This window comes from Neovison vison, chromosome 4 (genome assembly GCF_020171115.1).
Source record: "Neovison vison isolate M4711 chromosome 4, ASM_NN_V1, whole genome shotgun sequence".
Classification (NCBI taxonomy): Eukaryota; Metazoa; Chordata; class Mammalia; order Carnivora; family Mustelidae; genus Neogale; species Neogale vison.
In genome coordinates, this window is record NC_058094.1 from 196,729,636 (window position 1) to 196,873,814 (window position 144,179).

Below are 144,179 nucleotides of genomic sequence, written 5' to 3' on the forward strand. Positions count from 1 at the left end.
AAGAAAATCCTCAACCCTCTCCAAAAATTGAATAGGAAAAAAAATCTAGGTGGTCCAAAGAAGTTACTTCCTTCTGGTTTTGAAGGTATTCACATCCTATATGAAACAGGTATAGTGTCTGTAATGCTGAATGATCACAGACAATGTCTGTATGCTAGTCTGAAAAGAGAGTGCCCTGGGTCTCAGTATAGACCAAACAGAATTCCAAAAGTATTCCAGTAATTTTAAATGTCATGGTTTCATTTTGTAATGGTTTGTTTCAACATTGTCTTTCTTATCATCTTTGGCATTAATGATTGTTTTACGTGATTTAGAGATTTCTTTCTATTTTGAAATAACTTTGTAATCCTTCCTTTATAAGTATCATTCCTTGTTTAAAACATTACCTTTATTTGTTAGTGGACTTTTTCAAATACCCACTTCTTCATTACAGAGAGACCCAGGAGAGATTCTCTGTTCTTCGGAGTTTAAAAACAAAGACTATAGGATAAAGAGAGAAATGACCCAAGGAACTCTTAACTGATGTCCTACTCCTGTAACACCATGGGGCAACACAATTCTCTGGGTGGTACTGGTGGTACAATTTATGGTGCAAATACAAATGAGCTTTTCAAGCTTTTGTTTTGTTTTGTTTTCCCCTGCCTACTGCTATCAGGTAGATTTTTGCCAGCACCATTTAGCAAACAGCATTTTGGCTAAACCTCAGATGGACTGATGTCTGATCACCTTGGAAAACTGAATATTCTCATTAATAGAGAGTTAAAAAAAAAAAAAAAACTTAGTCTAAAGCTAACCTAAAACTGTTAACTATACTGGAATTAAAATTTAAAAAATTTTAAAACACTTAGCCGAGAAATCCCTCCAATAGAATTCTGAGACAAAAGTTTTTGGAATGTATAAATATGGTCTTGTTTTAGATTAGGCATACATGTCTTATGAAATACAAAAGAGCAGGTACAGGGTTTGGAGTTCTCTGTATGCTCTCCCTTTCCCTTCCTCCCCTTTTCCTCTGGTTGAATCCTTCTCATCTAGGCTCCTCTTGAAACCCATATCATTCTGGAAATTCTTCTCTTCGCACAGGGTTTGGTTCTACCTCTTGTGCCCTATCACAGGACCCTGTTCCTACTTCCTACTTAGTATGAATCACATAATCCAGGATGATCTCTTCATTTCAAATACTTATTTGTGTCTGCAAAGACCCTTTAACCAAATGATGTAACTTTCACAGGTTCTGGGGATTCAGATGTAGACCTCTCTTTTTAGAAGCCACCACTCTGCAGACAATGAAAGTCTCTATGAGAGTGAGAAAAGAAAATATCTTTGTATAGGTTGGCTGTTGTAACCGAAATATTCTGGTGTTGCTGACCTTTAACACAGATAAATTAGGTAATCACATCCATAGTCATTTTAGTTACTCCTCCCCCAATATATATGACACAGAATCTTCAATTCTTCTGGTCCTGTGTGTGTGTGTGTGTGTGTGTGTGTTTAGATTATTTATTTATTTGAGAGAGAGCTCAAGTGGGTAGCAGAGTGAGAAGCAGGCTCTCCCCTGAGTAGGGAGCCTGACATGGGGCTCAGTCCCAGGACCCTGGGATCGTGACCTGAGCCAAAGGCAGATGCTTAACTGAATGAGCCACCCAGGAGCCCTTCCTCTGGTTGTTTTATGGCATGGCCTGATAATCTACCAAATACAAATTCGGGCAAGTCTATTATTATTATTACTATTACTCTTACATTACTATTATTATTGGTAGTAGTACTTGTCACTGTTTTGAATCTCTGAAAGAAGAGTTAATCAGTACCTTGGTACAGGACACCTTATCACGGGCCTATGCAAGTCCCCTCTCTTGTACACATGCTTCTTTGCATGTGTATGTTCCCTTCAATTCCTGTTCACTCATCCTTCCCTCCACAGATTACCATTGAAAGGTATTTATGTAAGTCCTTTTGCTTGTGTGTATTGTAAGTTGTGTTGGTTTTTTTGTGAATGTATTTTTAATCATTAATCGGTGCTATGCTGCAATTAACTATTTCTTACCCTTTATGGGCCTGGGTATATTTTGGGGTACTATGAACATAGGAACAGGACTTTTGCTCCTAGAATGAGGAGGGCTATGAGTTATTTATATCTTTGTGTTTTAATACATTAAATTGAATTCATTCCTTTAAACTTCAGCGCATTATTTGCCCAGGGACTAATTTGGGATTCTGGGATAGCAGGAGAATAGAATGGGACTCCAAGTGCCTGGGGGGCAGGGCATGCTCAAAAAGGAGAGAGGAAAACAACGGAAGGTGGGAGGGTAGTCAAGAAAACCCTGCATTTTTCCTATAGTTGATTAGAGGTCTCTGGATTGAGTATCTTTTAAATGTCTTCATCATGGCCACCCTGCAGTTGTAGGTTTAGCAGGTCAGTGATGGTGTTCAGGGCCCTCCTGAATTCATTACTTTTCCACAATACCTGGTACATCCGGGTTTGTTTTCTATCTACCAAGAAAACGTCTCCTTATTGTCCATTGTATACAATATCCCCATTTTCATTTCTGTCTTCACTCGTGCTGTTCTTATCTGACATGTGCCACTGTGTGGCTTAATGTCTCCCTCCTTTCCTTCAAAACACCAGCAGAAAAGTAGAGTGACAGCAAGAAAATACCCTGCAGGCCAGAGCCGCAGGCCAGAGCAGTCAGCCAACTGAAAGGACACTCACGGAGGGCTTGGCTGGGAAGCAGAAGTCAAACTAATCCAGCAGCAGGAGATCCTGTGCCCAGTTCTTGGGCCACGTATGCCCAACAGAAAATCTCGGGAATTCCTAAATATAGGATTAGGTATGGCCTTTCTTCGCCATCACTTAGAACAGATGAATTCACTGCCTTGACTCAGCTAGACAACTGCAATGGGAAGCCTAGGTATCCAGAGACTTAGGCTCTAGGGCCATCTTTGTAGTGAACCCACTCAACGACCTTTGCCAAGTCATTTAATTCTGTGGGGCTTTCCCACTCCTGGGTCTTTGCATATGTTACCCCTGCTTTCTGGAATTCCCTGAGCTCCTTGACAGGCAAACTTTTACTCATCAGCGATACTCAGCTTGGTATCATCTTCTCTCTGAAATATCCTGTGACTATCCCCACCTACGCCTGAGCAGTAAGGTGCTGGTTTCTTTGTGCCCTGTCCTATGGTTATGTGACTGTCCTTGCCCCACTCTGCTCCCTGCCCTACTCCTAGCATTCTCTACCATGAGCTCCTACTATTTCCTCTGTTTTTGCATAGAGGAATTATGTAGCATATGACTTGATATTCAGTTTGTAGAGCATAATAAACTTTGTCTTCACATCCTTTTGCGTGTTAAATGAGCAAGTTGGGCAAGATGGTGGTTTTCAAATGTTTAAAAAGTGGATGGACAGGTTTTCTCATTTAAAAAATTTTAAGGGAAGGACTGATGTGTTATGGAGAAAAAGAGGAAGGCGCTCTATTTGAAATAAGAATGGGATTCCAGAAACCTGTCCACTTGACCTCTTCTCTTCAAGAAAGCACTAGGAGGTGGAGAAATACAGTTAAAACAAATTGGCCTAGAATCACAGTTACTCATTTCCCTTGCAGCTATAAAAATGTAATTCTGTGAAAGATACTCTTTCAAGTAGCAACAAATTTTTTATGTGAACATTTTTTGGTGAAATTTTTCCTGAAATATAAAAATACTAACCTGCTTCCATAAGAAACAGAATGCAGTACTAATTTAATGGAATCTTCCTTAATGACCTAGACCCTCGTTAGAAACATTCACTTTCACTGGGCTGAATTCACAAAGGCACCAGTATGACGTGTTTATTTTCCTGTATCTTCCCTGTCTGTCATCTACCATTTCTTCTGCTGTCATTTTTTCTGACCTAATAGCTCCCTTAGCTAATGTCTTTTTCTCAAAGCCCCTGTGTCCTAAATTTTTTGTGAGCTAAGACAATAGAAAATAAAGTTTGTTTAGAGGTCTGTGTTCACCCACAAAAAAACGAGTAGGATTTGAGAAAATTGATGGCCATTGTGTTGGAACCATGTGAAGGTCATGAAGGTTATTTTTGGTATTTAGAGTCTTAGGGTGATTTCCTGGTTGCTATGTCCCTGGGTTTTGGATTTGCTAAAGTCACACTTCCACATGAATGAGTTAGGTATATATCTTTTCTAGAAAAACTACCAAAGACCTTGGTACAATCTGGGAATGACTGACTTTAAATGATTAAAGTATATAAACCTTTTTTTTCCCCCCTAAAACAAATAATAGAATTTTTTTTTAGTATGAACCTCTAATGTATATTTATAAATGACATGCAAGTGCTTTTTTACTAATGTTTTATATGTACTATAAAACATACTCAGAAATAGAAATTACAAATAACAAAAGAAAAATATAAATGCTCAAATTAAAATACTTTCTCATTATTCTTTCACATTCCAGAGACTTGTCTTGTGCACCCCCTGGGATCCATGCACAATGACCTATCCTGCTTGCAGAACTCTGGTTAAGCTTACTATGTGAGGGTAGTTACTCTGATTTGAGCTATGCCATTCAGTCTCTGCCCAACTGAAAACTAATTTAGCTGCTTTTCAAGACCTCAAATAAAAATTTTTAGCAACCAAGCCTAACATGTGGCAATGTAGCATATAGTAGGTGCACAATAAACGTTTGAATTTTGAGGAAATGATGAAGGTTAAGTAGTCCATAAGGATGCTTTATAAACTCATTTGATTAGTTCATTTTATCTGCTTAGGTCATGTCCAACTTCTTTGACAACGTGTTCACATATTCTATCACTAGTGTGTATATAATCAAGCAGAAATGGTTGCAATACACATTGGGATTTTAAAGAAGGTAGAGGGCTTTGAGCCAGGACTAGAGCACTTAATTGTAATGGGAGGCCCGACCCGGGATAGTTTCCACCCATCGAGGTCATTATAGTATGAGGCGTGGCAAAACCTGATTGAATGAAGACGATGATGTGATGATACCCATGGACATCTGGGAGGGTGGGTGTACACTAATCAGTAGTAACTAAATAATGGTGATTCTCAAGCTAGAGAGAGAACAGTATGATGACCTTGGGAAGCCAGTAGAGAAAAGGAGAGAGGCCAGTGAGGACACACTTATATTGAGTATCAGGGCACAGCTGTGTCTTAGGCCTTCTACCCTTACATGACATGTTCATCTTGGGCGCTCATAATTTCTAGCCAGTGAAGTACCATCTATGTGCTTATATTCCCAGCTCCTATCCAGCAACCTTCTGGATGCTTCTAGTTAGCTCTCTTGCTAACTCTCTTGCTAGCTCTCTAGCTCTCAGACACCACATGATCTGCATGATTAATTCAGCAGATTTTCCCAAGCCTGTTTTTCCTAGATGTTTTGATCTCTGTGGGTGGTATTGCCACTCTCCACCTAGATTCAGAAAGCTGGAAGTCACCTTTGATTCCTCGAACTCCCTACCTTATATCTCTATTTGGTTTCACTGCCAGCATCATCCCTTGCCCCCTTTTGGACTCCCGAACTCTAGTCTCAGTGCCATTGGACTTACATTGACCGTTGTCAGTTCTCCACAGATGCTTGGCTGTCCTCCACTCTCTGGCCTGCCACCCTCATGGCTCCTTCTACCTGGGGCAGTCTGTTTCTCTTCTTTTCCCTTTCTCCTTCTGGTCTCAGCAGAGATTCAATTTTTTCCAGGAACTTTCTCTTGGTTCCTAGACCAGACTGTATCTCCCTGCTAGGTTACTATCCTAGCACCCCAAAACTTCCCTTGCCATGCTTCTTAGCAAATCTGTTGTTAAGGGGTTGTGTAACCATACTTTTTCTAGGCTGTGAACTCCATGGGCAGTGGTCCCACTTATCATCTTCATTGCTATGTCCCCAGCACCCACAACAATGCCTTCTGCCTCCAAACATATTTGTTGAATAGAAGAATGAGAGAATGAGGGCGTGGAGTGCTGCTCATCAGGAACCAGGCTAGGTGATTAGTCACACTGAACAAATACAGCAAGGGATGGGGTAATTGGGAAGCTTGGGGAACACTTAGGAGCCCACACTTAATTTCTGGTCTATCGGATGCCACCTTTATACCTTGCAGAGGGAAGACTTGTATCTGCCTAAACAACTGAGATAATCTGCTTTATAGTCAGATAGATCTGAGTTCTAAATTTTAGCCATGAAATCCTGGCAAGTTAGTGGTAGAGCCAATGTAAAAATTCATTGAGAAAGTTTGTGTAAAGTACATGCATGGTTACCTGGTAGGTTGATGTGGCCGTTGTGATCTTGCCGCCATGCCATGCTCCGTGTAACCCATCAAAATGCTTCTGCTGTCTAATAACAGTTAACACTTCGGAGCACCTGTCCTCCTATCTGATGTTCTTCCAAATGCTATAAGAGAATTATATTTTTATAGTTTTAATTTCTATTTTAATTATTTTATAATTATTTTAATAATTATCCCACTAGCCCTTCTGGGACTCTGTAAAGAGTTTCTCTTACCATTCTTATTTTATGAGGCCACCAAAGCCGAGAGAGAGTTTGACCAAGATGCCCAAAGTCACACAGCTGAACAAGATACAGCATTTGACCATCAAGGTGATTGTACAACATAGCCTCTCATTTATTCCTTATATTTTTATTTAATTTTATTTCTTTCCCATTAAGAAGACGTTTAAATTCAAGGATTGACTCACGTGTGTGCAACACTAAGTACTCTGCAAAATTACCAAATACTTATCACTGACTGTGACTTTCCAGAAGAGTGGTATAGCTTCTTTATATTCATGGACTTTACCATCTTTGTGAGGGGATCAGGAAAAAAAAAAAAAAAAGGGCAAAGGAAATAGTAAGAAAGGGCTAAAACAGAATCTTTCCGAGTGGTTACCTTCTTCCTGTTTCTTTGATTGCAGATAACTGTGCACTATACAGTGATGCTTTGTAAATGTTTGTTCTTGCATGATAATGCAGTGATCCTCAGAACTGATCTGCTTCCATCAAGTAGATTCCAGAGTCCAGGCCCCTGTACAAGTTTTCAGGAAAGTGAAGGCACTTCTATGGACACCATATCTGAAACCTCTACACTAAAGATAGAAGAAAAAAAAATGTGTTAGTCCTAAGTCATTAGGGAAAATGTCATTTGTTTTTTGGTGAGTATTGTCTGAATAACTGTCATCAGAAACTTGAAAGACTGTGCTTTTTAGATTTAATTGAACGTTTGGTTGCACTGACTCTAAAGAAACAGATCTTCTCAATTAGTTGGACTCAATTCCAGTTGGTTTTTTTTTTTTAAGAAATGAGATTCTTGAGATATTATGAATGATATACCTAGAAAGATCTATCCAGTGCACATTTTCTTCCATTTTTTGGTAACCTGGCTGTGATTCCTCTCTTGTCCTAGAGATCTGAAGAATGAGTTTGTTCTTCCGTTTTACAAATGAATTCTGCATTTCACTTACAATGAATGAAAAAAAAGAGCACAGGTTATGTGAATGTATTATTAAAATACTTTATATCTGCAAATTACTTTGTACTTGTTATTCTAGGCTCCTCAGATTAAGCTACAATCAGAACGTCTGAGAGTTCCTTGGCTTTCGACTTCCGACCACAAGTTTATCTCGCCACAGAAGCCAATCAGGGTGTCCTAGTCCTGGCTTGGGGCCCTGGGCTGCAGTGTCCTCTGTGGCTTCAGCCTTGTCAGCCTGGATGCCTCTCCTGGCTTCAAACATGTGCAACTGGTTTTATGGAGCTAGGATCCTGTTTGACCAAGATCAAGGCTTGAAAAAGAGAATAAAGGTAATTTAAGAGGCACAGAGTAAGAATTTAAACACTCTGCTAAGGGGCACAGTTTCAAAACCACACTTCTGCTATACCACCTGTAAAATTCGATAAATATTTGTACTCTTTTTGGTTTTGCATTGTCCACCCTAAAGGTTTCTCCTTCATTGAGATAGTTCCCAGAACTTCAGTAGGTCTGGGACAGGATTGGGAAGAAAGGCTGGGAGAGAGAGATTGGGGTGAGTATGGCCAGGAAGATGCCAGGGCAGCCAGGGACCAGCCAACTCTCTCCTTTCTCCCAGCCCTTAGAAGAACCCCTTGCTCTGAGCCAGCCCATTCAGGCTTTGGCCTCCTGACCCAGAGGGCTTGGGCGAGAAGGGAGCCCACATTGTACCGCCCCCGGGTTCGGGCCACCCGCCAAGAGTTCGAGGCCGCCTGATCCGGATATGATGAAAAAGAGCAACAGAGGGAAAAGTGTTTCAGGAGTAGAGGGGTGGAGGACGGGGAAAAGAGAGGCAGAAGGGGAACAGTCCCCCTCGGAGGGGAACGGGCCGTACTGAGCTGGCTGGAAAGAGGGGGCGGAGAGCTCGGAGTCAGAGGAACCGGCCGCTGGCGCAGTTGCCGCCACTGCAGTGTCTGGGCTGAGCCGGAGGGAGGCGGGGAGGGACGCGCCGGGGCGGCCGCCAGTGCTGCCAGGCCGCTGGGGCAAGATGCCGCCGCGGCCAGAGCTCTGCTAACTTTCCGGGCGGAAGAGGAGGAGGAAGAAGGGGCTTTGAGAGAGTTGGGGGGATGCTGAGGTAGGTGGTGGTCGGCTGGGCCAGGAGGAGGAGGAGGAGGAAGGGTTTGGTCCCCTTCCCCAAGCTTCCAAACCCAGTCTCCCTTCCCCGCCCGCCTTCAGCGCCTCCCTCCCCCACCCACCCCCACTGTCAACGTGCGGGGTAGCAGTTTTCCTCCCGGGTTTCAAATCTAAACTTCTCCGGGGTGGGGTTTGGGGGAGGGAAGCGGAGGGGGGAGGGAATGTCCCGTAGGGGTGGTGTGCTGGTCTCTAAAAACACTTTTTTTTTTTTCCGCCAGAAGCAGTCAGTCCTCTGCACCCAACACCTTAAGAGCCCTTCGGTCCGCCCCCGGGGCGGAGAGCTAGGCGGCTTCGCGGCGCGGGCTCCGTGGAGCGGCCCATGTCCGGCGCGGGTGAAGCCCTCGCTCCCGGGCCCCAGCGCGGCGCCGAGGCGGGCTGCGGCCGGCTGGGCGCCCCAGCCCAGGGTGAGTGCCTGCTTGCAAGTTGCAAGACCCTTTGTCATTGTTGCATTTTAAAAATCTGTTCACACGTTTACTGATCCGGGGCGGAGGGGTGGAGGTTGGTGCAGAGAGGACGGTTTCTCACTTCGTAGTTGTGAACTTTTGCACAGTTACTGTTACTCAAACAAGTTCTCCAGGACTCCTGCCCCAGATCAACAACCGGATAAGAGGGCGGGATCCGCTGGTCCTTCCACTCCTCCTCCCTTTGGTTGCGGGGGGTCGGGGGGTGGGGGAAGGGGATGACATGACTGGTCTTTCTTAAGTATCTGCATTTTGGGGCCTAAGACTCAAATATGTGGGATCCCTCCCTCCTCTGCTTCGCTTCGGTTCTAGTGTCTTCATCAGTTCCCGGTGTGCTTCTGCTCTCTCACCAAGTATGCGCGCTCTGTTCATCTTTCTGTTTCTTGTGGGCCACCCTGTGACTCCGTTGATGATCCAGGTTTCTGTGACCCACTGCTTGGGAATGGCTCTCACAGATGTTTCAATAACTGTTTTGTTTTGAAATAAACATGCTTTAAAAGAAACACTTTCCAAGAATGAATTAGCTCCTCTGTGTTCTTCCAAAGTGTAAACACAGGCAACTTATAGAGAAACTAATCCTGTTTCTGGGAAACTTCCCTAAGAAGCTTATAAACAAGTCAGGCAGTATCTTTTTTCTCTTGAAGGTAACCTACTTCAGGTCTTCAATGGCGACAGTGAACAAGGACCTTACTCTTCAGATGCATTTTCCTCTAAGCGTGGCTCTGATTTTAAAAGTTCTGATATTGATATAAGCTAAATGTTCCAGATCTCAGAAACCTACTTTATACTCTTGATTTTAAGCATATCTGATAGCTTTTCTTTTCCTTTGACCATAAAGTAGTGAGCTTCTTGGGATTTTGTTTTTTGTGTTTGCATTTGTGTTTGTTAAGGCAGCAGAAATGGAAAAGAAGAAGTTAATGTTGAACTCAGAAGAGGTTTTGCAGAAAACATCCATGACTAAATTAGAATGTTCTGGCATTCAGGGCTGTTAAATTGAATTATGTTTATCATTGCCTTTTGCTTCTAAACAGTGAGTCATTTTTTTCTGATGAGCCAATAGAACGAATCAGAGAGCTAGAATGATCAACATATTTTCCCAGAAGCAGCCCACGTTCTTCACTCTGTATTGCCAACATAGTCATTTTCCTGTTAGGCATGCCCTTTATAGTCTTATCAACTCATTGATGTTTATGTTCACACTTGAGCTGTTAATCACTCTTGTTAAATGATGCTTATGTCAAAATCCACGTCAGATATACTACAAAAACAATTGATTTGACATAGTGATATCTACAGTGTCCAACTTTAATAATGCACCTTCAGAGTCAGAACTTGCAGTGGTACCAAATATACCTGTGCAAATGCGATGCTGTAGAATACCCCAGGATCTGGCATTAAGAAGTGGTCATCTAGAATGGTCTGAGGTGCAACTGACTGCATACAACACCCAACACCTACATTATCAGTGTGGAAACTCTTGGACTATATTGTACCTGAAAATTGGCTTATCCTTCACAACATAGTTATATGGTGCTTTTTTACTAGTTTAAAGCCTTTAAACAGGCATCAGTTTAATTGTAACCGTAATACAAAGTTGATCTTTTAAAAAAAGATTCTTGTTATAATACTGTGTCTCAAACACGCAGATTTCCTAAAGTGTATTGAAAGAAAAAAAAAATTGAGCCAGTAGGTAGAATAAGAGCTTCAAGATGCTGCCTTCCATGGTTAGGCTGGTTTTACTGGTAAAGACATTAGTGAAGAGAGCAGCTTTGCTCACAGAGTACTTAACTCTCAAGCTCTTGCTTGAGTTGTTTTATCCTCTTCCTTCTGTCCTTGGATTCTTTTATCATCCTTTCAGAAGAACAGTTTAATCATTCTTTGGTAAGTTGTGGGTGCTTAGTTAATGGAAACTTAATTTAAAATTTTTATATATTGAAACCAGTGAGAAGAATGGAGTGTTGTAGGAAAACTAGCGGAGAATACCTTTTCATGAGCAGGACATAGAAGGTCAAGTCTTAACTTGTAAACAAAGATACATAGATGACAACATAAAACCTACACATTTATTACTGGATTATGAAGAGCTAACCATACTGCTAACTGAGGACCTATAATGTTCAAGTTACAAGACATTTTAGGGGGTCTGTAGTGAACTCACCATCAACTCTAGCGTTCCTTTCTCCATTCTTTCAGGTGGTTAGTTAGACCCCAAAGTGTAGCTCATTTTACTCCTCAGCATTCAGAGTTAGGAAGGTTTTTCTTATTAAAAGCATAGTTCTCTTTTTTCAAAATTTCTACTCTTTTCCTGTGATTCTGGAAGGAAAATTCTATTACTTTGAAAGCATTAAAAGTATTTTCTGTGTATTTTGAAAATTGTTACAGAGCAAGGACATAAGCTCATATGCTCCAGGCTGTGAGAGGGACCCGGGACCCAGGATGGATGTCAGAAGAGAGGGAGCAGCAGGCACTGTGGGCCGTAGGATGGCTCATGGGCCAGGAGGCTCCAGCTCATTGTTGCCATTTGGGCTAATATCTTCCAGTATTTCAAGAGACACTGGAAATACAGGTTTTTATGTATCATCTCTCCCTGTTTAAGAGTTGGCTATTGATTAAATACAATCTTTGTCCAGGCCAACAAACAACTACACTTTCAAGCTGGAAATGGCCTCTAGGCAACTGATCTGTTATCTCTGTTACAGAAAATAGCACGTAAACCTATATTTATAACTATGCAGAGAACCTGTATAAATGTCTTAGTAGGTGAAGAATGAGTAATACGTAAATCGTATTCATCATATATCATCCTTCACCTTAGTGGGTGAAGGATGAGTAAAATGTAATATCGTTTTAAGAGAGAGTGGATCCTAATATGTTGTATGTTAATTAATTGAATTTAAATTTAAAAGATGTGGATGTTGTGTATGTGGTTCATCAAATTGTCTTTTTTTTTTCTTTTTTGGATTAGACATCTTAAGATTCATTGTGTTATCAACATAGAAAATATAAGTACTTACCTTTTGGTGCAGTAGTTACTAGAATCCATACAGCAGAAAGAGCTTTTTAATTAAGTACTTCACTCATACATTTGGGACTTGTAACCAGAAGGGTTTTTAGAAATAATTTTGTCCAACTTGCTCACTTTTTAGAAAGGTTGCCCAAATAATTTAAGTGACTTGGCCAAGGTCTCATGCAGTCAGTAGAAATCAGGGTAGAACCACAAGTTGTGGAGTATATGTCATTGTGATAAATGTGGTTGAAGGAGAGAATCAATACAACTGTTTCCTACGGCTGGATGAATTAAAGATAATAGGCTTTGGATACTGTGAATCACTTGAGCCTGTTCCAGTCCCTGCATCACGCCCCCACCCCCCACACGCCCTATTGCATTTGCCAAGACTTAGACTGTTGGACTGTGAGTGCTGGAATATACTTTAATGTGATAATGTGTGATTTAATGCACTCTTTTCTCTTGGGAGAGTCCTCTGAGACTATTAGGCAGACTTTTCATAGCAGGATGCAAAATGCCAGTGAAGTTAATTAAAAATAATTTAAAATAGAAGCTAGGGAGAAAAATCTTTGAGTTGAAATTACATAAGAAGAGCTTCGACTTAGAAGATTAGCTGAGTTGTCAGGAGTTTATAGTGGCTAATCAGATTTCCTTTATGGGAAGCCTGTTTATTTCATTTTATGCAGTATATGCTTGTAATACCCATATTCTTCTATTTGTATCATATTGTTTTATCCTTCTGGTTAAGTATGGCATTTCTCAAAGTGTGTCATCTTTGGATAGCTTCTGTCTCTGGTTCCAGTCGCTGATGACCGTGTTTCCAAGAGGTATTTGGCAACATCTGGAGGCCTGTTTAGTAGACATGCAGGGAGTGGAGTGGGTCCTCCTGGGATCTAGTGGGTAGAAGTGAGGGTTAATGCAAAATAGCTTAGAATGCACAGGACAGAACAGCCCCTTACAACAAAGAATTATCTGGCCTTATAATGTCAGTAGTGTTGAGATGCTATCCTGATCTCTTGAGGCAACTGACATTTTTGGTCCCCCTCTAGACTTAACGTGTCCATTTCTAGGTGGAAGGCTCAAGAATCTTCACTTTTAACAGGCTCCAGGTGCTCTTTATTTCTGGTGGGAAATCATTGTTTTAGAGTCTTTTATCTGTAGAAAGACAAGTTATAATAGATTTCTATTAAGTCTCTCTCTCTCTCTTTTTTTAGTAGAAAGAATTCAGAAAGCTTTTAGAAAGTCTCTTTTTCAAGTTCCAAATTTTCAGTGCTATCACTCTGCATTACTGGTCTTCAGCATTTTTATTACCTACCCAATTAATAAAAATAGTGCTGAGTATTCATCTTCAAAGAATTTTCTTAAATTTTGTTTACCACCATACAAATGTATTGTGTGTGAACGTTAGAAAAGAAATACATAATTAAGAGTTGTAGGCAGATGAGATAAAAATAAGTGAAACAGATATTTTTATACTTTCTTCCACCACTTCACCAGATATTCTTGTCCTGCCGCCCTACACTTCTCTTTGGAGATCCCAGGATTATGGAATAATGAGGCAAAGATTGCATAATTTGCACGTTAGTTGTGTTCCTTTGTGAGCTGGAGTTTTGGAATCTCAGTGATCCTGTCTTGTAGAAACAGTGATCAATGGAATTTTGTTATGTGACAGGTACAGAGAGAAATAGACTGAATGAAATCAGGATCTCACAGAACGATGGGGAAATATATACATTCACCCATAACTATCATGCAAGGTAGACTGATAGGTGCTATAACAGATGTACAAAGGAAGTGCGAAGGCAGAACGTGGACGTGAGAAAGTATCTCTAGCTGGGGCATTTGGAAAAACCTCAAGGGAAACTTGACTTGAGCTGAATGAAGAACCATGATCACAGGACTCAGCTCTGTGAGGTGGGTGGTGGGAAGCAGAGCTTGGAGGGAATTACTACAGAATGCTAAGTACTTTGCTAAACCCATTGTATGGATTGTAGGAAGAAAGCAAGAGTGGAATAAGGTTGAGAAGACAAACGGAGGTGATTTTGAGGATGGCCCTAATTCTCCATGGAAGTGTTTGAATATCCTTAACTGTGAACAGTGGTGAACCATTAAAAGTTCTTGAGAAAGGGAAGGACAGGACCAAGGTGGTATTTTTAGGAAAATAAATCTGGTGGCAGTACAAATGATAGTGTTGGTGGGAGGGGCAAGAGTGAAGGTAGTGATTATCCAGGAAGCTATTATTGTCACCTGACAAAAGAGGACGTAGGGCAGCATGAGTAGGAGTAGAATTGAGAAAATTAGTTTAAGAACGTAGCAAAAGTAGGATAGAGTTCTACCTAGATATGAGAGCTCCTGGAGGGCTTTTGATTTTTACTTATCATCTGTGACTCCTAAAGCACAGTGTCCAAATTTTGTTGAATTCAATTGATATAATTAGGCAACATATTTAATATGGGAGATGCTGGAAAGGTAAAAATTGAAGGTAGTCCACAGGTTTGCCTTTTTGGCCTGAGCGACAACATAGGAGGAGCTGTTGAGTCATCTTTTGATCCCCTTGGTTCCTGAAACTTATCCCTTGACACGAGACCCAATACACCATGGAAAAGTAGAACTTGTACCTAGGAGAATGGTGAGGGTCAGGCCCCTAGGCTTAAAGTTCACCATCAGGTAGCTGATGGATGGACACAAGAATGAGAGAGAGGACTGAGGGGCAGACTTGGAGGTATGGGCACTCTTACGGAGGAGAAGGAAAAGAATACAGAAAGAGAGACCATAAGGAGTGGTCGCAGAAGCATTAGAGGTTTAGTGGTCGTGGAAGATGAACGAAAATTGCAGTCTGGTCAGGGAGAAGTATGGTGTATAGAAGGTTTCTGTTGGATGGGTAGATTTTGAGCATGCTCACCACATGCTAATGGGAAGAAATTTAGAGGATAGAGAGATTGAAGATGAAAGTGTATGGAGCATAATGATGGTGTGATGGGTGTGTGTAATTGAAAGAGTAAAATTCTGGGACCGAATAGGATGGAGACTAGTCTTAGGAAAGTAGAGAATATTCCCTTTTCAGATGGGTATGGGAGAAAATGATGAATGATAATCTAGAGAAAGTTTGATAGGAAAAAGAGATCCTGGGAGGCCTCCATCTTCTCAGCAAAGTAGATGGTAACATTTCCTGGGAGCAAGACTGGGGGGTGGTTTTAGGATGGGCTGAGAAATTTGAGATGAGTGGAAAAGATTTCAAAGAATGAAGTATTCAAGAGGGATTCAATCTGGGGCAAACAAAAGTCTGCTCAGTAACACTGAGGGCTTAACTAAGAATGAATGGCATGAATTTTTAGTGGACAAGGTCAGCATGGTTGATTGCCTTGCTCAGCAAGGAGCAGGAAGGAGCTTGAGAATAGAAGCTGATAGAATGAATTTTTGGAATTAGCAAAGGGTTGGAGGTTGGCAGGGTGGAAGCAGTGGGGGACAAGGGAGGAGGATTATACATGTGTGGGAAGAGTGTGTTTGTTCTAACTAATCTTGTGTTCTAGGGTATATGGGGAGCCAGAGAGACCAGAAGTGCAACTGGCAGGCAAAGGTTTCAGGGCAGCAAGAACTGTGCCTGTCGGCCTTGTTTGGTCAGTTAACATACAAGAATTTAAAAAAAAAAAAAAAAATATATATATATATATATATGTGTATGTGTGTGTGTGTGTGTGTAAATATATACATATAAAATATAGATAATATAAAAATAGTAAATATAATACATATAAAATATATATGTGTGTGTGTGTGTGTATATATATATATATATATATATATAAATAAATTGAATGACCTTTATAGAGCTAGTGGGGAAATTGGAATTTTTGGGTGTGTAAGAGTCTTTCCTGTTTCTTTGAACCTTATTTCCTGGATCTTGTTGAGGTGATTTCATGGAAAGTTCTAATAGCTGTGTGCAATTATTTTACCAGCATTATATTTTTATAATAATAAAAGATTTGGGGAAAATAAGGAAGCGTAAATTGACACAATCTAAAGTTAAGCCATTTGCAAATGGAAAATTAGAACGATACAATAAGCAACAACAGAGTATAACAATTCAAGCAAATTGTCTTTCCGAGATAATGTAATTATTCTACCGTATGTAAAGGCAAGGGATGTGATTTTTATGTTTCTATTTCTAAAGGTCTTTATAATCAGTTTTTGTTAAAGGAAGACAGATTCTGCACTGGCTAGATTCTGGATGTTTGGCTAGTTGGATGTTGGTGAGTGAGTGGAGCAGGTGAAGGACGCTTCAGTCCTTCCTGCTGACCTAATCTTACATGTGTTTGTGCAGCAGTTTTTTGGATGCTTCGCTTTTCTTTATCTTCATGGCTCTGTCTCTTTTTCCCTTCTCTCCTCTCCTTCTTTCCCGAAGTTAAACTTTTCGTATCTTCTTTCCACGTCAGCACACGTATTCTGAAGGAAAGCTTTTAACTTTGTTTTTGAAATCGAGTTGTATTTTAAAAGATTCTAATTTAATCGGTTAGGGTTCACTAAGTAGGAGCTGTGAACAGAGTTATTTTAACATTAATTTCGTTTGTGGTTTCTACTTGCAGTCCACTTCTGTTTTCGGATTCACACCCATGTGACCTGAAGTAAGATGATTCATATGCATGTGCTTTTATGCCTGAATTTTTTAGTAGTTTCAGGAGTCAAGTCTGAAGTTAATTTTCATGCCAGCACATAGATTTCATTATTGACTCGTTTGAAGAGAAACCCTGTTAACAAACATTTTTTTGTGTGCCTACTATGTACAAAGTCCTGTGAAGATTAAAAATGTGTCATGCAGCGTTTGCCCACAAGGAATTTATAAAGTAGGCGAGAGAGAGAGGATGAGATATAAATGTGCCAAATTAAATTTTAATTCCTTGTCTAAATATCAGTTGCACATTCCAACAAGAACCGTGTGACAGATGAGTTGATGGCCAGTTGCCAACTGACGGGTGTCGTTCTGGAGCATACAAATTCAGAGGTTGAATGAGAAACTCAGAATGGCAACGAGTCAGTTTTGCTGGGTTGGACTGCTAGTGATCCCCTCTGAAGAATGCGCAGTTCGTAGGTCTTTATGGTTTGGATTATGCAGAGTTGAGCACTAAAAATAAAGCAATTTGTGGTTGAGTAGGTGACAGGCGCTCCGAAGGCAGCTGGCAGAGTACAAAGGAACTGGCTTCCCCTTCAAGATACAGTCCTCCTACTCTTTTCCATGATGGATCAGCCCTTGATCTTTTGGGCTCTAGAAATGTGGACCTACTCTGTTCTTAATTTTTCCATCACTTAAGCAACATGCATTTTCTGAGGGGTATTACTCTATTTCTCACCAAAATGCGAGATGAAATTACGGAGCGTGGGGAAGGTGTAGGAGCTTATATTAAGATGTATACAACATGAAAATAACTCTACCAATTTTTTAGCAGTATGCAAAATGAATTTAATTTTTCTTGAGCTGAGTCATAGCATAGTCAGTCTTTGTGTTGAAAGTATTTCTGCTCGGAGGAGATAAGGATTGATGGCACTGGTAGTGGACACAGGAAAAAAAAAGTCTGCATCTGAGAGAAATTGGGAAGTTGTAAGTAGCTCAGTCTCATAATTGATTTTGTTGGGGCCGGGAAAAGAGAGAATTGAAAGATGAGTCTGTGAATACCATTAACCAAGATACGGACTACAGTTGGAGAAGCAGGACAGAAGAGAAGTGATGACTTTTAAGAAATGTTGAGCTGGAGTTGCTAAAGATGTACTGATGTAGAGTTAACTTCAGATTTGTAGGTCAGGACATGGGAACAGGCCTAGAGTAATGGATCTAGATGTTTGTCTCCTAGAGTTGGTCATTATGGACCCTTGTAGAAGTTAATGAGATTACAAAGATTATGGAGCCAACATGGGTTGGTTGTCTTACAGAAGAATCCAAAGAAGGCAGTGTCTCAAAGAAAAGAAGCCAGATTAGTGAATTCTTTGAGAGGCTTCTAGTTTGGGCCTTTAGGAGAAGTACCAGAGAGGATAAATTCCGTGACCTATAATCTCTGTCTATCATTCTGAAGTCCAAAAAATAAATTGCAGTACAGCTCTGATTCTCTTATCATTATCTTATTTATGGTTTCACTGCTCTGTGAAATGCTCTTCTCCATCCTCTCTCACTTAACCTATATCAGGATTGGACTCAAATCATAGCTGTGAAAAAGCCTTTGCAGAAGAAACAGCCCCCTTTGGTTCACTTTTGATTTCCCTTGGCCTTCATTCTCATAACAGTACCAAGTTAAGGGTTCATCTCCACCTGATAGAACTGAGAGGTAACAAAAGTTTTAGAATTGTGGCAGTTAAAACAGTGATCATGAAAAGACTAAAGTTGGGTGTGTGACCTCATTTTAAGAAAAGGGGAAGATGTCAGAGTCCTCAGTTCCTTTTTGTCATAGGCTTAGTCATTTACTAAGCAAGAGAACTGTTGTAGCTATGACTTCTCTGTGTTCTCGCACTCAGTAAGACAAAACTCTTTCATAATAGCTTTCTAGACAAGATGAAGAAGACTGTCCTGTCCATAAAGGTGGGCAGAAGTTAAAAAAAGGCCCTGAAAAGCCCCTGAAGAAATTAAGGGTGTTTAGTACAGAGAAGATAAAGATACAAGAGCGTGAGATATTTTCTAAGATGAGATATTTTCTGTCACATGGAGGGAAGATTAGACTTAGATTGCAAAGAGCAAAATACGATGAATCGGTGAAAAAGACAGGGAAGTAGATTTTAGCCAGTTGTGAGGAAAGTCTTTGAATTATCACAACAGTCCCAGACTGGGGTGAGCGATGTGCTGAGGCTGTGTCCCGGTTCCTGCCTGGCTCCTTGGGTTGTTCTTGGGAATATTTGATGGTGTTAAGTATTCATCTGACTTCAGGTTATGGGTTGGGTTGAGACCTCTAAAAGCCCATCTAACTCCAAATTCCATGAGCCGGTGAGTGTTTGGTGTTAGCATGAGTATACTTGGTTGAAAGAACACAATTGAACATCTATTTGAAGAGGCGGGAGTTCACTAGGCCTCAGGGTAGGTCATCCTGAAAATATATCTTTAGGACAAGGAACTGTCGTTTAGATGTCAAAGGGAGGAGATAAAACGTGACTGAAGTAATGTGTCCTGGTTGCCAGTAGGAGCTCGCTGTCACCTCACCTCTCCCTGCTCTTTCTGCCGTTTATTTAGAGCCCCGATTGAGATATTACTGGAACTACAGCGGCATTTTGTACTTATTCTTTTGCATAGTCATATTCAATTGTATGTTGATCTGATTGCGGAATTGTTTTCCACTGTGCTGTGTGTATAACCTGCTCTCCCTACCCCAGCCCTGTGACCCAGTCCAGTCAGTGTCATTTGTATCACTCTTGCATGTAAATGCGCCCTAAGCCTCTGAATGCATAAGAAACCCTTTGAAGGAGTGCATTTTAGATTTTGCTCCGAAGTCTTAACTTTTCAAAATATTGGTAACAGTGAATCAATTCAATTGATTTAGGCGTTTATGTCTGTAAATTTCATAATGATCTGTGCTTATATAATAAATTTATTATCTTTACAGAATTATGAAATTTTATGCATATGCACATTCATCTGTTAAAAATGCTGTGTTTTGGGGGCGCCTGCGTGGCTCAGTGGGTTAAAGCCTCTGCTTTCGGCTCAGGTCATGATCTCAGGATCCTGGGATCGAGCCCCACATCGGTCTCTCTGCTCAGCGGCGAGCCTGCTTCCCCCTCTCTCTCTGCCTGCCTCTCTGCCTCCTTTATCTTTCAAATAAATAAATAAAATCTTAAAAAAAAATGCTGTGTTTTTTTTGTTGTTGTTGTTTGTTGTTGTTGTTTTTGGACAGTGAGATTTTGATCCATTCCAGAGCATTAGGAAAAGCAGGTTTGTTTTGCTGTGCTTCTTGAATGTCATTGGGCTTGAGGGGTTTGTTTGTTAGTGTTTGTTTGATGAGTGAAGAAGAAAAATTCCAGAGCCTCAGGTCTTCCTAAAATCTGCCTTATCTGTGGTTTTTAAAGGTTACATTTGGGAAGCATTTGTAGATTTCCACATTGTTCTGAGCCTCTGGGACAAACAGACCCAGATATTTTTACTTTTCCCAGTTATTTTAGTCTTGGATTACTTGAGGTTTCATAAACTGGAGCACACATAGATCACCTGAAATAATACTGGTATTTTAATGGGAGAGTAAAAATTGTTTAAAGCAATTTTGTTTTCAGAAAAAGGAGGCGTGAATATAGATTGTGTAGCAGTAAGAATATATATCTTATGTAGATTATAAATGATCTGTCTTAGAGTATTACCAAATATTAAGTTGAATTGGATGAGACCTATCATGCAGAAACCCCCAAATTTAAGTATAAAGAAAACTACTTATATTCCTTTTCTGTATGAATATATGTGTATTTTACACTAAGTTTTATGAGGTCTTATTAAGATTTCTGCCAAGCACCATTGTTTGTATTAGTCTTTTATGAAGTAAGCAAATAAAGTCTGGATAACAAGTAGAAAATGTATTTGATGGTTGGTTTGTGTATTTAGATATACCTCTGCCTAGTTCAGCAGAATATTCAAGGCAGCTTATAATAGTACATTTTAAAAGAAAATTAAAACATAATGATAGAAAATACAGGTATCGAGGAGATCAAAACATGGGGGAAATCAAAATGTACAGAGAGACTGCAGGCTCAGAGTCACTCAATTTTGTCTATAAATTTGGGTCAAAAAGAAGACATTTTATTTTTATTTTATTTTATTTTATTTTTTTAAAAGAATTTTATTTATTTATTTGACAGAAAGAGATCATAAGTAGGCAAAGAGGCAGGCAGAAAGAAAGGAGGAAGCAGGCTCCCTGCTGAGCAGAGAGCCCAATGCGGGGCTCGATCCCAGGACCCTGAGATCATGACCTGAGCTGAAGGCAGAGGCTTTAACCCACTGAGCCACCCAGGCACCCCCAAAAGAAGTCATTTTAAAAAAATTTGATGTTCACTGTGCATCAAGGAAAAAAAATACAGCTTCTCAGAGACCACAATAGTTTTCCTTATACTCAGTCTAGAAACAGATTTCTTGCATGGTTTTTCACATAGGGATTATTGAATAGATAACTGCCCTCAACAGCTCCCATATGATAGCTTTTTTAAAAGATTTTTATTGGGGCGCCTGGGGTGGCTAAGTGGGTTAAAGCCTCAGCCTTCGGCTCAGGTCATGATCCCAGAGTCCTGGGATCGAGGTCCGTGCCGAGTTCTCTGCTTGGCAGGGAGCCTGCTTCCTCCCTCTCTCTGCCTGCCTCTCTGTCTACTCGTGATCTTTCTCTATCAAATAAATAAATAAAAACTTAAAAAAAAAAGATTCTTATTGTCCTAACAGTTAATGAAATACTAATAGCAAATATGGATGAGCCCTTATTCTGTACCAGAAACTCTGCTTCCCAGACATGATTCCGTTTCTTTCCACATCCACCTTATGGGATAGATACTGTTGTTGGTCCTGTTTTGGCAAAAGTAGTTTTCCCAGGATCTATAACTTAGTGGTGGACCCCAGGGCCATGATTTGAGATCCTCTGTTCTTAACCACTTCTAGTGGAAACTATGGTTTAGAGATGGTATTTCTGTCCCAGAGAAACTAATGAGAGTCTTTTCCTTTGTCAGGAAGGAATCAGATACATCTGGACTTTTACATGACAATATTGTCTCCATTTCTTGGAAACCCGTGGCACATACAGAACTTTATGTTTAAAAGCTCATTAGTAGCTTTGACAAACTAATCATCCTTATGCAGCATGACTAGATTCTTTCACTATTACGTGCTCACAGCATTTAGCTATTGAGATTGTACATTTGCTTGATGACAGACTGCTGGAAAGAATATTCCTCTTCAGTAGTTGGAAGTGTTGTCGTTTAGGAAGGGTTACCTTTACCATTTCTACCGACAATGGGCAGAACTGGGACTAGTTATAAATTACCCGGGAGCAAATTTATGTTGAAAATAAAGTATAATTTGCTAATGAACCTAGCTGACCGAGAATAGGATGTGTTTCTTTGTGAGGGGTCATTCCTTGGAATTTTGAAGGGCTGAGTGTTGGAGTGGGTCTTTCTGCCACTAGGTGTGGTATGAATGAGCCAAGCTGCGCGAGGCTCTCTAGCCCTGACTTTAATCCCATTTTCAACTGCATATCTGTCTCTGAGACTCATTCTGTATTCTCATCAGTAAAATGGAGCTAATGTGTTCTTTAAAATATCGTTGATGGTTCTGAAGATCAAATGAATGTTATATATCAAATTCCTTTGAAAATTGCTAATGCTGTAATTGCAAAAATTCATTAATTTACTCTTCCCACAAAAGAAAGTGTTGTTTCATTTTCAAAAAATTGTTTAACAACCATATGCTAGCTGAGTGGCTGTTATGTGCATAGAACATAACATAATGTTGTACATACGTTATTATCGAATTTGCTTATTTTTAATGCTCTTCGAGTTTTCTTTTGTTAATCACCATTCAACTAGGTTATCCCCTAGCTCTCAGATAAGTAAAATTCTTACTCTCAAAAATTTAAATTTGTATAATGTCAACTAAGTAAAATATTAGAGAATTTTTAATTAAAGGGAAATTCTGTTTACCTGGTTCTTTCTCCTTCTTCATCAGAGGGAATGATTGAGATTAGAGAGAGATTGCTTCTCACCTGCCGTACCTTGCTTTAGAAAAATAACAGAAAGCTAAGAGTATTAATCCTGTAAGAAAGTCATTTCTGCATAGGGCATATTGTATTTTAAATTGATTGCTTAGAATTCTTATTTTCCTCTGATTCTTTTGCTTAATTCATGCTTATTATTTTCTTGGAGAATTAACTTAAATCCAATGCCTCATGAAGGCTTTTTTCCAATTGCCTCCACTCCATTCTGAGTGCCTTTCATTGTGTATACAAAGTTTCGGCTGTTCAGCCCTTTTCAGAGTTAGATTTGTAGAATTTGGAGTTAAAAAAACCTCTGCAACCATCCAGCTCAGTGCCCTCATTTCCGGTTGAAGCAAATGTGTCCCAGCCATATAGTTGGTCAGTTTCCGAGTCAGAATTATAACCCAGTTCATTTTTCATTACCCTCAGTTTTGTCGTTTCTTGTTTTGTGTGTATGCTGGGTCTGCCCAGCCAGAGGATTTCTTTTTGGTCAGGGCTGAGGTTTTTGGTAGTTGTTGGGGTTCTCCCCCACCACCCCAGCCAAAGATTCGTCTGTACTTCGGTATTCAGGGTAACTAGAATTCTTTGGGAAGCCAGCCTTTTGGAAGTGGCTGCCAGAAGTAGGCAGCTATTTTCTGGTGTAGTGTTATCTTTAAGGTATCTTCAGTTTTTATTTTAGTCTCTAAAACACGCTTCTGTAGTCATCTGTTAGTAGAACCTGATGAGTGTTTGCTGTGATTCAGGTTTTATATTCTCATAGTTGTTCCAGCATGGGGACACAACTGAATACCTCTGTATTGGTGATGAGGTCAACTCGCATTTTCTGCTTACTTGGAATCCTTTGATGAGGTGATGCAAAAAGCAAGGTGTGTATCTCAGTGTTAAATAGGCACTCCCGAGTTTTCTCTAAGTTGTGTAGAACAGAAGAACTTAGAGCAGTTTCCCTCGCACCTGGCTATCTATTATGATGACAGAACTTCTCCTGTACCACCTGAATTGGGACCTCTGAGGTTGGGAACCTGTGCATCTTGATGGTTAAGGAGCTCTGCAAAGAACGGCGTTATTGAGCTGATGAAGGTCTCTTCTCAAGAAAAGATTGTTAAGTTAGGGAGGAGTGCTGCTTGGATATGTGTACAGAATTCTTGCAGAAAGATACAGACTGATCTCCTGCGTCATGAAGTTACTGGATTACCTATGGGATATGCGGGACATGTCTTTGGGGACCACATACTAGATGAATAGCCACTACAGACCTTTGTGAACCCAAAATGATTAAACCAGGACTGTGGCCCTGCTTCTGCAGTTCAGAAGTAACACCATAAACCTATACTGATCCTAGAAATCCGCTCTTTGAAACTGCCTGTTGGTCTTCTTCATGAGTAGTGCCTGACCCAAGGTATTGAAAGTTGTAGTAAAGTGGGTTCTGCGGCTGGTCATTTGTGGTGCTCATCTTATAATTGTCTATCAATTAATTCTTCCTCTGCCTCAGTGCATTTCTTCAGTGTCAGATGGAACTGTGCACCATTTATGAGGCTGCTAAATAGGCATTCCATTAAGTATTACAGATATTTAATAAAACAATATACGTATGTGAGAAAGCTGTACAACACTCAAGTGGTCACAGAAGTTTAGTTTATAGACGTGGAGAATTGGCAAAAGTCGACTTAATTTTTATACTTAAGACCTTTTCTGAGCCTTGCTTTGGGCTGGGTGCTGTGGGTCACAGCAAAAAGCTGAGGCCAAGACGTTTACTTTTCAAAGAAGGTGAAGTTGGATAGACTGATGATTGTGATTTGAGAGTCATTACATATTAGTGATTATTTCTTGAACATAATGGGACAGAGAATGATAGTTTTTCTTTTTTAACCTGAGGGGAACTCTAACTCTAGTATTTCACAGATCAGGAAACTTAAAAAAAAAAAAAAAGGTGAAACTGTCCCTTAATAAATATTTAAAGCAGAAGGAACTTTATGTTCCTCTTACGAGTGGGTCACTACTAGACCCGTGTGCGTATGGACCACATGACATTTTCATTTATTCAGTAGAGAGTCTAGAGGGCCTGTGTTGAGCACTTGAATATTGGACATGATTCAAATGTGAGTCAAGTGTGTCTAGAGGCTTTATTCATACCTATTTTCTTTTAGTCAGCAATGCTTCATAATGCCCTGGTTTCATGAATTAATTTTAATGGAATTAAACTTGAACAGCTCAAAATTATATAATTAATTTCATTCAGCTTCAATTAAAGTTACTAATTGAATCAAGCCTACTAGCATGACACCTGGCGGCAGTTAGCTACATAACAGTAGCTGCAAGTATGTGGGACTGGGCTGATGAGCTAGTGTATGTAAACTAGTGAGTTTTTATAAAAAAGCTCTTCGGTTGATAATCTCAGGAAGGCCTTGAGTTGACTGTAACAGTGGAAAGACTTCTGGAGTTGTTTAAAAAAGTCAAGATTTTAATTGAAACGAACACCTCTCAGGAAGATTACATTTTCTCTCGGATAATGCTGAGTAAATGTTACATAAATCTTCTAGAACATATTGGTTTAGCATGCTTCTGATTTATATTTTACTGCTATCTGAATGTGGTTTTGCTTTCTGAAAATACTTAGCATTGAAGACCCTGCTTTTTTTCAGAGACTTTAGCCTCTGGATTTAGTCCTAAGAGGGTATCCATTTATTTTCATGTGTTGAAATGTGTTTTTAATGGCAGAACTTTTCAATTGTTGTGAAATCCCCATGGTACATGAGAAACTTTTGCATGTGCAGAAATTTTTTCCTTCCACTGGAAATGTTAACACAGTTGACTAACAACTTCTGTTTGAATCTCTTTCCTTTCCTTGCTTCCATGGCTTGACATCATCCAGCTTCTCGTCCTTCTCTGACTCCTTTCTAATTGTACGGGCCCATCTTGGTACTCTTTTTTTAATGTATTAATTCTTCTGATGGGCCCATTCACTTAACTGGCTTTAGCAGTCAAGTTGAGGAGGGTCCGTGTTCCCAGCTATAACTTGATTTATGTATGATTTGCAAATTCAAATGTGCAACACTAACCTCATCCACTAAACTGTAAAGTCTGAAGGCCTGAGTCGCATCTCACAATTCATTGTATCCTCATTGCCTAGCACAAGGCCTAAACATCCACCGTGTACAAATACATATTTTTAAATTAATAAATTATTCTTCTGGCCTCCAGGTTTTCCCAGTCAAATCCTTGACTGAGAGGGCTCCCTCACCTCTAGTCCTATCCGTGCAGAGCTCTAGTTTTGGATAGATAGAGAGAGAGAGAGAGAAATAGATCTAATTATATTCTCACGTCCCCCTTTCCCATCTTGTCGTTCAGTATATTCAACTCTGATCAAACTGGACTCTTCTAAGTCTCTCTTTTAGTTTCCCTTCCTCTCTTCTCCCCCTTAGGTACATCCATACTCTAGTGATTCTCAGGGATATTAAGTGCAATAAAATTACCTAAGTGCCCCACACTCAAGTTGAAATAGAGTCTTTGGTGGTGGGGCCCAGGAATCTGTTTTTTTTTTTTTTTAAAGAGTGCCCCCAAGTGAGTTAAAGTGCAGTCAGGACTGAGGCACTGCTGTGCACAAATGTATTAATCTTCCTAATGCATGGCTCTGATAAGGCATTTCATAAAGCTTCAGTGGCTACTTTGACTTACTTATCTTGCCTTAAATTCGGTCCAGATTTCTCACCTTTGTGTGCAAATATCCATGCTGTGTCCCTAATCAAACCTTTACAGTCTTATCTCCTAATGTCCCTCTTAAAGTATTTCACACTCCAGAGTGCTGGAACCTTTTTGCTTGTAGAGTTTGCCCTTGCCGTTCTTCTACCAGGCATCGCCTTTCTCCCATCCCTGCTTTTAGAATTCCTATGAATGTTTTGAAGACCGTCCAACATGCACCTTTTTCTCTAGTGCTTCTCTTGAGCTCTGAATCGGGGTGAGTTTCTTTTTCTTTCTTCAAACTTCTTCAGTGCTCTGGACCTTTTATAACATGGATTTCACCTTGTGTTACAGTTAGCTTTTTGTTTGAGTTCTTATGTCCCGAATAGGTGGTACTTTTCCTTACTGTTTTTCCCCCTGGGGACCCATAAATCCATGTATCAATCTCCCATCCTCAATAGCCTCCCTTTCTGAGAATGCGGAACACAGTCGTTGCCTCTTTCCCAAGCTTCCACAGAGAGAACTTTACACTTGGTTTCTACACCTTCTCACTTCTCAGTCCCTCCTCGTTCAACTGCAGTCTTTTAGCCCAGCCGTTCAGTGGGATCTCTTCTCCTTTTGTGCTTTTTCTACCATGCCTGCCCCCTACATGTACAGACTCGCTTTCATCTTGTACATGACCTTTGCACATGACTCTGTCATGGCAGACCACTTGTGTTATGATGACTTACTTATAATAATCTTTTTTAAAAAAGATTTTTAAAATAGTATTTATTCGAGAGAGACAGAGCATGAGCAGGGGGAGAGGCAGAGGGAGAGGGAGAAGCAGACTCTCCATTGAGCTGGGAGCCCAATGTGGGGCTCAGTCCCAGGATCCTGGGATCATGACCCAAGCCGAAGGCAGTCACTCAACCATCTGAGCCACCACGGGGCTCTACTTACAATCTTAATAGGTTATTTTTGCTATACGTATGTCTGTTTCTTTGACGCTGGTCACATAGTAGGTGCTCAAAAAAATCTGTTACTTCAACAACCTATGCAACAGTCGATAGAGATGGCTCCCATTTGCTTAAATTATGGCAGACTTGGAAGCATTTGGGGGGGAAAATACCTTAAAATAAGAAAAAATAGAGAAAAATATATAACATTTAATAATAATATATCTTGTGTTTTATCTAGAAAAATGTGATAAAGAAAATACTGAGAGAACTGTAACTCAAGCGACCGATAGCTGCTTCACACATGGAGAGATGCAAGACCAGTCCATTTGGGAAAACCGTTCAGATGACGAACTCATCCGAAGTAAGTATTTGTAGAGAAAATCAGAGTGATTTGGGTATATCGCTATGAAAGTATGCTTTCAGTTAATTGTTCCTTGTAGTTCTCCCGGAAATCTCTAAATCAGCAGCGTTTATCTGAAAGTATATTCATAAGTATTTTAAGATGTAGAGCTAAAACGAGGATATAAGTAATACCGTCTGTCCATTTTCATCCTTTTATTTTATCTAAAGGAAGAATTGACCTGTAAATTTTGGACTTTATTCTCTTAGAGATATAGTTAAACTTACTTCCTTCTTGAGCAGTGATGAAGTAGAAGTTGGACAATTCTGAGTGGACTGTGAAACTAAAAAGATAAAGACAGAGCAAAAGGATAGTAAACAGCACTTTGGTGATTGGTACCATTCTGGTCCCTGTTCTTGTGCCAAATGATTCCAAACTGGTTTTCTGTTGTCATCTTTTTTTTTTTTTTTTTGCAATTAACATTTTTAGCACTACTTGGTTTCTTTTTACTCTCTTCCTCTTCCTGAACGTAGTCTGTAGAATATGTACAAAAGCTTTGGTGTATTTCCATCTGAATGTGGGAATGTCTGGCAACAGCAGTATCACAGGGGTGCTGTTCAGAATGCGGGTTCTGTGTCATGTTCTCTAGACCTGGAACTTCCCCTCTGTAGGTTCAAAGAGTGAGTTATTCTTTCTAGTAAACAAATAAGGAAAAAGATTTTTGCTATAGTGTTTGGTGAAGCTCCATCTTAGGTACAGCATTCATACCATTAAAAGTAAAGGATCGAAAATAAATTCTTTGCCCTATCGTCTACACTAGTTAGGTGGGCAGTGATTTTTTAAAAAAAAAAAATGTAAATTGCATTAAATAGTTTCTTTGGAGATAATGATGGTTTAGCTTGTACCAAGGGACAGTGGAGTATCTGGGAGCCACTGTCTAGTTTTATGGCCCCCTCTGAGAAGGCTGCTGGGGAAACAGTCGAATGGATATCCGGAAGAAAAAGGCCAAAGGCAGCAGTGCCACCCCCGGCCCGAAACACAGCTGGCAACACTCTCTGAATATTTACGGGTGACCTTGGACTCTGAATTCTGATTACAGATTTCAGAAACTATATTTTTGTCCTCTTCCTGGTCACACATTTTCTAGGCAAAGGCAACTTTGTTGCGTCTCCAGAAAAATCTGATATCTGGATTTGCCAAAACGGAACGATTTATGTCATCTTTAGACTCGACTCAAGGTTGGCTAGCACTTCAAAGTTTGACACTGTGATAGCTTCTGCTGTTCCAACTCCCTGACACTGGCCTCCACAGAGCTGTCTGGATTTTCTTCTTTGGCCTGCCCGGTAGAGTAGGTGGTCGTCTGCATAATTCACTGCCTGTCTCTCTTAACTCCAAGATGAGTGAGGTGTGTGTTTTCATCTTCGGCATCGAGCACAATTGAGGGGGCCCAGTAAAATATTTTGTAATAACAATAGGCCCTGGAAAGAAGGCCCTGGCTCTGAGTTGCAAGGGGGAGGAGGAGAACATCTGTGGTGAGTCAGGCTAGGGCTGGCTCCCATGCCAGGAGTCCTGTGTGGCTCCCTGAGCACTGTGGAAGAGGCGGGCAGCTGGCTCTCATGGAATTGATTTTAGTGTTCCCACTGTAGTGTGAGGTTGGTTGGACGCAGGGATCATCAGAAAAATGAGGCCGGCCGGGGTGTTGGAACGTTTTCAAATGCACAGCCCACTCTTTTTCCAAGCTTTCATGGGACGGCTCAGCTGCATAAGCAAGAAGTGGACGAGAGTGAGTCGGTTTAATGGGACTTCTCTTTCTCTCTCTGCTCCTGAGAGTGGTTAGAAGGCTGGCAGCTAACATCTACGTTGTCCCGGATGCCTGCTGCTTTCTTTGTTGGACATTTAAGGCGTAATTTATAGGGGACTGTTAGCTGTCAGTGTGATGAGGCTGTTTTTACTTTCCTGAGAATAACTGAGCTCTGGAAAGTCAAGGGAGTGGTTGCTTTGGAAATTGTATTCTAATTAAAGGGTGTATTCTCAGGCTTATAAATGAGATCCAAGCGGAGAATAATTTCCAAATTATTCTGTGAACTTTAACCCTGACCTCAGTGGACCACCCACTTGTGGCTCACACTTGGTTCATGCTCCACACAGAAGTACGAGCTTTGTGGGCCTTCCCTGGTCCTTCTAGAAAACCTTGCAGGTGGCAGACCTCAGGTATAGTGCTCTCAAGGCCTGGATTTCAAATCAGTTGCCCTTGAGTTGCTAACTTATTACAGAGAATCCTTTCTGGAAGTTATAAATAAAAGAGAAGAAATCCATATGGAATCGAACATTTCGAATAAATAGGCCACACACAATCTGGTCAGGGAATGTGCATTGTGATTCTCTTTCTTATGAAATTTAAATTAAAAAGACAATTCCAACTACTCAAGTTGGTTTAAAAATAAAAAAAAAAAAGAAAAGACCTAAATCAGTAAAGAATTAAAAGCAAATGGAGGTTTTTGAGGAAATTTTATGATTGGGAGGTTTTATTTTTTCATCTTGTGAATTTTCTTTTTACAGTTTAAAAGGGGGTTCATATTCTGAGGAAACGTTTTGGCATATAATTTCTGGAACGAGGCTTAAATTTTAGTTTATAAAAGTATCTTTTTATGGGAACACTAGTTAAGACTTTGGCTTTTCCCCTCGGATTAGCGTATATGATTCAGTATATAATTTGGAGCTCTGCCTTGTTTTTATAATCACTATTCCTCTGAATTGGTAAAATAAATGTGGCAGAGAAGTGACACCCTCAATTAATATTAATTTTTCTGTTTAACCCATAATATGCATAAACTGATAACAGGCAATAGGCAACATTTCATGTTTTAATTAGACTAGAAAAGGAACAGAAGTAACATTTTGATCTTAGTCTTTGGGGGGATTTCTAAGGTAGGAAAGAGAGAGAGAGAGAGAGTGTGTGTGTGTGTGTGTATCCTGTGTTTATACTCAGATATTTGTAGTATTTTCCTTTAATTTAGGTCAAGTTCTATTCTAATTATTTCCTATAGAGAGAGAGCTTACATTTTCCTTTGTTCTTCTTTCCAAAGTGCCTCAGGTCTCTATCGCAGATTTTTCTAGGTCTTTCTGAAAATTCTTATTACTTAACTTTATCCTTGGACATTGCTTTTACATAAACGTCTCCTAATTCTAAATGTCATTACTTAACTCCAGAAATTTTCCTTAGCTCCTTTTCTGAAATAAATTTCCCATTAAATTAAACTATTTTGTACAGCTAATTCTCTCCTTTGTGATTTTGTAGAATTCCCATGATCTGAAGCAAAGTTAGAATGCTCCACTTAAATGGTAATCCTCATTCTATTTAACCCATTTATTCATTCTGAAGAGTTGTTAGCTCTCCTAATAGTAAGCACTTAATTGGTAGAAGAATGCAAGCCTCTTCTCTAATTCACACTTGTCTCTTCATGGAGCTAATGCTTCCTGCTGTTTCACTCTTCCTGTTGCTGGAAATCTTCCTCTTGGCATCCTTGGAGTTTCCTCTCAACATCGCCAGGCTCGGTTCTGAGGAGCTCTATTCCTTCCTCTTCCAAGACTTTGCCAACTTACCTCTGATCACTCTTGAGTGAATATTACTTGATCACTTGACGGAATGCCTTCTTTATGTCAAATGCTGAAAAAGGCCGAGACTCAGGCGTGCTGTTTACATACTGAGAACATTTCTTACTTGATGATAAGGGAAGAGCACGAGAGATTTAGATTTAAATTTCTTCAGCAGTTCTCATGTTTGAATGCACATTATAGTTAATATTATTACTATTATTCCTTTAGAATTTACTTTATATAAAAGAGGACATAAGCCCCTGAAATAAGTATCATCCAGTAAGACTGTAGGGGAAGGGGGCAAATGTAGTTTTGTGTTATGTTTCTTAGGTGATGTGGAATTCTCTCTTAATAGTGCCTGCTCATTCATTCTGGGATCCCATATTGGGAGTAAGCCTTTGTGACTTCATCTGGCTCAGTATCTTTTCCTCCATTTGTCTCTCAGAAAAATTCTCTCTCTTTTTTTTTTTTTTTTTTAAATACGCTGACCAAATGGTAATGTGGCTATAGTTGAGATGCTTTGGTTATTGCTGTAGAGAAGAATCGTTAACCACCAGTTATTCCAAAATCCAACTCATGATTTGGTTTCAGGGTTGAGTGGACAATCAGAAGCTCTTTTGGATGGTTACCTATATTTATCTCATTGGCCAATGACCATGATTAGGCTGCATTCTAGAATAGAACTCAAGTTTATTGACATATTTCTTCCTTAGGGTGCATCATTCCAAGCTTATCTGGGTTTGGGTCAAGATGCTAGGGAGAACCATTGCCCATTGTTTCTGTGTTGGGCATCCTAGGCTCAGAGTCTTGGAAGCTGACTGCCATGTTCGGATACTGACATCGTTATTCCTGGTGTTGGACATGTTACTTAAACTCTGTGATCAAATTTCTCATTTTTAAAATGAAGGCTAGTTCTGTATACCTCACTGTGTTATTTTAAGGATTATTTATTTATTTTAACGATTTTATTTATTTATTTGACAGAGAGCACAAGCAGGAGGAGTAGCACAGGGAGAGGGAGAAGTAGCTGGCTCCGCATCAACAGGGAGCCAGAAGTAGGGTTCGATCCCAGGATCCCAGGATTATGACCTGGGCCGGAGGCAGCTGCTTAACTGACTGACCCATGCAAGCATCCCTATTTTAAGGATTATATGAGAAAACGTATTTTGTATGCTTAGTTAGCACAGAGTTGTATGTGTAAACATTGAATGAATTTATTGATTTTCATTATTATTTTCCTTGGGTAGAGGTATCAGTTACGAAGCTTTGTTTTTTGGTTTTGGTTTTGCTTTTTTTTTTTTTTGATCCATGATTCCAATGGGTTACGTGTGCAGACATGCTGGGTACGTAGACCATGTCTTCCCGAGATTGTGTATTTATGTCACAACGTTAGCCAACACATTGGATGCTATGTGGTTTATGCTTAATAAATGCGTAGGAAGCACATAGAATTAATGAGATTCTTTACCCATCTTGCTTGTACTATTTCCAACTTTAAGGTCCTCTCATGAACATGCTAAATCAATACATTATTCCTTTTATTCCTTCTAACTCCCTTCTTACTCCCAAGCTATACATGATTCATTCACGTCAAGTTCCAAATACTTATAGATGACTCTAAGGGTATTAAAGCAGTCAAGTCATAGGTTTGTTTTTTGCTGATAAGTTCTTCTGTAGAGTTCTCAGTGATCTATGGCCATGATCTCAATAACATTCATTGTCCATGGGGGTGGGTGGAGATGGCACTTTATGTAGGACCTTTTTTGGTTCCCTGTTTCTTACTCTTCTTGTCTAGCCAATAAGAAAAGAGTCTGAGACTGATTTAGTTTCTTTCCTTCCTTCCTTCATCCCTCCTTCCCTTGTTTATGCCCAACCTTGGCCTTTCTTCTCCCTCTTCCTCTCTTCCTCTGCCTTTCCAAATTACTTATTAAATGCTTTGTGTTCTGTAAACTGCAGTGAATGTTGTTGCTGTTGTTGTTCTTAACCATTCCTATGAATAGTTTCATTTATTACTTCTCCCTTCACCCCTACCCTCTACCATGACTGGTTTCATTTCCAGTCTATCTCCTGCTGCCCTTTTATCAAAGATTTTCAGTCTCTTTCTGATATCCTTAAAATCTTCTGGTCTTTACTGGGGGGAGATGAGATAGTATTGAAGTGTAAGTGGTGGGTAAGGTCCAATGAGGGAATCAGATTTATTCCTTTCCCATTTGGCACTTTCTTTGAGCCTCAGGGAGGTGCTGAGGCCTGGGAACTACCTCAGAGATCAACCTGAAAATGCTAACCACTGAAGGAATAACTAACATGTAAAGATCAAGGCCATAAATGCTGTGGTCTAGATAATTTTAGTTCTCAAACCTCCCAACTTCCTGGAGCTGAACACTATGTGAATTTACACATAAATTATTTTTTGTGGAGTATGTTATTCATACATAACTTTCAGGATTAGCAGTCAAAATATAACTTCTAAAGCTGAATAAGAAATCGGCTACATAAAGATGGAGTGTTACACTGGGCTGACTCTGTTATGTTGATGATACAGTGAGGAACAGTGCAGGTGTGGTCTGTGTGTTCAGAGTTTATGGTCTTGAAATGTGTATTATGAGTGCTATGATGGGAAAGGGCAGGCTGCTATATTTTCACATTTGAGAAGCACAAAGTCTCACATTGGGGAGAGGTCAAAGAGGGTGTTCCAGAGGCACTGATGTCTATAGGAAAGCCTAAGGGAGTTAGCCAACTCAGGCAGAGAATGGGAGTGGATGGTGCCATAGTAAGCCAAAAAAAAAAAACAAAAAAACAAAAAAAAACAAACCCAAAACCAAAAAACAGCATACTTACAGGTCTAGAGGTAATAGGTCAGCTTGAGGAGAGTTACAGAAGTTTTATATAAGCTGAGATATAAAATGGTGGACTAGAGGTAGAGAGAGGTAAGAGGCAAAGAATCTGTTAACAGAGGGTTAAGGGAAGATGGAAGGTATTGAAGGGAGTAGGGTAGGTTTATGTTTTTATTTGCCTATATTTTAGGATGATTACTGTTGCGGTAGTTGGAATATAAATAAGAATGGGAAACTGAAAGAATCAGGAGACCAACAGGGAGACTGTTGTATTAATCCAGCTGAGAAAGCTACATCTTGGTTAGGGTCATGGCAGGTGGGATCCAGCTTTCTATGGTGTATGATGGGTGAGAGAAAAGCAGGTGCTGGGAATGAGGCCAAGGGTTTTAGTTTGGACAAATGATAGTTGTTTCCAAAGGTGGGATGGCAGAGGTTTTAAGGACTTTTCCAAAGGGGGTTTGAAATGCTGGGGGGTGGCTGTCTGATGGGCTGGGAAGGAAGTAAAAACAAGAAAGGTCTAACAAATAAGAAAAATAGCCAGAGAGGCTGACAGTCCATAACGGTTTCTATTCCTAGAGAAACAAAACAGGTATCAATGGAGTAAGTAACAGGGAAAGTGGAAAGAGAAGATGAATTATGAAAACAGAAAGTAAGAACTATAAATTTTGAAGTGGAATGGTCCCTGGTGAGGACAGGGTACAAGGTGCCATCGCAAGGATGCTAAATGAAATAGTTTCTCCCAAACCCAGATTGTTAGATTTGGAAGAAATTTTAGAGGCTTCATAAAAATTGCCCTGTTCAGTAGGTGGGGAAACAAATCCAGAGGTTGGTTCCCATCTTTGTGGCCATTAAAAGACAAAGCTGGGGCTTATCTATGTTTGACTCTCAATCTTCTGAATTCCTCATCAAAACTTAATCGTTGAGCAGAAGCCAGCAAGTTGGTTATCTCTGGTTCCTTCTGCTTTGCCCTAAGATTAGTTACCTGTTGTGGAGGAATGGAAGAGTCGTTTGATATTCTCTAAGCTGAGGACTCTGAAATGAATGAAAAACAGTGCACATTGTTTGGAGCTGCTGGTTTGCCTCATTGTAAGATTTAGAAAGGTCTTCTCCATCTAGTCCAGTAACATATGAGAATGGGATTATTTTAAAAAGAAAATTCTCCTACATTGCTAACAATGCCAGGGTAAGGATCCAGCTTCCCAAAGTTACATTAGAGCCTAGTCCCCTGTAGGAACTGTTTCAAGTAACAGATAAGCCAGGAGATTCCGATTCCTTCAGGCTCTGCAGGAGACAGGACCAGCTAAATAAATTGGTGGGTGGGGTATGTGTGGAATGTAGTGCAAAATGAGAATCTGGTCCCCTTATTCAAAAAGTGTGAATTTCAAGATGGCAGTGGTAGAGCATTGAACCCACTCAGGGTCCTTCTGAGCATGGGGTTCTGTGCCATTGCCCACACAAGTCCCATGGCTGCAAAGCCAGGCCTGGCTGGAGGCATCAAGGGAGTGGGAATTCAGTTCTGGTAAGCAAAAAAGAATACTGTATACCCATTTTAGAATTTTATTTTATTTTGTTTTTTCAATAAGGCTCTGAAATTCTAGAATGAGGAAGTTTTTCTGGGCTGGGCAGATCCTGTCTTTGTAACAAGTATGAGTAGCTTGTACAGGTATGTGGGACAGTTGCTATGTAACAGATTCTTGAAGGCAGTGGTTGCCAGGTTTTATCCAGGCACAGAAGGACTGAGACCTGCTTCCGGCTATAGTTTTATCCATGGCTTGGTAGAGGGTGAGGTGTATGAGAAAGAGAAGGAATTGAAAAGCCCTCTCCACTCCTTCCAGGAGCTCCATTCCCCTCCATCTTAGCACACTTCAGAGTCAATACGGTGATTTGTCCCGTGTTTCCTTCACTGAGTCTTTCAGGACTGACGGTAAATCCTGCTCCACGGTTTTCCATAAGAAGCTGGAGTCTTCCTAAGTCCTTGGGCTCCACAGTAAGACACCCAGAAGTCAGGGAAATTTTTTTTTGAAACCCTCCGATGCTGGTATTGGAGGGTAAAATTGCATTAAGTGAGCTAGAGAAGAGAGTGGGTGGAGTGATTTGTTCTGCATTGGAACATAATCTCATTAAATACATTTTCCATGGTCTTGAGAATTTGGACTGGGAAATTTAAGGAAAAAAAAAAGATTCCTACCATCTCAAATTGTCATAAATAATTGATTCATGCCAGCGTGATCTTTAAGATTTTATTTATTTAGTTTTAGAGAGCAAACGCAAGCCACGGGGAGGAGCAGAGGGGGAAGGAGAGGAAGGGGAAAGAATCTCAAGCAGACTCTGCACTGAGGGCAGAGCTGACTTGGTGCTCGATCTCACAACCCTGGGGTCATTGCCTGAGCTGAAACCAGGAGCCGTAGGCTTAACCGACTGAACCAGCTAGGTGCCTTCATGCCAGTGTGGTCTAATGAGACCATACATGTCATTTTTTTTTTTTTAAGATTTTATTTATTTATTTGACAGACAGAGATCACAAGTAGGCAGAGAGGCAGGCAGAGAGAGAGAGAGGAGGAAGCAGGCTCCCTGCTGAGCAGAGAGCCCGATGTGGGGCTCGATCCCAGGACCCTGGGATCATGACCGGAGCCGAAGGCAGGGGCTTTAACCCACTGAGCCACCCAGGCACCCCCATACATGTCATCTTTGAATGTTGCCTATCGTTCCTTGTCTTAATGGGGAAAAAAAAAAAACATACTGTATCATCAACATAGAGGCCCATCTTTGCAGGGCACCTTCTCCATGTTCGTTGAGCATTGCCAAGGTGCTGTCATAATCACAAAGATGAGCAGCAGTGAAGAAAATACATCCAAAGAACGGTGTGATCGTGTGCAGTTAGCATTTTCCTACTCTTTCTCATGAGTTAGATTCTTATTGCATTTCTCTCATATCCAGTAAATTTTTGAAAGAGATTTATTTATTTACCAGAGAGCATGTGAGCAGAAGTGGAGGCAGAGGGAGAGGGACAGAGAGAATCTCAAGCAGACTCCCCACTGAGCACGGAGCCCTACCAGAAGTTGGGGGTGGGGGCTCTGTCTCACAATCCTGAGATCATGACCTGAGCCAAAAATCAAGAGTTGGCCACTCAACCCACTGAGCCACCCACACGCTCCTCCAGTAGATTTTTAAAAGTCTTGTCAGATAACTCTGAATATGAATATGTAACACCGGAAATATAAAAGTAAACCCATGTTCTTACATATGTAGGTTTTTAATATTTTTCATTTTAGCCAGTTTCAGGTGGTTGATTTTTGATCTGGCTTTACACTGTTAAAAGCAACAGAGCCAATGCCCTTCAGTGTTTTCCAGGTAGGTATATCTCATTTGCCTTTTTAACTTCTTATAGATTATACCCCAGTGAAATATATGTGCATAATATTTAGAACATGCTTTAAATTTATATCAGGTATTTTTTATAGGAGATCGAATAATACTGACTTCTTCTATAAAGTCCAAGTTTGTTTGAACTGATTCACATCAGGCTCAAAAAATTTCAGTTGATGTAGACATTAGATTTAGACACTTCCCCTCCGAGGCCTGGAAGATCGGTGTGAAGGGGTGTTGGTGGTCGCCCACACTCACAGTCGAATGGCAGAGTCTTCAGTGAGTCCCCGTGTGGAGCGGTGTTGGGTGTGATGGTGCTGGGCCTGCCCTTGCATCCGGCTCCACCTCCCAGCATCACCTCTTCGATCCCTGCTAGTATCCAATTTGTCCTCTGAGTCAAGGCTGCTTTTAGTTTCCTTGAACTGTAGAGCTGCTTTTCCTTTCTTTGAAATCACACTGATGCTTGACTACTTTCACCCAAAAAACCTCAAATCTCTTTCACTGGAGCCACCTTACAAACATGGACACACTTTGGACTTTGTTGCCACCAAGGTCTCTTTTCTAAGATCTTGAAATCAGAAACTCGCGTTCTCATTCTGCCCGTTCTTTAATTATGCCTAATGTGTTAACTGTGTTCTTTTCCCGGACTTGAATCTCATCTCCTTAACCTCACATGTCTTTTTGTTTTGTTTTCATGGCTTGCTGACACCAGCAAATGATCTTCCATTCTCTCCCCCAATCTGTGACCTTGTGTACAGTTGGCCATGATAACAAGGGAACAGCCAACACGGTCCGTCTTCTCCGTTCAGATTCGAAGGCCTGGGACTCCTAGATAAAAGATGTTCTAGGCAGTGCGATTAGCTTTAGGATGACTACACGTTCTCTGATCTCAGTTGAGACCTCTCTGCTTCTCACCTGTACTTTAATTTCTAGTTGATCTTTGCTTTTGGTCCATTCTTGCCTTTTGATTTTGTGACACTATTTTCTAAAGACCCCTCTTATATTCTAATGTATCTCTCTCTATCACTGAGACATTTAGGCTATATTTTAGGACGCGCTCCTGGTATTCAAACCCACTTCTGGTCTTCACGGCTGGTACTTTGTCTACCTTGATAGATGTCCTAGATCTAAAACGATCTCTTAATACTGATAAGGCAATTTGCCCAGTGGCCTCCTCTCAGTCCTCTTGTAGTGTTTGGCAGGACAGATTTCCTGCTGGAAATTCCTCCCTCTGCCTCCCGAGCTATCCTGGCTTTCTTTCTGTCCTCCAGATGCCCTGAGTTCCTTTCTGTCTCTGAGCTTTCCCACTCTGGGTCATCATGTCCCCACCATCCCCCCCAAACTCCCTGAGCTCCAGACTTAATTGTCAGTTCCGAAGAGAGAATTCTGTCTCCTCCCTGTTTCTCCAAGCACCCTTTCCTTTCAGTTGTTGTCACAATTTGTAACCCAGTTCTGCTACGCCGTGGCTATGCTCTGCTGGATTTCCGTTGCAACCCCAGCAATGAGCCCCGGTGCAGGGCCACTGTGGACTTTCCCAAAGCTGTTTTGGATGACTATGGGAAGAAAAGAAATTTGGCTTTTTCCTTCACGACTTCTTTTCATGTAGTTTTACTATAGCCAAAATAGATTCCTTGTTCTTCCCTCTACATGTGCAATCCTTTCCTCCTCCTCTGCTTCAGTCAGGTTACCTGTCTCCACGCATCTCCAGCTGCACGAGCAAGGCCTGCTGTGATTTCTCCCTCTTCTGGACTCGCAGACTGGGTTTGTCTTCATCTCTCCTAAAGGACTTGTTAATTTTGAAATTGTCCTGCCGTGTGGATGGCCCTCTTCCTTGTCACTGAACTGAAGCTCCTTAAAGGCAGAATTGGCGGCTCTTTCAGCTTTGTAGCCCTCCCAGCATCTAGCCTAGGGCCATGCACAGAGTTTGCTCCCAATACTGTCATGTTAATTGTTGCATAAATGAAAATCTGTACCTTTTGACTACATTTAGCTTCTCTGTAGGAGACTGACAGCTTTGAATTGGTTAAGCTGTAGTAATTTGTCTTAAAATGTGGATTGACTATCTTTGCCTCTCTTAAGGAGCTAATTTTCTCAGTCTACAGTTCATGCATATCAAAGGATGCTTTTTATTAGTAATATTAACAATGTTATTACTTAGAGCTTTTTACAGTTAATGAAATTTTTCATATTGATGATCTCACTTGGCCTATCAGCAACTTTATCAGACAGGTGGAATAATAAGTATTATTGTCTCTAGATGAGGCTGGGCTCAGAAAAGTCAAGCGGTGTACCTAAGGCCACACAGCTCATCTCCTGATCATCTAGCCTTGAGTCTCAGATGGGGGATGGAGTAGGGAAAGGGTTGAGACATTATGGTATTCATGGTCTCCTAGAGATTACATTCAAGTCACAGGGGAGGTGATAGTTTTCCCAAATTATAAGTTTATCCCAAGCTGAAAATTCTAATCCTTTTTCCTACTTGGCAGTTATTGCCATTCTGTCACTATCACGATGTGACTGTATCCTGCCTTTGTGTTGGAACATAAAAAAGTTAGGAAAATTTTAATGTACTATAGTCCTTTGGAATTTTATCTTTGTTGTGATGAATTCAAGACAGTTCCGGGCTAACGGTATACTTGACATCTTACTAAAAAGGCTTGTTTAATTTTGAGAACTATTTCCTCATTGCCTCCATGAGAACTTGCCTGTTCTGATTCCAAGAGATGGGCAGAGAATCTTGACACCTGCTGTTCACTCATTTCCTTCTGCACCAAGAAGAAATCAGAATAACTGAAGCCAAAGTTACAGAGGCAGGAATATGATGCTCTAGTCCTATCCCTTTGTTCAAAGCAACGGTTCTCTGCTCTTCACATGAGTTTAAAAACATACTGATGCCCAGGCCGCACTCTATACTAATGAACCTAGAATCAGATGTGAGTAGGTCCTAGACAACCTTAATTTCTGAGTGCTTTGCCATTAATTTTTTTTTTTTAAGATTTTATTTATTTATTTGACAGAAAGAGAGAGAGATCACAAGTAGGCAGCGCAGCAGGCAGAGAGAGAGGAGGAAGCAGTCTCCCTCCTGAGCAGAGAGCCCGATGCAGGGCTTGATCCCAGGACACTGAGATCACAACCTGAACAGAAGGTAGAGGCTTAACCCACTGAGCCACCCAGGCACCCTCTTTGCCGTTAATTTTGAGGTATGGCTCAGACTTAGAACTGGTAAGATTTTCAATTGAATATATTGCCCTAGAACAACAACAACAAAAAAATGCTTGCACATTGAGCAGTTTTTTGAATATTTAAAAACTTTCTTTTCTTTTTTTTTCTTTTTTGGGGGGTGGTGATTTCTTATAATTGTGATTAATGATTGATGACCCGTAGGGACTGAGAGCCATGGCTGCCTGTTTGGGAGAACCCAGATCCTGGCTTCTTGTTTTTGCCCTTAGTCCTTCTGGGAAGTTGTTTTCTGGAGAGATGTTTACATGGTTGAGAAAGCGTTTTGCGCTTTTAGTTTCACTCTGCAGCACTTTAAGCTTTATGATATTGGAAAAGAACTATCATAATTTGCACTGTGGCCTTGCCAAGCGACATGATGGGGCGGGGAGCGCATTGAAAGACTTTAGGATTGAAAACTTGATGCCGCTGTAGGGATTATTTGATTATCTTTGGAATCTTGATGTATTAACCCAAGATCAAGGTTTATGTTATTTAAGAGTTGGATTTCTTAAGGTTGAAAACACTTTTGCCTGTTTTTCTGAGAAATTACAAATGCCTGCTTTCATCTTCTCTTGACACTCTGTCCCGAATGGGAATAAGCTCTCGCTTTCAGTTAAAAATCTCTGCAATAAGCAGTCTCCCAATCAAGTGTTTGTAGATAGAGTAGAAAGAATACCTCCTTAACTATTATAGCTAGAGTTTGTTCTCAGAGTAAAGCAAAGTCCCTTATAATAGAGATACAGTTTACCTAAGCGTCATATTAATAAGTAAAAAAAGATCAGCTTTTTGAATAATATATGAATTCATATGATATCAGTGGTATCTGGGCATTTGGGACAATACATAATTAGTTTCAGTTCCTTTAGAGAGGGAGATGTGGATGTTAAAATAAATTGCTGATGAAGCACATACTTTGGAGAACAGTGTATTTCAAAACTTTGTGCAATATCAGCTATTTCTTTCAATGGTATGGAAATATAGCATAAGACGGAGAAGATTTATTAGGGGCAGTTTTACACCATTCTTACTGTCTAGAAGTTCATAGTTTGCTCATTTGGAACTAGTTACTAAAAGAAGAATAATAGCAAATATTTATAGACCTGCTGGGAACACATTAGTTCCGTGCAACTTTGGCACCATTGTTTGTCGCCGGTAAACCAGTCATAATCATTTGCTTCTGTAAGAATAATCAGTATCACAAAATTTCAGCATTTACAGGAGCTTGGTCATTTCGTTATTAGGAAGTACCCTTTTGCAAAATTCCGAATAATGGAGCTACCCCAGAAAATTCAGCACCCACACACAGAGTAAGAAGACTTGGAATTGTGGAATAAATACATTCTGAGGGAAGAAGGGAGGGAGGGAGTTTGGAATAAATGGTTTTTATTAAGTAAAGGTACAGAAACTGACCTATGGAAGGGGCTGTTTTGCTATAAGGAGTAAATACTCCAACCAGAACTGTTCCTGGGCAGTCCTGTCTCCTCATTCTCGCCTTGAGGGAGTCCCTTCAAAGGTTTCAGTTTTACCATGGAAACTAATTAGTGAGGCTGTACAGTGTAGGTAGTATAAGGCCCTCCATAAGCACGGTTCGCCATCTAGAGAGACACAAACAAAATACTGTGTCTTTTGCACGACTCTTCAAGTTAGTACTCTGATTTCAGTACAGATGCTGTCCTTATCTTAAATATGTCCAAAAGTTTTCTTCCTGAGAAACAGGGCCCATTACTTAGGCAAGGATTCATCCCCTTGCTCATCACCTTTCTTGGGTTTGCTTCTTTTGAGAAACATCGCGTTCGTGATCAATTCCTCATTTCCATTGAGGCTAAAGAAAATGAGGGGTTTGTTAGTACGCTCACTGGAGAGAAGTCTTTAGTTAGTTTTTCTGAAGACATCTATGGTGTTAAAGTAAAAATATTTAAGTGGAAGTTCACCGGGTGCGTACTTAATGTGCAAAAAGCCTGAATGTGAGGGAGTATTCATTTTCTGCATTTAATTTTCTTTTTTCTTTCTCTCTCTCTCTCTCTTTTTTTTTAACTAAAAACAAACAAACAAAAGCCCAACCACTACTTCTTTGACAAAAAAACTAAAATGGGATAACTAAGCCCACAGAGTCAGAATCTAGGGCTCTGGCAGCCCGAGTACGTGCGATTATAGTTTGGTCAGTAATAATGACAGATTTTAGTGTCCATTTTAGTGTATGAAACACTAAATTACAATGAATTGAAAAGATGGCTGTTTATGGTCCTAGAATAGCATTTCTGGAAGGTAAGGATGACGTGAAATCATTTCGGGGATGGTTTCAGTCACTTCTCTTGTAATTGCAGGAACAGTGTTGTTTTCACTTCTCTGCGGGTTAATACAAATGGGAAAATGTTTGCGGATGGTCTCTTTGGGAGAGAGACTCATTATTATGTCTATCTCCACATTTAACTGATCCCTGCTTTTTTGTTGTTTGTTTTCGGCACACAGTATCAGTACTCAGCCCATTGGAAAAATGTCATAAAGAAGTTCCATTATTCAGATAACTTAATTCTTTTTTGCAAGTCTGCAAGCAGTCTGCTTCAGCTAGAGAGTTGCCAGTCAGTCGGGCCTGATGGAACCCACTCTAGCCCACCTTGCAGACTCAGTGCTGGGATCTCTCATGCTGTTAATGATAAGTATGAAGACTTGGGAGGAACTGGAGGCGTCACCGACGACAGATACAAACATAGCATGGTGCGTTTTTCAGGTAGAGAAAGGTACGCATGTGGCAAGCCAATTATTGACTTCCATATTCTAAATAGACAACGTATTTGGAGCAAAAGTGAAAATGAATTAATGGCCCAAAGCTTGACTTGTCAGCTAGCTCAGTGTTTGGCAGGAGGGAGGCGCCTGGTCAGACATTGTGAAGGGGCCAGCACGCAACCCCCGTGCTTAGAGAGAGACCAGGTGTAGGTCAAGAAGGTAAGCTGTTGGGTCCTCGGATTCGGATTCTAATCCTGCCTGAAACCCATTGGCCTTATGGCATTATGCCAGGTCACTTCATGTTCTGCATCTTCAGAAGATGGATGGCTGGGGAAGTACTGTCTTCCCTCAGTACCTCATGAGGTCAGTGAGGAGGCAAGCGGGAAAACCCAGGTGGAAATACTTCATTAAATCTTAAGTTTCTTTGTGGAATTTGTTAGACATTATGATAAGAATAACTAGTACCTGGGTTAGAGGAAGAAGTGCTGAACCATTCTGAGTTATTCTTTGGGAAGAATGGAGCCTCTTCCTTAGTCCCATTTTCGGGCGGATCCAGAGATACTAAGCAAAGAACCAGGAAAGAAAGTAGAGTGTGATTCTCTGGGTTCTCGCCTTGGTTATCCAGGAGTTAGCAGGGGAGAGTCAGGTGCACGCAGCATGGCCTCTTTTTATGATCCTAAAATAAATACAGCCTAAAACACATCATCAGAGTTGCCTACAAAAATGTAAGGACATGAGCCACTGCACTGAAGATGCCCCTCTTTACCTTAAAATGCATTTTCAGTTTTAAATGTAGTGAACTATCTCAGTCAAAACAAAAGATTATTTTTTAAGAAAAAGGTGATACTGTTTTGCCCTTGATTCCTGGTAATATCCCACTGTATTAGTGTTATCAGGATAAAATGATGCTTCTACCTAAGTTACCAATCAGTAGCAATTCACTGGTTTGTGGCCTTAGGTGCTTAATAAATAGAATTCTGAGTTTTCTTAGCATTTAATTAGCTCCTTTAAAAATGAGAGTTAAAAAAGAATATCAAAAACACCCATGTGCCAACCAAGCTCAGACTTAACAGGTGTTAATATTTTGCCACATTTTCTTGAGATTTTTTTGTGTGTGTGATGGTTTTTAAAACTATTTGCTTCAACATGGCAGATTGAACATATATATTCCGTTCTCTTTGGAAATCCCATGAAATGATAGTAAATTAATGATAATTTTAACAAAGACATAAACTTAAGGAAAGCAAAAACAGACAAGGAAATGACAGATCAGAGATGTTAAACATTTCCTGAAAGACAGAAAGTAGGTGGAGAAATCAGAGCTGGCTTTGTAGCGTGGACTAGCCAAAACCTGAGTGTTCGCATGACACGGTACGGCACTACCCTGAAAAGGTTCAAGATTGGAGGCACAAAGGCTCTTGGAATCGGGGAGGAAGCTGGGAATGCACAAGTGTGCTGCTCAGAAGTTTGCTTACAGATGACTTAGACCATCTGGTCTCTTCCACCCTTGAGTCTGAGTAACCGTATCATTCCCACTCTGACCTTCGCAAGACACAAGAGAGGGATGCTCTGAAGAATTTAAACCAGGGAGGCTCCAGACCTGAGCGCCTGGCACAAGAGTGAGGGGTCTCCTGGCCAGGGGGGCCCTCAGTGCAAATCAGCTGCCCAAAGGACGAGTCACAGTTGTCATCTCACCCTCCTTTCCCCTTAAGACTGATGGTCGTCAACCAGATCTCACACAACATCTAGAGAGACTGAGTTTCATATCCTCTTTTGGTCTCTGGTTTTCCATGTTAGACCAAAAAAAAAAATGGAAGAGATTTAATTTTACCCCCTCTTGCTTACTGTTGTCACTAGGAGCAGGCCTGAGCTCCTGACAAGTGAACTTTGTTAAATTAGTAATTGTCGGTTGAAGGTGGAGAGCAGAGCACTTAGTCCCAGCTGTCACTCCCTCTGGTTAACCTTGCTCCCACTGAATGGTTCTATTTACGTGTCATACCTTCCACTCTCTCATACGTCTTTCTCTAAAAAAAAGACATTTGAATAATTACATTAATAGATATTCTCTAGATGACTTAGATTCTGAATGTTAAGACCCTAACAGCGCGGGTGCTTACATATTTTCTGGTTTGTGGTACTATGCTACACTTACATTGTTCTTCTACATGTTGAAAATGAATTATGGGCCTGTTTGTTCTTATACTGTTAAAGTTAGGGAACATCCCTAGAGATCAGTATGTTCAGCCTTTGTGGGCTTTTTGTTTTGCTTTGTTTCAGCTGGCAAATTAAGCATGAAGAGGTAAACAAGTCATCTAAAGTGGCCCAAGAAGTTAGTGGCAGAAGCAGGGCTAAAATTATTGAAAATGGTCTTTGATTATCCATGAGAATATATAGTTGCCATGTGGAGTTTGTAAACTACAATGTGGGATTGGAAAGTGTGTGTGTGTGTATATATATATAAGTTTTTATTTAAATTCTAGTTAATTAACATACAGTGTAGTACTAGTTTCAGGTGTGCAATATAGTGAATCACTGCTTCCATCCAACACCCAGCGTTTGTCACAAGTGCCCTCCTTCATCCCCATCGTCTTTTTAGCCCATCCCCCCATCTCCTCTGTGGTAGCCATCACTTTGTTCTCTGTAGTGAAGAGTCTATTTCTTGGTTTGCCTTCAGGTCTCTCTCTCTTTTTTACTCTTTACTCATTTGTTGTGTTTCTTAAATTCCATGTATGAGTGAAATCATATGACATTTGTCTTTGAAAGACTAATAGAAAATAAGTGCTAGAACATGAGGGTAATTTTTAAGACCTCCGGTAGATAAACTTAATCTACTGACTGTTCAGTTTCTCGTTTTTTGTTGTTGTTGTTGTTGTTTTAAAGATTTTATTTATTTATTTGACAGACCGAGATCACAAGTAGGCAGAGAGACAGGCAGAGAGAGAGGAAGGGAATCAGGTTCCCCACTGAGCAGAGAGCCCGATGAGGGGCTCGATCCCAGGACCCTGGGATCATGACCTGAGCCGAAAGCAGAGACTTGAACCCACTGAGCCACCCAGGTGGCTCATTTTGTTTGCCTTCATGATAAAAATTTGCTCTTGGTCTGCATTCTACCTATCTGTGGCTCCTGTTTTAGAATTAGGATTCTCTAGTGCTGCACACAAGCCAGGAGATAGGAGAGTCGTTGGAGAAGTTTGTTTTTTGAACCCACACGAGATACTACTAAAGGATGTGTGTTGCTCAAATAAGCCCTATGGAGTTGGAAAAAGATTGAGAGCTACTGCTAAAGAATTGTATTTTTAGTAAAGGAATCAGATTTGGGAAATTGGAATAGAATAGGAAGGTAAGTATAAATCACAGTGATAGTCTCTTATCTAAAATCTGAGAAGATTCATAAGAATAGTAGCAAGATTCTTGTACAACCATTCACTTTTCTATTAGAGATCATCAGATAAGTCCTGCTACTCTCTTTAGCCCCAGAACAATTTCAATATAAATAGATTTGTACATTTCCGAGAAATAGATGTATGTGTTTCTTCTTGGGAAGTAATTAAAGGCTAAGATTTCTATAAATGTTCCCTAATATTCCAAATTGTGGTTGTATTTTACATACATGGTTGATGGCCCCTTTTTGTAATTTCCTAAGAAGTCTTTTACTGGGAATATCTTGATTCACAGTAAAGCATGTAAGTCAACTTCTGGTCAGTTTTACTGAGAGTGGTCTTATAAGTGAATAATTTATTATAGTAATGGCTTATAGGGTGAAGAAACATAGTATCTGGGAGAATATTACCAGGAATTGTTGATGGAAGCACATTCTGTGATTTTTCTAATGTATTTGTTAATGTTTATAATTTGAATTAGGCCATAAGCGTATGGTCCAAAGGACTGTGGGAGTATTATCTAGCCACACTGGCTCAACGTTGGGTCAGGAAATGCTGTGAGCCCTGTTCTGCTTCAGAACTTTGCTCGTGTTGTTAGGCTGTCCTGAAACCCTATTACTCCTCTTGGTGAGGCTTCTTCCCCTTCAAGTCTTTGTGGAAATGCCATTTAAGTATTTGGTAAAAGAAAGCATAACACATAAAGAAAACATAATTTTATATGTGATGGGCACTTCCCACTCTTTGTCTTCAAGTGTTAACATCTGTTGGTGGTGGTTTTTACCAACTCCAGTGATTATTTATGGGTTTTTATCTACTGTTGGAAGACAGAGCAACATTCTTCTAAATGTTAATGAGATTAATATGAGGTCTATGGTGACGAGTACATTAGACGTTCTCATTTTTCCCATTTCATCTGAACTATTAATGTCTGGCATATTATAAATAACACTGTGCATGTGGGTTAGTTGTTACAGGGCCAGAGGATTGGTGTCTGGAATAAGTAGAGGTCAAATTATATCAAGGAGGTATGGGAAAAGGCAGCTGTTGTGCTTACATTTTCCTTATTTACTTTTCAAGGTAAGAAATATGTACTTATTAAGGTTTTACTTGAATAATTGAAATTAGGACCTATAGAATGAATGTTGTTGTTTCTGTCACTCCTTCATTTGTTTTTCTAAGTGACCCCTGTTCCAGGTGCTGGAGCACGTTGTCAGAAGGACTTGGCACTTAAATGCAATGCTTAGTAAATGCTCATTAAATGACTATATGAATGAATGAATGAATGACAGGTTTCTTTCTATAAAGAAGCATTTATACAGTTGGGTGGGGGGGGGCAAACCTTTAAGCAAGTGTTGACCTGTGGGGAGAGAAGATGGAAGCTTTCATTTTAGTTTGGTGGACTCAGTGTGCACCAACGAAACCCGAGGGACATCTCCTCGAGGAGAGAATTTTCTTCTGTATATTCTTAAAGGGACAGTAAGAAAGAGCATGTCTTTTTTTCAAGGGCTGTCATCATCTCTGGATGTGATGGCTGGTGGTGTTTCAGAGAGTCTTGCGACTATGAGGCAAGAGTCCGATGGGAAAATTGACATGCCGAGGATGGCGGTGAAAATACAGAACCTGGGAAATTAATATTGGTAGAGCTGCCCTATCTTGGGATTTCTTGTCATGCAAGATAATAAATATTTGTAAGCTTTGTGTGGGCAAGGTATTTGTAAATTTGCTAATCTCTCCTGTGCCTGGAACAGTGCCTGGCACTATAGTATACTTAACAAATATTTTATAATACATTTAAGTTAGTTTTGTCACCAGAGGCACCTTGATGGATTTAGTGGGTTTAAATGGCAAAATCAGAGGAAGAAAACTTTTTATAAATGGTCTCCATTGTGTCCATCTTTAAATGTGGTTAATAAATTTCTTCCTCTGTATGGAAGCCATTTCTTGGGGCTTATGTTTGGGTAACAATTTTATTCCCATAGAGGTTAAAAATCACCTTGATGCATTGATAAAGACAAGAAACTAAAATTCACATTCTCCAAGTCAGTCTTCAAAAATGTAAAGTAGCCCTGTAAGAGGGTGGGGAGCGGGGCTGAGATTTCATCTTCAGAGAAGACAAAATGAGAATGAGAAAGTGTGTTATTTTTGCTTACGCATTTACATATGGAAACCTTTCCATTGTGTTTATGTTATCCTTTCCATTGTGTTAAACTTTTCCATTGTGTTATGTGATCTGTGGTTCACAAGTAAGAAAGAATTTAAAATTCATATATACTTCATTGCCCCATTTTTTTTTTTTTTGAAGGTTGTTTTCAGTTATGTGGGGTAAGCAGCTTGTTCACTACTTCATTAGGGAGGAAGCTCTCCAGGATCTCCTGTAGGGGTAGGGGTTGGACATGATCACTGCGACAATCCCGCACTTAGAGTCAATTCTGAGAACTTTGCTTGGAGTCCTAAATCTTTAAATTATGTCAGAGCATCATCTATAATGGGATGTTCTTAGAACTAAAACACAAAGGTTTCCTCTTCTCGGACCATATCTTAAAGGAATTTATTGAAGAGTGAAAAGCTATCCCAATAACAAATACTCACCAGTGAACTTTGAGGGTTATGACCTATATTAAAGCTCGGGGGAATAACAGTGGAATTTACTTTTTTTCTGATTTACCTTGTATAAGCTACCAGAAATAAATTTCTTTTTAAACGTTCAGTTAGCAGTGCATCATTTCCTCCACCAGATTCCCTGTCTTCGGCCTGGAACTTCATTTGCATTTCTACTGCCCTAACCTCAAAGAGATACCAGTTTTACTTATACATTAGGTTGGATTTACTTTTATTAAAGGGTGGGGGGGAAACTTTTAGTCAGATAATTTTTTACTGAGTTTTTAATGCTGTTTTCAAGAAGGTCACTTAACTAGTATTTTTGATGCATTTCCCTACACATTGTATGATATCTGTAACTGAATCTTTAATTCCCTTGTTAGAGCAGAGAGAATTTCTCAAATCCTTGCTGTAGCTCCACCATCCTCATATTATGCTTTTACAGCAATTCCCTAGACTCGTGAAGGTGAAGGATGAAGTTTATAATGGTATTGAATACCAAACTGTTGCTTGATTTATTCAGAAAGGTTGTTATATACTGGGATCAAGTGACAGCTTAAAAGCTAGTATAATTCATCATCATCAGTTAATTTTCACTGGGTGTCCACTGGGTGCTGAACATTGTACAAAGTTCTTTGTCAGCAGGTAGTGCCTGATAAGGTTGATGGAACTCTAAGAAGACGGAATCTTGTCTTTAAAGCACTCGCTGTATAATCAAAGGCAAGTCAGTGAATGCCTGGTGTTAAGTTCTGTGTACAAAACATGGGAAACTAAAAGTGCTTTATTTTTGGAAGGGTTCTTATTAGTAAATTGAGGTCCTGCTCTCAACAGCTATGCTGACACCAGAAGAAAGTGGGTGATACGGGATGGATCAAGGTTGGGTGTCTGCTATGGTCCAGTCCTTGCTTGACCCCCACGCATTTACTTGTGTGTGGACACACAGGGGCTTTTTGTTTCCGTGCATATGATTTCACAATAGTCTTAATGAGACCCAGTTATCCTTTGAACAAACATGTGTATTCCGCCTCTCCCTAATGGGAGACAAATTGAAGTCACGTTCAGATGATGCATCTAGAGCTGCTGTCAGGTCATTGTCCAAAGACCTCTGGGTGATGTTTATGCCTCCATTGAGATGGTTCAGAAATGTGACCTCAGTCAAATTTGGAGTTAGCACCTCGTGATCTTGCAAGTTATGTTTTATCATACTCCTGGCTGTATGATGGTGAAGGGAGTATGGGATAGCTGCATTGTCCACTTTCAAGTACGGTACTGGTCTGGGGACTATCCATATGCCTCAGGTTAGGGATAGCACAGAACCATCTCTCCATGGAGCTTCTCCCTTGACCTTGGCCTGGGTTCTCCTGTCAACGGATGTGCTTTACTCCAGGATTCTCGGCTAAGATTTCCCCTGTTGGGTGTCCTCCGTGGCCGGAACGGAGAAGGGCTTCAGGGGAGGACTCCCTTATACGGGCCTTAGCAGTTCTCTTCTTGTCGTTAACAAGGACTTAGATTCAGGGATTGCCTTAAGGTGGAACTGTCACAAGTCTTTATTCGCTAAGCTAGAGATTGATTCTAAAATATAATTTCTTGAACATCTTCGTTCATTGCTTATCAGTACCCTTTCTTGGGAGATGGGTGGGGGGAAGACTTGGTGTTCTGGTAACTGGCATCAGAAGTGCTGAATAATGATCTCTGACGCTGGTCCCTTGACTTGCCCCTTCCGTTTTTGAGCGCTGGCCTCCCTGTCTCCATGTAGTAGCTTGCTGTCCCGAGCATTACTTCCTGGGGTGGTGAGGCTTGGCCCAGTGGCTGCTCCTTCCGCAGCCAGCATCCCCTGTGACGGAGTTGTGTGAACGACTGACGGGCGGTGAGTGGAACGGGCACCGGCAGAGTCTGCAGTTTCAGGCTTCCCGGTTCTCGCTCTTCCCCCTGTTCCGCTGTTCAGCACTTCGAGTTTACCTGATCGGCATGCTGTATTTTGACTGAACCCGTGTTTGGGCTGCTGAAGTTCAGTTACCATATCTGACCATCTGAACGTTGGTGGTCTCACCTCCCTGGCCACTAGGGCTGCTGCTTGGGGTTGTATGCCTGTGAATTGCACAGAGGCAAGTGGAGGCCAAAATCCAGTCCTTGCTCTGATCACCAGGACTTGTGCTCAGGCAAGGAAGGCTTTGTGAAATTGGTCTTTGCAGAGGGGAGTACCTCTCTGGATTTACACACTAGCCAAGTTTATTTGTGTGTTGCTAGCTTTGTGTTGCTTGCAGGTAAGGATAGCGCTCTGGTTTCTTCCCCCCAGTTGGCTTTTACCACCACAGTTAGAATGGAGTTTGTTGTTTTCTTGTAGCAGCTGCTGAAATCCCTCAGATGTCCGACATACCAGTAGTTCTCTGCAGAGTACTCCAAAGCGCCAGCCTCAGTATCCACATGATCCGTGTTCCAGGAACTGGTGGCCGTTTTTTTTAACTAACTCCTCAGCCACCTGATTTTCTATGGTAGGATGTATTGATCCTCATCTTCTCCATTCTTGGCTTTACTTAGGTGTTTGTACATTTTAACAGTCTACTTTCTATGCAGGTTTTTCCTATTTGATCAGAGCTCTTGTTTTCAAGTTTTTTTTTTTTTTTAATTTGTATCCTTGCTTGACTGGAGAGCCCTTATCCATGGGGGAAGGCTAAAGGGATCCCTTTGGCAGGGACAGGTCTAGGACCCATGTCAGAAAGCAGTTCTCTGTCCTCCCAAGTGTGTCAGTGTGTATCTTAAGCTGAAACCCTAGAGTGCTGCGTGCTTCTTCATGGGGGGTCTTCAACTTGCTTTGTGGTCCTTGAAAGCTGTAATCAGCATGTAAAGTTCCAGGATGAATTCCGAAGTTTCAGATACTTGGGGGTTTTGGTGTGTACTTTCCTTAATTGTTACCAGCACTAATTTTACTGCAGTATATGTTGTTTGATGTTGTTAAATAAAATATTTCTGACCTGGGGCACCTGGTGGCTCAGTGGGTTAAGCCTCTGCCTTCCGCTCAGGTCATGATCTCAGGGTCCTGGGATGGAGCCTCACATCCCTCTGCTCAGCGGGGAGCCTGCTTCTCTTTCTCTCTCTCTCTCTCTCTCTCTCTCTGCCTACTTATGATCTCTATCCGTCAAATAAATAAATGAAACCTTTAAAAAAAAAAATTTCTGACCTGTTAAAGACGTGTGAATGTGTCCTATCCCATTGTGATAGGTGCTTTTAAAGTGAATACTTACAAAAACATGTATTAATAATTTTTAAAATCTTTTCCTATAAACCCAGGGTGAAACGCCAGCAAGGTCAAAGAAATGTTTAACTTATGGTCTAAAGATTGAAATATGAGTCATTGCTGTCTGATGCTTCTCTTGCCTATTGTTCTAAGAATCCTGAGGAAAGCTTTTTGTTAAAACTTAACAAAGTAATAATAGTAGGACTTTTCAGGCTTCTGCTTGCCTGTCCACTAACTGCTTTTTAAAAAAAACCTAAGAAATGTCTTCTATAACTAAAACAAAACAAAACAAAAAAACATAAAATTTCAATATGTAAAATAGACTTTTGGAAGATTGTGACTTTGTGCTATCTTTTTATTCATATGTTTTCCTGTCATCCAAAAAACATTGCTTAGGCTATTTATTTTCTATAAATATAAGTACACATGCATTTATTTAGATAATTTTGATACAGTTATAAATAATTATAAGCAGATGTCACTTTATCAGTTGAATCAAATGATGGAAATACCTATTGAGCCTGAGAACAAAGGGATACCATAGCCAACATCCCATCTTCACTGTGGGATTGTATTGGAAGACAATAGGATCTTGTAATATATAAATAAAGCTTAGAGATAACAATCCATAAGGAAGCCTGCTAACTTAAACTGAAACATACTCTGTTCTCAAATGCAGGAGTGGTGGGCTCCTATTATCCATGTAAGTTAACTAGAAACTGATGTGCAAGAGTGGGCATCAAGTCAGGCCAAGTTTGTCATTCGTTTGTGGTTAGAAACAAGCATTCAAGAAAGGCTACACTTGGAGGGAATATAGAAGATGTTTTGTTGTTCTTTGGTTTACTGCTGGGGACTTTTCAGTAAAACGTGCACATCTTAAAATGCTGATTATTTTCCTCCATAATCCTTATATTTTAGTATATTTTTCAATGAAATCGTTATTTTTCTGGAAAATGAAAGATAACGTTTGTGTATTCTTTTCAGACCTGTTTATTTCTAAAAAGGTTTTGTTTTGATTTATAGGGGGGAGCAAAACCCCCTAGTAATGGAAGAAAAAATAAAAGCCTAATAGTAAATCAGAAAGAAATGACAGGAAAATTTTATAGGGAAGAGAAAAACAATGGTAGGAAACTGGGAAGTGTTAAACCCGTCCAGAGGGACCCTTCTCTTGTTCTCATTTTGCCAGTGAAGGTCCTAATGCCCAGGGGAATGGAGCGACTTTCTCAAGTTCACAGAACTGGGAAATACTGACTCCAGAATTCAAACCCTAGTGGGTCTCCCTCAAAGCCTATGCCCATCCCTCCATCTCCTGATGCTGGTGTCTTTTGAAGGAAAACAGTAGCAGTTGTGCACAAATTGCCCCCGATGGAGAGGAGACCAAATCCTGATTCACCTAGAAATGTCCTGGTTTTAAAACTAAAAGTTCTGCATCCCAGCACTTCCCTTAGTCCTGACCAAACCAGATGGTCACTCGACAAGATTTCCCACCAGCCGTGGGGAAGATACAAATTGTCTTCGAACGGCAGAGAAATCCTGGGGTCCTTTCCCTACAGAACTGCTTGATATATGCTTATCCTTCAGTAATAATCAGCTTCTGCATTGTAAGGCATTGTAAGACTCATCTGCTATCTTCTGAGATTCACCACAGGCTGTGGATTTGGCAGTGGTCTTTCTGCTGCTAATAATGTACTGTTGCTTTCTAGTGAAATGTGGCATCTTTTGGGTCCTTTGGGCCAGGGGCAGTTCACGTGTAAGTATATATAATGTGCATCGTTGTTCATAGGACTTGATAGAAGCTGTATTTGTGTTTTATAACAGTGAGTCCTGGCATTAATCCCATGGCTAAATAAAAGTTTATGTCTTAGGGAACAGTATAGGATGAACATTCCAGGTCAGAGAGAGGCTCTCCTCCCTGCTGTCCTGTACATTCTTCCATTTGGTTTCTCCAGCCTAAGATCTTCCCTCTGCTGTGGTCAAAGCTGGGTTGTTGGCAAATGCAAGAAACAAAGTATAGAGGACACCCCCCAGGCCGAGGCCTAGGCCTGGAAGTGGCAGAAATAATTTCTGCTCTCATTCTTTCAGAGTGAACATGGATACATGGCTGAGCTGAACCACCAGGAAGACTGGGGAAGTGGGTTAGCCAGGAGCCCAGGACAATGGGGAGCGTGAATCTGGGGAAAAGCTAGGAGTCCTTCCTCTTTCAGGATCTGCTAAAAGATGTTTAAGTACTCTCTTAACGTTGTTTACCAAATGAAGAAAAGGATGGACTCTCCAGACAACTTCGAAAGTTTTATCCTTTTGTTTGGGAAGAAGTCTTTGCAACCCCTGTCACTGATTACTGATGAATTACTGTTAAAAATGCTTTCTAATAAGACAGTCTCCTCCCCTCTGTGCATTCCAAGTCATGTGGGTAGATGGAATTCGATTGGGAATCTCAAAGTGATCAGTGTTCCCAAATAACATTTCACCATGTTAATATATACATTAAATAAAATGAAAATGTACTAGGTGTTGAAAAAGTTCAGAGGCTCAAGAGAGAAATAGTAATTTTCAGTTATGCCATTGGAAGGGAATTGAGGAAACAGGTAGAAAACACCAGGTGCTCCCAGACTGTGGGAGTATTAGGGTACAGGGTCTCTCTAGGGTACACCAAGGGAGACTTGCATCAAGCTGAGGATCAGAGTTGGCCATTAGTGCACTTATTTTACTTGATTTTAGCCTAAATTTACATTATGACAGGTAAATATAGTTTTATCACGAGTGCATCTTGAAGTGATTTTTAAAGCTATTACTCTGTCTAGATGCATGTTATACATATTTATAATAAAACCCTGTGTTACTCATATATATAATCTCTACCATTTGAGTGTGTGTGTGCACACACGTGCATGTTTGTCTCAGAATGACCATGGGGGAGCATAGGACCACTCACCCGGGAAAAGCTTCATTAACTATCTCTGGGAAGAGTAAGTTCTGTTCATACCAAGTCATCCCTGGGCAGTATTCTATTTTGATAATTTCGTTACAATTATGAATTCTAAGCATTTACATTTTCTTTGTATGCGTACAACCAGCATTTAAACTGGGTGCTTGGTATGATAATTCTTTTGTAATTTTATTAAATATGATTTGTGAAAAAGACCAGGGACTGAAGATGACTTGCCCATGCTAATAGATTATAGGCTGTAACAAAATGTTGCTTTATATTGCCACTCCTGCCGCTGCAGTTTCGAGTGTAGTTATTATCGGCTACAATATCACCCAGGTGTTTTTTTTTTTAATCAAAAGAAGTTCATGCTATTGACTCATTACTCCCATATTTATTATTCTTATTGAAAATCACTAGATTTAATTCTATTGGTTTCCCTCCTGATTGAAAACATTTGAACCCGAAAAGCACAGTATTTCTTAAGACGTTTGTAACAATTCATCACGGATATGAAAATTACAATCATGCGGCATTGTGTGAGCAATGATTTAAAAAAAAAAATTCTTTACACATATGGTAAGCGGGTGACCAATGCTATCCAGGTTTGAAGATGCTGAATGTTCATATAACTGGTATTTGAAATTTTGATGTGTATTGCATTCGTTACTGAATATCAAGAATCCATTTTTTTGCTCATATAGAGTAAGTTTAAAATGGGGTCTTTTGTAGAAGCACCTATCCTGTTTAGAATGATATAACAGATGCTGAATGTTCACATATCAAACAAAATGCCAGCTTTCTGTAGAAAAGAGGTGTCAAAAAGTTTCTTTGTACCTTTAACGCATGTGATTATGTAGTACAAAATGCAGAGTTTGTAAAATTTCTTGAATATACAGGCAAAAAAATGAATAATTCAAAACAACTCATAAGTTCTACATTCTATTGTCCCTTTATAACGCAGGCAGAAGATAGCAGTGTGCTCCCAATAGAGCTGAATTTGCACAAGTTACACCTCTGAAAATGCCAGATGGTCTATGGTCTACTTTTGAGAGCTGTCACATATGTAAAGATTTGAAAAAAGAAAGACAGCTGAATGAGAGCAGTGGATCATTAAAGGGAGAGTGAGGGTCCCTAGGCATCACTTGTGTTTTAAGAAGCATTGTGTCGTTCCCATATTAGTGTGCTTTTTTTTTTTTTTTAAAGCCATACACAACTTTTACACAATGAGGAGAAGAAATCTGTTTAAAGCCAAGGAGTTGAGGTTTAATCAGGGAGATGTTTTTGTTCTTTATATGAGAATAAAACCCTGTTTCCGACTTGGTTTACTTATAATTTTACCATAAGATTCAAGTCACACCCATGAAAAATTAGCAGTGAAGTTAAAATAAATGTTAAGATAGCTAATCTATCTAGGGTTTATCCAGTTTTAATTTGACTTACACACTGCATGTATCTGAACAAATCATAAAACTACGAAATTGTGTTAATGTTAAAAATCTGGCGTAAAGAGATAATACTCGGTTGTTACCTGACCGTAATACAAACTATAGGAAAAATAATTAGGTGACAGTGAAACAAAAACGAATGTACTATCATTTATCTGCCAACAGAAATAGATATCATTTTGCAGACTGAAATGTAGATAAATCATTAAGGATATGTTTGAATACCACGCCAGCCATACCCGGTAATTTGCAAATAGTCAATTTTGATACTAGAAAAAGGTCAGATCTGTCAGTTTGAGAATTTGGTGGCAAGACATAGTTGTCTTTTACCACCTTTATTTTTATTTATTGAGAATGTTTAACTATGACATGGTAATTTTAAATTTATCTCGGATTATGGACTATGACAGGACATTTTTGATTGATAAGAAGGCTACTTAGCATGGGTCAGTTGGACATTTCAATTTAAGCAAGCTCTCAGATTGCTTGAAATACTCTTTTCAGAGAAAAAGTGGGCCAAAACATTCCATTTATTTGGCGAGATTACTGGTAAATGCTCCGAAAAGAGCACCAAATGAGGTTTAACTGTCTTCTTTGGCATCCCTTTAAATACATATGCATAACTATCCATGTTCAATAGCAGTCATTAGGATGTCATTCTAGTTGATACAAGAAGCTAGGGGAGCAGCAGATTAATATCTAGATCAAATGATTGCACACCCATAAGAAATAGATCTCCTCTTGCAGATGCCTTGTCTAATTTTGTTATAAGAAGGTCACATAGAGCTGCTGAACAGAGAAGTAACCTTTTTTTTTTTTCATCAAGAGTAAGGAGAAAACCAAAATATTTTGATATATTTTCACACCATTACTTTGTGGTTTTCCCAAATATTTAATTTTTAGATAATCATTCTCCAGTATTGCTGAAGAACCGAAAAACTGTACTGTATGAGGAGTTCCTAAGTTTCATAAATCAGGTATTAATGGTAACAAGATTTGGTAGGAAAGATGCTTTTGTTTGTTAAATAAAGAAATGAATGTCTTTAAAATTGAAATAGGCACGATCATGAGTAGAATGTTTTGATATGTTTAAAGATGTTTTTCTTCAAGAGACATAGGATATGTGAACAAAAATGGAAGTAAACAGTGTGCTAAAGACCTACTCAAATGCAAACTATCTTCTTTGTCAAAAATATATACCGTTTTGGCTAATTCCCAGATCACAGATAATTAGGTCCTTTTAGACATTGTCAATGCCATGTATAATTCTTAAGCTTTGCATGCAGTACTTTTTCTAAATTGAGTTCTTAGTATTCAGATTTAATTTACATTTCCTAACTGCTCATAATCATAAATGGGAAAAAAAAAGACTAATTAAAATAGCAGGTTTTGGGGAGACAAACCATAAATGACTCTTAATCTCACAAAACAAACTGAGGGTTGCTGGGGGGAGGGGGGTTGGGAGAAGGGGGTGGGGTTATGGACATTGGGGAGGGTATGTGCTTTGGTGAGTGCTGTGAAGTGTGTAAACCTGGCGATTCACAGACCTGTATCCCTGGGGATAAAAATATATATTTATAAAAAATAAAAAAAATTATTAAAAAAAATAGCAGGTTTTGGTTTTGAAATTACAGGAAATTGTAAAATAGTAAAATTTTGGCATCGAATGGAATAGTTTTTGTTCTTTCTGTTGTTTTTGCTGCAGCACTATGATTGGTAGCTTTGCTTAGGGGCTACTCAATCAATGTAAATGTTGATTTTAATAACCTCATTACTTAACCAGTATAAACAAATAACATTTGGGAGAGAGAGGAGTCAGGGCTCTTCAGCTGCAAAAACTCGAATTCACTGTGGCTAATTTAAATAGAAAAAAAAAACTTACTAGTGATGTAGTTTTGGAACATTGGTGAGGTTTGGTGGGGTGGGGTACAGAGCCAATGGCCCAGAAAGAATTCTTGAGACCTCTGTGGTGCAAAAAGGTGATTTTATTAAAGCACAGGGACAGGACCTGAGGGCAGAAAGAGCTGCCACACGGGGTGGGGCTGGGGGGTTGTTGTGAGGATTATCTGGTTACATACTCGGGAGTTGGGGGTAGGGAAAAAGGGAGGTCTTCAAAAGAAGTTTCATATGCTAAAGAGGGCCTACAAAATACTGGAGGCCTTGCATTGTCAAGGTGATTTTCCCCTCCATTAAGGCATTAATATTAAGACAGTTGAGAGCTTCCTGGAGGGATGGGGACACCCAGGAGTGGGGGCAGCGGGTGGAAATGTTGCAGGGTGTCAGCTTGTGCTTGGTCCTCAGCTTGCCTTCTGCTGCCTCCTCATTAGCACACGGACCCTCCCAGGAGTTCCAGAGCCAAGATCATTCCCATCCAATCAGTGGGGCTTCTCTGTTGACAGCCCCACTGCTGCACCATCAGCCCATGGTCCGCTAGGGAGTGAATATCAGACACTGCATCCCACTGCCAAGACCAACAATCGCCTTCTCTATCATTTGTGCTGGGAGTTCCACCTTCCTGGTGTGGCTGGGGTCTTGCAATGGCCACTGCTGGTCTGTAAGTCATCCTTGTGCTTGATGGGGCTTAGGTCACATATCTGCCCCTTAACTGCAGAAGAGCAGAGGAATGGGATAGAGGTATTGACCAGAAAATCTGTGAGGGTGTTCAGAAGTTCCAGGCAGCACAAATGATGAATAGTCATGTTGCAGAACCTGGACTGGATTCTGGTGGAAGAACCAAGCAGCACTCGGAGACTTTGGAGGAACGGAGGTTTATTTAATACAGGCAGGCTCAGAGGAGGTTGTTCTCCAAAGGTCTGAGCCCTGAGCACAAGCAGGGAGGGGGATTTATGCCATTCTACTTCCCCATACTTGGTACTTTTGGCACGTGCTGGAATCTAAGTAAGAAAGAAGAACCTGGAAGGGCTTTGAGACGGGACTGGAATGCCCTTGCTGGTTTGGTCTGCCATCTTAGAATACAGTTTTTCCCTATCAGTCATCCTGCTTCTTTATGAGTCACTGTCCAAAGAATCAAATTTGTCCTTCCTTAGTATCATGGTGGAAAGTCTCTTATATTCTTTTTTAAAATTTTATTTAGGAGAGTGAGCATGCATGCTAGAGAGCTGGGATCATGGTGCAAGCTTGAAGCCAAGAGTCCCATGTTTAACCAATGGTGCCACCCAGGCACCGCTCATATTTTTTCTTCAATCTTAAGTGTTTTGCTTTTCATATATAGGCATTTAATGCATCTGTAATTTATCTCTATAAGGTATATATGCACTTAGATGTGCAAACACATACATGTTTGGAGTGCTCTCTTCTTTTTCTGCTGGTTATTTGTGCTGGACCCATAACACATGGCTTTAGTTGCTGGGGTTTCTTAAGAAGACTGTGTAGTAAGTCAAGTGCTGTAACCCTCTTTTACTTCCTTAAAATTGCTTTAGCGATTCTTGGTTACTTTTCCTTATAAATTTTTGGATCAGATTCTCAAGTTCCATGTAAAAGTCTGTTGGAAATTTTTTGGGAATTACACTGAACAAATAAATTGGGGGGGGGATTGAATATTTACTCTACACTTAGTAGGATTTTCTTTTATGTCCTTCAGTATTGTTCCGTGTTTTTTTGCCAAGAATCTCCCCCATTTTTTTCCCTAGCTTAATTCTTAGAAACTTAATGGGAGCTTTGGGAGAGGCTTTTCCCTTTATTTTTATTTTTTTGATATTGTAAAGGGTTCATTTTTTCTTGTATGTTAGCTGCTTGGTTACTGTTGGCGTAGAGGAACTTTGTTGATTTTAATGTGGTTGATCTTGTATATATCTTGTTAAATTCTTAGTGTTTCAGGGTTTGTAGTCTCCTAAAATTTCCCCTAAAACATTCAAATTAGGGATGCATCTCAAAAATATTTTTTCCAGACCTGTTATTTCTTTTTCATGTTATATTGCTTTCACCAGTGCCTCCAGTGTAATGTTGAATAAGAGGGATGAAGCTGAGCCACTTTTTCTTGGTCCTGACCTAAATGGGAGCATTTCTTAAGTGCTGACATTTAATTTTGGCAGATGTGTTTTGTCAGATTCTACTTCCAACTTTTCATAAATGGTTTATTTTTTATACCAAATTAAAAAATAAATATAGGGAATGTTTTCTCCAGGATTGAAAATGAGAGAGAAACAGTGCCTGGCTGGCTCAGTTAGAAGAACATGTAACTCCTGATCTTGGGGTCATGAGTTGGAGCCCCACACTGTAGAGATTACTTCAATAAATAAAACTTTAAAAAAAAATTAAAGTAAAATGAAATTAAAAAGAAAACTATTTCTTTCTATATTGTCTAGCTATGATACTTGGATTCATTGCTTTTTTCCTTTTTTCTCAAAAGATGATTAAATATTTTATCCCAGTATCAGGGTTCTTGAGATAATATTGCCATGTTTCTAGCACCAAAAGAGGGACCTGGTACATAGAAAAACAAACACTTGCTGTCTAATGAGTGTATAATAACTTTTTCAGATTTCCAACTTAAATTTTCTTTTTTTAAATTATTTATATTAACATATAATGTATTATTTGCTCCAGGGGCACAGGTCTGTGAATCCCAACTTAAATTTTCTTAAAAAACAAAGCAGTCTTTCCCACTATTTTCATATGCCTTGTATAAAGTCACTTTTGATGACCCTGCCCCACTAGCCTTTTTTACTAATTATGTTTCCTCAATGTCCATGTTTATTAGCATTTTTCCTTTTTTTTTTTCCTCTCCATTTTGTAGAACCGTGGGTAAAGCCCAGAGCTGGGGGGCGGGGGGTCGGTTCCTGAATATATTTTGATGATTTTCAAATATTTCTTTTTTAACCGGACCAACTTTTCCTGTTGTTTAGCCCAACCCCAGCGCTTGCCTCAGCTTCCAACGTGCTCACAGGAACCAACTGAGGAAGAAACCAGCAAGATAAAGAACGGCCACACAGGTCTGAGCAATGGAAATGGAATTCACCATGGGGCCAAACATGTATCTGCAGAGAATCGAAGACTTTCAGCACCTGTTTCTCACAAAATGCATAGAAAAATTCAGTCCAGCTTGTCTGTAAACAGCGATATCAGTAAGAAGAGTAAAGTAAATGCTGTCTTCTCCCAAAAGACAGGCTCTTCACCTGAAGGTAAGTTGGAGATATATGCTTATTTTATTTGACCGGATGAAAATCATATTCACCAATAACTACTTGATCAAGCAAACATGAACCAAGACTCCTGCTCATATTTCAGACAAACTGGAATTTTGGTAAAATGCAACCACTCCAAAGGGAAACACAGGCTAGGAAAGGAAGTGCCAGCATCTGACATCCTGCTTTAAAGATTATTATCTTCTAGAGTGAGGAGTCATTACTTTAAATAGAACTGATATACTTACTGTTTTTCATACCATGTTTAAAAATATGAAGGCAACATACTGGTGGTGGATGCATGTGTTTTTTCGGTCTCTGGTTCATTTTATTATTCTGTGGTTCAGAGAGATTACCTGCTTGTATGTTCATCTTGCAAATGAGTTCTTTTCTTTTCTTTTCTTTTATTTCAGTGTTCCAAAATGCATTGTTTATGTACCACACCCAGTGCTCCATACAGTATGTGCAAATGAGTTCTTAAATATGCAGCACTAAAATGAGAAAAAGATTGGGTGATTGTCATGTTCTTGCCATAGAGTGGGCCATGCTAGTATCTTCCAGCCATCAGGGCTTCCACAACAACCCCCCATCATTCCCCACTCACTCTGCTCTGGCCTTTAGCGCCTCCCATGGAGGTACAGGGGTATTCTCTGACCTCTCAGGAGCTAATTATTATGTCTTCAGTTCTGTTCCATCCTGCCCTTGGTCAGGTCAAAGGCTAAATACTATGAACCTGAGAAAGGTTTTCTCTATTATGACACAAACCTATCTGATGACAGTGGGTTTATAACCCACAGACTTCTTTTATAAAACTAGCTTGCTATATTATATATGGATATTTTGTAAAAAGAATAGTCTCCCTACCATGTATAAGGTCCCAAATTTCTGCCAGCCTATCCGTGTTCCTCTCTTTTTCCTCTTTCCTCTCCTTTAGCAGTTCTTGGGATCCAAAAAATCAAATCTGTTTTCTAAATATAGATGTAGATGTATCTTTCCTCCCGCTGGTTGGGGTATATCTGATTTTTTTCTTATTCCCCTTACCTTTCAATTTTAATTACCATGAAATCTTAAGTAAGGCAAATTCTGTCGATGCTTCTGTGAAGTTGGCCATGCTTATTCATAGAGATAAATTGAGTTGTAAATAGGAAATTGTATCGAGAGTTACCAGTAGTGAGTGGGAGAAAGGATATTACATTTTGGCTACAGGTGTCGCAAACTCAACTGAGGTAAAGTGTTGGGTTGATCAAATGATATGATAATAAATGGTCTGCATAGTTCTAGGTCAGTGACACTACTTTCCAAACTAATTAGATTGAAAGGGACATGATTGACACTTTAAAATGAGTTTGACATGTAAGCTGTATGGTCATCTCTGAAGCAGAGAGAGGCTGTTAACTAAACTGGCTCTCCAAGGAGTTGGGAAGGCAATGCAATTTTCTTTAGAGTATCTTTGCTTCTAGGTGATTGGGTGAAATAATTGAAATCTACTTGTTTTATACATTTGAATTTACTTATTACAGCCTTAACCTCTTATTTGCCATTTAATATTTACTTATTTTAAAGAATGCTCTCTCAGTCCAACCTGAATAGTGCGTATCAATCCAACTTGAAATAGCTTGTGGAATTTTTAGAAAATTTTTCATTATTTTCTTATTTTTAATACCACATCTGAAGTTATTTCTGATAGAAGAGGCAGCTTCTTTTTTTTTAAGATTATTATTTATTTGAGAGAGCATGAGTAGGGGGAGGGGCAGAGGGAGAAGGGAGCATCTTAAGCAGGCTCCACGCCCAGCACAGAGCCTGACACGGGGACTCAGTCCCACGACCCCAAGATCATGGCCTGAGCTGAAATCAGGAGTCAGAAGTTTAACCAACAGAGCCCCCCAGATGCCTCAGGAATACAGCTTTCTAAGTAACGTACAAAGGAACAGGAGAATCAATACTGTTGAAGAGAATTCTACTCTTCCCCTTTGTCTCCCTCTCTCTTTCAGTTCTTTGTGCGAGGGGGATAAGGATTAAAGATAATCCTGCTCTTGGGGCTCCTGGATGGCTCAGTGGGTTAAAGCCTCTGCCTTCAGCTCAGGTCATGATCCCAGGGTCCTGGGATCAAGCCCCGCATCGGGCTCTCTGCTCAGCGGGGAGCCTGCTTTTCTCCTCTCTCTCTGCCTGCCTTTCTGCCTACTTATGATCTCTGTCTGTCAAATAAATAAATAAAATCTTTAAAAAAAAAAAAGATAATCCTGCTCTTGATCATGAAATGTTTTCCAGATTGGAGTGGGGGTACGAGTCCTATGAAACACAAATGAAGAGGTCTAAATATATTGTAGAGTGTCCTATCCAGAACTTGGCCGGGAGGCTATAGAACTTAGCCGATTCTGTGTTTCTGGTATGGGGATTGCTCAAATCCAGATGAAAATTTCCTTGTTCCAGTTCATGTATATTCTCCAAATTAGGTGTCCTCATGTTTTTTGATGCTATTTAAAGTGGAACACTGACTTTCAGTTTTGAAGTTATGTTTCTTCTCTGGTAAATGTGCTGTAGCAAAACAAAAAAGGACAGAGCAGGCGGATAGCAAATGAAAGGACCAACATTGCGAGTGTGACCACTTGCTCGCTGGACAACTCGGGTTTCTCTGGGGCTGCTTTCTCTAGAAATTGGTTTGGAGGAGAAATCTTCCAAGTTAGTTTGGGTTCCAAGATTCTGTGATGCTGTTCTCCCAGCAGGACTGCTCCATTGCAGGGCAAGTTTCTTGCTCAACAGAATATGGGATTCCAGGCTGAGCAGAAATATAATACTTGCTGAATGGGACGGGGCAAGGGCAGGGATGGCATCTGGATTTCAGGAGCTCTGTACGTCAGAATGGTAGGTCTTGAACACTCGATTTAGGACACGAATAAAAATGGATAAAAATTATTCAAAAAATGAGGGCGCCTGGGTGGCTCAGTGGGTTAAGCCACTGCCTTCGGCTCAGGTCATGATCTCAGGGTCCTGGGATCAAGTCCTGCATCGGGCTCTCTGCTCAGCAGGGAGCCTGCTTCCCTCTCTCTCTCTCTGCCTGCCTCTCCGTCTACTTGTGATTTCTCTCTGTCAAATAAATAAATAAAATCTTTAAAAAAATTATTCAAAAAATGAGGGGCTTAATATAGTTTTCTCAGTTTTGTTTTTCTTTCTGTTTTACATTTTCTTCGATCTTTATTGTCTATGCCTGTTGCTCTCACAGTAAAATGAGCAAATGAATAGCAGAGTCTTACTCACCATAAACCTCAAATCAGCTAACCACAGTTTGACAATGTGTGTTTTTTCTGGACAAACATCCCTTGTGGTTATTTTTGGGTTGCACATGAATAATAGCGACAAGCAGAGGGGCATTTTTCTGACTCAGATGAATTAGATATTCAACTATTTCATTTTGCTTCAATAAGAGAAGTAGGGACCTCTTTGCTGACAAGTTTGGGAAAACTCTTGAGATGGGGGCTTCTCGCTGCCACAGAGCTAAAGACTCCCCCAGCCTTGGAATTGAGCCTGTGCGTTGGCAAGATCTCATGAACTCTAACCGTGGGTTAGCTACAGCGGGACTACAAGTAGAAATGCACACCATCGGTTCTCTTGCTGAGTTGTGTTGATTGGTCAGTTACTTCCTTCTGTGTTCCTGCTGCACTCATGTGATCTCCTTGCATCCTCCCCATAGCACTGTAAGTCCATCAACTCTATGTGATTTTTCTCATTGTAAATGAGGAAACTGAGGCACAGACAGGTCAGGGGAACCCACTGATAGCAGTTGGTATGTGGTAGAAAAGAGATTCAACCTCAGACATTCTGGCTCCACAGCCTGGGCTCCTAAGCACTGGTATTTTGCCTTCCTAGAGTTCCCTGAGATAAAAGTAATTTCTGGTCATTCCAACACTGCACCGTGTTGACCCGGTTACTTGTGGGTTAGGCAGGGATCTTTATATACATGTGCCTTTCCAACTAAAAGGAATTTGCACACTTTTGCCCTATGCTTGTTTTCCTTTCCCAGAAGCTGGATTCAGATGAGTCCATTTTGTTTTCTGATTTATCGTGGTGCCCAGCACAGTGGCTTCCTGGAGTTGCTGCCAGTTAGTGAGTGAGGCAGTGTTTTATCTCACACACCTTTATCCTACTCTTCCTTCAGACTGGCCTTGGAAAATAAATGTGTACTCATATTCATGAAAAAATTTCATTTTAAAAAGTGCCTTTTATGCAGTAGAGGAAAAAAAATACCCATGTTGGAGAACATTGTACTTTTTATTTAAAGGTTATTAAATAGGTAGATTCCTACTTGTTTTGTATAATTAAATATTTTCATACATACTTTAATTTTCTGATTGCATCACCCAGGTGGAGAGTTTTAAGACTAAATGTTTAAGATTCTTGACCTTTGCAATAATTATAATATGATTTAGTATCCTATAATATTCAAATTGCCAAGGGTTTTCATTAGACTCTCAGACACTTTTCATGTCCTAGGAATGGTGAATCCTAACATTTCAGGTGTGCCAATTAGAGCCCTGTATTTTTGTAAAAATTAAGAAGTTTCAACAAAGAGGTTTTTAGAACAGACTGCATGCCTTTTGGATTAAGGTGCCATTGTGTATGTACCTCCAGCTCCAGGAGCTCATTGAACAGAAATGTTGACTAAGACCATCTAGAGCCTTGTAGATGTGGTAGTACCTAGGATCTTTTTGTTTTGTTTTGCTTTGCTTTTTAAGATTTTATTTTTTTGAGAGTGAGCATAAGCAAGGGGAAGGTTACAGAGAGAGGAGCAGGGAGGCTAGCATGGGGCTGGATCCCAGGTCCCTGGATCCCAGGTCCCTGACCTGACCTGAAGTCACACGCTTAACTGAGCGAGCCACCCAGGCAGCCCAGATCCGTCTCGTTTTTTCTCACATGGATGCTCTGTGGCCTACTTTTCTTTTTTGTGGCCTACAGATTGGAACACAGATGCTGGACCAGTCTGCTTGGGTTCAAATATTGGCTTTACCGTTGTCTGATATGTCTTTGGGTAGGCTTTATGCCTCAGTATCTTAACTGTAAAATGGGGAGGTTATCGGTCCCTACTTAATAGAATTGTTGTGAAGCGGAGTCGCTGTCGAATTCCTTGGAGTTAGAATAGCAGTCTGGCCCAGATGGAAGTGTTTGATAATGACAAGGACAGCAGTGACACTTACGGAACTCATGGGGGTTAAGAATGTTAACTTCCTTGAGAAGGCAGTGGAGACTCAGTACATCGGGTAGAAGGAGAGACGTTCCAAGCTGAAGGGGTGTTGGGATTTACTGTGTTTTTTCCAGAAAACCATCAGCATCTCACTGTTCAAGTGGGAGTAGGAGCAGGGAGACTGGAAATGTGACAGTTGGCAAGTCCACACCACCCCTAGGACGTCCTGTTCCTCTGAAGCTTTCACACAGCTTCTCAGAAGGACATCATTTTATATCCAGTGTGCATCTCTTTGAAAAAAAGTCTTCTCTCCATAATGCAAAAACTCCATGGTTGTTTTTTTTAAAAAAACCAGATGCCTTAATATTTGTTCAACATGGCTACCTAGTAAGCACCCACACAGAGACTGCCTTTACCATCCTTTCATGTGTTAGAAATAACTACAACTTTAGCTTGTTGAGCTGGGATGCTACCAAGCTCTGTGAAGCCTTTGGATAGACCTAAACTCAGTCTTTGATTTTACTGGTTCTCTCTGCTTCCCTCTCTTCTAACTCTTCTGTTGGCTTCCTATCTTTTTAGACTCCGCCTCCTCCCCCTTTTCTATGTATTTCCCCTTGTTTTCATAGTGCAGTAGTTTTTCATGGTCTGTAGGAGAGGGACAGGGCATGGTAATCAGGAGGAGGACAATAGGCCTGCCTTGGAGACAGGCTGGGTGGGGCACACAGCCTTCAAAGGGGATTTAACCTAATTACCAGGACAGTTTGAAAAGGGCACAAGGTGCTCAGATAGGTCCTGCTGCCCCCTCCCCCCACCGACTTCCCCTAGCCTCCACTTTCCATCCTGCAGAAGACTCCGTGTGTTTGAAAGTATGCCTCTACTGCAATCCTTAGAGGTCTCTGTGTGTGTGGTTAGTGGCACGGCTAAATGCCCTTGTTGCTTCTCCCCCCCACCCAGCCTGGAATGTTCTCATAATTTTCTTCCGCCTTTTTGACCTGTGCACATTTTGTTCAGAACTCAACTTGGGCATCATCTCCTGAGGCCGTTGCGAGCTAATTGCCCCTCTTCTGTGTTCCTGCAGCACCTTCCCCATAGGTGAATGTATCCGCAAGGATACTCAAGTTTATCTGTCTTCCCGCACTAAAACCTAATCTCACTGAAGGCAAAGCTTCTGCCTTCTTCTAATTTCCAGCAGAGCCTAGAATCTGGCTTGTAGTCAGTGTTCAGCCGATGTTGAAGCAAATAAGGAGTATAAATCTGAGAACACAAGTACCTGTTCCTTAACATTTTATAGACATTATAGTTGAAACCTCAGAGTGGCTGAAATCATCAAGGGCGAAAATGTGGAGCCATAGGAGTACAAATATCTGAGGTCAGAGTGAGGCGAGAAGAAATTCCACTGAGGCAGGACTGGAACTCAGAACTTCTGTCTCTTACCCCCATCATTTCCTCATCATTCCTTGAGGTTTTCAGTCCACAACATGTTCCCAACTCCTAAAGCCAGAAAGAAAGGAAAAATTCAAATTGAATTGTTCATTTTCAGTTACATAATATAATAAATCTTATATTCATTTCCCCCCCATAAACATGTCAGTTTGGGCTGTAATTATAGAAGTACAAGTATTTTAGTGGACAAATAATGGGATTTTATGATATGACTATAGTGTTATAATCTGAGCTTCCAGAAACAAACTTTCTGTGGCTTTGGCAAAATATGTCCCTGCATTCCTCAAAATACTTAATTTGCTTGGATGATGTTTTGTTTTGTGCTGTTTTCTCAGGCACAGGGCCTTCCATTCCATGTCAAAATGATTGTGTGGGAGAAAGGTTTAGAATTCTGCTTTCCGAGGCAGTATTTGCCAGTCCAGTGGAAAACAGGCTTTTAGTAAATTTTACTGCTCAACTAACAAACTAAATGGAATAACAGTAATACAATGAGAGGGGTGTGTGAGCCAGGAAGGCCTGATCAAAGTTGACAGTGTCAAAGTATAAATCATTCTGCATATATAAACCATTTTGCTCACTTGAGATATTTAATCAGCTGTGTTTTTTTTTAATTGAACAAATTATCTATCCAAAGTATTTATAAATGGTAAGTGTGTCTTTAGGGTTAAATGCAAATATTTGAACACATGTCCTTTAGAGTTGAGAAAAATAGGTTAACTCTGTTATTTATGTTCTAGAGTAAATTATTCCCATACCCATCAGTTTGATGAGGAGCACAGGAAAGATTTTATAAAGTCCTGAAATACATATAACTTAACATTTGAAACACTTTAGATTGCTTCTTTAAAAAGAGCTGAACATGGATCAGGCGCCTGGGTGGCTCAGCGGGTTAAAGCCTCTGCCTTTGGCTCAGGTCATGATCCCAGGGTCCTGGGATCGAGCCCTGCATCGGGCTTTCTGCTCTGTGGAGAGCCTGCTTCCTCCTCTCTCTCTGCCTGCCTCCCTGCATACTTGTGATCTCTGTCTGTCAAATAAAAAATAATTTTAAAAGAATAAAAAATATAAGAGCTGAGCCCTTTGCAGGCCCAATGAAAGGAGAGAGAGAGGCCATCAGCTAGGTATGCATTTCACCTCCTTTACCTTTGGCTTTTGGGTTTTGCAGACAAGTTGCTTAGACCACTGCTCTAACAATTTAAATGAACTTAGCATTCACTCAGGAGGTGGGTGGAGAGGAAATGAAACAATGGAGATACAGATAGACTGGCCAGGAAGCTCTGGGGTGTGGGGTGGCAGAGTGAAGAGACTGTTCAGAAACCCAGCTTCAGAAGAATAGGCTCGATGGAAAAACTGAATAAATCTTACGACCCTATTAATACACCATCATTTTAATTTTTGCATTCGTAGTAAAAAATTTCAGTGGTGTTTTTAATAGGTCAGACAGCCCTGGGCAGTTACAGCAGCGAGGCTGTTCTGGGATAAATATTTGCAACCCTGTGACTTGTGTGGAAGGTGAGCACCGAGAACCCAAGGTTTTCTTCAGGGTGTCAGGATTAAGTGCTGGGTCCCAAGGTTAAAAGTGAGTAGAGCTGAACAGCAGTCAGACATCCATCCTAATGAGGACTGATCTTAGTTTTCTATTTCAATTAGTTGGGAAAATGAACAGAAATTAGGAAATCATGTGCAGCTCAGTGTAGTTTGAGGATGACCAGAAGTTGAGTTTTAGACATGTTGAATTTCAAATGATAATATACAATCCAAGAGTATTTGGAAATCCATGCTTGGAGCTTGGGAGGAGTTAAAACCAAGTATGCTAAATATAATACAGAATACAATGTCACAGAATACTGGACATTGTGAATTTGGATGAGTTTTCTTAAGAGACTGAAAAGAAAAGATCAGATGGCTGAAAGCTAAGTGATTCAGGGATCACTGGAGGCCAGCCAGTTTGGTGGGCTGGGAATGGGAGTTCAGCTTGTGTGCTTGGGAGGAATCCCATGGAAAGTTCAGACTTCTCTCCATAGGTGATGTCAAATAGAGAAAGTCAGAGTGAGGCCAAGACACTGAGAAGATAACCTACAGGAGAGGTCAGAGGCAAAGATAGGAGGATGATTATCTTGCTGAGGGGAAAAAAAAAAGGGAAAGGGTAGTGTCATGGAAAGAATGTTTTAGGAAAAGGCTGCATGGATAATTGACAGGTTCAGCAGGATGAATACTGAAATAATTCTGTTGGATTTCATTGTGGACGTCATTGGGTGACCTAATTGAGAGCCATTTCACGGAGCAGCCAGAATGATGGGGGCAGTGGAATGTTGAGGAAACACACTGATAACAATAGTTCTAGAAAGGCTATAGTCCAGAATGGGAGTGTGGGTCCAGGGAGGTTGTTTTGTTTTAAGAGGGGAAAGCTTTGAATGTATTCACATTTCAGTAGAAAGAATCTAGGAGAGAGGCAAAGTTTGACTATATAAAAAGGTAGTAACAATAACTTCTTGAAGAATTCAGCTCTTGAGTTCAGTTACCAAGCCAGACAACTGAGCGACCCAAGGAGCATTTACTGAATTGTTAACCTAGATGACTCTACTCTGTTGTGTGGTTGGTTAGTCTTAGAAGCCTTTTGAGTAACTTCTGTGGAATGGCTGGGTATGAGGAAATGTGACTTCAAGTGATTAAAAGCCTATCTCAAGCCCTCACTCCTACCTCATTCCAGGAACACTAACTGACATTTGAATGGAAGGTATGGACAGGGTGGGCAGTTAGGATTCTGTGTTCCAAATTTCTCTTTTATTTATTTTTTTTAAATATATTTTATTTATTTATTTGACAGAGGGAGATCACAAGTAGGCAGGCAGAGAGAGCAAGGGGTAGGCAGGCTCCCTGTTGAGCAGAGAGCCTGATGTGGGGCTTGATCCCAGGACCCTGAGATCATGGCCTGAGCCAAAGGCAGAGGCTTTAACCCACTGAGCCACCCAGGCACCCAAATTTCTCACTGTTATATTTTGGACAAGTTGATAGAAATTTAGAATTCAATTTAAATCATAGCTTATATACAAGTATATAAGTAGTATATATATATATATATATATATATATATATATATAGCATAAGGAAATACAACATCAACAAGTAAAAAAAACAGTTAAACAGTTACAAGAAAAGTATAGGAAAGATTAGTAAGGAAACTACCGCATAATCCAGAAAAATAGAAGACAGGTTAATTTTTAAATGTATGTAAAGTAAATTTATCTTTTAATGTGGCCTGCTCTTAACTGAATTACTACTGCAGGCAAAAGGTTGAAAAGGTTAGGACCTAACCTGTAATAAATTGGAATATTGATTATGATAGTCTCTTACACAGTGATTCATTTTTCGTTCATGGGCTTCTTTGAGAATCTGACAAAAGTTGTGATTCTTTTCCTCCAGTTTTTAAGAAAGATGGTAATGGAATCCTGTTATCTCTTTTGTTGTTCCCAGAAGTAAAGACATTGGACACCTTCAGACCTCTTACTCTAAAATCAAATGTCTCTAAGACATTTGAATAGCAAAGGGAGAGCAGATAATGGGAATGCTGATGAGCTATTGTTAGGGTTTTGAACAGATGAAGGACGTGATCTAACTTACCATTTTTAAGCATTACCTGCCTCTGGTGCAGAGTCCACTATAGGCCCATGAGGGCTGAAGGTGGAGGCCTGCCTTGTGTCTCCCACAGTAATTCAGATGGAAGAAGTAATTCAGGTTGGACCAGGGCGGCAGTGGTGGAGGTGGTGAGATATTGCACAGGAAAGTATTTTGAAGGCCAGACTAAGTTACTGAATGCTAAGATTTCAGTGTGAGAGACAAAGTTAAGGATGACTCCATGTTTTTGTGGCCTAAGCAGTCTCAAATAATGAGTTCTCATTAATGGAGATGAGAAGGCTACCTGATGAACAGGGTTTCATTGGTGGGGGAAGATAAGGATTTTAGTCATGGCCATAGATCTGAGATACCCTTTATTTAAGTGGGGATGTGAAAGGAGGAGTTGAATTCAGAGGAATGGTCGGCAGCCCGAGAGATGTATTTTATGAGCCATCATAGACTCATATAAGGTATAGAATGTTCGGTGGACTGCATCCCCTAGGGCTGGGGTTCTCAGCCCTGGTACCTGGGTATCTGGAGTAAGAGATTCTGGGCAAAAAATATAGGAAGTAAATTATCACTCTCTGGGTTTGCCCCAAGAAATTCTAATTCATCTGGAATGCAGTAGGGGTGGCTTAGTTATCAGTGTCCTTTAGAAGCGCCCCCACAGGATTTCAATATGCATGCCAAGTTAAGAACTACTGCACAGGATGCAGGAGCCCTGGACTGCTCTTATATAGAGAGGTCAGAAAAGGAAGAGGAACCATTAAAAAAAAAAAAAAATGATGAGTAACTGGTGATGGAGAAGGCACCATGAAAGAGGGACAGCTTGGAAACCAAATGACCCTTGACATTGACCTGTGAGGGTCATTGGTGACCTTCATGCTTTTGGTGTTGTGATGGGGACAAAAGTCTGATTGAAGATGGTTCTAAAGAGAATGGAAAGAGAGGAATTAAAGATGGCAAGTCTAGCCTATTCTCGTACGAGGAATTTTACTGAAGGAGAATGTTTTTAGAAATGGGAGATATTGGTTGCTTGTTACTGATAATGAGCTACTTAAGGTGAGAGAAGGATGTCCTGGCGTAGGAGAGAGGGAGGAGCTCTGTTACAAAGTGCCTTAGGTTGTAGTTAATGATATATGTATGTATATTACATTCTTCACAGGTTCTACTTATTTGTTTTTTAAAAGATTTTATTTATTTGACAGAGAGAGAGATCACAAATAGGCAGAGAGGCAGGCAGAGAGAGGGGGGGAAGCAGGTTCTCTGCTGAGCAGAGACCCCCCCCCCCAATGCAGGGCTCGATCTCAGGACCCTGAGATCATGACCTGGGCCGAAGGCAGAGGCTTAACCCACTGAGCCACCCAGGTGCCCCCTTCACAGGTTTTACAGTGTTAAAAGAAAGCAGGCAGGTGCTATAAGGTGATCTTACCAAGTGTCTGCTACAAATAAGCACTGTACTACTGCGGGCCCTATACACTGAGCCGGGTATCTCTCAGGTGACCAGTAGGATGTGGCATAGATTTGCAGTTTTGGAAACCTTCCACTTTAAGAAAATATTTTATCATTTGGAATGATGCTAATTATGATAAAAGTTTCCATTCGTTTTAGAGGGATTTCAAAGAATTATTTCATAGTTACAATAATAGCCCTAGACACTGCGTAATACTACAATTCTCAAAGGGGGAAGTTTTTGGGAAAAGATACAGAATGTGCAGGATGTTTTGAATCTTCTGACAAAAACTGGCTGATGACTCATGAGTCTCTTGCAATTTGTTAAGTATACAGAGGGAAAATAGAATCAAAGTATTGCTCACTGGATATAATTTTTGTCTTCAAATATCAGAGGTGACAACTCACAGCAAAACTTTATCTCAGATGCTCACAATAAATCAAGACATTTTTATTTCACTTCAACCTAAAGTTTACTTTAGCTATAGTATTAGCGTTGTAAAAAAAAAAATTGTTTCTGAAGGTTTGAAGAATAAAAATATTTAAATAAGCTAATGAACTGAAGATAATACTGATGTGTAATCCATACTTTAATTTATGTCCAAATGTCCTGTGGTCTCTCCACTGACATCTGGAAGAAAGAGAAAATTCAAAATGTTAAGTTTAACTGGGTTATATTCTTTTTCCTCTGACTTCAACTAAATCCATTTTTGATGAATACTATATTGTGTATTTTTTGTCTTGGTGTCTTCATAGATTTCCTGGGGTCTTTTTGCCCTATGTTGTATTATGTTCTTTGAATTCTTAACTTTGTTTGCCTGCACTGTCATCTCGATCTACTTAAAAAAAAAAAAAATCTATTGTTTCACTGTCAAAATACACACTAAAATGTTTAAGAATAGAGAGCTGCAGTTTTGGGGGGAAATTAAAAAAAGGTGGTGCTGAAGGAACAGGAACAAAAGGGTGTCCTTCATCTCTAGGAATAGGTCTGTTTTGTCCCTAGAGAAGCTTCTATCTTTGCAGATCTGGCCTGCAAGCCAAGTTTTGTCTCAGTTGAGCTGTTACTCAAAAGTACACGTTACCATAGCTTTCTCCATCTGCCTCTCTTTCTCATCACCCACCCCCCCGCCCCCCGATCTGTCTTTCCCCTCATTTTTCTGTCTTTCTCCCCAACTCAGAACTTTTGCATGATTTCACTGAAGAACTTATTGCTATTTAGAAGAACCCAAATGGCAGTGACTTCAAAGTGATGTTTTAAGAGTATTTTCTAATAAGTTTATTCTTAGCTTGTATATTTGTGAGTTTGGGTATATGGAGATTTTCAGAGCTATTTCTTTTAAGCTGAGACCCACTTTTTTTTTTTTTTAAATAATCATTTATTTTTCTAGATTGAATTAAACTCTGGTGATATTTGAGTTGTCTTTCAGGGTACATAGTTACTTCACTGGAGTTACACAGGGACATTTGAGAATGTAATTTTAAAAGATCAATTGAAGTAACACAGAAATATATATAGTTTCTCTTAGAAATGTTTTCACTAATACCAATATATAGTGTTAAACTAGAGTTTTTGAGGACCTTTTGTAATTAATTTGTATAATTCTCAATTAATATAGTATAAAATAGGGTAGAGGAGGAGCTGATAGTACAAATTTGCCTTATTTCTGAAAAAATCTTGAAAGGCATTAATTTTTTCTTATATAGAAGGTTTAAGTTGAATACAGTAGAAAGCTTTTTGAAAGATTCACTTAGGATCCTCCAGTTGAGGGGTTCCTAGTTTTGGAGAGGTCTGTGACTTTCACTTAACTTCTATACTTGAAATCTAGCATTTCCTTCATTTATAAATGGAAGTAATAAACTTCAGTAGCATTAATAGTACCTCTGACTCTGTCACTGATATTTTCATATCCTATTACCATTGTGGCAGAAATCCTGAAATATTGTATATGCTAATCACTACTGTAAAATTATAGTAGTTCTCAGATGACCGCAGAATCTTGTTATTGATGTGCGAGAAAAAACACATACTTAACAATACTTTTATTCTACTTTTCTTTTTTTTTTTTTAAGATTTTATTTATTTATTTGACAGAGAGAGATCACAAGTAGGCAGAGAGGCAGGTAGAGAGAGAGAGAGAGAGAGGAGGAAGCAGGCTCCCTGCCTAGCAGAGAGCCCTATGCGGGACTTGATCCCAGAACCCTGAGATCATGACCTGAGCCGAAGGCAGAGGCTTAACCCACTGAGCCACCCAGGTGCCCCTTTTTATTCTACTTTTAATAACTATTTCAACATAATTGGTTTCCTATGAAATCATTTCTGTTTTATACATTTAAAAATCTTTTGTCCATGGCATGCAAAAAAACAAAAAGTACTCTACCCTCCTTTGCTACATCCTAAGCATTCTTTGTAGCATAATTTCCTTCGTAATCCTGCATTTCTGTGTGTGGTTTTCATAATGCAGAGAATGCAGATTTTTTTAATAGCTTTATTTTGGCTCACATGAAATTGGAATAAGTGTAAAAGACATATCCAAATTTCCACCTTGAAAAACTGTTAAATAGTAAGTAGCCGTTGTTCTCACGTTTACCTTTTCATGCATACTTTTGTAAAATTATTTGTTTTCTAACGGAGCATAGTCTACGATATTGGGATACAGAGGCATGGAGAAAATTATTTCTGTGGTTTTGCATGTCACAATTTGGGTCATGTTAACTCTCCATAAAAAATACAGGAGAAAACAGAAGAAACATATCAAAAGTCAACAACCTGGTGAGAATTTTGTTTCCGGGGTCTCAGAGAAATCTTCCTAAGAGGTTTTAACTGATGTGTAACAACAGTGTGGCTTCAGGCCCTCTTCCCAGCACAGGACCCTGGTAGTTTGCACTGGCTTCCCTGCTTCTTGTACACTTGACCGAAGCGAAAATGTCAGGTGGTGGACGTTGGCTCGGGAGGTAGCGGAGGCAATTAGAAGAAAATATGGAATAATTAGAAAACAGTTTGCTCAGGTAAGTTAATGATATTCCTTCCTTTGACAGGGAAAATTATTCATACAAATAAATAGTAGTCTCCTGAAAGATTGAAAAATCCAGGAATTGGGGGGAAATGTGAAGATAATTGAAAGAAAAGAGCAAAATGGATTAATACGCTAGTTTCCCAAAGACATATTAAACCTGCCTAAATTTCTACTCTGAATTCTCTTGGGAAATCAAAGTGGAAGAACTGGACCTCTTGGGGAATAATATCCTCATAACATAACATAATTTAAAGTTGACACTAGACGCTGAAGTTTGTTTTTTTTTTTTTCCTAATAATTATGCTCAGTGAGGGATGCAGAAATTGCATTTTGGAATGACAGAAGAGCAGTTCTTTTAGAAAGAACTTTTCAGTGTCTGTGGTAGCTCTCTCTCGGAAAACGTGTTCTGTGGAGTGACAGGAGAAGATGAAGTAAAACCAAAAGTCATCTCCGCCTCAGGCCATACAAATGAATTTCATAAAGTCAACAGGTATTTAAGGATTTGCCCTGTGCCTAGGCTTGGGTACGAGAGTGTGTAGAGCAGTCCCATTTTATTTCTTAATCTAGTGCTTTGGGTTATTCGGTCACTTATTTCTGACTAAAAGTGTAATTTTTTACAACGTATGAACATACTAGCTCTTGAACCCCAGTGGACTCCATTATATGTGTGTGTGTGTGTGTGTAAATATGTATATGTGTGTGTATGTATATGTATGTAAATATGTGTATGTATGTATTTGTATGTAATAAAATCAGGCCTCCCAAATATCATTTTCCTAACTGATACTTATATCCCTTGCTAAACCTCCTAACTTGCTTAAGATCCTGGCCTTCTGGCATACCTGCCTTTCAGAACCAAAATCCAGACTTTTTCAACTTCTCTCCATACCAGCTGGTATGGAGAGAAGTTGAAACCTCCATAAAAATCACCATCATGACCCATGTGTGTTCTTGGGTCTCAACTGGATTTTCAGAATCCCTCAGCAGACCTTTGGTGTGCCCTTCATTCATTCAACATCACCAAGCTTGTGCAGGGGCAGGCACACTGTTGGGGACTGGGACACCGCAGTGGACTGTGCAGACAAGCAGACCTGCTCTCTCTGTTTTCCACAATGGCTGCTCTATTCTGTTGCCACTCTCTTGAAATGAAATTCTCGGAAGCTTTCCCTCACTCTCCAGGGGCAGAAGACGCTTTCTCTGCATAGATTTCTTGAAAGGATATCTGCATTTGCTGTCTCTACTTCCTCATTTATTAATTACTCCTCTTCCAACTGCTCTTCAGTTTCCCTGTCACATCACTGAAATGTCTCTGGCTAAGCACCGTATTTGACACAATCTCTTTGAAATCTTTTATTGCTTCCATGTCCCTTCCATTCCCTGGAGTTTCTACATCCTTAGTAAGTCCGCAGTTTTTCTCAAATGATGTCATTCTCTCTGGACAACTTCATAATTTCATTTGTTATAAGAATTTCAGCCACAAGTGGCTTCCTACCCTGGATCTGTCTGTCTCTTACACTCTAGGTCAGTGTCTCCATTCTTGTCCAAATGTCCACCTCTTGGACATTCCCATTTGAGTATCTTCAGACTACCATGTCTATTATTTTTAAGTAGGTTCCTTTAAGTAGTTTCCATGACCAGTGAGGAGCCCATGGCCAGTGTGGAGCCCAGTGTGGGACTTGAACTCACAAACCTGAGATAAAGATCGGAGCTGAGATCAAGAGTCAGACGCTTAACTGACTGAGCTACCCTGACACCTCCCCAAAGTATTTTAAACCACACTATTTTTCTTTCCATGTTTCTTTCTTGGTAAATGGCTCCAGAAACCAGGAAGTCATACTTCACTATTTCCTAACCATCACTGCCTCATCTGTTGTCTTATCAACTCCTACGAATCCAAGGACCCCCATTATATTCCTTGAAGTCACCTTACCTGACCCTCCTGACACCATATTATTATCGTTGATGTTGCTCCTGCCTCCTCCTTTCCAAAATGGAAAATTGAGGGTTTTCTCTGCCCCAACAATGTTGAGCCACTTGCATGTCTAAAACTATCTTGTTCTTCGTGTGCCTCTGAATAACCTCCGGACCACCTGGAGCCACCTTTACCTTCTCTTCACCCAGCACATGCCCTCGGCTCCCCTGCTTCTGGGGCTTAGCCAGCTTGGGGCCCGCACATACTCAGCATTCATTTCCTTTCCACTGTACTTAGACTGCTGTGTGAAGCCAAGTAATGGCTCTGTTCAAGGCCAAGGAAAGACCCTGAGCTAGACTTTCACAGACATCTTGTAACCGGAAAGAATCTGGAGATCATTTTCATCTGCATTATATGCATATAGACACTGAGTGAAATGATTTGTTCAAGGTCATTTAGCCAATTAGTGACAGAGTCAAGACAAGTCAAGACTTAGAAAATAGAATGTCATTTCCTGGTTGCTAGAAGCCTCACCAAACCCAAACAGACAGACAAACACCACAGACACTTGTGGTATTCCTTCGAGTCGTTCTGGCATTGCTGGCCTGAATGGGCAGCCTAGGTAATGAACTGTGACTCAGGGAAACCTCAGTGGGGTTGGGGGGTTGAGGGGGGTGAAGTGCAGAGCAGCGAGAGGCAGCACAATAAGAGGTTCTTTTTTTTTTTTAATCATCTTTTCTATGATTTAAAATAACGAGGCTACACAAATTTTTTTGGATGAGAAAACCAGGTTTGTCAGTATTAGGGGCCTTGCAAACAACATGTTCATGGATTTTCTTGGCTCTGAAATTGTTTGTACACTAAATTAAGGTGGAGGTATTTATACCTTATAATTTCAATGTCATGCTGTCCTGTTCATCTGAGGCTTAAAAAAAAACAAAAAACAAAAAACAAATGGTATTAATAGATAACATGGGTGGAGAGGGAGGGATGTGGAAAGAGTAACAATGCCATCATTGATTCACAAATTAATTCCATAAATAACAGGATTTACCTCCTGTGCACTGCTTTGAAATGTGCTTTGGTGTCTCATTTCACTAGGCTTTTGCTCTTCTTCCTGCCTGGAGTGTCTGTCAGACTGCTGTGTCTCTTTGGTTGGGGCCTGGCTCTTCTATCAGGAGGGGGGAGCACATCCTGAGCCTTCTCAGGGCAAGACTATTCTTGCCTGTAGGAGGCCCCTCCCCCTGCCGGAGCTGCAGTCCTGCCTCCCTAGGAGATTGCAGGAACAGGAACTGCCAGGGCCTCTCAGCCCTTTGGATCACAGAGGGGCAGGGGCCTGATCCCAGCCCTGTGAACACTGTCAGCTTCTGTGTGTGTGTGTGTGTGTGTGTGTGTGTGTGTGTGTGTGTGTGTGTGTGTGTCCCCACAAGATCTTATGTCATGAGTAAGCTGGCCCATTCTGGGGGTTCAGTAATAGGCTAATAATGGGTGACTAAGCATCTCCAGATGGCAGTGTCAGATTCTGAACTCACCTCCTCCCGTGAACACCCCAAATCTACAGCTACATCTGGAACTATTTCTTCTGAAAAGGACCTGCAAACTAGCTGTGTATCCTTCCCATCTGGCAAGGAAAAAAAAAAAAACCCACATCCAAAGCAAGCAGGAGAGCCTGAGGCTATCCTGCAGTGAAGCTCACTCTGGCGCAGTGATGCATGCTTAGGAGGGAACTCAAAACCTGGAGCTTCTCCCACATTCAGCACCCTAACCTTTAAGACTGCATCTGATGGATGAGCTCCCGAACATCTAGCTTTTAAATCAACGGTGCTTGCATCCCCAAGACCCAAAAGAAGACTATGCTGAACTGAGGAAAGGCTATTAATGGGCATGTGCTCTTGGACCCACAGGCCCCATGGCCCAGAATAGAGGCAGCTGATTGACAGCTTAGATGTAAACCTTAAGATAGGCAAATACTCTTTAACATAACCAAGGGTCAGTAAGGGGGCAGACATCTAATTTAACACACCTGTAGGGGTATTCTAGGGTACTGTGAGAACTGAAGCTGGTAGGTACTACCTTAGGGAGGTTGCTTTCCCTCTGCCTCCTGCCAACTAAATGGCTGTAATCTTCTCCAGAAACCTCACGGTGGGGTCACTGTCTTTGTCATCTAGACTGCCAATGAACTTATACATGTGTCTGATGCCCAAGGACACCACTGGATTGTCTAGCTCTGGTGGACAGCAGGGACTGTGTTCCTGGGTCCCACAGACTGACACAGGAGAGACTGTTCTTGGCCAGCTGCCACTCTTAGGGCACTGTACAGATAGCAGACTGAAACACAGCTCTAGTGTTTCTGCAAGAGGGGCTATTTGCTTAACATGAGCTTAGACTTTGGGCAGGCTTCAGGTGGGGCATATATCTAGGGGCCTGCTGATACGGACTCCACAGGCCTGTGCATGCTTTCTTCGAGCTCCCCTTATGCCTTGTTCCAGATTACCAGTATCCTTCCAAAAGGAACTTGCATACCCACCTGCTATGCTGATTTTTGTAACTTCCACCCAGTGGACACCTCTAGATTGCCTAGCTGTGGAAGGTAGTGGGAGTCATACTTGCAGTCCTACAGGATTATGTATGTTTGCATACTTTAAAAGCTGCTGTTGTGTGTGTTGGTGGGGGGAGGGCGAGTCTGTCTTTGAAACAGTTTGAGTCTAGGTGCTGACTGAGATCCTTTCTTTTGGAACATGGATAACTTTTAGCATACTCTCAACCACTGGGAGCCACTGAAAATAAAGTAGGCTATTGGACAATACAAAGGTTTGAGAGACAACCAAGAGCTAGGGTAGGATTGAACAATAAGATTTATCTGCTACACAAAGCCACTCTACTTCTTCATACTGGGCAAGGTGGCTGTTTGATCTAATGCATAGAAGCCAACATAGAGAGTCAAGAAAAATGAATAAGGAGTATGGTTTAAAAGAAAGAATAAGACAAAACCTAAGAAAAAGTTCTTAAGCAGTTTACCTGACAGAGTTCAAAATAATAGTAATAGTTTTAAAGATGTTCACCAAACTTGGGAGAAGAAAGAAATATATAAAATTACCAAATGGAAGTCACAGAGCTGAAGAATACAAAACCAAACTGAAAAATATGCTTAGAAGGATTCAGCAGCAGACTATATCTGAAGCAGAAGAAAAAAATCCGTGAACTCAAAAACAGGGTAGTGGAACTCACCTCATCAGAGCAATAGAAAGGAAAAAAAAAATTGGGTAGGATAGCTTAAGGGAGTTAGGTGACATCAAGTGGGCCAATATTCACATTGAAGGGATCACAGAAGGAGAAGAGAGAAAGGGGCAAAAAAGTTAGTGATGGCTGAGAATTTTCCTAACCCCGTGAAGAAAACAGACATCCAGATACAGGATGCTGAGAAATTTCCAAATATAATGAACCCAAGGAGACTCACACCAAGACACATTATAATAAATATGTCAAAAGCTAAAGAGGAGAGAATCTTAAAAGCAGGAAGAGAAAAACAACATACATACAAGGGAATCCTCTACAGACTATACTTGGATTTTTCAGCAGAACCTGTGCAGGACAGAAGGGAGTGGCATGATATATTTCAAGTGCTGAAAGAAGAAAAACTCACAACCAAGAACACTCTCCAGCAAAGCTGTCATTCTCGATTTTAGGAGAGAGCGTTTTCCAGACAGACAAAAGCTAAGCCTGCCTTACAGTAAACGTTAAAGGGACTTCGTTAAGCTGAGGTAAAAGGGCACAAATGAGCAACAGAAACACATATGAAAGTACAGATCTCAGTGGTAAAGGTAAATATACAGTAAAATTCAGAATAATGTAAACATGGCAGATCAATCACTTACAAAGGTAGTATGAAGTTTATAAAAATAGTAAAACTACAATAAGTAGTTAAACATATAAAATGTGACATCAAGGAAGAGGGGAAAGTAAAAATATAGAGCTTGAGAATGCATTAAAACAAGTTATAAACTTAAAATAGACTGTTAGAAATGTTATTATATATAAGCCTCTTCCTAACAACAAAGCAAAAACCTAGGGCAGATACACACACAAAATGTGGAAAAGAGATTAATCTTAGCATACCACTGTAGAAAATCTTAAGTTATAAAGGAAGAGAGCAAGTGAAAGGAAGAAACAAAAGAGCTACAAAACAGCCAAAAAAAAAAAATTTTTTTTTTACAAATGGCAGTCAGTATATGCCTATCAATAATCAACCTTAAATGGATTAAATTCTTCTATTAAAAAGGCTGAATGAGGGGCGCCTGGGTGGCTCAGTGGGTTAAGCCTCTGCCTTCAGCTCAGGTCATGATCTCAGGGTCCTGGGATCGAGCCCCACATCCGGCTCTCTGCTCAGCGGGGAGCCTGCTTTCTCCTCTCTCTCTCTGCCTGCCTCTCTGCCTACTTGTGATGTCTCTCTCTCTCTCAAATAAATAAAATCTTAAAAAAAAAAATGGTTGAATGAAAACACAAGATTCATCTATGTGCTCCCTACAATAGACCCACTTCAGATGTAAAGTCACACAGACTAAAAGAGAAGGGATGGTAAACAATCTTCCATGCAAATTGAAATCAAAAGAAAGCTGGAGTAAGTGTATTTAGATCAAGCAAAATAGTCTTTAAAATAAGGACTCTAAAAAGAGACAAGAGAAGCACATACTGATAAGGGGGGCAATACAACAAAAGGATATAACATTTTAAATAATTTAAGTACCCACATAGGAACACCTGAATATGTAAAGCAAATATTTACAGACCCAAAAGAAGAAATAGCAATACACTAATAGTACAGGACTTTAATACCCCCCTTTCATCAACAGATAGATCACCCAGATAGAAAATCAATAAGGACACATTGTCCTTAAGCAGATCATTAGACCAGATGGACTTAATATACACAGAACATTACACCCAAAAGTAACATGGAATATTCTCCAGGATAGAGCATGTTAGGCCACAAAATAAGCCTAAATCAATTTAAAAAGATTAAAGTCAATATTCAGCATCTTTTCTAACCATAGTTGTCTTTAATTAGAAATTAATTACAAGGGGTGCCTGGGTGGCTCAGTGGGTTGAAGCCTCTGCCTTCAGCTCAGATCATGATCCCAGGGTCCTGGGATCAAGCCCCACATCAGGCTCTCTGCTCCGCAGGGTTCCTGCTTCCTCCTGTCTCTCTCTGCCTCTCTGCCTACTTGTGATCTCTGTCAAATAAATAAAATATTTTTTAAAAAATCAATTACAAGAAAAATGGAAAATTTACAAATAATGTGGAAATTAAACAGTCTATTGAACAACCACTGGGTCAAAGGAGAAATCAAAAAATGCCCTCAGAATATGAAAACAGAAGTACAACATAACAAAAATAATGGATACAGCAAAAGCAGTTCTAGCAGGAAAGTCCATAATGATAAGTACCTATCTCAAGAAACAAGAAAAAATCTAAAACAACCTAACTCTATACCTCAAGGCATTAGAAAAACAAATGAAGACCAAAGTTGGTAGAGTGGAAGTAAATGAAGTAGAGGCTTAGAAGACAATAGAAATGATGAATGAAATCAAGAGCTGCTTCTTTGAAAAGATAAGCAAAATTGGTGAACCTTTAAATTCACAAAAAAAGCAGACTCAAAGATCATACAGAGGAGACATTACAACTGGTATCACAGAAATACAAAAGATTTAAGACACTACTATGAACAATTACATTCCAACCAATTTTACAACCAAGAAGAAATAAGTAAATTCTCAGAAACATAACCAAGAAACACTACCAAGAGTAAATCATAATAAAGTATGATTATTTATTATAAATATAAAGAGAAATATAACGAGACTGGTTACTAATAAGGAGTTTGAATCAGTAAGAGAAAAATCTCCCAAAAAACCAAAGTCAGGACCAGATGGCTTCACTGGTGAATTGTAAAACCCATCCTTCTCAAACTCTTCCAAAAATAATAGAGGAGGAAACACTTTCAAACTCATTTTATAAGACCAGCATTACCCTGATATAAAAACAACACAAGGATGCTACAAGAAGAAAACTACAAGGCAGTATCCCTCATAAACGTACATGCAAATAGCCTCAACAAAATATTAGCAAACCAAATTCAACAATTCATTTAAAAAACCATACGTTGTGATCAACTAAGATTTATTCCAGGCATGCAAGGATGGTTTAATTTCTGCAAATCGATGTATATACCATTTTAATAAAATGAAATATAAAAATTATATGACCATCAGTAGTTGCAGAAAAACTATGACAAAATTCAACATAAATATATCACTAAAATCTGAACCCTTGTGTATGGAGGGAATATATCTCAATGTAAGAAAAGCTGAATATGACCAGCCCACAGTTTAACACCATACTCAATGATGAAAAGATTGAAAGCTTTTCCTCTAAGATCAGGAGTAAGACAAGGATGCCCACTCTTACCATTGTTACTCAATATAGTATTAGAAATTCTCACCCGAGCAATTAGGAGAAAGAAATGGAAGACATACAAATGAAAAGGAAGAAATAAAACTATCAGTATTTGCAGATGACATAATATATATAGAAAACCCTAAAGATTCTTACAAACACTGTTAGACCCAATTCTGTGAAGGTGCAGGATCCAAAAATCAGTATGAAAAATCTGTAGCATTTATATATATGTATATAATCAGAAAGAGAAATTAAGAAAATAATCCTATTTACATTTGCATCAAGGAATAAAATACCCAGGAATATATTTAACCAAGGAAGTAAAAGAATTGTACCCTGAGTACCAACAGACATTAGTGCAAGAAGCTGAAGACAACATAAATATGAAAATACTCTGTGCTCATGGACTGGAAGAATATTGTTAAAATGTCCATACTATCTAAAGCAGTCGACAGGTTCAATGAAATCCCTAGCAAAATGGCAAGGGTATTAATAGAAATAATAGAACCATCCTACAGTTTGGAATTACAGAAGACCCTGAATAGCCAAGCAATACTGAGAAAGAACGACAAAGCTAGAAGCATCACACTGTCTGATTTCATCTATATTACAAAGCTATAATAGTCAAAACATGATGGTATTGGCATAAAAACAGACACTTGGATCAGTGGAACAGAATAGAGAGCCCAGAAATAAACCCATGCATGCATAGTGAGCCAAGAATATGCAATGAGTAAAAGTCTCTTCAGTAAATGATACCAGGGAACCTCGACAACCACATGCAAAAGAATGCAACTGGACCACTATTGTATACCATACACAAAAGTTAACTCAGAATAAAGACTGTAAGACCTGAAACCATAAAATTCAGAAGAAAATACAGGCAGTAAGCTACTCCTTGATTTCTACTCTGGTGGCAATTATTTTAGATTTGGTACCAAAAGCAAACCTAGAATAAACAAGTAGGACTACATCAAACTAAAAGGCTTCTGCACAGCAAAGGAATCCATCAACAAAACAAAACCACAAGCTATCAAATGGGAGAAAATATTTGTAAATATTGAATGAGGGGTTAGTATCCAAAATATAAAGAGAAGTCATACAACTCAACAGCAAAAAACCCCAAAGAATCCGATTTAAAATGGGCAAAAGATTTCAATAGATATTTTTCCAAAGATGATATACAGGTGGCCAACATGTCCCATGAAAAGGTGCTTAACATCACTAATCATCAGGAGAATTCAAATCAACAACACAATGAAATACCACCACACTTGTCAGATTGGCCAGTATCAACAAGAAAGAAATACCAAGTGTTGAGGTTGTGGAGAAGAGAGACTCCTTGTGCACTGTTGGTGAGAATGTAAATTGGTTTAGCTACTATTGAAAACAGTATGGAAGTTGTTCGAAAATTAAAAATGGAACTGTCAGGGTGCCTGGGTGGTTCACTCATATTATTTGCCTTCAGCTTAGGTCATGATCCTGGTGTCCTGGGATCAAGCCCTGGCATCAGATTGGACTCCCTGCTCAGTGGGGAGTCTGCTTCTCCCTCTCCCTCCCTCATAAATAAATCTAAAAAAAAAATTTCTTTTAAATAAAAAAAATAAGAAGTACCATATGACTCAGTAATTCTAATGCTGGGTATTTATCCAGAAGAAATGAAAAGGCTAGTTCAAAAAGGCAAATCCACACTCATGTTCACTGGAGATTTATAATAGCCAAGATATGGAAATAATGTTTCTTAATGGATGATTGGATAAAGAGGATATGATCAATACATATAATTGTGTGTGTGTGTATACACACAAATGAACATTATCCAACCATAAGAGGGAAATCTGGCCTGTGCAACAGCATGGATGGACCTTGAGGGCATTATGCTAAGTGTCTGAGTTAGATAAAGACAAATACTGTAGGATTGTAGGATCGCACTTATATATGACATCTAAAAACAGAAAAAAATGAGTTCACAGATATAAAGAACAGATTAGATTGGTGGTGGCCTGAGGCAGCAGGTGGAGGTGGGTAAAATGGATGAAGGAGTCCAAAAGCGACAAACTTCCACTTACAAAATAAAGAAGTCATGGGGATGTAACATACAGCATGGTGACTATAGTTAACATATTACCTATATGGAAGTTGCCAAGAGAGTAGATCTTAGAAGTTCTCCTGAGAAAACTATGGTGACAGATAGTAACTAGACATATTGTGGTGATGATTTCACAGAGCAATTATAATAAATCATGTTGTAAACCTGAATCTAATATGTTACATGTTAATTATACCTCAATAAATACATTAATATTAAATACATTTGTTTTATTAAATAAAAACTGCACCTTCCCACCCCACTGGGCACTATTTTGCCAAAAAAAAAGTTTTTGTCTTAATTTACTTTGCACAGTATTTAGACAAGCACAGGTATGAAGAGAAACTGAAATGTGAATTGTGAAAGAGACACAGTTGGGAAAAATGGGAAGAACGTTAAGGTTTGAGGAGAGATTTCTGAGATCATTTCTGAACAGTCTTAAGAACGTAAATCCTACCTCGCACCAGACAGAATGGATAAAATTAACAAGTCAGGAAATAACAGATGTTGGTGAGGATGCAGAGAAAGAGGAAACATCCTACACTGTTGGTGGGAATGCAAGCTGGTGCAGCCACTCTGGAAAACAGAAAAGTGGGTCCTCAAGATGTTGAAAATACAGCTACCCTATGACCCAGCAATCGTAGTACTGGGTATTTACCCTAAAGATACAAACATAGTGATCTGAAGGGGCACATGCACCTGAATGTTTATAGCAGCAATGTCCACAATAGCCAGACTATGGAAAGAACCTAGATGTCCATCAACAGATGAATGAATAAAGAAGGGGTGTGTGTGTGTGTGTGTGTGTGTGTGTGTGTGTGTGTGTGTAATGGAATACTATACAGCCATCAAAAGAAATGAAATCTTGCCATTTGCAATGACATGGATGGAACTAGAGGGTATTATGCTGAGCAAAATAAGTCAACCAGAGAAAGACAATTATTGTATGATCTCTCTGATATGAGGAATTTGAGAGGCAGAGTGAGGAGTTTGTGGGGTAGGGAAGGAAAAAATGAAACAAATGGGATTGGGAGGGAGACAAACCATCAGAGACTCTTAATCTCACAAAACAAACAGGGTTGCTGGGAGGTGTTGGGGGTGGGGACAGGGTGGTTGGGTTATGGACACTGGGGAGAGTATGTGCTATGGTGAGTGCTATGAAATGTGTAAGCCTGACGATTCACAGACCTGTACCCCTGGGGCAAATAATACACTATATGTTAATAAATAACTTTAAAAAAATAGAAAATTCCCCAATACACAAACTATCTTTACACCTCAAAGAACTAGAGAATCAACAAATTAAGCCAAAACCATGGATGGGAAGGAAAATAATTACAATTAGAACAGAAATCAATGAATTAGAAACCAGAAATATAGTAGAACTTATCAACAAAATCAGAAGCTGGTTCTTTAAAAGAATAAGATTGATAAATCACTAGCCAAACTTCTCCAAAAGAAAAGAGAATGGACCCAAATAAATCTATGAATGAAAGGGGAGAGATCATGACTAACACCGAGGAAATAGAAACAATCACTATAAATTATTATCAACAACTATATGTCAATAAATTTAGCAACCTGTTAGAAATGGATGCATTCTTGGAACCTATAAACTACCAGGACTGAAACACAAAGAAACTGACAGCCTGAATAGATCAATAACCAGTAATGAGATTGAAGCAGTGATCAGAAACCTCCCCCAAAACAAGAGTCCAGGACCTGATGGATTCCCTGGGAAATTCTACCAAACATTCAAAGAAGAAATAATACTTTTTCTCCTGAAGCTCTTTCAGAAAATAGAAACAGAAGGAGAACTTCCAAACTCATTCTATGAGGCCAGCATTACCTTGATCCCCAAACCAGGCAAAGACCCCTTCAAAAGGAGAATTTCTGACCAATATCCTTGATGAACACGGACACAAAAATTCTCACCAAAATACTAGCCAGTAGGATCCAACAGTACATTAAAAAGATGATTCACGGGGCGCCTGGGTGGCTCAGTGGGTTAAAGCCTCTGCCTTCGGCTCAGGTCATGATCCCAGGGTCCTGGGATTGAGCCCCGCATCGGGCTCTCTGCTCTGTGAAGAGCCTGCTTCCTCCTGTCTCTCTGCCTGCCTCTCTGCCTACTTGTCATCTCTATCAAATAAATAAATAAAATCTTTAAAAAAAAAAAAGATTCACTACAACCAAGTGGGATTTATTCCTGGGCTGCAAGGTTGGTTCAAGGTCTGCAAATCAACCAATGTGATACAATACATTAATAAAAGAAAGAACAAGTTTAAAAAAAAAAAAAAGTAAATCTTAAGTTTTAATGAAAAAATTTATATTTTCCTGGCCATAGATGGCATTGTGACCAACTTCAGCAGACCGTTAGACATACTCTTTCTAGGAAACTGCTTCTAAGATCTAAAGTGGATTTTGTTATCCAAAAGTTACATTCAACTTTATTAATTAAACCTTTTGGATTAGGCGTTTTCCAACTGGCCAAATGAATAAAGTCAACACCGACTAGGTTCAAGTGAAGTATGGTGTTCCTCTGTTTAGGCCTTCCAGCTTCCAGAGAAAAGTAAATGGACGTAATTTAAATATGGAAAAAGATGATTATTTTAAGTCTTCCGCTGCAGCCAAACATAAAATTTCCTAATTTTTCCTGGGCAGATTTCTGCCTGCTTTACTCTTCTGCAGATTCTCTTTCTTGCCTTTTTGGGTCTCTCTTTTCAAAGTGTTTCAACTATAAACTGAGCCTTTTATAACCCTCCCTTGGTTAAAATGGAATGGCCTGATTTTAGTGTGGTGATCAGAGTAATGAAATACTGGTAGGTAAAGAGGGGTGGGCTCCCTAGAAGAAATCTTGTATTATTTCTGTCACTATGACAGTAACAATATTTAGTAAGTACTTCATGAGAAATCCCTTCTTGAGCACTTAAAGGCATGGTCATCCTCATCGTAACCCTTTGAGGACAAGCTGTTATTACCAGCTAGCCAGCTTGTGGTCTGGTTCAAGTAATGTAAATATTATTTGCACCATCTGGTTTTTTTTTTTTTTTTTTTCTTAGCTTTTCTTTACCCTCTTCTCTGCTCAGGTACTAACTGTACATGTTAAATGTTTTAAATAAACACCTCTACTAACTGAGCCTTTACTCCTCTTCATGTTTCTTTGTACAGCTCCTGAGGGGGGCAGGGGGACAGGGGCTGTTCCTAGAACACTCCCTAAAAGGGTTCCTAAAAGGCTGTGTTCCTAGACTTAGTAGATGAAACTCTTCAGAAGGGACTCCTTGACTCAGTGCTACAGTTAAGTCTTGACTGACAATTACTGGATCAAATCTCTCAGAGTTTGGAATATTTAATGAATCGACCATGGAACAGGCAGCAAGATAAATGAGTAAGAGAAGCCAAAAAAAAAAAATCTGTGCTATTCACTTAACTGTAATTTAAAATGCAAATGCACTTCCCATAGGTGCAGGATGGAATCCAGAATTTGGACATGTGGGAGGAAAATCAAGGAGTCCCTTTGTGGGAGGTGGGAGAACGGTTTTATATTTTTTTTCCCAAGGTTCTTTTGAGTTTGCTGAGAGGAAAGATAATAGTAAAGATAATTGTTCAGTTTTCCTAAGCGTGGTCTTCTCTGTACTGCAGTGGAAAATACAGCTCTTCTCTTCTTTTACCTCCTGACCTAACTCACTTTCTTCCCTACTAGGAAAATGTTGACTGTGTTCTGGCTGAGAAGCATGGCCTCACGGGGACAGCAGTGTGCCAGAGAGTTCTGGGTAGGAGGGACACTTTGGGCCAATTTATGCAGGCGGCAGGTCATCCTAGGGCTGTAGGCCAGATGCTGTGTGTCCTCTGGCTTGGAGACACAGGGCTCCTTGGAGCTGAGCTACCGTGCTGTATTAGTAAATATTTCCTGCCCCTGCATACGCTTGAGGAGCAGAACTCCCTGGAGATGTCTGCGTCTCATCCCTCACAGCTGGCTTTTCACAGAGGCCACATACTTAGCTCTCCTGGCTGTGATTCAGGATTACTAAACCCCACTTCTAGCCTGCTTTTTGATTTTGCGTTGAGAAACAACAGTCGCAGTGAAGCTGCGTCTGGGCACAAGAATGCCTCCACCCAATTAGGCATCCCCTGTACAATGAGCCCCTTTGTAACCCCGCCGGGCAGATGGGAGCCTTAGCAGCTAAAGACATGGCGACACCTGTGGGTTCTCTGTAGCTTTGGTCATAAAGTCAGGTTTGATCTCTGTGCAATTTCCTAAATTACTAATTACGCATAATTGACTGCTCATATTTTTATCTGCAGTTGCTTTTTGGCACACTGTCAGTCTGTTACAAATGGTAACCTCTTTTTCTCCGTATACAGTTTGCTTGTTGGGGACCTGATGAAGAAAGTCGTTTCAAGCGTGTAAGTCATAGGAAATGATATTAGAGATGAGTCGAGATAAGACGCATACAAATCTGCGTGCACTCAGAAATGGTTTGTGGGTTATTCTCAGAATTCGTTGCTCTGTGCTTCCCAGTACTCTGCTGCTTGGGGTCTCTGTTCCAAGAAATTCAGAGCACCTGTCATACCACATCTTAAAAAAAAAAGAAAAACGAAAGAAATTTAAGAGGCTCCCTTAGAACAGAGCAGAGTTGAGGGTGCACATGGTTTTCTGATGGCTCTTAAGTCTGCTTCCCTCATATTTTCTTAGCACTTTAGGTCACATAGGATTGGGTCAATCAATCTGACATAAGCACTTTGGGTCACAGAGGATTGAGTCAATCAATTTGGGATCATTTCTTTATTAAACTAATGTGTTCTTCTAAAAATGAGCCTCCAGTTCATCTTAAACAGAACCAAGGCCGTTGGACCAGTCACAGAGGCTTCTACCAGTCCTCTAAGGATGCTGGTTATCTGGGTTTCCCGTGTTACCTTCCTGGCATGGGACAGCTCGATGCTTTCCAGATCGATGACCTTTCACAGGACTCCTAAGATTTTGTTTGGGTTTGTTGTCTGCAGTCATTCGTAACGGTTTTGGTTTCTTTTAGTCAAACGTTGTGCTAAAGCTTTTCTTTTTACGGCTTCTTGGGGCTGCTGGGGTGTTCCTTTGTTTTCCTCAGTTTACAGTAGCTGTCAGTCTTGCGCCGAGCTCCCCTCTCAGGAGTACACCGAATTGTGCAATTCTTGCTTGGCCCAGTCTGAGACAGGCATCCTTCCCAGAACCTAGTTGGCTTCTCAGAGGTTAAATACTTTTGGCAAAAACTGCAAATATGACTGAATAAAACCAGAAAAATGAAAAGCCTCAAGAACAGGGGGAAAAATAATTATTCCTGACTGTGAACTACATCAGTGCAGAGGACTCATCTTCTTAGTTGGCTAATACTTCTAATCCTCTCTTTGCTTCAAATAAAACCAGCATGGTAATGCTGTTTGTGATTGTTGATTCCCCTGAAGGGGGTGGGGTGACCCGTGGCAGAAGCTGTCAGCTCTTTGGCCTTACTTTAACCTCTTCCTTACCTCAGGTCACCATGTGATCCAACTGCCCTTTCTAGAGCACAACTAAAAAGAAAAAGAAATTGATCGGAGAGCATTTAGGGATCGTTGTCGTTGTATCTAGGTAGTTCTTTACTTCTTTTTTTTTTTTTTTAAGATTTTATTTATTCATTTGACAGACAGAGATCACAAGTAGGCAGAGAAGCAGGCAGAGACAGGAGGAAGCAGGCTCCCCGCTGAGCAGAGAGCCCGGTGTGGGGCTCGATCCCAGGACCCTGGGATCATGATCTGAGCCGAAGGCAGAGGCTTTAACCCACTGAGCCACACAGGCGTTCTTTACTTCTAAAGGACAGATAATGACTGTGTCTGTGGTCCCCGTCTGTACAGATGCACCTTGGTTAGTATCACTGTTCTCTCTGAACTGTATTTTGGTTTGTGGCTTTCTTTAGGTGTCCTTGAATTGATTGGTTTTTCAGAGTAGCCCAGAGTGGTTTCCAAGTAAATGATGTAGAACCTGTGTTTTAAGATAATGTCTTTTTTGTGTCTGTGTAAGTTTTATTATTTACATAAAGAACTTCTTCTTTTGAGACCTGTGTCATGACTGTGTTTGACCAGAATTCCTGTGTCATCCGTTCACTGCTTTTGTGCAGGTAAGGATGGACCTGAACTTTTATCCTTTAAATTGACAGATTTGTTTCTTCTGAGACATGCTCTCTCTCGGCTGCCTACTGTCTCCCGTCTATCTCCACAGCGTGACCGGCCGCTTATCAGGTCTCCTACTCATCAACTTTGCTCTCGTTGAGGGTTATAGCCTTTACTACCAACTCTTCATTAAAAGTGAGACTCAGACTCATCTTTAGAAAGGAAAGGAACATGAATCAAGGCTAAAAACAGATCAAGACAAATCAGAAAGTTTTGGATTTATAACTGATCTTCCCCCAAGGAAGATGAACCGAGTGCTCCACCCCTGTGGTCAGCCCAGCATGCGGGACTCGAGGCTGGCCCATTCCGGCGAGGCGCCTGGCTTCTCTCTCTGACTCTGCCGCCGGCCTCTAGGACTCGGGGCGAAGTTTCTAAAATTCCTCTAAGTCTATATTGGTAAAATGGGGATCATACCAGTACTGCTTCTTGAAAATATTATTAGAATTAAGGGAATTCATATTTGGAAAGAGCCTTACACAGAGTTTAGTACAAAGTAAGTATCTAAAATAGTTTTTTAAAAAATGAAATGGTGTGGGTGCCTGGTTGGCTCAGATGGTTAAGCATCTACCTTCAGCTCAGGTCATGGTCCTGGAATCAGGTCCCCCATCAGGCTCCCTGCTCAGTAGGGAGTCTGCTTCTCCCTCTACCCCTCACCCCTGCTTGTGCGTGCTCTCTCTTAAAAACATATCGTTAAAAAAAATGAAATGGTGATGAAAACATCTCTCTCCTAAAAAACATATTTCTTAATTCTGAAAACAGCAAATAAATAATTGTCCTTCATTAACACTAGGCTTTCCATTCTATGAAAAACAACCAGTCATACCTATTGGCTATAGGAACCACATTTGGGGGAGGAAAAAAATCACATTTTGGTATAGAAGATAGTCTAGAAAGGAGTGTTTGATCTCTTGGCAGCTAAGAACTTTTCCATTTTGTTTACTAAAAATAGTTTAATAGACTTTAATTTGTGAATCTTGTTGGCTTAAAGTAGGAGTTTGGACAGATCCTACTCTGGGTGTAGGGCTTCTCATTTCTGTATGACAACTGTCTTGTCTAAAATCCGGAAGAGCTTTTGATTTCCAGGGAATAGATAGGTCCTCTGAGTGGCGATTAACTGTTTAGTTTGGAATGTCACTCCTGTCCCTTTTTATCCAGCAGGCTCTTGATTTCTTAACAATTACATTCAGTCTCTCCCCTCCTGATTATTGGTTTCTTCCTCTTTTCTCTGTGTAGGCATGGCAGGGCTCCCTTCTTTTGAATCAGGCATAAAAACTTTTTATTTCATTCTGCTACCAAATCTTATTAATGCCTCCTCAGCCATGGAATCAATCCCATACCTTTAGCTAACTGTAAGATTTGATTCAGATTTCTCTTTATTACTTTAAACTCTCAAGGTTTAAAAATTAACTCATCTGTCTCTTGTTGTTTTATCTTTACCTTAAAAAGCCACATATTGAGAGCAGATAGTCATTTTTGAGAAAGGACTGGTATCTTAAATATCTACAAATCAGTAAGAAAAAAACACGTAACTTAATTAGAAAAATGAGGGGGAACTTGAATGCCTGAACACCTGTTTTAAAGAAGAGGAAACACAAAAAGATGTCTAGACTTACTACTGAACATATAAATGCAAAGTAAAACCACCATGAGATGCCCTTTCACACTCAACTAACTGGCATTAATGAAGGCAGGACAGTCTCCAAGACTGATGAAGATGGAGATATTGAGCATTCTTAAGCTTGGTTTGGGGGAGTAAATTTTGGAGCAAGCAGTGTTTTGGGAAACAAGTTTGCATATCCTGTGAGCCCAGAGCTCTGCCAGTGACCTAGCATGGGAGCTCCAAGACACTTGCACAAAACTATTCCAAACAGTATTGTCTGGAATAGCAAAAACATTGGATATGACGAATATATTCATAAATAGTATGGATAAATTAATTATGGTATATTTAATCAATTGGGGTACTCTACACCTGGAAAATAAGTGAACTTAGCGACATGATCCTGGAGGGGAAATCCACAGTACTGAGCAAAAAATGCTACTCACAGGAATCCAGAAGGTACCTTTATCCTTTCTGAGAGCTTACTGAGGGACGTTTCCACATTCACTATCGTGAAAAGTATAGTGCAAAGTAAGGGAAAGATTTAGTCAAAATTCAAGACATTGATTATATTGTGGAAGAGGGAGCTTTACATAGGAAGGGACCAAAGGAGGCTTCAAAGCTGTAAGCCTGTCCTTCTCAGGCTGGGTGGAATGGCCATTCTTTCCCCCCTTGAAACTGATAGATCCAACACGGGTAGTTCTGTGTATGATGTATTCTGTGATTAATATATAAAGAATCTTATGTTCAAGAAGATTCTTAGGGCTTTAAGAATACTCGGTTAAAGGTTCTTCAACGTCAAGTGAGTTTTTGTAGATTCCCCTTTCAGCCTTGAAATAGCGGCGTTCCCAGTGAAGTAGAAAGTCAAGGTCACAAGTGTTAGAACTAGTTAGTACTCATATCTCTGTGAAGGCATATTGAACAGAACTGGCTTTCTGAAAGGTAACTCTATTTTCTTCATAGGATAATACATCTAGCTCTTTACAACAGTTGTCTTACAAACCATGATGACCGTATAATCCTGGAAAAGCTCAGTAATCTACTGAATGTATCGTACTGAATATTTTTTCCTCCAGTTTGGGAGCAGGTGGGTGGTGCAGCGAAATGTCTATTTCTAAAGGACTGCGAGGTCACAGAAGTGTTTAGCCTGCGTGATGGAGAGCAACAGGATGTAGGGAAGATGGGTGAGAGGCACAGAGCAGTAGAACTGAGGACTAAGACCACTCTACGGTGTGTGAGAATCACAAAATTTCACCCACATGCATACATCTGGTCCCACACCCCACCACCACCTTTTCGGTTGGTTGGTTGTTTTCTGAATGCAATATCGACTTCTAAAGACGGCTCTTTTAAAATTTAAGCTTCTTTGTGAGCTTCCAGCCCACGGGAAGGCTTCTGAGACTGCATGTCATGGGGTTTTGGATTATTTTGATCAATTCTTATCATTCAGCCCATTGATGATTTCTCTATTTGTGTTCATTTTTTTTTTTTTCCTCACTACATGGTCTCTTCCCAACTGAAAATGAAGATTGCTGTGTCCACTGTATCCTGGCCTGCTTGTTCTGTGAATTCCTCACCCTCTGCAATATTGTCCTGGGCCAGGCTTCCTGTGGCATCTGCACCTCAGAAGCCTGCTGCTGTTGCTGTGGAGACGAGATGGGGGACGACTGTAACTGCCCTTGTGACATGGACTGTGGCATCATGGATGCCTGTTGTGAATCATCGGACTGCTTGGAAATCTGTATGGAATGCTGTGGAATTTGTTTTCCTTCATAGGTATTTATCTTCTGTTTGTGTTAAAACTGGAGGTTTTACAATTTTTCTTTGAAGGGGGCAGAAAATCACATGGTGAGAGTCTCATGAAGCAACCCAGTATTTGCACTGTTAACTCATTATTTTAAGTAATCTCTGAAAGCCTTTTCTCTCTAACCGAATCTACATGTTTTAATATGTGAAATTTTAACTACTTCTAAACTAAATAAGTTACAATGACTGAGGGACATTTTGACAAAAAAAAAAAAAAATCTAAATGTCTCCTTTTTATGCATGTTTCTGTTGCTTTTAACCATTCTTAAGAGCCTCTTGCTCCAAGTGTATTATTTCCCTGTATCTAAACCAGACAGTTTATATTTTTGATGTTTATCTGTTCATGGTTCCAAGTAAGCATTCCTTCTTTTAAAGTGAACGTTGGGAGACAAACCCACACCGTAGTTGGGCACCCAGTGTTCAGCGCTGTGCTGGGTTCTCACTTTCTCCCCTCGCTCGTCAGACACTAAGCCCCGGCTGCGTGTAACGGCCTCTCAGATGCAAAGACGGATGCCACTCAACTCCCAGCCAGAGGACTATACAGTTTAGTAGAGGAAAGACACCTGTCAAGTACACACCAGTCCTCAAGGCATACTGAAGTGTGGATGATGCGAGAGAGAGGCTAAAAAGGCTCTAGGAGTACATAGAAGAGACTAGCTCTTGTCTACCGGCATAGGCACACAGCTTCAAGGACAAGGGGGCATTTGAGGAGGACTTTTAGGATGAGTGATCCATCCAGGGCTTGGATGAATCAGATATAGTAAGACCAAGTTTTAGGTGGGGAGTCTGAACTGTGTGTGCCCTTAAGCCGTTAAAAGAAAAATGCCTTAAGTATGTATTTTCTTTAGTTGCAGGAATACAGCTTTTTGTTAAAGCCTATAAAATTTAAATTAATGAAAAATATGCAATTTTTTACACATCATTTAAATGTTATGATAAAGTTTTGATAAGAATATAATGCTTTATTAAAATAGCTCTATTTTATTAAGAATGTGGAATACATTTGACAAAATGCATTTAAATTAGGTAATTTTTAAAAAATATTAAAATCTCAGTATTCTGATTTTGATTTTGATCAAAAGTGGTGGTTTGGGTTTTTTTTGTTTTTGTTTTTGTTTTTGTTTTTGTTTTGCGAGGAGGGTTTGAGAGCTTTCAGTCTTTTGCAGGAGGGGGAGGTTGTTTTGCTTCGTACACAATGTTTATAAACAGGGCTTACCTTAAATGTAAACCCTTCCTTCCAATACAGTAGGAAACTGGACATCTGCTACTGTGACCAGATTTTATTTAGTACTTCAGTTTTGTGTGAAATGAAAACAACACTGCAGGTTATCAAGATGCAGCAGTGTAAAGAAATAGTCTCATAATTGACTGAAGTATATAGTTAGTAAGACACACTTTGTGTAGCCCGGATGAAGGTGGGGGTAAATTTCCATACTGTGTGCTCTCCTACTAAGTCTGATCTTCCCAGAACTGTAGTTTGGTTTGATTTAATGTAATTCCTTGTAGAAATTCTGGAAGGATACTTTTGGATTAATAGTTATTTTTTAATTCTTCCAGCTGAAATTCAACTTGATAGTGAAAACAAATGCATAGCAAGGCTAGCCTTTTAAGAAAGGTTTTAAACCTAAAGCGCAGGAATGTCACCTCTGGTTTTTCCTTTGAGATGAAAACCTAGCTTCTACTTCTGTCATTACTTAAAGGACTTCAAGGAAACAAACAAACAAACAAACGAACTTCTGAATCCCCTTTTCACTGCTATATGTGTATACACACACATACCCTTTAAGTTGTCAGGTTTAAGTAGAATTATAGAAAACCGCTATCTTTCTCTTGTCTAAAGAGTGTTTTTGTTACAGTAAATATAAGAACATCTTTGTACTATTTCATAGTAGCCAGAATCTGAATATTTACGTATACTCAGTTATGCGTATCTGTTAGGATAGAGGAATATCATCTGTGTATTGACATATAAATTAGCCTTTTAATGACCTGGAATTGTTAAGATGTGTCACTTTTTATCTTGCAAGATTTTTCAACCAAGTGGTTTATCTAATATTTAAATATATTCTGCCACTATTTGCAAGGAAAATATTAGCACTTTTGAAGGAATGTTTCTCTGTAACAGAGAACATTAATTGATAGCAGAATTTTTTTTCATATTTATATTCACAGTACTTTTCCTCTATTGTCTACTCTAGTCATTCCATAAAGTATTTGTATGGTTTTAAAAAATGAGGAAAAAAAAACCAAAGTAGGAAAATGTGAAAATAGTTTCAGTATATGTTAGAATTTCTGTATTTAAAATGTTTTGTTGAATATATGGCCGTCATGACTAAGTGCTAGAGTTTACAGTTACAGATTTGGTCTCTTTTTAAATGTGGAAACTAAACCTCTAATATTTTTAAACTGGACCTGTATTATCCTGAATACATTATTTTGAAATAAAAAAAAGTTCTCTCTTGTGCTTTAGCATATTTTCTACCTAATTGATACATTGATATTTGAATGAATTTGACTATCATTTAAAACTTGAGGCTTTTATCTTGTTACTTCCCTTTCTGAAGATTTCCTAATTTCCTTATGTAAATTACATGACTCATGCTCCTAAATAAACTATGAAAGATTCAGATCCGTTTATACTGCAGATCATAGTTAACATATGATTTTAAAACATGATCTTAAATAAATGGTTTTCAGAAGTTGGGAGATAATTCCAAAAGAAGTAAATGGAAACAAAGTTCATTTTAATATGTATAGTGAGATTAAACACAAAAAAACCTATGAAATCGGGTATTAGAGTTAATTAATTTCATCCAAAAGTTAAATCATCAGTATTTTCATCTAGGGTTTTTAGTAGTGCAATTTTTAAGTAGGAGGTAGCGTTTTATAGTTACTATTTAACCACCCCCCTCATCACGTTAGCTAGAAGGCTTTTTACTTAGGAATAGAATCGGATTTTTGCATTCTTATAGTCTATAAACTATATCCTTTTTCCTAACCTAAAGTAGGGTTTCTCTGAACAGTTCAAGGAGTAACCAAGGCAACCTTATGTAATAACTTTTCATTCTTTATCCATACAACCTCTATCAGTGCCCTAGATTCTAATGTTATAAATGTCAAACTCACTGCCTACCATAAATAAGACTGGAATCCTGAGTCTGTGGCTTGCCTTCTGGAATTCTGGATTAAATGCTTAGATTTACCCAACCACCTAATGAATAAGTTTATTTATTAATGAGGTTATTTTTCAAATTATTCAAGACCTTTATGCCCTTTCCAATTACTTGTGATTTGTAAGCCCGTAGGTTTATTACATCTAATCTGACAGGCAAGATAAAATTTCATCAAATAATACACTATCCATTTTTCTTTTCCTTTCACACTAATATAGTAAAGCATACCATTTTTTTAAAAGATTTTATTTATTTATGTGACAGAGAGTAGTACGCACACCAGCAGGGGCAGAGGCAAAGGGAGAGGGAGAAGGAGGCTCCCCACTGAGCAGGGAGCCTGATGCAATGGGGAGCTTGATCCCAGGACCCTGATCATGACCTGAGCCAAAGACAGACACTTAACCAACTGAGCGACCCAGGCACCCCTAAAGCATACCATTTTTGTTTTAAAGACTGGTTAACATATTGATAGGGCTTACTGCCCACTTACTGTTTACACTTTTGGATCAAGCTTTTTTTTTTTTTTTTTTAAAAAAAAAAAAAACAAAGGAGTCTCTTTAACCCTTCTCCATGCCCCCCTGTCACCAGTAAATTTCCAGTGTCTGTTTTCTCAAGGTACCTCAGTAAGGAGTCAGGACCCTCACGTAGTTCCAGCCCAAGCAAGGGGTTTGCCACCTCTCATGAGAAAACTGCCCGTATTTACTTGCTTCTTTAATATTAGAGATTTTGCAGAAGTGGGTGTGGAGCGGGGAGAACACTGCAGCGACGCAGCCCTCCAGTGGAGGGTGGTTTTGGCAAAAATGATCAGTAGTGACTCAACCCAGCACAAATTTTTGCCTCTCAAAATGCCCAACAATGATTGCTTCCTCGACCATGAAAGGGCTGCAAATCAAAACATCATATAAATATTCAAATTTTAATGGTGTCACTAGGCAGTGACAGAGTGAGTGAATGAAAAGGATTATGAGCACAGCCGTGCCTCACCTAGGAAGCAGGATCTCGATCGAGGCAAGCAGAAACCTGCAGCAGCCTCTTCTTCATCAAAAGGGGGACAATGGTGCGACAACGGCCACGGGGGCTACCCCGATACTCCCAAGCTGCCAAATGTCAACGGGAGCGGCTTCCTGCCTTCCTACTGAACTCGGGCCACTAGTTCGGGTTCCACTGTGTGTCTGTTATTGATGCCCTCGGGCCCTCACCTGGGCGCTTGCTGAAACTGAGTGCTGCTTTCAGTTGCGAGGGGACCGGGAAGAAATCACTGGTACATAACCATCCTTTGACACGTTACCGACATGGGGTATAGATAACATGTGTTAAAGACAAAGTGTAGCTTTGCAATTAAGTGCTCGCTTCCAGGCAGGTCTTTGTGTGAGGTTCGGTTGAGAATATAATTATTAGGAAAATAGTAAAAAGCAAATTCAAACAAATTCTAAGTTTAGCTTGAAAAACTGAAAAGGTTCTTAAGTTCTGTCTGATGCATAAAGGGGTAGAAGCAAAAGAATTACGTTCCAAAGCCAAGAAAGAGGGTGTACAAAAGCAGCTGATCCACTTGACATAGTTCATAGCCTTTTGCAAAGGAATAAAAGCCTGTTGAGCAGGGAACCAAAAGATCTCATTATAGGATGAAGCCAAGCCATATTAAAGCTTGTGCACTAGTAACTATGTCTAAAAACAGCCTGCTGTTTTATATTGAACCAATACATTTCTTAACTTGGTAGGTTGCAGTGTAAAGATGTACAGAGCCTGTCTGCTGGATGCAATGCCAATTACAGATGTGGCCGAGTGGTGTCAAACACCTACAAATAGTTAGGATCTCAAGCAATCTTAGAGTGAAACAAAAGAAGTTTTAAAATGTCATCTCAAAACCTAGAAAAGCGCAGTTCGTCATGTGTGTCTGACTCTTAGAGTCTGGAGATCACCTTTATTATATAATTTGATGTGGACGTCATATGATCCCTCCATCAGAATGCTCAGTTCTTTCAAGGACATGAATAGTGCCTGAAAGATAAGGAGAGTATCTTTTAGAAGTAACACCTTCAGATGACAAGGCATCTGTGATCAGCTCTGCAGGAGGGGCGTTTTCTTGGTGTTGAGGCGGAGGAGGAGGGAAATACTCACGAATGCATATTCTATTAGATTTTCTTAGATCATCAGAAAGAATAATTGGGCATATTTACACAATTACATTTTAGTAAACTATTATCCTGGTTTAACGAGAATACATATCCTGGTAAAAGTACATTAAATAGCAATCCAAAAGCAATTTGGCTGCTGAGGACATTATTTTTTTTATCTAATTATTCACAAATTAATGAATAAAATTAAATTCCAATCACTGAAGAAAATGAAGCAATGGTGAGAATCAGAACTACAGATTAGTTAAAGCAAAGATATGCAATGCATAACAGAATTAAAGCATTTCTTTTACTCAAACTCGGTGCTTAAAAAAGAACAAATCCATCATCTTGAAATTTGACTTGTAGCTTGACATTAAAAATAATATGAGTAGAATTTTCAGTGGGGTAAGCACAAAACTAGTTCAAGTTGTGTCACTCTCAATTACTGTACTCAGGTGGTGTGCCCATTAAAATTCCCACTTGTGGGTTCCGCTCACTATGCAAATGGGGTCATTACCTGGAGAATTTAATTGGTTATGACACTGGGAGTAGGACTTTTCCTTTCAAAATAAACCCACTTACACACATTTTCACTAGAAATATGATTGTTATATATACTTTGGATTGTTTTGCTCTATCAATATTTACTAAAATTAGACTCCCTTTGCTTGCTTGCTTCTTACGAATAATTCACAGTGGATCCAAATTACTTTGTGGATATGGTCTTATTTGTCCGTAAAACTACTTAGAATGACTCTTCTCATAAATCAGATTGCTTCTCACAATATCATATAAGTCTCTGTATCTGTCACCCCACCCTTCATGCGGGTACATTTCCAGTAAAGGTTTTCATCTTTTCATAGAACACATCTTCTCTTTCATCAGCGTTCTCAATATTTGATTTGAGGGGATTCTTCCACTTTTGTCCCTCCTTTGTCACTTTAAAGAACTGTACAGGTAAAGACTTAACCTGCCCTCTTGGCTGTCTAACACACATACTGTTTGTATAGTACAGAATGTATAATAATCTATATGGCCAAGGAGTCATATCTGTACCACTTCCAAGGCCCTCACATTCACTAAAGAGTCTGGGCGAGGACAGAAGTCATTCTCAGAATGAGTTCCAGAGAACTCCAAGAACCATTAGATGACTGAATTTACTTTTTTTTTTTTTTTAAAGATTTTATTTATTTATTTGACAGACAGAAATCACAAGTAGACAGAGAGGCAGGCAGAGAGAGAGGAGGAAGCAGGCTGCCCGCTGAGCTGAGAGCCTGATACCGGGCTCGATCCCAGGACCCCGGGATCATGACCTGAGCTGAAGGCAGAAGCCTCAAACCACTGAGCCACCCAGGCGCCCCAGAATTTACTTATTTTTTTTTTTAAAGATTTTATTTATCAGAGAGAGAGGGAGAGAGAGCGAGCACAGGCAGACAGAATGGCAGGCAGAGGCAGAGGGAGAAGCAGGCTCCCTGCTGAGCAAGGAGCCCGATGTGGGACTCGATCCCAGGACGCTGGGATCATGACCTGAGCCGAAGGCAGCTGCTTAACAAACTGAGTCACCCAGAATTTACTTATTTTTATCTAAGATTTTTGTTTGTAAGTAATCTCTACACCTAACATGAGGCTCAAACTCACAACCCAGAGGTCAGTGGTTGCACACTCCACCAACTGAGCCAGCCAGGTGCACCTTCATTTGTTCTGAACTTAGAGTAGTAACTTTTCAAGTAGGTGTGAAAAGTGCAGCTCTTCATACACCTAGACCATCTGTTCTCATTGACTGTGGCAATTTCAACTGGAGAAAATCTGAGTTTACAGCTACCTACTAAGAATATTAATAATGGCCTGAATTTACAACAAATCCTGAAATTACAGCATAGTTTAGGGGATCTAATATTAAACTGGGCATCCAGGAATTTAGTTCCCAGACACTGACCCAACCAAGAGTTCCCAGAGTGAACTTGAAGTAGGAACAGGACTGTTGTTAAGTATTAATGATAGACTCTCTGGGAAGCACTAATGGTTCCCCAAAAGAGCAGGGCCATGCAGTCCAAATTTTTATCACTGTACCAAGTTGTATAAGCCAAGATTTTATCACGGGCTGATCTGGACCTAAAGAGAACATTTTTTCCTTTAATGTAAAAAAGAATATTCTAAAACGAGAGTAAAAATAATTCCAAAGTGATAGAAGCAGAAATAGTACACATTCATAACTGGACCATTGGGCAGGATTTTTAACATCTGTAACTATGGGAAATTTCCCATAGAATATCAAATATGGATCCAAGTCTCTAACATTCATTTTTCTATGATATTTCTAATTGTGCCCAGAGGATAAGAAGGAGTTGGCGCATCCAATAAATATAATCATTTACATGCACGGAGCTCCCTTTGAAGTTAATAGGACCTATGGAAAGGAGAGTTATGCACCACGAAAACGGAGTTCAATGTGAACCTGGTTCTTTCTTGTTAACATGCAGCGATATTGCCAACACATTTGGATTTTCTTACTGCTTATCTTTTCTTTGTATGTGCTGTTTAAGTTGGAGTCGAGTGAAGTGCTCCATGTGTAGAGGCAAGATAGTCAAGAGCGCGGATGTGATGATTGCAAGCATATACTCGGGGTCCAGCTTTGTAAGATACTATCCAAAAGTGGTAGGGCCTGACATTTGCAGCGCTTGTTTAGCTTTTCACAAGGAAGCCATTTCTACTTTCCCATTTGATCTTTGCAACCCTGTGATTCATCTAGGATATGCATTTTTTCCTTCCGTTTTGCAGATGAAACAATGGATTGCTTAAGCTCATTTTCTAAAGTAGTTCCGTTAGACCCAGGAAACCTGATCTCCCAGATCTTGCTATTACAACCGTATTTTGCTTAAGAAATTTTACATGTAACTTAATATAATAGACTCAATCACAACTGCTCTGCTTGAAGCTGGCTTGAGGATATGGGGATCTGAATTCTCCCTAGCCTTACTCCTGTCTCCCAACTTTGTCCCCTGGAGTGGTGTCCTAGCGTGGGTTCTCCTAGAGACTGAAAATCACAGCCACTGTACTACTTAACTCTCATTACATGCATTGACCCAAAGTCTGTCAACCCACAGTATTCCGCTATCTTGTGCCTACTCATCAATTTTTTTTTTTTTTTTTTCTAGATGGGTAAGGAATCAGGAGTTAGATGTTCTTCATGAATTGTTTGCTGGTCATTCTCCATCTGTCTCTCTAGGTCTGTTCTCTGTCTCTGCCTTTGTGCCAGGCTCCCTTGCTTTCTGGTTTCTAGTTGGCTCTGGTGGATGGCAAGCACTGATGGGCAATCAGAAGGTGGGAGGAGAGAGAGGTCAAGGTATTAATTCCTATCCCACTCCCTGGGCCCCTTTCTGCCAGGTAATGACCTTTACAACTCCATTCCCAGACATAAAGTGCTGCTATGTAGTCATCCTTCTCCCTGCTTCTGCCCCTTCAGGCATGGGGAAGTAACGTCTCCCACTGTGGCTAGTTTCTGTCACTTCAGATTCCTCTGTTAGTTACCTTACAACTGATTCTTCCTCTGTGAACAGTCCCTTTTATTAAGTGCTCTTTAATTAAGGCCTTTGAGTGAGCCCTCTGTTTTCTACCAGTCCTCTAATGAAGTAGCGAGACTGTGTGTGTGCAAATGCACATGTTGTCTGAATCCAATCTTGTTATCATGTATTTCTCAGATTTATCAAAATAATGTAAACTCTGGTGGTTTCTTAGATGTTTGTCTCTTTAGCACTGACAGTCAAATCTAGTATCACAAGAACCACACTAGACACTCCACAAATTAACTTAGCAATTTCAGGTTTGATGATTACACACCTTCATGCTATCATCTGATACTATAACAAGCTGGCAGGGGAACAGGGAAAGAAAGAGAGAATCATTACCGTGAGTGATCCAAAATCTATGATAGAGTTTTTAGAGCTCTAGGATCCCAACAGATGATGAGGTTTAACTTTGTTCCATACATCCTGGAATGACTCAACATCATTATCAATGTAAGCAGACCCACAATAGAAATCTTAGCCTGGAAATCAGTCCCTCCAGAAGGGTCTTAGAGACGCCATAAGAATGACAACTAAGATAATAAAACAAGTTAATTTGCAATCTGTATGCCTTCAGAGTTGGATACTTCTAAGTTAAAGTAGGTCCAACATCAGCCTTAGTTGTCTAGTTCAACACTAGATTGGTAAATGGCAACATTTTAATTGGTACTTCAGATATTTATCCAATTAGTCAAGGAGCATTTACTGGTCACCTATATGTGCCAGACCCAGGACTGTGAGTAGGGACAGCAAAGTGTCTAGTAATGAGTTCCTAGAGAACGCACATTAAATTGATAGAATTTCAAGAGTTAAAAGACAGGTAGAATTGCTGCAGGAGTAGAGAGTAGGAGTGACTAAGGGTCTCTGGAAGAGCCAGGAAGGTTTCCCAAAGGAGGGATTATTAAAACCAGGATTGGAGAAAGAGTAAATAGTTATCTGTTCATTCTCAAGTTGTGATAATATTAAAAGGACAGAGTACAGGTGAGGGCAAGAACAACAACTAAGCCCAACAGGTAGCACCATAAATGCTTTGGTGAAGGTTTCTGAACTTAAACCTGTAGGCAACATGAAGCTTTCTGAGGATTGTAATCCAAGAAACAGGATCAAATTTGTATTTTAATATAATTTTATTGGGGCGGCAGTGAGTGACAGATTAGAGGGGACTGAAGATGAATTTAGGTAGACAGTTAAAATTACACAAAAGATGGTGAGGGCCTGAACTAAGGCACTAACTGTAGGAACAGATGAGGGTAGAGGAGGGACTGAGGAGGGACATTTCTGGAAGAGAACTGAAAGACTATCCTTGGAGAATAGACATGTTACATGTGCCCAGTTCTTGCATACAAAACCAACTGCATGAATGTTGTACAAAAGTCAAGTTCACAGAAGTTTTCAAGTCCATTAATGTTTAAGGTCACAAATGTCATGTTTTCAGTCAGTGAGATAGTAAGTCTGAAAGTGCTTATCAACAGTGTCACCAATATTAGAAATCCATTTATGGTTTACATGGTAGGAATGGTAGCATACCTGGTGTTCTGGTGGTGAACCAGTGAGAAAAATACCATATGGATGTTAATGCATGTAGCCTGCGGGGGGTGCAGGGAAGTACGAGGAAAACAGGAGTAAGGAGACATGGACAAAGATCTCCAGTGTTCCCAGCAGGTAAGAGGTGTTCATTTATATACTTGTTATATTAATACATGAATGAATAAATGAACACACACGTGTGTGTGTGTGTGTGTGTGTGTGTAGCATGAATAACAATGAGCAGAAGCACACGTGTATTTCCACAACACACTGGATGATGATTATAAGCATAACCACTGAAAGAGAGGACAATTTCCACTTGACTATACACACAACGGTTTGATCATTTTTAGCTAAACTGATCACTACCCAGTTACTGCTTACTAATGGTTAGTTAAATGAGTCATTCTTTAATTGCCCTAATGAGTAAGTCTGCTTCCCATCATAAGTCTTAGGTAATGCATGACCCAAATCTCTTTGGTGGGCCGCCGGCAGCTCTAAAATTAGCGAGTAAATCTTCCAAAGTTATATTCTTGCCGGCCTTTGTCTTTTTGCACAACCTGATTCAAATGTTCAATTGGGCAGCTTCCAAGTTTTGTGTTAGTCTGGGAGGGTGTTTACTGGCCCCCAGAGATTGGCTAATTTGTCTTAAGTTCTATGCATCACACATTATGTTTCCCTCTTAAAAAAAAAAATAAAAGACAAAAAAAAAAAAATACCCCCAAACCTCCTTTAACTATTTTTTGCTTCACAAAAAAACCCACAAAAAATAGAAAAAGGATCATAGAATTAGACTGTTTTCTTAAAAAGTAATCACATCAAAATGTAAATATTTAAATTCACATTGAAAATACTAATTAAATTTTAAGGAGCCCTTTAAAATATAGGTGCTTACTAATAATAATCAGAGAGAAGGGAGCCACCAGGGCAAAAGGAAGCCACTTGGGTTCAAGCTGATACTTTAAGGGAAGGACAGTGAAGTTGCCCAGATGCTATGGTGATTTGTATCCGGCAATTATATCCTAAAAAACGAACCAAGGGCTTTTATCCATTCATCAGAATATTTATTAATTGTTGAAAGTGTGGAGGACAAGGCAATGGGAATCCAAACCATAATATAAAAACTTAGATTTGCCAGATTCTTAAAATGTTGTCTATTCCAATTCCTGGGGTGGGGGGTTGTTTTCAGAGATCGTGTCAAAAAAAAAAGAGGAGTCAGGTACTAGGATTTCCATGCATCATCAAAGTCAGAGTTGCCATTCATTTGGATTACATTTTCCTTTAAACAAAACTTTAGGTTCTTTGACTTAAAATATGATACATGATACAGCAGGGGATGTGTGATACATATAATTAAGCAGTGTATTTTTAAACTATTTTGATACATAACGTTGGCATTGCAATCCTTTCTTCTTTAAAGAAGAGCATCTGCCTTGAACAACCGACTATTTCCATGGGGAGCAAAGTTAATATTTAAGAAGAGTAAACACTTTGCTTGTATGCTTTCTTAAATTTCAACAAGTATATGATTTTACATCCCATCAGCATCAAAATGCCGCACATCTTTGTGATGAAAAAGTGCCATTCTTTCTACAGACACTAAAATATCCCCATTATTTGGAAGTTGGCAGATTGTCTTCAAAAGTTTTTTCTGAATGAAAAAACACGGTGGAATAATACATTGCATAATTACATTCCAAGTTTGCATGAATAAAATACTCTACTTGTAAGTTTTACAACCAGAAGTAGCACCGTGGTTGTCATATATCACAGTACACACAATTTGATTGTTACAGAGTAGACATCTGCCAGAAACATTTCAGTTTAGCATGATGAATTTACCTTAGCCCTGTCAAGAATCGCATTACAATGCCAAAGTATTGCTTTGAATGTATGTTGAAAAACAGAAAAAAATTTATTGAGGTAGGGTTTCAAATCCTCTCAGAATCCTGTCATTACTGGTACTGTGGCGAGGCCCCTGTGAGCTCAGGTTACTCCGTGGGGCATTTGCCAAGAATGAACGTCACTCCTTTCGTTGGAACAGCTCAAGAAAAGGTACTGTTGACTGTGAGTGATACAAAGAGTTTATCTGCATCACAGCAAGGATTCCAGCACGCTCCATTTATTAAGAAGTATGAGGATATTTAAAACATAATCCCTTTCTAAGCCATTTAAACATACTCATATGGGTAGTTGTTTATCTGCGGCCTCTTCTCTGGTAAACTTCTCTGCAAGATTGAACTGAACTCTAATAGAAACCATATTTGCCTCAAAATGCTTACTATTAGCCATCATACATTTAAATGGTGGAATCTGTGCTTTCCTTGTGTGTGAAGTACAAACAGGAAGATAACAGGGGATGCCAACAAGTAGTGGATTATTCCAGAACCGTTCAAGAACTATGGTTCAGTACACGTCCAGTATCTTTGGGAGCCAAGGTAGATCACAGTTTCCCCTGCTGCCTGCTTCGCAAATACCAGGCAGAATATTACTCTGATTTCTTGAAAGGCTTATGAATTCTACCAAGAATTTGCTGCGCACCCTGGAAAGATTTTACGGTGTAGACATGACCACATGATGGGTGGCTTATGTCTGGAGCAACTTTTAAAGTCTAAGATCCAGATAAAGACTACGGCCTTAATAATACCAAAGGGCTGCATCCACATAGGCAAGATTGTGTGCAAGGTTCACAGTGGAACTACCATAAAATTTAGCTGCCGCTTTCATTTGAGAAATGTGGCAGATAAAAGCAGTTTCAATATTGCACCACTGCATTAATGTAGATGTAGCACAGATATATTAAATTTTTTCCTCTCAACACCATGCTCTAAGAAAGTAGTTAAAGTATTATGTTTGCATGATACTGATTTGACATGTAGTCTGAGAAATATATGAAATGTTGTATTTTTAAAGGACTTGGCTTATGAGAAGTCATATTTGAGGGAATGTAGAATCAATTTGCAGCGATAGTTTATGGTCTAGGAGCTCTTACCAACTAATGGGAGAAACTGGTTTGTGTGTGGGTGTGTGTGTACGTGCACGCACATATACACATGCATGTGTATACACACAAAACACAGAAACACACACACACACATAGCCTCACAGAGAAATAACTTTATTGAACTTCATCAAGAGAGAATAAAAATCATATAATCCCTAGGTTTATAGTTGTAATGTGTCAATACTATTTATTTAGTCCAGAAAGTGTGTTTAGATCATTTTCCACTTTTCCTTTTCTATCTTCTGATTGCTTTCAGTTCCTCTAGAAATACAAATTTCTATCACATTCAGGTAAGCCACGTATTAAAAAAATAAGATGTAAGTTAAAAAGATCCCTGAAAAGAATGAATTTCTAGTGTGTATGTTGTGTGTGTGTCTGTGTATCCTTGTTTGATGTACGACTTACAGGTCCTGGAAGAATGTCCAAAACAACTGACTTGAAGAATATTTACCGATACTTCTCTAGTAAAATCTGACAATAATATAGACATGAAAAGAGAGGAGAAATGTCTAAGAGGCGGGGCACCTGGGTGGCTCAGTGAAGCCTCTGCCTTCAGCTCAGGTCATGATCTCAGGGTTCTGGGATGGAGTCCCGCATTGGGCTCTCTGTTCAGTGGGGAGCCTGCTTCCCCCTCTCTCTCTGCCTGCTTCTCTGCCTACTTGTGATGTCTGTCTGTCAGATAAATAAAATCTTTAAAAGAAAAGAAAAGAAATGTCTAAGAGGAGAAACCCCTGGCAAAACAACCCAGATAAACAGAAGACATGATAGAGAACAAATACATGCAATTATACTCTACGAAGAAAACATGACGAGACTATTGGCAAAGTATGATAAAAAAAAAAAAGAAGAAGAGGATTCATAAGACTACCAGATTGTGGCACAACAGAATATTATATCTCTATGTCTACAGGACAGTGAAAAAGAACACTGCACTCATAGGGGAAAATTGCTTTTATTGGAACTATGGGAAATCCTTTTTCGTAGGAATTCAGAAACTTCAGACAGCATAATAGGTCTGGTATCTCTCCAGTGTATCTTATATATTAAAATCAAAAAAAGTTTTCTCATCTTCTCTACTTGTCTGCCATAGTTTAGCAAGGGAAATTAACACTATAAATCAAATCTATTTCCTCTGAAGTTATTTAGATGATGAAGCATGTCCAGTTTTTTTTTTAATTTTTGAGAGTTTCCAACTTTTTGGCAGGCAGATACCACTGCTTCTGGGGCTCCCTTTCTGGCTTTGAGATCGGGGAAAATAGCAAACACTCAGAAAACAATGCCCCACAGTCTTTCTGAGATAGAGGCCTAGAACCTCAAGATTCTCAAAAGGCAAATTTCAATTTGCAAAATATCTTCAAAATAGAAATTACCATTTAAATCGCTTCACATGGGCGCCTGGGTGGCTCAGTGGGTTAAAGCCTCTGCCTTCGGCTCAGGTCATGATCCCGGGGTCCTGGAATCGAGCCCCACGTCGGGCTCTCTGCTCCGTGGGGAGCCTGCTTCCTCCTCTCTCTCTCTGCCTTCCTCTCTGCCTACTTATGATCTCTGTCTGTCAAATAAATAAATAAAATCTTTAAAAAAAAAATTAAATTAAAATAAATCGCTTCACATTACTTTGTACATTATGGTGCCTTTATGTACAATAACTTAAAGCATAATTTGCAATATTAAATTAATCCAGAGAGTACAGCAGTTGGTATAAATAACAGTACTTGGGAAACTGAGCACTAATAACCTGTGGGATTTTTTGTAAACCACAGTAACATCCCAGAACCTGAGCGTCTGTCTCTGTCACTGGCAGTTCTCCTCCCCCTGCACTCTATCTGCACACCTTTTTCTTCTCACAACTCTGATCTTCCCTTTACATTCCAGCTCTGTTTTCATTCATCACTCTTCACCTTCTTCTCCCCAAGTGCCTGTGGATAGACATCCTTTCCTAAGTCCATCATCCTCTCTTCCCTGTGCTTCTTTTGTTTTTAGTTTTTAAATTTTTATTTATTTATTTGACAGAGAGCGAGCAAACACGAGCAGGGGGAGTGGGAGAGAGAGAGGAAGGCTCCCCACTTAGCAAGGAGCCTGATGTGGGCATCGATCCCAGGACCCTGGGATCATGATCTGAGCCAAAGGCAGACATTTAATGACTGAGCCACCCAGGCACCCCTTCCCTGTGCTTCTCCTCAATGTCTAATTCTCTCTTGATGTTCTCGGTACTATTCAGTTAAGTTTGGTGCACCTAAGTGGCCACTCATTCTGGGCACTGGGAAGACAAGATAAATCAGAGTCGGCTCCCACATTTCTGGAGCACAGGGCGGACTGAGGGAAATAAAGATGGGAACATATTGTGAAAATGCATGGTCAGGAGACCGAGAAATGTGAACTGGGTGTGGGACTGCACAAGACTGAGGCTTGGCAGGAACAAGAATTCTGTTGAGGTAATAAAAATATATTATATGTTTATAAAAAATTTTAAAAAAATCTGTTGAGGTATTATTTTAAGCCAGTTCTTGAAAGGTGATTTCAAGTTTCTTGGGCTGACAGAGAGCGGGGGAGGGGCAGTCAAGCAGAAGGAGCAGCACCACAGATCGCTGACGCTATGAAGAGCCTTAAGTGTCCCAACACCCGAGCCCATTCAACGTGGCTACACAATGACTTCAACAGGAGAGACAGGGCATCAGATGAGACCGAAAATAGCTGTGGTCAAGAGGAGTTTTTATGCCAGGCCACGTAATTTAAATTTTATTCCATGTGCTGTAACTTAAAGCAAGAAGATCATTTCAGATTTGTGTATGAGAGAGGTCATTTGGACAAAGAGAATGGAAGACACTAGAAAGGAGACAGGAAGGGGAAAGTGAAACCAGCTCCAAAGCTGTTCTGGTAGAGATATCCATGATTGTCCCTCCCTAAGGCTACCAGGTCTATGGCTGTGGGGTTCAAGTATGGGGGCTGAGACCTTCAGGAGATGTGCTGACGGTCCAACCCATGGGACTTAATCTGTAATAGAACAGGGGAATGAGGAAGAAGAAAGAGTCAAGGATGACACTGGAGTTTTTATCTTGAAGAACTGTCTTACGGAATGTCACTAGCCACTGTAAGAAACCTCTGATGAATGGAATGTGCTAAGTATGAGGGCCCCATTCACACAGAAGTTCAAGTACCAGGCAGCTTGACACGCAGGAGGGGAATGCCAAGAGGAGGTCAGGACTAGAAAAGTAAATTTGAGAGTTATTTCAGTTTGGATAGGGTTGCCCTGAAAGCCAAGTCTGAGGCAAGAACTTCTATATAGATTTTCTGGGAGGTGATCCCAAGAGCAGGATTAAGGGATCAGGGACAGGGAAGCAAGTGAAGAAGAAAAGCCCATTTAAAGGTATTACTGAGGTTATCACTATGGGCACAGAGGCTCAATTCTGCCAGTGCTGAGATGGACATGGACTGTTTTCCAGAAATGTGTATCTAAAGGACAAGAGGCATTAAGCTATAAACTCCTATTCCATTGACCTACACTGCTCCTGGCAGTGTGAACACCCAACCCTCCAAACTGTACTGGCTCTGGCTAGTCTAGCTCCCACAAGGTCTGAACTAGAAACCCTGGTGCACAAAGCTAGTCAGGGGTCCCCTCAGGCCAAATTTGGTCAGCATGAAATCGGCAGAAGTCCACAAGGAATTACCTGTCCAATTCACATGAGACAACAAAGGTGGCCCTTGGAAAACGTGAGTCAGGGTACCAGATGAGTTTGTAGGAAAGATAACCACAGAGAGGTGCTAGCTGAAGCTACTCAGCCTGATGGGGTCTTCTGAATAAACACGGAGACTGGCATCTCTTGCCATCGTCCGATTATAGAGCAAACCCACAACCGGCATAAAATATGTTGATATTTATTTCTATACATATTTTCCTGAGAAGTAAGTCCAGAGCTTTCATCACATTCTCAAAGTGGTTCTTGATCCAGAAAAGTTTAAGAGATGCCAATTTGGAGCAAGAACGGAAGCTCAAGAAAAGAAACTTCAGAAAAACATTTCAGAGTCAGAGATGAGAAGATGGGAGAAGTGTTAGTGCCCAAGCTTCAGAATCAGAAGAACTTGAGTTTGATCTTGGCTCTATTTGAATTTGAGATTATTGCATCCTTTGAGCCTCATGATGCTCCTCTGTAAAACAGATAGAAATGGTAGCACCTAGATCACAGGAGTATTATGAGGATGAAACGGGAAGTGTGCAGCACCTAGAATTAAGTAAATGCTCACTTAATGAAGAGTCATTGGAAAAGTGGGAAAATGTGAGGAAGAAGCTGTATAACAGAACCCAAGGGAAAAAAAAATTCCAAGAAAGAGGCAAACAATAGTTTTCATTAAGCAAATACAGACAAGAAGGTGGAAAAGAGTTCGTTGAGTTTTTGATGATTGTCAACAACAATCGCAATACAACGGCTGGGTAGAGAAGGTCAGGAGAGAAGCGCGCTGAGTGAAGCAGCGTGTGGCCAGAACAGACTCCTACTCCTCCCCATCAGGGATTCCACCCAGGAGTGACCTTCACAAATAATTTTAAGGCTACCCTCAGTTGGGGCGCCTGGGTGGCTCAGTGGGTTAAAGCCTTTCCCTTCGGCTCAGATCATGATCTCAGGGTCCTGGGATCGAGCCCCACATCAGGGTCTCTGCTCAGCAGGGAGCCTGCTTCCCTTCCCCTCTCTCTGCCTGCCTCTCTGCCTACTTGTGATCTCTGTCTGTCAAATAAATAAATAAAATTCTTTAAAAAAAAAAAAAGGCTACCTTTTTTGCTACAAGCACAGATGAAATAGGCCTAGAGTTTCCACACAGCTTTCCAGGTCCCTCCGCCCACATTAGACATGGCATCCCCAGCCCAGGATAATACACAGAGTCTCCAAATAAGGTTTCACAGGGTTCCCTGAGAAGTCAGGAACACTGAAGTTATGAAACATCTACATTTTATACCTTAAAGAGTTCTAGAAATTATGGGACATTCTCTAACAAGTTATGCCTCCTTGCCTTTCAAGCCAAGGAGGACTTCAAACGATGAACTTAACAATGCTACCTTGACTGAACACAAATTATCACATAAACTGACTCATACAACTCAAATAGCAAAAAAGCCAAACAATCTGATTAAAGAATGGGCAGAGAATCTGAATAGACGTTTTTCTAAAGAAGACCTACAGATGGCCAACAGGTCCCCAAAAAGATGCTCAATGTCACTATTCATCAGAGAAATGCAAGTTAAAACCACAAATGAGATATCACCGCACACCAGTCATTATGGCTAGTATGAAAAAGACAAAAAATAAGAAGTGTTGGCAAGAACGTGGAGAAAAGGGAGCCCTTGTATGCTCTTGGTGGAAATGTAATTTGGTACAGCCATTATGGAAAACGATATGGAGGTTTCTCAAAAAATTAATAATAGAACTATCATATGATCCAGCAATTCCACTTCTGAGTATTTATCCAAAAACACGGACTCAAAAAGATATCTATGCCTCCATGTTCACGGCAGCATTATTTACAATAGCTAAGACATGGAAACAACCTAAGTGTTTATTGATAGGAGAACAGATAAAGAAAATGTGGGACACACACACAGGAGTATTAATTAACCATTAAAAAAAAAAAGGAAATTCTACCATTTTAACAACACAGATGGACCTTGAGGTCCTTATGTTTTGTGGGCATTATGTTAAGTGAAACAAGCCAGAAAGAGAAAGACAAATACCATATGATCTCAATTGTAGGTGGAATTAGAAAACACCAAATCTCAACCCCCACCCCCAAAAGCAAAACTTACAGATAACAGAGAATAGATCGGTGGTGGCCCATGGAAGGGACTGGGGGGTAGGCAAGACAGGTGAAGGTGGTCAAAAGATACAAACTTGTAGTTTAAAAGAAAAAAGCTGATTTATACAGAATTATGGAAATGAGTAGGTTATAAGTCTTTCACAAGTTTGTAAATTGGTATGTAATGTTTACAATTAGTTTTAGCTGAGTTTAAATCATTGGAGTTCTTCTATTAGGAGAGCAAGTTATTGATACTGCTTCCAACCTCAGAACTTTCTTCCATGTTCCAATAAATTGATGACCTTATAAGTCATATTTACTTACCATGTGCAAAAACTGCTACTCTCAGGTCTACCAAGTCACAATTACCCAGAATCTAGACCCAACTCTTTAGGAGGTGGGACAATGGAGGCAGGAGGGATGGGGAACCAGTATGCTTAGTTTTTGAAGTGTATCAGTTCTATAAACGTTAAACATTGAACCACGATCTTTTTCTTCAGCTCAATTGTAACTGTCCATAGATCCAAATACAAACAGTAATAAAAATAACATTTGAATAAACCTAGAATCCAGGAAAAACTTTGCATCATTCAGAAGTCTGAAAAATGCCTAAAGAAAATAATTTGTCTTTTAAGAAATACAGTAACTCAAAATACAGTAACACAGCCTTTAATTTTCTATTGTTATTTATCAACGGCGTAAAACCCATTTTATTTTAAAAAAAGGTTTCAAACTTTGAATAAATTGTTAAGCACAATTAGTGAAGGACAATGCAATCAGACCCTGAAGGACTTTTTCTCTAATCGTTTGTACTTTTTAGTTAGATTGTCACTTACCTAGTGCCAATGTGAATCAAAATATGGAATATATATATATATATATACACACTTAAAAACGGCAGACCTACATATTCATATGGGGAAAAATTAGATAAATACTGAAAAAAATGCATCCTTTAAGACTTTCTCAGAAAAAGAATTAGAATCCAATCCTAGGCTGTTTTTTTTTGTTTTTGTTCTACAGATACATGTAATGACCTTTGAGAAAATTTATTGAAAAGTTTTCTCCCACCTGATTCTAGAAAGAACTACCAGAATTAAAAGATAGAGAACTTGTGTAGCTATTTCACATCAGTAATAGTTACATGAATGACTATGTCTCTTGAAATGTACTTCCATACTGATATCTAGCATATTTTTTTTCTGAATCTCTCTAGAACCTTGTAGTATATAGAAGTTTAAAACCAAGGTTTTGGATTTCTTTGAGCAGTAAAATTTCCAGAAACAGTTTTGTTGAATCTAAGATTTTTGACTATTTTATTTTGCTAAGAAAAGACATTTTAAAAAACTGCTAGTTAATATCATCAAAAGATATTACACACAAAATTAATCAAAGGCATAGTGTCAGAATAAGTTATTGTTTTCCCAAGAAATAATGGTTGGCAGCTTTATAACAAACAGTTATCACTTACATTACTTGTTTTGAATTATACCCATGAATATTTTATTGTTGAATTATTACTCAAAAAGTATTTATTGAGAGCTGACCATATACTAGGTTCTGTTCTAAATGCTAAAGGATAGCAATGAACAAAATGAAGTCCCTACTTTCAAAAAGATTGCATTCCTGGGGGACAAAATTAAAAAAAAAAAAAAGGACAAGTAAACATATCAGCTGATGATGCTACATCAGATAGAGAAAAATAAAGCAGAGTAAATGAAATAAGAAGTGCCAGAGTAGACAGATGATTATTTTATATAAAACAGTCAAAGAAGACCTCTTTAAAAGGGTTAAATTTATTCAGAGATCTGAAGCAATTCTGTGAATAAATCATGCTGCTATCTGGCAGAGGAAGAAGCAAGTGCAAAGGCCCTGGGGCAGATGAATGCTTAATGTGTTAGAGAAACAGCACACAGCCCTGCATGACTGAAGCAAAGTGAGGTGCAGAAAGATTACTTAGGGAAAGATATTAGAAAGTTCATGGGTGGCCAGATTATATAGGGATTGTTACGCACTTAAGCTTTAACTTTGAGTGAGATGAGTAGCAAATGGAGAATTTTGAGCAAAATAGTAAAATTATCTGCCTCAAGTTTTTCATCTTTTTTTTTTTTTGGTGGGGGGGGTAGTTTCAGATTTACTGAGAACTTGCAGAAGCAGCAGTTAGAGTTCCCATATGTGTGTCACTCAGTTTCCCCCATTGGTAACACCTTACACGACATCTTTGTCAAAAGTAAATAACCAACATTGGTGCGTTACTGTTAAGCTCATTCAAGACTTATATGGATTTCATCAGTTTCTCCATCAATGTCCTTTATCTGCTCCATGGGCCAGTCCGTGCTTTGAGTTACTTTAGGTTGTCATGGCTTCACAATCTCCTCTAGTCTATGATGGTCTCTTGGTCTTCCCTTATCTCTCATGACCTTGACAGTGTTGAGGAGTAGTGGCCAAGTTATCCTGCACAATGTCTCCCACTCTGGGTTTGTCAGATGTCGAACTCACTATTGGACTGAAGTTCGGGGGTCTTAACAAGAACACCATAGAGGTGAAGAGCCCATCCAGTCATGTCGTATCAGTTCTTAGGATATCCTCATTAGGATATCCTAATATCCTAATATCTCAGGATATTAACATTCATCTGTTGGTTATGGTAGTATTCATCACATTTCCCCACTTAAAGTTACTCTTTTTTTCCTTCATAACCTCTGCTTTGGAAGAATGATTTAATGTTTTAAAAGGGTCATTTGATCACTATTTTGGGAATTGAGTAGATACAAGGAGGCAGCTGGGAGGCTGACGCTGTAAACAAGGAGAGCACGGGATGTTGCTTACAGGGCACTTTTCTGGAATGAACCCCCATGTAAATTAAAAGAAGGTGCCATTTTCTCTCAAGACTATCTTTCATGAAGTAGCAATAATTATTAATACTGAATCTCAACTCTTAGACACAAGGTTTTCAAAATAAACTAACAAAATTGGATAAACACTTCTGTAAGCAGCAGTAATAGTCTTGAGGAAAAACGTGCCTGATTGTGTCGTAAACTGAACAAGCCACTTCGCTTCCTAGTACACCTTTTTTTTTTTTTTTTTTTTTCCCCCTACATGAAGGGATTACTAATAGACAGTCTGGTTATTCAGACTTGGGTACCTGGCAAGCATTATCTTGAAAAAGGACAAGTAGATCTCTCACTTCAAGGGACACTGCTGCCAGCATTTGTTGCCAACAACATTTAAGACTTCAAGTGAAAATTAAGAGTTTTTAAAAACTTGTACTCAACACTCAAAACCTTTTTTTATTATTAAATCATCCAAGATACCAATCAATGTGATTTAAAAAATATTTTAGAAGGAAAATGTCAACATTTGAAAGATCTGTATAAGTCAAGGAACCAAGTTTTCCAAAGACCAAGGAATGATGTTAAAATATCACATATGGGTAAAAAAGAAACAAACAATAAAAACCAGGCAAAGTGTTAGGTAGGCCACTGGATGTTAATGCAACAATACTAAAAGTTTACTGAGGTGTGATCAAAAAGAATATCATTATTTGAAAAGGTTATTATAATACTCTTTTTTCATCAACAGATCTCTAGCCTGAAATTTCTTCCTATAATTCACCCAAAACACCACATTGCAACAAATTGAATACAAAAGTTGACATTAGACTCTCTTCTATTATGCCAGACATGGAGGAGATTAGCAAAAATGTAAATTAATGAAAATTTTTCCTAATTATTTTTTCCTGGAAAATATTGTTATTTTTCACAAAAATATGCTTCTTGTGTTAATATATGAAGAGTTTATTAATGTTATTTTTGAATGAATATAAAGATTTTTTAATGTCGTGGTTTTCATTGCTAATATAGAAACTATTGATATAACCAGTATAAATAAAAAATTTTTGGAATTATCACTAGCTTTTAAAAGAGTAAAAGGATCCTGAAAGTAAACATTTGAGAACAGTTTCTCAAAACAAAAAATGTTCCATTCAGGTCATAACTTTTCTACAAATCTTTAATGACTTTCAGTTTAAAAGCAAAGGAAGAAATCATTGAGAGGAAGAGCAACTAATGTGAATTTGCAAAAAATTAAATAACTACTATTCAGAAATACAAAAACATATTAGGCAAATGGCTAACTGGGAAAATTGTTACAACAAATATTTACAAGCCAAGTATCACTAACTTTAATTTAAGAATATATTGCTTTTTTTTTTAAGCCAATCCTCAATATGATAATATTCTGCCACTCCCTTCTCCCATCCCTCCCTCCCTCCAGAAAACATACTAATACTTAACAGTGAGTGTTTGTCCCTAATTAGTGAGATTAGAATACATTTAATAAATTTTCTTTACTGATCTGTGTTTCTAAAATCTCTACTTTTTATGCCGGGGGGAAAAAACCCTAACAATGTTTAAAGACCAGATACCATTTTAAAACCAATGATGCACCTACACTGAAATTCTGTATTATGCAAAACCAAAGATCATTCATCCTGAATCTTTAAAATTATTTGAATAAAAGTTATGATTGCTTAAATGTATTAGTATATTCTTTATGGGCATTAATAATTATAGATATTTCGATACTTCCTTCAAGCTCAGAGCACTTTTTCAACAATTAAATATAGAACTATCAAGAACAGAATTCTAGTTGTAGGTGAATTTATAAATGTCTTTGATTATTAGCAGTTCTAATTTGAAAAAAAATAGATTTGATAAAAGAAAAAGGAAAGATATTACCTTAAATATGTTTGGGTAATAAATATTGATTTAAAGTTTTCTTATCTCACCAGTCCCTTATTATGAAGACAACTCATGAATTTTTACTATCTGCCCATGATTTGAAGGACTGTCCCAAAACTTTGAATTGTAGAATAAATTAAGTTTAGTTCATTGTGTTTTCATTATATTCAGTTTTATTTCACTACAAGATGATTAACAAAGAACATTTTGAACTTATTTTTAATTTTTATCTTCTTATTGACATGTCAGCATTACAATATTTCCATAATTCTTAATAATTTATATTTGAAAAGTTAAAAATGGAAAAAGTAAAATATCCTATTTTATGTCTTTTCTGCAATGAAGTCTGATTATAACATCCTTGCTCTCAAACCATCAAATCTGCCAGAACTTTGTGCAATAGCTTTAGAAATGTTTTTTTGTGTACAGTTTTCATTTCTTCTATTTCTCCTACAAAAACAGCAGCTAACTGAATCCAACCAAACTCACTCCAGTTTACCCTCTCTCTTCCCCCAGTGGTGTGTAGGTCTTCTAAAAATTGTGTTTTCAGAGAATTAAAGTAAATGAATTGGCAATGTTCACTGACATGTCCAAGTACTATGACATTCTGAGAAATTCAAGGGTGAGTTTACTCACAGTATCCTCAATTCTCCATTTTCCTCACCGGCTCCAAAGCCTGAAAGGTATTTGTACTTCTAGTGATTATGTCCACAGAATTACCTTATGAGAGTTGTCTCTAGCAAGTTTTAGGTCACACTCAATAGCCAACAGAATGCTGTCAGGTGATTAAATTTCCTATAATGGCTTTTTTTTTCTGACCTTCCCCACTAACTAGTGCTTCCATATTTCCATTCTTACTGGGCAGCAGAGATTCCATTTTTATTGTAGCTCTCTAGATGTAAACCAAGAGAAATTCCTTTCCATTAGAACTTCTCTCAATGCTTAAAAAATCTCACTTCAATCTCTCGCTTTTATTTCCCATTGTTCATCCATTTCAATCTTACTTTTTGGTTTCTTTCACCCTTTGCACAGGAATCATCTCTTCATCTGTGAAGGCTGCCGCCAAATGGCTCACCAGTAGGTCAGAAGTCCCAAGCTTCCTGTAGGTTGCTCTTCAGCTTTCTTAGCTAAGCCCATTGAGCAGATGTTCATATTTTGTGGTGGAGCTAGTGAGGCAACACTGTGGAAAAGAATCACGTAGGTAGTAGTTCAACACTGTATGGTTATTCTCCTCAAACTAAAAATCTTGAGGCCATGGAGGCAAAGTTGTTCTTTCTCCTTTTATCTGACGGTGGTCAGGTTTCATCCATTTGTCTACCCTTGTAGAGTTACTGAAGAGGCCTCATTTTCATGTTTATTTCTTCCAAATGGAATAAAACTTTCCGTATGCCTTCATTCAACTTTGCTCCTCCATACATTTTTATTTTAATCAAAAGCTTTCTTGGAGTGAGTGAAGGCCGCCTACCGAGCTAGTTTATGTCTTTAAAAGCTTTGTTTATCACTCAGAGTGATATAGCCTATCATAGGGGATTCATTTTGGTTCAAGGACACATTATTGTCTTGATTGGGCTCATACATCAAAGGCAAGAATTAAAGCGTTCTGATGAAAACTTCCCACCTGACACACAGGTGGCTAAAAGTATGTGCTAGCCTTTCTTGGGTCCTTTTGTCACCTTTCTTAGCTTTCTTGTTTTGAAACATGATAATAGTAGTATTTGAGTTTTCTAGGGATTTTTGTTCTATATTGCATGCTGTGAAAGGATTTTTCTAGGTTCTGCTTCTGGGCTCCCTCTGATCTTGTGATGTTAAACACACTGCTGTCTTCCCTCGGCATTACTCTCATCATTTTCTTCTCCACTTGTCCCACTTCTGTCCTGTGTATGTGGGAGGGGGCTGTACAGAAGATGTGAGAGGAAATTGAGTAGAATGGCAGAGTCGGGGGATGTCAGGGAATCACACTGCTGAAAAAAAAGACCTCGACAACTTCTAAAAGAAAAAAGGATAGGCTGTACTGGTCTTTGCATTTTTTTTTTCCAGCATAACCACAAAAGTTAAACTTTTTTTTCCAATGAAGCCTTTAAAAAAGACATACTGTCCCTTATCTTTGAATTTTGATATCATCTAGGTCCTAGAGCAATTCATGGCTTGTTTTCTAAACAGGAGAGAATGATTTATGCAACACAAATCCCATATTTTCTTGTAGGACCACTGTCATTCTGACCTTGAAGAACTGTGTGAATTATAATGAAAATAAACACTTCAATAAAGCATGACATCATATCTTGATTCATTTTGCATTGTGCGTATTTAAGGAAACACTAGAACTTCCTTCTGATAGGTTTAATACCTTGGGAAATATGTTGACTTTTGCTTTCTCTCTTGCCCCGGGGTCATGTTTGGAAATTCCATTCAGTATTAGAACCAGATTTAGTCAGTCAACAACAACAAAGAGAAAGAATGTGGGGGGTTTTTTTGGACTACACGTCACTTTTTAAATGTTTTCCTTATGCCAGTCATTTTGGTGAGAAATACATACACAGAAGAACACAAAGGGGAGCAAAATGTTGACAAAATTATTGAAGAATAATTTAACATGGATCAAACTTCTTGCACATAACATCTTTCTAGTATCACATTCTGCTATTTAGGGCTGGTTTAATCTTTCTTTGATATTATTTCCTGGAATGATTGGCTGGGGTTATATAATTAAAACAATCTGCATGTGCTAGCACAAATTTGATTGTTCTAGACATTAGGACTAAATCTAATACTAAACATGATAAGCTGTGATGGTAAGAAAAAAATACTCAAGCTTTGGGAGGCTATCTACTTCATATTTCATAATCACAAGTATTTTGTATTCACTAAAGAACTTAATGTAGATACTGGCACATAGTAGGAGACAGATATAGATATCAATATAATTCTGCTAAATATAATACATGAAGAAATGTGCCAGGCAAATTAAGTAGCTAACAACTCTGAGAAATTTTTATCCTAAGAGAAACAATGTATAAAAATAACCATGAAGTAGATAATTAAGATACCTGGAAAATAAACAGTAAACAAACCGTAAAATGACATTAACTGCTCTCCCAGCTCTGTAGGCATCCATGCCTTTACGTATAATAACGTGTATGTTGCTAAAATATCAACTTTTTTTTTTTCATTCACTAATGCACACAGTGTGATAGATTTGTTTTTAAAACTTCAGAGGGCAATTCACAACTGCTCTTATTAACATATTCCAATGCTAGAACTCCCTGTATAAAAGAAATCTTTTGATATAACACACTGCTTTATTCTGTCCCTGTCTCTCCCTCTGTATCTCTAGGTCCTGCTGGCATATTATAATTGGCTCAAACAAGACCCTTCTTTAGTTTCATTCATTCATTCTTTCATTTATCCATCTATCCACTCATTCATTGTCTTTTATTCATGTCCCCCACTCCCATCTGCCCCCCTCATTCATCTTAATATATGCATATATATATATATACACACACACATATGTATGTGATGTGTGTGCATATATTCTGTTAAATGTGTCAAGTTTTTTGCATACAGTTTTTAATTTTAGTAAATGATATTGCACATTGGATTATTTTTTTCTCTTTTTAGATCAAGTTTTTGGGATCCATCCATGCTGGTTATGCATATCTCACCCATTGCTCTGGCATATAGTTCCTGCTATCATACTAAATATTGGTGATACAGTAATGGGTAAATTACTTAAGATAAGCTTTAATTTCTTCATCTGTGAAATGGGGATGATACGTCTACCTCATGAAATGGTGTAAAAAATTAAATGAAAAATGTGTGATAGCTACCTAGCACATAAATTCTCCCATGAATTAGAAACTCAGTATATATCAAGAAACCCACATGGCTTGGCAAAATGGGTATAGAATGGTGGGGAAACATGGGGTAATACGTAAGACAAAACTGGAGAGTTGAAAGGACCTGATCATGAACATTTTTTCTACAATATGGAAAGAAATTTGTACTTTCATGCTTTAAATTTTTGTCCAGAATTCCCTTAGCATCACCAGAGATTGAGAATTCAGATTCACAGGACCCACTGACAGAGATGTGTCCCGTCCATGTGGCTTAAGCAAATTTTTCTAACGCAATAGATGGATAACATGCTTTTACTATGCCACATTGACTTCTGCCCTTGAAATTTGTGGTGGGGAAAGGACATCATTCCTAGAACTGAATTTTAAAACCTTGAAACTTAGGAGGAAAGTACTTAAAACCCTTTGTTTAAAATAGAAGGTGAATAAACCTTTGAATTCGGGGGTGGTAGAAGTTGGGTTGGCCCTGTATCAGCCACTTGTCTGACCAAAGTGAAGCCTGTTACTGTCTTCTGCTGGTTCTGTCCATCTCTAAAGGAAAATGACCAGCCCATCTTGCCCCTCACCTTCAGTCTCTGGGGAAAAAGGACTACAGTCCAGTAGACCATTGGCCCTTTTCTTCTATAAACAAAACAAAATAAAACCTGGGCATCAACTTTCCTAACAAGCTATTCAGAGGACCATGACTATTCAAACATGTTAAAATTTGAGGACTTTTTGGCATTGAAGAATCATCAAAAGGTCCATATATTTTAGAACTATAATGTCCAATACTGTAGCCACCAGCCACATACAGCTGCTTGAATTTAACTTAATCAAAATGAAATATAATTTAAAAATTCGGTTGCACTTGCCCCACATTACCTGCCCGATAGTCATATGCATCTAAGCTGCTACTATACTGGACCATCCAGACACAGAACTTTCCATCGTTGCAGATAGTATCACTGAGAACAATGTTTCAGAAAGCTTATTCTAGGGACGAGCATGGAGGATCTATTAGAAGGGAATGCTATAGTCCAGTGAGAAGAACATGTCTGGAGTGCTGACAAAGACCTTTGAAAACAGGAATAGTAAAGTTAGAGAAGACAGGATGGATATGAAAGACTTTGGTTTTGTAACTAATTCTTTGAAAATGTATTTATAAATATCTTTTTCCTGAAATTCTCCTTCCTTAAGAAAATGAATACAATTTTTTTTAAAGATTTTATTTATTTATTTGACAGAGAGAGATCACAAGTAGGCAGAGAGGCAGGCAGAGAGAGAGAGAGAGGAGGAAGCAGGCTCCCTGCTGAGCAGAGAGCCTGATGTGGGACTCGATCCCAGGACCCTGAGATCAGGACCTGAGCTGAAGGCAGCAGCTTAACCCACTGAGCCACCCAGGCACCCAGAAGATGAATACAATTTTGATTACATGGCCAATGGTTTTGAAAACCTCTCATTAAGTATGGTCAGATTGCTTTAGAGAAACACTGTATCCATTTATCCCCCCAACAATACCCTATCGACAACCAAAGTTAGCACTGAAAACAACTTTTCTCATTGGATTATGGTAACAGAGAGTTTCATTTCTAAAAGTTTACTTTTCCTGGTTTATCTTTTGAATCATTACATTTTCGATATACCATGTTATTAATTATTATAGCCAAAACTTTTTCTTTTGTTTCTTCTAAAATATCTATACATGTAATGATCCTTCTTTAGATGCTAGATTATACACTGTAGACCTCTGAAGGGTTCTGCAGGTCAATGAAAATTGTGTTTATGAGAGTCTTAGGATCTAGGAGGGAACTTTTGGGAAACTTACAGTAATACAAGGATGAGATGTACTTTGTCTTAGGAGATGTAGAGGAGAAAAAGCAACGATTTATACAAGAGATATTTTGAAAGAATCATTAATGCCTTCCAGATATTGCCTACATATGAGAGGAGGACCTATGAATCAGAAAGACTGGTTTTAACCCAGAATGACTGACCGACTCCTAGATTCATGATTAAAGAAATTAAACAGGTGATGACAAATGAAGTTTTAGAAACACTGATTTGGGGAAATAGACACATGACCAAGTGGCAACTAGCAGTTATTTAGGGACAAAGAATTAAGACCCAGGCAAGAGGAAGGAACCAACAATATGATTTTAATTTCAGAAGAGAAAGTAAGTACCTGAACTGAAAAAAAATTAAAAAATAAACAAAATGGAGGAACTCTCTGAAGAAGGTATTTAAAGAGAAAAGGAACCAAATCTCCAGGTTTGAGCAATTGACTTCCTGTCTTCTGAAACCTACCCTGTTTTATGTGCACTTGGCCGTGAGTCAAGTTGGGGGAGCAGCAGATAATGATAATATACCACAAAACTCGTTCCCTTTCTGGGTTATCAAGTAGGGGCACATTTCATGAGGGTTATGCTGTTCTTTTTTCTATATTGCCGTAGCCTCCTAGTAGATCCCCTTGCCCCACGCCCAGTCTAGTCTCAACACAGAAGTTGTCTGTGCCAATAATGTTACCCCTCTATCTAAAACCTGCATAAAATTAACATTCTTCCCAAGATGGCCTCTAGGTCCAACCTGATGGCATGGTCCGCTCCCCTTACTTGCTTTCTGACCTCCTCTGGCTACTTACAGCTCCCCTACTCATTTTTGCCTTGTAAGCCACACTAACTGGACTCCTTGCTGTCTCTTAACATACCGTGCATGCTCACATCTCAGGACTTTGGCTCTATCTCTTCCTTCTGCCTGGAGGAAGAAACACATCTCTCCCCAGGGCCTATGCTCTCAGAGAGTTTTCAAGTCTTTGCTTACATTTCAATGAATCCTACCGGGACTCTTCTGTCTCTATCATCCTTGAGTAAACCCCAAACTTCAGTCAGTTATGCTATTTCTTCTTTTAATCCAGTGCATATCCCCCTCTAACATGCTATCTACTTTGCTATGGTTATCTGTTTTTCTTTCTCCAGAGTGCAAGCTCCATCAAGGCATCTGAAGCACTGAGCTCAAAGTCGGGCACATAGGTCTTCAATAAATATTTGAACTATTTCTTTCCTCTAAACTGATGAACTTCAGTACTCTCTATATTTCCTGTTAAGTAACTTTGTCATTTTTATCAGATCTTGGTACCACACTCTTAAGAATTCTATTTTTAACCAGTCCCCACCCCCAAAGTCATCTGATTGATGCAGTGGTCTCAATGCTAGATATTATCATTGTGTATTTGCATTTTATATAATCTTCTGGCCTGCTTGTCTCAATGACATGTGTCAGGGAAATGGTGCTTACCAGCCACTCGCACCTGTCTTGTTGATGTTTGATGGCTTGGCTTATTTTGTCTAGTTCACTTCATAATTTCTTGAGAAATTTGGCAGAGCCTTTCCCCAATGGTGTGAAAGCATTTTCTATGGGCTTGCTGACGGTGTGACTATTTCCCTCTGGTGTTATAGCTTTCGAGTGGCTTAAAATAAAAGACTGAATTATTCCTGTACCTGGCAGTCTTTATTGCTGCACTTTATCAACTCAATCATACTAACTCATTAATTTATGTTACTTACCTGCCTACACAAGCATGGTGAAAAGGAATCTGCAAAAAGGCCACAAAATCAAGTGCCTTCTTGATTGTATCCCTGGCATTTATACAAAGCAGAAGACTTCTCTTGCAAATCCTCTTCAATTTTCCCATTAAAAAAAAAAAAAAAAAAGCCTGTCTCCCTAAATTTGAAAATGCCAACAAAATCACTTCTATCAGAAAAAAAAAAATTTAAAACATTATAGTTGCCATCTTCTGCCTCTAGCACTTTCATAGACTTGTTGGACAAAGAAAGCCTCAAGGACAATTCTAGGACTCTTCTTTTCTCCTTAGATCCAGACCACTGTGCTTCCTCATCTTTCTAGAAATTCTGTATGCTAGCTTTCCCTCATTATCTTGCTATACTCATCCTCTTGAAAATAGCATACTCCATGATATTGAATTTTGAACATTAGAGCTCAAAAGAAGAGATTATTTGTCTAATTCTTGCATGGTTCAGAATAGAGAGACCGGATCGTGAAACATTAGATTCCTTATCCAGGGTTTTTTCCATTCTCTATTTACTCCCAGAGCTTTCTTTTCTTTTCTTTTTTTTTCTTTTTTTAATTAAACTTGAAGACCTACAGTAAGGGAGAAAAAAGTATGGTTCAGACTGTTGCTGTCAGGTGAATAAAAAATTATTTCCTTCAGTTTCCAGATAAGGCAACTGAGATGTAGAGAGTTTACAAAACTCTTCCAATGTTGCAGTTAAATTGTTACTGGAATTCATGCTGCTCAATTCCTCAAGCTCTCCAATTTATAATGACATAAACAAAACTACTTAACATTAAGCATAATTGCAACTCATCTCAATTAATCTTCTACTCAAATGAATTGCTATTTATAAATATTTACAGAATTTTTGGCACTGGTGATAGTCTGAGGTTTGTATTTCATATTTTGGAGGAATACCTATTCTTCAAAGTATAGGCACTGTAATTTTTGGTTGCTCATGAAATATTTATTAATGCTAATGCTAATAAAAATAATGCCATGGTGATTATGCTCTTCAGTCATTAATGCCCTGAAAGAAGTAATTTGCAAATTGGTACACTGTCACTCAAAGTATTAATTTACCACATGTGGGTAACAAATTACTTCTGAAATCAGGCTAGGCACAATTGTGAAGAGTCTCTGAAGTGACACCTCTCCCCCCGACCCACCCGTAGCATTCACATTCAGTCATTTGCCAGATCTTGTAGAGCTATTTCCCACAATGTCTCACATATATTTTCTATTCCCACCATTGTATCACCACTGTTACAACCTGAGTTCAGGTCTTCCCTACTCTTGTTTAGAGAACGGCCTTAGTCTAGTAAGTGGTTATTCTGCTGTCATGCGACCTCTACCCCAAACTGTCCTATGTAGTGGCCAGGTAAGACTTCCCAAAACATGGAGACTTGAAAAAATCACCCCAGGGAAGAAATAAACAATACAGCCAACCAACAGTTGGGATTCAAAAGTCATCAAGAGATAGCTAGAGCTTATACTTTATAAAAGCACAGGCTAAATTAAATACATTGGTCAATGCTTATGTAACCCTTCCCTGGCTCCTAAATGAAATTCAGACCCTGGGCCTGCCCTTGCACACCTGTGTGTGCACACACACAAAATGGTCATGTACACATGTACGTACAAGCTAAGTTTCTCAACTTTGAGGCCCACCAGAATCTTCCACCTAACATCAAACATGCCGATTCTATGTGCTTGGTGAAGAGTGGTGGGTGGGCATTGGGAGTTTCCAAAGCTCCCCAGATGATTCAAATATGCACTTGGAGGCTAAGAACGTCTTCTTTTTTTTTTCTTTAAACATATAAAAAGAGGCAACTTATTGTAAAAGGGAAAAATCTCTCCCGAGAGTCAGCAGACCAGTGTTCACTTCCGGATTTTGCCTTGAACAAAAGATCTCCAACACATCAAATGCAATTCCACTAAATCTCGTTTCCTCATCTGTAAATGTAACATGAAGGAACAGGGCCAGGTTAATACATTTAACTAGCGTTAACATGGCATTTGTCATGTACTTGACTGGATCAGAAGCTGAGAATTTAGCATTGAACAAGAAAAACAAAGTCTCTGTTCTAATTCACTTTATGAAGCCTAAGAGACAGTTAAAAAATTAACAAAGTAATTATAGATTGACATAAAAACTAGGAGAGAAATAATTGATATTATAAGACAAAATCTTGGGGTGGGGATGGGCACTATAGTAAAAAGAACAGTCAGAAGTCATTAACTGCCAGATTTTAGATAATCCTGATCTCAGTTTTGTAAAGAATCAACAAGGTAGGCCACACCAATGAAAGGAAACCACAGACTCCTGAAGCCTTCATATTCAACGTGTAAACATTGTACAGACTGAAATTTTTGTTCAACAGCATTAAGTAAGATCCTGCTTCATTGTCTCCCCACTTTAAACACCCATGTTTTGATGAAATAGATAAAATATACTCTTTCAGATCCTTTGAAGGTAATAAAAATTGATTAAGGATGACTGGACTCAAACAATAGCTTTACCGTACAATGGAGCTGTAATACAAACACTCCTTTACCGGGGTTTGAGGAATCCATTGCTCCTAGAGCACAATTTCTGAGCAAACACAGATTTCTCAACCTTCTAAGTTGTCCAGATATCAATAATCCTTGGCTGTTTGTCCACACTGACATTGCTGAGATGCCACTTTCTTTTCCTGGGGCCATCTTTGTCTGCTCTCTTACAGTGGGAATTCTAAGGACCCCACTTAGGGCCAAGAGAGGCAACATTGGGGACAATTCCTAGTGTTAGGGTGTCTTATGCTTTATAAGCTATTCATGAATTAGACAATCTGGATCCTTGTTAACAAGTCCAAATGGAATAAGAAACGTGAGCCAAGATTCTGAGCCAAGTGAGTCTGGAACCATGATTTGCTTGCCATCTGGAAGAATCCCACAAGTCAAGGAGCAAGCAGATTGAGGCTGAAAGTGGAGATGCTTCTCAGAGTCTAAGGAAATGCCTAGGCAGTGAACATTTTTACTTTTTATCCAAAGTGGTCCAATTTCATTTTAAGTACTCACTTTTTTTGATGCCATTGTTAAGATTTGATTTCTCTAACGTTCAAATTTTTTTTCCTCTGGTTAATTTCTCTGCCCTTGTAAATGACTACCCTATCTCTTCAGTTACAGTAATAGCAGGACAATAAGGCAACCAGCATTTAGAGAAGATTTGCCACCTGCCTGGCACTAGCCTAAGACCTTAACCCTATGGTTGCTGCTCTGGCTCTCTCTAATCTCAAGGCTCAGCTGAATGAGGACTTTAAAAGGGCTCTTTATATAACCAATTGCTCTGGCAGAGAAATAGTATCCAGAGAGAGCAGGTGCATTCTTCAATGCATTCGATATTTGGAAGACTAACACCTTCCTGCTCTCAGGGTTTAGCCTGAAGAATTTCATGTTTCTGATTATGCAGCATGCCTTATGGGGGTTACACGGTCTCAGCGTTGTCAAACATTATGGGCAGGAAAACAGCAAGCTTAGGCTGATTAGTTCTGCTACCCTGAAGCCAGATAGCAGGGTCAGGGCCTGGCACTGCAGGGATGTGGCAGCTGAGTTCTGGGCTGGCATCTGAGAAGTCAGGAGAGCACAGCACTTCACAGTACTTGTGCTGAGAGCCCTACAGACAATGTGTGGCCTTCCCAGGAACCGAGGTCTACCTACTCTATGTGATGGGTCCCTCATGGGTTATTGCACACTCATTCCTCCTTCCTGTTGTTTCTTAGGGGTCACTCCTCCTGCAGGAAAAGTCTTAGAAGACCTCATTCACGGGGGCATCAGGCACCAAGTCTCTGATCTCCTCATGTTGCCACTTTCCTCCACAGACTGAGGAATAGCCAAGTCACAGAAACCCTAACACCTGTTTACTTGTTGGAGTCACCATGCGACTAGCCTTTTAAGTTCACAGGTGTCGTTGCTTGAACTATCTGGGCAATCTTTATTGTAACTGTATAGGGGCCCAAAACGTGAGACAAAAGGTAGAGGACGTGGGGGCAGCCCCAGTAAAAATGAACGCAAAATACTAGCTCTCTCCTCTAGAGTAGTCACGGTTTTGAGAGTTTTCAATATAACAACTCATTCCACCTTTTTAGTAAGCTTATGAAGTAGGTTTCTATTATAAATCTAATTTTATGAATGTGGAAACTGAAGCCTCAAGAAGATGAAGCAACTACCTAAGGTCACAGAGCCACTTGGGGCAGAAGCAGGACTTGAACCTAGGAAATTTGGCTCTTCCAGCTCTGTTCCTAAGTGTTCCTAACACTCTACAGAAAGTCCTATTTAAATATAAGTTATGAATTTCACTTTGTGTTTATGCAGAGTATTTCTCGAGGTGGAGGAGGCGAGGTCTTTCACACAGCCTGCCACTTAGACACAAGATTAATGTGTTGAGGCATCATCAGGGTCAACTACCACGCTGTTTTGTAAATTAACCTTGGTTGTGCTGGAGTCAGACTGCACTGAGAAGTGAAAGGCTTTTCATCTTGGATCTTCCTCATTTACTTACAGGCAATGCCATCTGGGCCCCGTGGTGGCTGGCTTCTTGACTATAATCTAACAAACACTGCTCTGAGACATTTTATTCAGAAGATTGAAATGTGATGGCATAGACTCTGGGATACAAAAATACAACAGGATCTGGTGATGTTTGACAGCATCAATTTAAAGAAAATGCTCGAAAAATATTCAGTGAGACATGAGTCAGGGATATCTAGCAAGCATCTGTAAGGCCTTTGTGTGGTTATTTCCATGAAAATACACGTCGTCTTGGACACAAAGGGATTGTTACTGTTGGTTAAATGCCTGAATACAAGAATCAGGAGCTGCTTCACTTCATTATGTCTCATCCAAGCCAAGGGTGGCTACTTTTAATATTAAGCCATTTATTATTTTCTAAGGAGGATCAAGGAAGTCGTTAGCCCATGTACATTAAAGAAGTGCCAATGTAAACACGAGGGCAGATGTACTGGTATGGAATCCTAGTTTATAAAATGGACGTGAAACAGCTTCATGTACACTTCTGCAAGTAATTCCCATTAGACTCATTGTGGTCTGTCCTTATTGGCATGAAGAAATTTTATATATGTTCATTATACCCATTAGCCTCACTTTGTAACCGATCTCTTTTTGTGGCCAAAGGGTTTTCAATTCATGACTACATCGTATCACCTTTAGAGTGGTTCCAAATGGACTCTTAGGTCCAGTGACTTTTTTTTTTTTTTTAAACTCATCTTTTACAGGAAACACATCCTTTTGCTTGATTATGATGAAATCGTTCTCCATTGGTATTGTTGTGTCCCATGACAACTGGAAATTGTTCGGCAAGGAGAAGCTGAGTTGAAGTAAATAAGATGCTCACACTTCTGCACTATCAGATCTATTATGTCAAGCTACTCGATCTTCATGCTTTTGCCCAACTGGTTTTACCTTAAGTAAATAAGAAATTCATAGCATACATGTCAAGAAGATAGAAAGACACCAACCAATGAAAACAAAAGAACACAGATGGGAAGGATTTTTAGGGTACGGATAGAGATTCATGGTTTAGAAAATAGTTTTTTTCAAGTTAATCCAAGCACTTACTCTTTAAAAAACATAATGTAGAGAAACCATCAATCCAGTTTTATCAAAAAATAAGACACACACACAGGGACAATGTTGTAATGATTATGTATAATTTGTCTCAACACTTCCTTTTGGCATTAGCCCTCATTTTCACTTAATGAGCCCCTTCCCCCATATCAGTTCATGAGCTACTAACAACTGGATCCTAGAGACGTCTGTTAAATTGGACCCAGTCAGCACTGTTTATGGTAACTGAATACCGTAGGATGGCTGATGCTGGGCCCAGCAGAATGACTCCGGATGTTTGCTGGTGCAAGTGCTTGTTCTTTTAGCCTTACTTGAAACTGGAAATATCTGTTCTTAGGAGATACTGGCAACCATTTTGTGACACAAGGAAGAGTCAATTTGAGACTGATCAAAACAGAGGCAGTGGCTAAGAAAGTGGCTAAGAAATTTTTTTTGTTGTAAAATATTTTAAGCCCCTGTATTAAGCCTCTGTATATTTATATTCATTAAATATAAAAACATTTAAGCCTCTGAAGTGAGATCTAACTGAATATTTAGCAAAGCAAATCAATGAATTGCCGCTTGTGCTTAAGACAAACTCGAGTTCAGTTTTCTGTCCCTCAAAACAAAAACATTCTAAATGAGATGTACATTAAATTAGTCACATATACAGCCATGTACTGGTAAGTAAATGTAAAAAGTAAAGTAAGTACATTCCCCATGTACTGGGGAATAAAATCACAGATTTGAAAGTCTTCTTATACAAAGATGGTGTATGTTTGCTGCCATGTAAAAAGGATACTCTCTAATGCTGGGTTGAGTGTGTAGATAGAAGCCCTCTCATTCCAAGTGTGGAGCATATATCCATCCATACAACTTTTCTGAAGGACAATTAAGAACACTGGATTAATCCCCAAAAAAAATTTTTTTGAAATTACTCCTCCCGAAATATTCAGAGTTGCACAGAAGTCTTCCAGAGAGAAGGATGTATAGCAAGGGGAAAAGTTTTTTAAAATTTAGGTCATTAAAATCTAGAGAAACATGCACCAAAACCTAAGTGAAAGGACCACAGAATTAACATTTAATTTTCCGTGTTTTCCTCTTTTTTCTAGTACTTTTTCTATGGAGTAGGCTTTAAAAAAAAAAAAAGCGTGTTCAAATGTAAATTTTGGACTTTTGGCTTGCTTTCTTATTTTCCAGCATTTAAAGATAACAGCTATAACTGGAGCATCTCTTTGTAAAATGAACTGACAGAAAAAAAATAGACATCTAATAGACAAGTATTCCGAACTGTGTGCACCAAGGCTCTCTCAGGCCACAGAGGGAGAGCTCTGTGACCACCATGGTTGACTATTAGCTCCACAGCACGAATCTATCCCTAAAGGGGTTTCAATGTCTAGCACATGGATGGAGAGCTCTAAAAATAAATACAGGCTCTATTTAGACATTTACTGCTTCAGGTAAACTGGTATTTATTCCATTTTTTGCTTCATTTCTTTTTCTTATTTCTCTGCAAGACCCAAAAATGAGAACAACAACAACAACAAAAAATCAGCTCTGTGTTATAAGATTTCTTTTTTTTTTTTTAAGATTTTATTTATTTGACAGACAGAGATCACAAGTAGGCAGAGAGGCAGAGAGAGAGAGAGAGAGAGAGGAGGAAGCAGGCTCCCTGCTGAGCAGAGAGCCCAATGTGGGGCTCAATCCCAGGACTCTGGGATCATGTCCTGAGCTGAAGACAGAGGCTTTAACCCACTGAACCACCCAGGTGCCCCAAGATTTCTCTTTCTGAGTGAATAAAGATACTGGCTTTTCATTAGTGGTCTTAACCAAGAACTCAACATGTATTTCTTAGAGTTTAGAAGACTGTCCTCATTCTGTGACTCACCTTCTACCCTGCCTATAATTGCTAAGCTTTCCGCTGATGCTCATTTTGTTATTGTTGTTGTTGTTGTTCTTATTGAGGGATATTAAGGTCATTCATTTAGCCAAGGTGTATTTTTGTACTTTATTTCTCTACATGGATCTTCTTGGGCCTATTATCACACCCCACCTCCCCCCTACCCTGCCACCCAAATATGGACTCATTCACCTTTTGCCTTATCCACTCTTTCCTTGCCTCATTCTTAAGGCACTGCTCTTTGGGTTGGACATTTTCATAAGCCATCTGCTGATAAATCTTTTGCTTTGACCACTAATCTTCAATTAGGATATTATTAGCTGATGCGATATCCTTCCCTGAGCCTGAAGCAGATGGATCACTTTATCCTCTTCGCAGAAGAAAAATCTACACAGAACAATGAGGCATTACAATGCCCCAGAAATTACATTATTCTTTTGATTTTGATAGTTTAGTTTAGTAATTATAAATACTTATTATGCTCTGAGTACTAACATGCAAATTCTCTTAGGGGCAAAGACTTCACCTTTATCACCACTGTGACATTCACCAAAATCCTACCAACATGAGTGGAAGCTCCATTCATTATGCACACATGCCTGACTGGATGTCCTGGGCCCTGCATGTCCTTACTGGGCTTACATAGTACTGTTACTAACCTGTTCTATGCCTACACCTAATCCATGTGTACAACACCCACCTCCCAATCTTAATCTTCATGGAAGAAACACAAATATTTTCAATGCATTATTGTATTAGTTTCCAGAAATAAATAGGGTACCCTAGGAGCTCAGAAAAGGGGCACTTAAATTAGTCTGGTAATTCTGATAAAGCTCCTGGGGGAAAATACTTGAGCTGTACCCTGAAAATGGTAGAAGAGGTCAGGAGTAGAAGACAATAGCTGATACCAGAGTGCAAACCCCATCACCACAAGAGACTGGCAGGTCACGGATCTGAATGAGGACTACATCCAGCTACCTAATTTGCAGGGCCCAAAGGAAGTGTATATGCTGCATTCCTATGCCCATGAAGCCGGCCCTGGCAAAGTAAGGATTCAACCAGATTCACACATGTCTGCAAACACGTGTGCATGCACACACACAGAGCTTGGGAGATGGGAGCTGTGACAACCTGGAGAAGTCAGACAGCACAGTCCAGCCTCAGTGGGAAAGCAGGACCCATGCTGCTAGAACTTCTGCTTCTCCAAGAGAAACAAAAACTTAATGACTGAACTTGAAGTATAGTTTTAAAATGTTTCATTCAGTGGCACCTGGGTGGCTCGGGTGGTTGAACATCAGACTCTTGATTTTGGCTCAGGTCATGAGCTACTTGGGGTGCCACACAGCAGGGAATCTGCTTCTTTCCCCCTCTGCTCTGCCCTTCCCCCTCTCTCACGCTCTCTGAAATGCATCTTAAAATCTTTGGTTCAATGAAAAACAAAACCACACAAACCACAACGGCAAGACCGCAGGCCCCAGATGGTACCAGGACCATCTGTTTGTCCCTCTGACCCAGAGCATTCTTCCAGCTATGAATTATTGACAAACACTGCTGAATGGAGAATACTGTCCAGGAGAATCATTTTCAAGCTGATTTTGAAGAACTGTTGGATTTGAGAAATAAAGTTTCAGTACGGTATTTAGAAGGATCTCGCATGTTCCCGTGACAGAATTCTCAGCAGTGTTCACAGTACTTTAAAAGATGCTTCCTGGGATGCCTAGTTGGCTCAGTCAGGTAAGCATCTGCCTTTGGCTAAGGTCATGATCCCAGGGTCCTGGGATCAAGCCCCACGTCAGGTTCCCACTCAGCGGGGAGCCTGCTTCTCCCTCTGCCTGCCTGCCTACTGTTCCCCCTGCTTGTGATCTCTGACAAATAAATAAATAAAATCCTAAAAAAAAAAAAAAAAAAGCTTCCTATCTACAATCTTAGTCCAAAGGATCTCCAACAGTGACAATGCCACAAAAATCACCTATGAAACAAATACGGGTCTAAGAGAACCACCCTGAGCCTATAGAATGAGAACTTCCAGGGATGTGGACTTGAAATTTGCGCTTAGAAAACATCCATGCGCACCAGTTAAAAATTACTGTAAGATTTGGGGGCATTTCCATTACATTTTGCTACTAAAAAAGTAATATAGTGACATTATCTCCATTTTGTAGTCAATAAAACTTTCACATTTACAGAAGACACACAAAAACTAAGGATTTTAAGACTAGAATATTACTTGCAGAAACAGAATGAATTTATTGACAAATACTGACCCACAATTTTACATATATTATACATGAAAATCATGTATTTATTATCAAGCAGTCCATAAAGAATAAAAATCATCTAAAATATGGATATCACCCTCCACTCAAAACCCAATTAATAGGTCGAAGTGTGGCTGATAAATCATTTATAGACTCCTGCCTAACTAAGTGACTCATACATTTTGTCAATATAAAAGTTTCTAGATATGCATAAATTACTGGAAAATAGATTTAAAAATACTAGATACAGTGAAAACCTAGGAAGATTTGTCTTAAAGTAATCAGTTGGCTTGTTAATTTTTTAAAAGGCTCTGAGGAAGTAATTCTTCTAAAAATTCTTTAGAACATTCTGGGGACAATTGTAATCAAGTAACAATGAGTGCATTTCAAACAGACGGCATTGTTCATGCATGATTACCAAGTTACAACAACTTTTGAAGAACCAACCTTTTCTTTCATGTTTTGCAACTTTGGTTGCCATAACAACGTAATATTTGTCCTTTACTCCTTAAGAGAAAAAACTGATTTTTCTTTTCCCTGAAGAAACTTTAAGCATGTTAGGTGAAATTGTACATTTACTAATACCAAATTTGGTACAATGTAGAGAGATAGTTGGGGCAAAAACAGAGTCTCATTCATCATGTTAATCCCTATTCCCCCTCTGTAGGTACTTCAACATGTTTTGCCAGTATTGCATCATATTTGAAGTTGCAAAATTATTTTGCTTACCACTATATTTTTAACATTATGATCTTAAGTTCAAGTAACTGTCATGGTAAATTCTACTTAGGAAAGATGTGAATGTGGAAACTGAACTAGAAAAGCTCTAATTAAATAAGGACTAAAGGAATATTAAAATAGATACTATGATCCACACCCAATCCCTTTTTGGGAAGTCCTCTTTCAGTCCCTCGTGAAAAGGTGAATCCTAGTGACCAGGTTGGCATCATGGAATCCTGACCCATGGGATTGAATCTGTATACTGCCACCAACTGTATTCAAATTCTCATTAATATAATCTGTTTCCTCAATGCCTGTACTACAAAGAGAACTTGTCACGTATGTTTTTATGGAATAATGACTACTGCTGAATGGTCAACTAGAGGAGGTACTGTGACCTCTCTGGGTATTCCCGTCACAGACCAGTATACCGCTGAGAGCTCCCTGGAAACAAACTTTGCTCTCAAATCACCATCCAATGACTCAAAACAACACTACCGCTACCACATACTAAGCTATTTTCGACTCTTCCATTTTCCCATTCTAACATGTAATCCATCAACAAGTCTTACAAAACCTATCTCAAATTGCTCTATTTCCTCTGTTCATACCATCAGTCTCCTGTTCAAGCCACATCATCTCCCTAACTTCTGCACTGACCTTCCTGCATTTATGCTGGTTCCTCTTCAAACCATTATTCACACAGCCAACAGAATCATTTTCTTAAATGCGATCATGTCATTCCTTGGCTTTAAGCTTTCAATGATTTCACATTACTTTTAAAATAAAATACAATAGCTTCAAGGTTAACATCATTAAGAGAGAAGGCAAGGATATACCCGATTCTTCCAGTACCCAGGGAGAGAGGCCAAGCCAAAAAGCAATGCTGAGTAGGTAGTTTTGGTCTGTTTTACAATGGAGACATCCTCTTCCCTCAGTTCTCTCTCTTTCAGTAAGTCAGGCATTAGAGCAAAGTTACTCATGGAGCAGATCATCCTGCCTGGGTGCCAAAGACTCTAGATATGAGGGGTCAGTTCTTACAGGAATTGAAATTGTCCATGGACTTCCTCTGACAGCATATGGAGATTTTGGGGCCCTGGGGAAAGACAGGTTTCTCAAGCTGAGCTCCGAGGCAGACCCTTTATTGGGAGAGGAGTGGGGGTAGGCCTGGTCTCAGCTATCTTGTCCAAATCTAGGCAATTCAGATTAAACATTCAGGGCACTTCCAGAGGCTCCTGCTCTTTGCGTAGTATCCAGATATTCTCCTTCTCTTATAATTTCATTTTCTTTAGAACATTTATCAAAATCAATTGTATTTTGTTTCTTTCAAAAACAATTAAAAAGTGCAATTGCTTGTGCCTACTATGTGTTATTATTCTAGGTACTTATTTACTTATTATTATCAGTATTTTGTATTTTGTATCAGTATTTTGTATTTTTATCAGTATTTATATTATTATTAGTATTTGTATATTTGTATTAGTATTTGTATTATTTTTATCAGTATTTGTATTATTTTTATCAGTATTTGTATTATTATCAGTATTTTGTATTTTGTATCAGTATTATTATAAGTATTTTACTTATTATTATCAGTATTCAAAAGGTCAACTCCATGGGCAGGGAGCTTTTCTGTCTCATTGAATACATTATCCCCAAAACAGGCACTACACAAACATTCATTAAATGAGCTAATGAATGAACTGCTAGTTGCTAACTGGTGTTTAAGCCAAAAACATTTTATTTCAACTTATCAACTAACACTCATTTTTTTTTTTAAGATTTTATTAATTTATTTGACAGAGATCACAAGTAGGCAGAGAGGCAGGCAGAGAGAGAGGAGGAAGCAGGCTCCTTGCTGAGCAGAAAGCCCCATGCCGGGCTCCATCTCAGGACTCTGGGATCATGACCTGAGCCGAAGGCAGAGGCTTTAACCCACTGAGCCATCCAGGCACCCCAGCTAACACTCATTTTAAAAAGGTTTGAGTTCTAACCTTAACCACATTTTTCCAATGACAGTTTTGCCCTCTTAGTTTTAGAATATTCTTAACTTTTATCATCTAAACTGGCTTACTTGTGAGAGTGAGAGGCTATTAACAGTATGCCAGGCTCCGAAGAACTGAACAGACATTTTTCCAAATAAGACATCCAAATGGCCAACAGGTACATGAAAAGATGTTCAACATCACTAATCAACAAGGGAAAGGCAAATCAAAATGGCAATGAGATCATTATCTCATACCTGTCAGAGGTGGCTATCATCAAGAAAACAAGAGCTAATAAGTACTGAAGGGATGAGGAGAAAAGGGCACCCTCTTACACCGTTGGTGGGAATTGTCGGGGACCGCCTCCGACCGGGAAAGTCCCTGCCATTACAAGATGGCGCTTGGCTCACTGCCAGCAAAATAGGCTGCAAGTAAACAACGAACGTTCTGGTGAAGCCCGCCTAAAGGAGGACATAGTCATTGGCTGTTTCAAATTTAATCAGCATAGTAACAGGACTCTCATTGGCTCTCCCTATTGCTTGGCCCCTTATTGGTCACCCTGCTCGCTGATTGGTCATGTAAACGTATATAAGTGTGTAGACTTGCGGAAATAAAGAGAGAGAAGATACATCTGAACCGGGGCTTCTTGTCCTCCTTGTGGGTCGAGGGTGGCAGGGAATGCTAACTGGTGCAGCCGCTCTGGAGAACATTATGGAGTTCCTCAAGAAACTGAAAATAGAACTTCTGTGTTATCCCATCATCACGCTCCTGAGTATACACCTAAAGAAAAGGAAAACAGTACTGAAATATATCCGCACTCCCTGTTCATTGCAGCATTATTCACAATGGCCAAGGTACTGAAACATGAAGTGTCTGTCAGTGGGTGAATGGATGCAGAACAGGTGGTCAGTAGATGTACAAGGAATATTCTTTAGCCACAAGAAAGATGAAAATCCTGCCATTTGTGACAACATGGAAGGACCCTGAGGGCATTATGCTAAGTGAGATAAGTCAGAGAAAGACAAATACTGTCTATCACTTTCGGGTGGAATCTAAAAAAGTGGAACTCATAGAAACAGCGAGTAGAATGGAGGTGACCAACAGGTGGCAAATGAGGGAATTGGAGAGATGTTTAGGGGGATAAACTTGCAGCTAGTAGATTAGTAAGTTCAGAAGATTTAACACACAGCATAGTGATTATAGTCAACAATATATTATCAACTTCAAAGTACTGAGAAACTAGATCTTAATTACTCTTACCACAAAAAAGACATGACATGACAGAGGTGTTCACTAACACTAGGATGATGATTAAATTGCAATATATAAAAGTATCAGAATCAGATCAACACGGGTTACACCTTAAACTTACACAATGTTATGTATCAGTTATATCTTTTAAAAAAAAAAAAAAAAAGGCAGGCCAGGACAACAAGCATTAACTGAGATTGCCTTAGGTAATCCAAACTGTATGGCCAGCCTACTAAATTATTCTACAGTAACAAAATCTGTTTCAGCTCTCTAAAACAGTTCTCCAATTAACACATGGTATTTCTAATAATCCAATTTGTCATGTAGGCTCTTAGATTTTAAAAAGAAAGAATAAGTTATACTTGGATATTTGTTGTCATGATAAAGATAAAAGCTAACACACGGTGCTTACTATGTACCAGGACATACCCAAATGTTTGACTTACTACTCCTCACAACAACCTTATAAGGTATGCACTGCTATTATTGTCATTAGAGATGAGAAGACCAAGGCACAGAAAAGTTAAATAATTAGCTTAAGGTCACACAGCTGACGAATATTGGAGCTAGGTTTCAGGTGCAACCAGTTTGCCTCCACAGTCCACGATCTTGTCTGCTGTGGTTCGTGTGTCATGCACAGATTGGCAACATACATTCAGTATCTAGTTGTTCTTCACATAGTAACTGGTATGGGATAGACTGTGCAATGGTTTGAGGAAGGCTTAAGAACTTGACACAGGCAAAGCAATTCACAGGGAATTTCAGACATACTGCAAAGTATGGTTAAACTGCCAAGTTTAACCATATTTATTTATTTAACCTCATTCTGGGTAAGTCTTGGTTAAAAAAGGAAGAAAGAAAAAAGATAACCTGTTTTTCTGTTAGAAACCCATCATTTGTTAATCTTTCAACTAGTAAGCTGAAAATAGGAAATTTCAGGCCAATAAAAAGTAATGTGAGATTAGTATAGTCTTGAATAAATTAATGGAATAAGAATTTGCTTTCAGGCAAATGAAATTAATGTCTCAAACACTTTTAAATATGATACCTCTGACTCAAATATCAAATATTATACCTCATTACAATTTTAAAATCCTAGATGGAAGTTGCAACATGTAGGAAACCAAAAATGTCTCAATATAGATATTTTATGAAGAAATGCAAGTTTAACCATTTGTAAGGAGAATTCTTTTATAGATCAAAAAATTATTTTACACGGTGGTAACAATTATAATGTTGTCCACTTGTATTTTAATCCTCAATAGTTTTTACTTTTTTTGTTTTGAAATTACTTTAAAAATAACATTGATTTTCATTTCTACACGTTTAAGAGCTTAGAAGTTGCCATTTATTTTAACAAGTAAAAAGCTGAAAAAACTGAAAAGCCAACAACTCTTCTCAGGTTAAGGCAAGGGAGGTCTCAAGGGCAGCAAATGGCTGCCCCCAAGACTGGAAAGCAACAGGCAAATTCAGGGAGTCACAACTTACCAGAGCAGACTCAAGAGCAGAGCAGATACCTCCGTAGGAATGAGTAGGGTGGGAAACCTGAAACATAATGGAGAAATTACTGACGACTCCGCGTGGGCAGGTCTAGGACTTAAAAACTCCAGGGAGACCCAGTCATAGAGGGGAAACCTACACAATATTATGAGATTTACCTCCAGAAGCTTGACTAGGTTCCCATAGTAAATACGTAGAAAAATTGTCTCCTGCTTCCAGCAAGGGGGAGGAGGAAAGCCACCATTTTGAAACACACCAGAGCAGGGCTTTTCTTCTTTATAGAGCCTGCCCTCAGGGGAAACTAATCAACTGGGCATAACTTGCCCCTGTATTATCAGAGCCTATCTGAGCTGGGGGAAGGGAAATACCGAATTCAAGCCTTCCACCAGGGAGGGGGGAAGTACCCAACTCTAGCCAACAGGAGCCCTCTGATCACATCCAAAGGGAGAAAAAAAAACAAAAAACAAAAAACTGAGGAACACTCAGAAGTTCTGTCCAGAGGCCTAGGCTCACCGAAAGTCTGATACCTAATCACAGGACTGAAGAACACTTTTTCCCCCTGCCCTGACACCTCACCAACATATTACTAAAAGCCTATTTACAATTGTTCCTTTTATGGGGCACATCACGTTTGACTATCAAGAAAAAAATTACAAGTCATGCCAAAAGGCCAAAAATGATCTGAAAAGAAAGAGCAAG

The 144,179-nt window shown here is 39.5% G+C and overlaps 1 protein-coding gene across 1 annotated transcript; it reads left to right on the forward strand.

The window, feature by feature from the left end:
• Positions 1–8,554: 8,554 nt before the first annotated feature.
• MDFIC (MyoD family inhibitor domain containing) lies at positions 8,555–99,420 on the forward strand. The gene is made up of 5 exons (XM_044246413.1): positions 8,555–8,574; positions 8,855–9,037; positions 27,641–27,763; positions 61,935–62,210; positions 96,674–99,420. The coding sequence occupies exons 2-5, from the start codon at positions 8,953–8,955 to the stop codon at positions 96,919–96,921; spliced, it is 732 nt and encodes a 243-aa protein (XP_044102348.1). The 5' UTR covers positions 8,555–8,574; positions 8,855–8,952; the 3' UTR covers positions 96,922–99,420.
• Positions 99,421–144,179: the final 44,759 nt, after the last annotated feature.

Bases quoted from the DNA above. Each gene is read 5' to 3' on its own strand.
- MDFIC (XM_044246413.1), top strand. From the start codon at position 8,953: ATGTCCGGCGCGGGTGAAGCCCTCGCTCCCGGGCCCCAGCGCGGCGCC. The intron at 9,038-27,640 runs GTGAGTGCCTGC...TGTTTTATCTAG, and splicing joins GCTGGGCGCCCCAGCCCAGG to AAAAATGTGATAAAGAAAAT. The intron at 62,211-96,673 runs GTAAGTTGGAGA...CTGAAAATGAAG, and splicing joins GACAGGCTCTTCACCTGAAG to ATTGCTGTGTCCACTGTATC.